Genomic DNA, 144,179 nt, shown 5'->3' on the forward strand with positions numbered 1-144,179 from the left:
ATTAGATCAAAATTATATCATTGTGATTGTATGCACTAGCAACTATGGATAAATAGCTTTCACAAGATGTGACGTTCTACTAAAATAAACCATAAATGGAATTGGTCATTATGGAAGAGAGAAAGTAAATAAGGAGAGATATTATGTAATATGAATATGTGAATAAAAGCTCACAACTACTAAAACGGAAAAGAAAGCTACCCATCCATATAAACTAAAGAAGAAATGGACAAAAAAATTCCCAAACATTATTGTTCGATATGTGATTAATATATAATGTTAAGAAACATCCCTGACAACAATATTTTATGGATAACTCGTTAATTATATTTATAGTTCATATACAAAAGATGTTTTAAATATTTGGTTCAAATAATTTCTAGGAGTGAGGTTATCAAATTTTATAGTTTTCGGGACCTTATAGAGTTTTTAGGACCTTATAGGTTAAGACATTCTTAAGTTGATGGATATAATTTAATACAATGACTTGCATTAAACATATTTGTTATATTATGACTTACTATGTTATATAAAAAATACCCTTCTATACGTAAATTGTTTATTTTTACAGCTTAGATGATTTTATGATGAATCCTTTAAGTGCATCTCTCGACATTCTCCTATATAAAAATACATAGAAAAGTTATGTAATAGTGAAAATAATTGAATGTTTAATAAGTAAAACGCTAAACTTTCCATAATGGATTTTAAAAATGAATTACATCTCTCATAAGCTAGAGAAACTTGGAGGACCAATAGAACTCTCAACTTGTATAAATAAGTTTATGAAAAAATGTAGTAAATAAAAACAAATCGTAGTATGACAATGATTGTAAGATTAAAAAGAAAGCTATTAAGGAAACCTCTAAAGAGTCTCTTAAGGATATCGTTATTTTTGTGGAAAAAAACATTAGGAAATATGTAAATAAACAGTAAGATAAACTTATATATTGTTGTGAATTCAAACCTAAAAAGTTTTAGGGAAAAATTCTAGTTGAGAGAGATAAAGAAAATAATAGCATGCCTATGAGTAAATGGCATAATACTTTAAAAATCAATGAAATTCCATTACATATTTAGACTACATTAAAACCGTTATTACAAAGAGAGATTTTTACTTTTCTAAGCATAAATTTTTGGTTTATGTATTTAGACAAAAGAAACACTAGTTAGGCCGATAGGCCTTTCCTATTCATCAATTTTTCGTCAATATTTTTATTCTGAGCCGTTGGATTAGATGAGACATTTTCAACAGTGGATGTAAACCAGAAAAAGAAAAAACGGAAAATCAAAAAAGCATGGAAAGTCAAAAAAGCGACATGTTTTCACGATTCCCGTGAAAACTCTGCAATTTTAACTGGTGGCGAAATTGTGTATATTTTTTCACGTTCCCCGGCTATTCCCGTGAAAACTCTGCAATTTTATATGGCGACGAAGTTGCAAGGTTCCTAGACGAGAAGGAATCCAATTTTTCTAAAATTAGAAAAGAATTAGTGTCGGTGTGAAGCCCTGATCCCTATATTCTCTTGCCGTGAAAGTCCGACGGCGAACATCCCAAAGATTCGGCAGATTGACCGGCGTTTGTTATTTTTTTAGTAATTTGTTTCCGTCAGTGTCTTCACAGTAAAAGCGTGGAGAGCTTGGCACGTGGTGAGTATTGGAGTGGGCTATTATGGAATGCACGGCTTTGACAGCCCTGCTCTTCTCATGATTCAATGTTTTTACCCTTTCAATCTCTATTTTTTCGCTCGATCATCCAATCTCTGTTAACCGAATGAATCACACTGTTACCGTGTTGAGGAGGAGAGAAACGACTGAGCACAGGCAGTTGGAGTACAGGGATTTACAGTGAGCACAGGCAGTTGGAGTACAGGGATTTACAGGTTCTACTGAAGCAGAACAGCTCAGAACCTCAATGATGGGAACGGAGGAGGAAGAAGAACAAGAAATGCAGCCTGTGGAGGATCCTATTGTGATCAAGAAGAGGAAGAGGGAGTCGAGCACAGAAACAGAAGAAGCAGCAGGGGAAGAAGTTATTCCAGAAGATTCCAATGGGGTGGACCTCCAGGAGGAGCCGCCTGTGGAGGATCCTCTTATGATCAAGAAGAAGAGGGAGTTGAGCACAGAAGCAGAAGCAGCAGCAGCAGCAACCGAAGAAGTTGTTCCAGAAGCTTGCAATGGGGAGGACCTCCAGGAGGAAGAAAATCAGCTTCTGCCAACAAATCCGTATGCGATTGCCAGAAGGTAAATATCTCTTCTCTCTCATGTGTTTTAACTTTTATGTTCTTATTGAGTTTTTAATTTAATCTTCTCCGAATTTTGTATATATGAAGAATATTTTGATTTTTATGCAGCAGTCCCACTGGCATAATTGTTCATTTTGTTGTAGCGTTTCCATGTGATCCTTCTCATAAATAACTGCAACTTTCTACTAATTCTGTGTTGAAGAATATTTTGATTTCTATGGGGTAAACCACAGTAGTTTCTCCTACTAACGTTGGTTGCAATTGGTTGCGGGATAAGTGTGCTTGCTTGGCCTTCCCCTCCTCTCCATGGGACGTGTTGTTTGTGTGCATGGTCGTAAAACATTATTCTGATATGCCTCGTTTATGGTGTTTGGAATCCATCCTCCTACTATAAAATCTCCTCCTTTAAGAAATCTGTTATTGAATGCTAAATATGCTGTCGATGTTGCTTGGATTTCTCTTAGGGGTTTGCCTTGTTGTTTTGCTGAGTGAAGGTATCAACTGGAAGTTCTGCGGCTGGCCACGGAGAATAATACAATTGCTTATCTGGAAACAGGCTGCGGGAAGACATTGATCGCAGTCCTGCTAATAAAGGAAATTGGGTGTGAGTTGATTGAGCGAAAAGAAAAAGGAATTGTAATTTTCCTAGCACCCACCGTTAGCTTGGTCGAACAGGTCTTTAACATTAGAAATATATTTTTGGGAAGAAAAGGAGAAGAGGAGAAAGTCAGCCTAATGGGACTTTTCTATGCAATATGCAGCAATTCGAGGTCATTAAATTAAACAGCCACTTCAAAGTAGCGGAATACTTTGGTGCCAAGGGTGTAAGTGGACTGTTGAAATAAATTCACATGAGGTATTTTGATGAAATGCTACACTCATTTTCTAGAATGTTTGCTTTACTTACTAAAGTCTGTTAGATAGCTGAATAGATGGTCTCAATAGATGGTCTGTGTTTTTGTGAGTCATTTTTTAATGTAATTTATCTCCAGGTCAACTGCGGTTGTTTCAACTTTTAGGGGAATGGATCCTGATATGCTTTCATAATTCTGTTTAGTAGGTGGTGTATATTTTTGGTAAAGACTAAGACCTTTTGTTTTGCCACTCTAATCTCTATCAGGGCCAGATGTGGGCTTCTTAGTCAGAACTTTGTCCACTTCCTGAATTTACTATGGCTTCTTAGTCAGAACTTTGTCCACTTCCTGAATTTACTATGGTCTCTTTGTTGATTCATCAGATCTCATCTTTGGCATTGGACACCAGAATTTGGACACCGGAATTATGACGGAAGTCCTTGACACATACATCAATAGCGTTTTCTTCTTTTGTACTCTTCTATAGTGAATTGATACTGTGGCATCTGTCTGCCCTTCTCAGGACGTCTCAACTCTTATCATTGTTTGCATCTTAAAAGCTTCTTGTATAATTTGTCTAAATTCCTTTTACAGCATGCCTTTTTTACTTATATAAATTTGTTACATAGCTACCTAGACGGGTCTCTGTTCGGAAAATCATTCCTAATATATTTTGCCTCTATTAGGCTTGTTTCATTTTTTAGGGGAGTGGAGCCTAATCTGTTTTATTCATCCTGTTTATTAGTTGGCGCATAGTTTTGGAAAAGACTGAGACCTTTGACATTCTATCAGGAGCAGATGTAGGCTTCTTGAATTATTCATGGACACTTTATTGATTCATTGGATCTCATGTTCAGCATTAAACGGCCGTGTTATGACTGAAGTCATTGACTCATTATAACAGTGGTTTGTTTTCTTCATAATCTTAAAAAGTATATTCACACTGTGGCATATGTCTATCATTTTCAGAGTGCGTTAATTTCTGGCATTGTTTGCATATTGAAAGATTTTAGTACAACTCTACGTTCCTTATCTGTTTTCTTAACCTTTTTTACTAGGTTGTGCATAGCTTTGCAAAACATTAGGACGTTTTGTTTTGCTACTCAATTAATGCCAGCTGTAGGTTCCTACGTAGGTTCCTATGTCAGACTTTTGTCAAATCTTCAAATTATTTATGGTCACTTTGCTGATTCATTGAATCTCATGTTCAAGATTCAACACTGGTATTATGATTGACTGATACTTAATTATTTTTGGTATTTTGAATTATTTCAGGATCTATGCACAACAAATCGGAAGTGGCTTAGGGAGGAGCTCGTTGCAATTGTTGAGTCGCAGATCTTATTTTCTTTCCCTTCATTTTGGTTTAAATTCTGCTTCTTTGTTTTGACTGATGCCAAACGAACCATCTTTAATAATCCAATTTAATAATCCTATCGGCCTCTCTTTGTACCTTTTGGGACAATTGCTAGTAATATTACAAGTAATCATGTAGGCATACTAAAAAGTAGATTCTATATTTTTATCCTAACATTCCTAAATATTTTAATATATTACTCCAATATAGTTTCTCTAAAACTTGGATTGAAAGTCTCATTATTTCTATTTTAATGTTGTGACAAAAACAAACCATCAACTTATATAAACATTATGATTAATCCTCTTTTAACCATGTTTTTCAATTTGCTGACAAAAAGGAAATTGTCAACTTATACGAACATTATGATTAATCCTCCTTTAACCATTTTTATGGAATTATTTTAGAAAGTAAGATTAAATTATGTTTACAAGGACAACAAGGCGGGTTGTGGAGCAACAAATGTAAAGGTTGTCACAATTTCCACAACAACTTACCCTTCTGAAATAATGTGTTATATACATTGCTTGCTGCCAACACTATTTTTTACTGGTGTCAGGTGAAGAAAGAAGGGAAAAATGGAACACAATGGATTGGATGAACCAAGAAATAGAAGCAATACCACATAATTTAAAGACATACCTCGCATCATAAACTATGAGTTCAATCCAAAGAAAGGGTGAAATTTTTGAGCTTCAAACAAACAATCAATCATAAGGCCTTAATAGCATATTTTAGTTAGTACTGCAGAGTCTCAGAGCTCATCTTGACCAGGAATTGAATCATAAGATTACTCAAGGCTCTAGAAAGAGAAGGAATTGAACCATACATAAGAGGCATGCACACTGGTCGAGGGGAATCATCAAATTTTTACGCTAGGTAGTTTGTTCAAAAGAGTGCCTGAAAGGTTTCTAGTGGCTCTCTATGCACCCATAAACAACATACACATCTCTCCCCCTCATCTCTTTACTTAAGCAAGTGTGTGCATGTTGTATTATCTACGTAACACGAATGCAACCATGTTATTGCAATAATCTTACTTAATATGGGGCGCATTAGTATGATATATTTGAATACTAAACTATGGATGGAATGGGTTGCATCTATATCTCCCTCAACCTTTTTGTTGAGTCTTCCCTCATACTTCATTAGCTATGTTGGTCACCCTTGGAGACTCTCACTGGGACTGTTGCTACCAAAACTAAGCTTATTCATACAGGAAGTCAAATTTGGTAGTCCAAGTGACAAAAACAAATAGTCTAATTCTAATCTGTGACTGAATCCTAAGTGTTTTTTCTGGGGCCAGTTTGTACCCACAAAGGTAGTATGTTTCTCCATATTATGGTTAAAAAACCTCTCTAGAAATGTAGCCATACATGTTCTTAATATAGACACATGGTAGGAAAATTAATTTTAACGTGTTAGTGGAATTAAAAATTGATCAAAACTCTTGAATTATTCAAGTGTAATAATATTACAACATGAAAAAACACTTGCATGGACTACAAGTGTCTCTTGTCTCACTTTCCCTCCTCATTTTGTTGTCACTTTGTACAACTTAATCACAGTCTTTGGCTTTATGAACCAGGGTCAATGCCCCATAACTAGGGCTGATGTATTCAGACTAGAAATACCACATGTGATTGATGGCATCCCCTCTAATATTTTTCATCTAGAAAATATGGTAAGCATGCATAAGATTAATGGAAAGGACCTAGTTTCAAGCACCCTTTCAATTTTCTTTGTCTATGGCTATGATGGTGTGTTTTCCCCTTTATGCATCTATTATAGTATCTTTCATTTTTATGAATTAATTGCTATCTATAGATGTATTGTAGAAGGTATGTTTTAATTTCTTATTCGTAGCCTTGTATAGTGTCTAACTCTTGGATTTTGTATCAGTCTGAAATTTCAGTTTTCAATCATGAAGTATAGGCTCTAGACATCAACAATATCTTAAAACATTACAACACATTAAAATGGGCTTTAACACTGCACAACTATGTGAGTTGTAGGATTCTATAATACTTCTTAAAAATTGATTAGACATTTAAGGTTGAAGATAAGGTGCAGTGCAGTGTGTTGACCTTAGCAATAGAAATTCCAATGAATTGCATGGTTTCTCCTGTTGGTTTATGGCCTTTGAAAGGCCCTTCCATGATGCCCTAGTGCCTGAACATGAAATTTACAAGCAAGGGCCATATATAAACTTGAACGACTTCCTAAGAAAAACCTCTATGAAACGAAGTTCGAAATATATCATGAGAGGACTCAAATGTTTCCATGGACGTCTTATAGTATTGAAGTTCCTCTGGTAAAGATGTCTAAAGGAGTGCATTGTAGCTTCCCATATCGAGGGTCTCTTTTCCTAATAACGTAGGCCTTCCTGCAAATTCACAATTAAGAGGAAAAGGCATTGGCCTCTATAATTACTTTGTCTCTTCCAACTGCACACTTGGAAAAGTGAGTTTTATATAATAGTTACTTGACTTGATATACATGAAATATTACCATTAACTCTCATAGAAAAGCTGCTAGGGTCAATTGATTTAAAGTCTTGTATGTTTGTCTTATGAGACAACTCCATCTCCCATGTTTTCACCAACTTCTCAGTAGTTTATTTCAGGTATCCTTTTGGCCATACTTGAACATATGGATCTAATTTCTTAATTCATTTGTAAAATCTTATCAAACTCAGGAACTAAATGGTAGAAGACAACAAATTTAGATTGAAAATACAAAAACAAACCTTAGTTCGGCCTTCTTCAAACAACTTGTTGACCTGATCGTAAGAGGGTGGAACTCCATGCCTCCATGTTGTATGCTTCTCAGTATCTCCATACATATGAAGAAGATAAGGATCCAATTCAACTTGTTTAACAACCTTTTAGGGAGAGGCATCCCAAAAACACTATAAAATATGTGAAGCACGCCCCATCTGAAATTAAACTCAAAATATCCATGTTCAAAACAATCACCCCTCACTATTGTTCAATGACACAATTCTTAAATCATGTTCTACTTCAAATTTAAAACATATAGAACATAGCATTATTGTTTAGAAGAAGATATCCACCATACATATCCTTCTCAGAAAAGGAAAGGTATCCACCAAATAAATCCTTCTATGCAAATAGGAATGTAGAAGGAAAATGAGTAATCTTCAAACCAACTAAGCCATTCAATAAAATTAGAGAATAATTTTCCAATTTGGAAGCGAAAGCTTCTAGAACAATCATTTACTTTTCCATAATATTTCTTTACTAAATGTCTGATTACCTTGTTCAGTATAATACTACAAAAAACATGCATGAGGTGCACTATCGATATATATGAAAAATCCTTCTAATATGTACATCCATGAAATGAAAACAACTGAAATTTCATTATATTGGATTGTAGATTTTTCAAATTGAAAATGAAAAATGCTTTTATGGAAAGAATTTGTTATGGCTATGGAGAAATTTCATGGTGAATGGACTAGATATGAAAGTAGCAATGTTGTATTCATAGTTGGAAACCATTAAGCCCCAAAAAAATCAATTTCTATATTGGGTCACAATTCATGATTTATTTAACAGGCTAGAGGCTTTGCATATTTTGCATAATAACATGAAGCACTGTTCATAATCATTTGTATATGTTTATCACTTGTAGGGTTGTGTCAATAATAAAGCCATGCCATAAGAAAAAATAGTGCATGCCCATATCATTGCAGGAAGCTCTCCACTCCCCTGTGAACATGCGACAAAATGCAAACCAACAAGATAGAGAGAATCAAGCACATAGAGAAGAGAACATAGATAGACTACCTGTGACAAGGTGGTGTCAAGCTATGAAGTGACCAACGATTATAAAGCCCATATGTAAGCCCAGATGTCACCAAATGTGATAAAAATGGAAAGAATGGAAAATCCATGGAGTTAAACATTTATTGTGAGTGAAGTAATGTTGGCATTATTTCACCGGGAAAAAAACTAGATGATAAAGTTTGATAATGTATTGTATATACTACTTTTAAACTGAAATAATATAAGCTAATCTTGGTCAGTGCCTTGAAAAGAGGCCAAATAAAACCTCAAACCACACACTTTGGTTAAAATTATCATGATAATCTTAATGAATTATATGACTTATGAAACTTTGGATTAAGATTTCTTGAATAATTTTGATATGTGTGGAGACTAATACATCGTTGAAAATCAATTACTACAGTCCGTAGCCAAAAGGAGCAGGGAATAATAAAAAATAGAAAAAAATATGCAAGCTAATTTAATGATTCATATGATCATTATAGGGAAAAGTTGAAATAGTGATATCAATATCCTTTATTGATTCATTTTCTTTAGGAAATATTTTGATACATCGCCTAAAAATATTATATGGAATATTTAAAGGTTCTTGATGAGTTCAAATATTTAGTGATAAGGTCATATAAATAGGTAATTTCAATGTTCATGAATATTAAAGGTGTGCTAGAATTATATCACTTCTATCTAATGGCTAAGTAAGGTTAACTTTTCCATTAAATCGTTCATATGATTTATATTAATAAGTTATAGAAATTTTTGGTATAAATAGATTATATTGGGACAATTTTGATTATAATATTAAAAAAGATCATTCTACATGAGTATGATATTTTTCATTCTCTTATGGGCTTCTCTAATCTTGATAATAACTAACCATTATTAAATATTTATGTTCAAGCTTAGGCATGTTAAAAAATGCTTCTAATAAAAGCTATGATCATTAAATACAAGAAAATAATATAACTTAATTTGAAATATAATAATTGATCCAATCCATATCATAATAGGATGTGTAAAATAAGATGGATATTCTATAAATAAAATACTAAAATATTTACTATGAAGGTTAATTTCCTTTAGATTTGACATTCTTTAATTATTGTTTTATGCTTAATGTATAAAATAGAATAGATGTGGAAAATAGAGTAAAAGAATAATTAGAAAACACATTCGTGAATAAACACAACTTTTATCCTAAGAAATATGTAATGAAAACCTGGCGAGAAATTGAGGCCACTCTAGTTTCATCGCTTTAGAAAGAGATACCTTTTGTGGAGTTATCTGAGATTTTTTCTTGTAAGGCTACTACAAAATATTCTCATCCTATATCATACTCTCGAAATTTGATCCGAACTTAAACAGGAACGCAAAAAAATTCTGATATAACCAAAAATACAAAGATGCAACAGAAATAACACTTAATTTCATTAATATCAAAGACTGAAATATGCTTACAAACAAAATGTAAATAAAACTAGTTTGGATGATGGTAGCTTATCTATGAGAAGAGATGTGGTGGCTACATGCCTATGAACTATGTTATAATGAGGCTCAAAGGCCTATTTATTATTGAGAAACAATGGAAAACCCTAAGCATCCAAAAACCTAACGCTAGGAGATGAAGGGCCAAAACTATGGGCCCCGTTTGGGTAAATTGGTACATCAACTTCCTGAGGCTGTAACTTTTTTTATGATCTTTGTTTGGCTATCATAATACCTCACTTTCAATAACTTGAAGAGAAAGCCGAAAAAATCCGAGAAATTGGTTTGGGACTTTTTCAATCTCTACGTTTTCCCTAAAAATGTCTTTTAGTCCCTCAAAAGGGCTTTAGAAGTTTAGGACCCGAAAAACTGCCAAAAATAGTAAGTTGTGCTACAATTAAGGAAATTGAAAAGAAACAATAGTGGGGGTCCAAGTGGAATAGGAGGGTGGCCACCAATGTCCACCTATATCAAACTTCCCACATAATTGTCGAACAAATACAATAATATATAATAGAACTTCTTTTCCTCCTAATGTGTCAATATGTAACAATGTCCAATAACAACCTAGGGCTAAAGTTTTGAACTCTTCCACCTTCAACTAGAGTTATGGTTTTGGAACTTATGGAATCATATTGAACACATGCTTATTTCCATATGTATGAGTAATGGTGATGGTAGAGAATCCTCTCATAACTTGGTAGTCAACATGTAAAGTCAACTTGTAAAAATAAAAATTTTTGCATATGAGTTCCAATTGACATGATTATAGTACCATTGGAAAAGTATCTTAATGTAAATAAAAATCAAAATATCCTTAAACAAGTGAAGAAAATTTTTACCTTTAAAAATATCATTTAATCCCCTAAAATAACTCTAAAAAGTTTTAATGCTAATTTCCCCTACTAAAACCTACCATTAAACTTACTATATAAATTGATTCCTCTAATTTTTTTCTACTTCAAAATCATAAAATATCTATATATATATATATATATTACATAGTAATCTAATATAAATCAATCACGTAGATGATAAAGGTTCATTTCTCTTTAGAATTCAACGCACATTTCTGGTTATACAACGTTTCTTATTTTATTATGAAAAGTAAATATCCATATAACTAAAATAAAAAATCCACATGAATTATTCTAAATCTATGTTTTAAAATATAAAAACCAAACTAAAATAAAAAATGCACATGAATTATTCTAAATCTATGTTTTAAAATATAAAAACAAAAAAAAACTACATAGTAAAAACATATATACACTCCTCAATCTGAAAATTTATTAAAAGGCGTGATACTATTTCTTTTACTTTCCCAGTGATTTTGGCCTTCAATTTTCTTTATGATGCAAGAGCACATTATGAAAAGTAAATATCCATATAAATAAAATTAAAAATGCACATGCATTATTCTAAATCTACGTTTTAAAACATGAAAACAAAAAAGACTACATAGTAAAAACATATATACACCCCTCAATGTGAAAATTTATTAAAAGGTGTGATACTATTTCTTTTACTTACTTTCCCCGTCTCAGGGTGATTTTGGCCTTCACTTTTCTTTTTGATGCAAGAGCACATTTGCCAAAGCAAGGAGAAGCATTAAGCACACTAGTACAAATTGGCATTTTGTAGTAAGGACATTAATACAAGCTAACATTTTTCTATTAAAATACAAGTTAACATTTTGCAAATAGAAGCTCTAGCTTCTAAGTATATTTTATTTGAAATGCCATCTTAATATGGTCAAATAATATAAAATTACATTATTTTAAAAATATTTTGTTATTGTTTAGTTTCAAATGTCATTAAACTAAAGAGAAAATATTTTCCAAACCTAAATATCATCCAAATCTAAAAAAACAAAAAAAGAAATATTGTTTAGAAGAATCTAGAAAAGTAATTGGTAAAATTGGTAATTATAGAAAGTGATTTCATATTTCTTTGGCCACTTTAATTTATCACATTTTTTAGTAAAGAAGAGCCTAAATGTTGCATATAATTACAGATATTCAAAGTTAATGCTCTACTAAGTAAGTAGCAATGTGTATTAACTATTTCACTATTAGAACCTTTAATGAAATATTTTCTTAAGATTAAATGAAGATTCAAAATCGTTATATTTATAAATATTTATAGAGAGTTTAATATTCCATTAATTATTTTTTCAAAAAATGTTAGATTTCATAAAGTTCAACTTATTATTAAGAGTGTAATGGAGAGTAGTTGCTAGCTATATTTGAAAACTTCTCATATTGATGCAAGGTTCCTTAACCATTTTATGTATTTCTTTTGCTAAGTAGCATGGTATACGTGTATAAGTATATCCTAAAGACCATTTCTTCATATAGATTATTTATTTTTGTGAAAAGTGCTTTCATGGATCTTGGAAGACTCTATATTGAAGTTATAAATCAATCGTAATGAAACATCAAGATGTATGAAATAAATTAGTATTTCCAATAAATAATAAAGATAGTTATAAAATATATCATGTTAAATATAGAAATCGAAATCGAAATGCTCATCATAAAAACAATATAAAGTGTATTTTTTTTTGTTATTTATATTCTTAGTACCAGACTTCTTAGAATAATTCAAGAAATAGAAAAGATTTAGTTTATCTTTTATTAATTTTCAAAAATTTAAGAATGATAAATATAAATAATAATGTTTAAAGAGCCAGTGATGTTTACCGGTGTGTAGGTATTAGTAGCAGTGAGGAAGAAGCAACAAAAAATGAGTTGTAATGTGAATTGAAAAATTTCTAAAAAATCTCAGTGATGGAAGTAAACATGTTGAAAAAGGTGTTGCAATGAATTGACATCATCTTAGTGGTAACAATGAGCAATATCCAGTGTTCATGATATCAAGTAAGAAGAAGAAGAAAGAAGTTTGGAGCAACAAATTCAAGAAAAAATTGCATCATTATATTGTAGCAAAGAAAGTCAAAATGAAAAATTTGAGTCATTTTTGTAATTCTAGCTGAGACTTAGACCAATATGAAAGTTAACATGTAGGTCGTGATTTAGGGGAGGTGTCAGAATATTAATCACAATGGAACCAATCATTGTTCCCTAGTCGGCGGTAGATGATTCATAATTAATAGTCAACGGGGCAATTGGCGGAGATCACTACTGATTGCAGAACATGTTATGTTACATGGATAAATTCCAATGTTATATTAATTGTTATTGTTAGAGTTGAGAGCATGGTCACTATATAGGAATATAAGGGTAATTATTATGATGATTAAGCAGTTACATGGGTTGCAGGGGGCGAGAGTCCCTGATGAGAAAAGGACATTGATGGTTGGGCCTTCGTTCTCCCATTGTGTTTTCTACTCCCAAAACCCTTACATATGTTGGGTCTATATGTTGAAAAGGAAAGCTTATGTATTTAATGTTTTTAAACAATTTAAAGCAATGGTGGAAATGAAAACAGACACATTAATTAAATGTCTAGGAACTGACAATGGCAGTGAATTTACCTTTCTAGAATTTGAACAATATTGCAAGGATGAAGAAACTTTTAGACATAAAACTATTATTTATACTCTTCAGCAAAATGACATTGTTGACATATGAATCTTACTCTTATTGAAAGGTCTAGAAGCATTACCAATAATGCTAACCTGCAAAAGGAGTTGTGGGAAGAGGCAGTATCTACTGCTTGTTATTTAGTTAACAGATCACCTTCAGTAGTCATTAATTGTAAAAGTCCTGAAGAAGTTTGGTGAGGTCAGTCTTGTGATTATTCACATTTAAGTATTTTTGGCTGTGATGCCTATGCTCTTATTCCTAAAAATGAGCGCTCAAAATTAGATCCAAAATCAAAATGTTATGTCTTTGCTGGGTATGACTATGCGATAAAAGGATACAGGTTGTGGGATCCTTCTTCACAGAAGATAGTCATTAGTAGAGATGTAAGATTTGATGAATCTTCTCTTCTAAAATCGGATGTTGAAAAAATTCAATAGGAACATGTATCACCAAATCAAAAAATTCAGTTGGAGGCCAGACCTTTTTTAGAAAGGTGAAAGGAAGGAGAGACTTCTGAAGGAAAAGGTTAAGAAGATGCAAAGGAAATTATTGAAGTTTCAGAACCAGTCCAGCAACCAGTCACTCTAAGAAGGTCTACAAGAGAAAGAAAAACACCCAAAAGGTATGAATATTCCGCTTCATCTTTTGCATTGATTGATGAAGATAGGGAACCTTCTTGTTATCAGGAAGTAGTGGATGATGCAGATAGCGGAAAATGGAAAGAGGCTATGGAAGAAGAAATGGATTCCTTAGCCAAGAACAAAACTTGGGATCTTGTAGAACTTCCTTAAGGGAGAAGTGTTGTTGGATGCAAATGGATCTTCAAGTTGAAGCGAAATGCTAATGATAGTAGCGAGAGGTATAAGGTGAGGTTGGTTGCAAAAGGGTCTTCTTAGGTTGAAGGTATTGACTTTCATGAGATTTTTTCCCCAGTCGTAAAACATGTTTCTATTCATATTGTGTTGGCACTAACTGCATTACTTGACCTTGAGTTATAACAATTAGATGTTAAAACAACTTTTCTACATGGTGATTTGGATAAAGAGATATATATGGAACAACCAGAAAGTTTTGTACAAGGTCGCAACAAAAGATTAGTTTGCAAGCTCATGAAATCATTGTATGGCTTGAGGCAGTCTCCTAGGTAATGGTACAAGAAGTTTGACTCCTTCATGGTGAGCCAGAACTTTATTGGAAGTGAGTATGATCATTTTGTATACTTCAATATTTTTGTAGAGTCTCCAAAATGTATTCAAAATATCATCCACTTTCACCTTTACCTCCACCATTTCACTCACATGTTGCAGCGCCATGAACATATAACCTTTCATTAGCCTCCATTTTCATAATTATATGGGTTTCATTTGGGTTTTCCAAAAGTTAATGATTTTTAGTATTATAAGTGAATTAAATGGTTAAAACTTAGAAAAATGGCATATACTTGCTAATACTTAATAGTGACTTGAGTTTCATGACATGTGTAGGTCATTTGGAAGCTTTCAAGGCACCCTTATGTGGCCTCCAATGCTCAAATTCGAATTCTCTTCAAAGAAGATTTGGATAAAGGTCAAAGAGGATATGTGTCTCCTCATTACCTATTTAAGTTGTAACTCTATGAGATTTTCTAGGAATCTAGGGAGAGAATAATGGACCTCCATTAATGAGGTAGCTTCTTATGTTTTTGTATAGATAGGAGAGCCTCCTCCTTTCAAAGGCATGTGTAAAGTTGAGGAAATGCTCATGTTTTGAATATAGAATTTGGATTTGGCACCATGCTCATGAATGATGATCACTTCGATTTGGTTATGCTTGTATTTGGAGCCTCTCAAAATTCCATCCCTCATGCTTTTGGATTGGCCACCTATAATGTGCGAGATTTATTATTTTTCATAGATTAAGATTTATTGTTTTCATAGATTAAGATTTATTGCTTTCATGTAATTTCCCGTGTGAGAGTTTAAGAGTGATTGTTTTTATTTGCTTTCATATCTAGAGGTTAAGAATGATTGTTTTTGTTTTCATTTCATATCATGTGGTTTTGACTATTCATCTCATAGGATCTTGATTTGATAATGCACACATGATCCCTTAGAGTAGATTTCATTTCATGCAATTTCATTTCTGAAAGAGTGGTGTGCTTTTCAATTCCCGCAAGTGTGGTAGATCAAGATTTCAATTCATGCAAGTGTGATAGATTAAGATTTCAATTCCACACATTGTACTATAATTTCTTTTGAATTGATTGTTGTATTAGAATAGGTGAATTTGGTTTGTCATTATTTGGTTTCATAGTCAGATTGATCTAAATTGGCAGTTAATTTCTAGCATATATAGTGCATGTATGCTTCACAAGTTTTACGAAACCCTCGGGTTTGTAGAAATTTTGAATAATATGACACTTATTCACAGATATTATCCCAATTATACACTATTACGGAATACATGCATAATACATAACCTCCTCTATGTTGATCATCAATTTAGCAGCATGAAAAAACATGAAACATCAATCGCATGCACACATTAACACAATATGTAACCCGGGGAAAGATTACAGCTGAAAACCCCACACTATCTGTATATTAATGATTGAGAACATGTAACAATACATAGTACAATACTCCTCTCAAGTACTCAGTACTATCTCCACCTGTTACACACAAAACTAGCTCAGATCCGAACAAGTCACAGGTTCAAATCTCCTCTGCTGCTTTGCCTGCCTCTATTGCACAATGCTTGGTGAAAATCACGTGAGCACAGGCAATTTCACTGGGCATATACTACGCAATCCTCATGGGCATACTCAATCCATTGATTGTGCAAGATCTCATGCACAACCATAGTCACAACTGATAGCAATCTCAACCTCTAACACCTGTCTCCACTGAACTGTACATGCACTGACATGCAATTGAGTTAACTGATGTATTATTTAGTTGCTTTATGAGTTAATAATTAGTTAATTAGTTTAATAATTAATTCACACAACTCATCACTAGTCTATTTGCAGTTAGACTAATTACAACTAGTTTAACCAAGTCAAACTGAATACAATTCCATCAACTCCACATCCAACTCCACCAAACTCAACTGCTTGAGTTCTAACTGAAGTCCTACATGCAATAGCTCAAATTACCCACAAAGAAAGCGTATTTCCTTCTGACAGCTGCATGTGCCACATATGTAGCTCAAACTGAAGTGCTCCAAGAGGATAAGATAAAGTTTATAGTCCAAATATTATTATGAGACAATAATATTCGATTGTTCTATTTTTAGCTTGGCAGTCTAAAAAAAGAAACCTGCCCATATGTCTAAAAATAGAAGTCCATCTATTTTTACCAACATGACCAATCATCCACAAATAACATACTGCAACTCATAGGACATGATCCATATGTCTAAAAATAGACTTTGCACCAAAAATACCTTGCAGGCCCACTTAGTGAAGGTGACTTCTTTCCACTAAGCTCTATCATCTTGTTGCCTTCTCAACACTCCCTCCCAACAAGATATGGATTATCAACAACCCCTATCCTGCCTCGGTGGTATTCGAATTTGATCCTGGTGAGTGCCTTCGTCAAGGTATCAGCATCATGATCCTCCATTGGAATGTATGAAAGTAACATGATTCTTCGCTGCACACAATCTCTGATATGATGGTACCTGATGTCAATGTGCTTAGATCTATCATGAAATACAAGATTAGCCGAGAGTTTAATGCAACTCTGGTTATCACAGTAAATCACAGTAGGATCCATGTATGAACCGAACAAACCGACCAAAATCTTCCTCATCCATATAGCCTCGCATGCAGCCAAACTTGATTCCATATACTCGGCCTCTCCTAAACTGAGTGCCATGGATCTCTGCTTCCTGCTGTACCAAGAAACTGTTATCGACCCGATACTGAAGACCCCTCCTAATGTTCTCTTTCTGTCCATTGGGCTCCCTGTTGAAAAGTGTGCAACAAGAAATGCTTGTTGAGAATACAACAAGATGATGGAGCTTAGTGAAAAGAGTCGCCTTCACTAAGTGGGCCCGCAGGCTATTTTTGGCGCAAGTCTATTTTTAGACTATGTCTATTTTTAGACATATGGATCATGTCTATGTTTATGGATGATTGATCAAGTTGGGAAAAATAGATGGACTTCTATTTTTGATGAAAGTGTGAGTGATCACAGTGTGAGTGATCAAAGTCTATTTTTAGACTGGCTGTAAAAAATAGAAAACTCAAATATTATTATCTCACAATAATATTTGGACTATAAACTTGATCTTATTCTCTTGGAGCACTTCAGTTTGAGCTACAGAGGTGGCACATGCAGCTGTCAGAAGGAAATATGCTTTTCTTATGAGTCAATTGAGTTGTTGCATGCATGACTTCAGTTAGAACTCAAAGTGAGTTGAGTTTAGTGGACTGGAGGTACAGTTGATGGAGTTGTGTTTAGTTTGACTTAGTTAAACTAGTTGTAGTTAGTCTAACTGCAGATAGACTAATGATGAGTTGTTAAACTAATTATTAACTCATAATACAACTAAAGAATACATCAGTTAACTCAGTTGCATGTCAGTGCATGTTCAATTCGACAGGGACAAGTGGTAGAGAATCAGATTGCTATCAGTTGTGACTATAGTTGTGCATCAGATCTTGCACAATCAAGGGATTGAGTATGCCAATGAGTTTGCTCACGTATTTGGCCCACATTTTAGCCTTTTCTCACGTCCACAAAGAGTGAGTGACTATTTTGCAGGTGAAAAACGAGTTTGGGAAGCTATTCTCATCAGTTCTTGAGCAGGTATTGAGCAGTGGAGGCAGGCAAGCAGTGGAAGAGATTTGGAGATCAGATCTGAGCTGTATTGTGTGTAACAGAGGTGGAGATACTTGTGAGAAGTATTATGCTGTGTAATGTTACATGACTCAATCATTAATATACAGATAGTTGGGGTTTTTAGCGAGATGCTTTCCCCGGGATACATACTGTGTTAATGTGTGAATGCTCTTGTTGTTTTATTGTTATTGATGCTACTATATTGATGATCAACGTAGAGGAGCTTATGTATTGTGTATGTTTTCCGCAATAGTACATGATCAGGATAATCTCTTTTGAATATGTGTTAAATTATTCAAAATTTCTACATGGTATGAGAGCTAGATAATTGTAGAAAAAGTTTCTACATGGTATCGGAGCTGCTTGAATTGTAGAAGAGATTTTTACAGGATATCAAGCGAGGATTGATCATCAGATCTACTATTCAAGAAGTGTTTACATTCTATTTCTTTAGGCAGAGTCTGTAATCGGGCCAGGTAGTCTCTGGATTCATCCTTCCTTTGGAAGGTGAGATATTCGGTGAATGCCCATACAGTCAATCTCTGTACGAGAAATATTGTGTTCTCACGAATTCTAGATCGGAAGCGGTTGAGTTTTGTGCTGGTGGAATTCGAATTTAATTCCAAAGCAAGAGATAAAACTTAGAAACATTAAGTGTGAGAATGGAGACAGTATGCCCCAATATCTCACGAAGTTCACCCAATGCCGGGATGAGCTAGGAAGTGTGGGGGTGACTGTCGGATGAGGATGGTGAGTCTAGCACTCCTTGACCTTCCTAAGAGTTGGCATAGCTACCAGGACTCGGTGAATGGAAGGGAGAAACTGCCAAATTGGGAACGACTATGGTCAGATTTGATGCAGGAGGAGATTAGACGGCGCACCAGAGACAGTTCTTCATCCATGCAGGATGAGGAGAACTGTGCCTTAGCGAGTAAGGCGAAGAAGGGGAAGGAGAAGGTTTCTCTTTTCGAATCTTGTTCTTCCAATGATGGGAAGAAGGTTGACAAGGCGAAGGTGAGATGCTTTCGTTGTCATGAGTTGGGTCATTATGCTACTAATTTCCCAAAGAAGAAGTCCAAGAAGGGATCCGGGGAAGGATCTGAAGGTGAGGCAGCCTCACTTGCTTCACAGTTTGAGTTGGACTTCATAGTCTTTGCATGCATGGTTTCATCCATGATGGGAAGTGGTTGGTTTCTTGACAGTGGAGATTCTTTCCACATGGCCGGTGACAAAAGTTTGTTCAGTACTTTGGAGGAGAAAGATCTCCAGATACTCATAGGGATGGGTAATGATGAGAAGTATACTGTCTCAGGTGTAGGCGCGGTTATTTTTCAGAGGGAGCATGGAGCTCGCCTTACCTTGACCGATGTCAAGTATGTACCAGGACTGAAGAGAAACTTGGTGTCGATCGCAATGTTGGAAGACAGAGGATATGATGTGGTCTTTAGTAAGGGAAAGGTTTTCCTTAGACACATCATCACTAGACAGGTGAAGCAGATTGGTTCACGGGTCAAGAACATGTATGCTCTTGAGGTTCAAGATGCATGCAAAGCCTTGAGCAGCGAGGCAACTAATGGAGACTTGGTGGTTGAGAGGGAGCGTATATTACCTCTCAACATGCAGAGCCAGAAGAAGTCTCAGACGATTGTGGAGGAGCCACGATTGGTGCAGCAGCTTCAGGAGATTGTGGAGGAGCCACAACAGGGGAAGCTGAGAGGAGATCGAGTAGAGACATCTACTCATCCAGAGACCTCCAGTAGGGGGAAACTTCAAGCCAGGTGGGTTGAGGGATCGCATGCAGCCATACCTCTAGGTAGGAGGTGGGGTGATGTGGATTGATCATCCCAAGGAGGAGGGGCAAGATCCTTGAGGTACCTAACCTCTTGGATGAGACCTTGCTACGGGAGCCCCGATGTGTAGTAGTAGGAACTGACTGATTGGGTAGACACAGATGCGGATGGAGTGGCAGAGAGAGCGACAATGTAGGGAATCCCAGGACAACGCATAGCTATCAGGCTCTAGCAATGCGAGAGGCACAAGTGTTTTTCACAGTGCTAGGTGGCACAGAGAGGTGTGCAATGGTGCGAGATGCATGGAGATGTTGCAGTAGCATAGATTTCAGAGAGGGAGCACTTATCAGCAGCAGGTAGAGCTTTAGCATCAGAGGGTGTTTCTATCCCAACAGGGAGGTCAGTTTGGAGGTGCAGTGCGGATGCAATGCTGGGAGATAGAACCAGTAGTAGCACGGATGCAGTCAGAGATCAAAGTGACAGAGGCTAGAGTAGTCAGATACTGAAGAGCACAGAGATGCAGAGTTTCAGTCAACAGAGGCAATAGCAGTCAGAGACTTTGATGACAGAGCAAGTGGACCAGCCAGATGTGTTGCATGGAGAACATTCCAGAGTTACAGGATCGGGTTTGAGAGGAAGCCTTTCTTGTTGAGAGGGAGTGTTGAAAAGTGTGCAACAAGAAATGCTTGTTGAGAATACAACAAGATGATGGAGCTTAGTGAAAAGAGTCGCCTTCACAAAGTGGGCCCATAGGCTATTTTTGGCGCAAGTCTATTTTTAGACTATGTCTATTTTTAGACATATGGATCATGTCTATGTTTATGGATGATTGATCAAGTTGGGAAAAATAGATGGACTTCTATTTTTGATGAAAGTGTGAGTGATCACAGTGTGAGTGATCAAAGTCTATTTTTAGACTGGCTGTCAAAAATAGAAAAGTCAAATATTATTATCTCACAATAATATTTGGACTATAAACTTGATCTTATTCTCTTGGAGCACTTCAGTTTGAGCTACAGAGGTGGCACATGCAGCTGTCAGAAGGAAATACGTTTTTCTTATGAGTCAGTTGAGTTGTTGCATGCATGACTTTAGTTAGAACTCAAAGTGAGTTGAGTTTAGTGGACTGGAGGTACAGTTGATGGAGTTGTGTTCAGTTTGACTTAGTTAAACTAGTTGTAGTTAGTCTAACTGCAGATAGACTAATGATGAGTTGTTAAACTAATTATTAACTCATAATACAACTAAAGAATACATCAGTTAACTCAGTTGCATGTGAGTGCATGTTCAGTTCAACAGGGACAAGTGGTAGAGAATCATATTGCTATCAGTTGTGACTATAGTTGTGCATCAGATCTTGCACAATTAACGGATTGAGTATGCCAATGAGTTTGCTCACGTATTTGGCCCACATTTTAGCCTTTTCTCACGTCCACAAAGAGTGAGTGACTATTTTGCAGGTGAAAAACGAGTTTGGGAAGCTATTCTCATCAGTTCTTGAGCAGGTATTGAGCAGTGGAGGCAGGCAAGCAGTGGAAGAGATTTGGAGATCAGATATGAGTTGTATTGTGTGTAACAGAGGTGGAGATACTTGTGAGAAGTATTATGCTGTGTAATGTTACATGACTCAATCATTAATATACAGATAGTTGGGGTTTTTAGCGAGATGCTTTCCCTGGGATACATACTGTGTTAATGTGTGAATGCTCTTGATGTTTTATTGTTATTGATGTTGCTATATTGATGATCAACGTAGAGGAGCTTATGTATTGTGTATGTTTTCCGCAATAGTACATGATCAGGATAATCTCTGTTGAATATGTGTTAAATTATTCAAAATTTCTACACTCCCTGCCCAATCTGCATCCGTGAAGCCACATAGCTTCACCTCATCCTCCTGTCTATACCACAATCCATATCCCGATGTGCCTCTCAAATAACGCAATACATGCTTTCCTGCCTTCCAGAAGAGCTTGGTTGGCTTAACCATAGCTTGTGAAAGCTGGTTAATAGCATAGCATATATCGGGTCATGTATTGACCAAATACATAAGCGACCCCACCAACTGTCGATAAACAGTGGCATCCTCCTTCCTCCAATCTCTAGGAAGAAGAGTATCAACAGGCTTGCAGCCATGCATGTTGAACTTCTCCAGTATCTCCTGAGCATACTTACCCTGAGAAACAAATAGTCCATCACTGCACTACCAAATTTCCAATCACAGGAAATAATAAAGGAGGTCCAAGTCCTTCATCTCAAGCTCCTTAGCAAGATCATCCTTGCATGAAAGTATCAACAGCTCATCACCCGTTAGAATCAAATCATCTACATAAAGTACAATGATAAGAAACTTACCCTCCACCATAATCTGGTATAGGTTAGGATCCGCCTCACTCTTGGAGAATCCAAGTCTGGTGAAATAGATGTCTATACGTGTGTACCAAGCATGTGGTGCTTGTTTCAACCCATACAACGCTCTCTTGAGCCTGCACACATGCGACTCGTTGCTGAAGATCTCAAAACCTACGGGCTATTATATGTACACCTCCTCCTCAATGACTCCGTTGAGGAACGCAGCCTTCACATCCATCTGATGAATGTGCCACCCCATCTGCACTAAGAGAGCAAGAATCGTCCGTATGGAAGAATAACTTACGACAGGTGCAAAGGTCTCCTCATAATCGATCCCCTCTATCTGTGAAAAGCCTCGGGCAACAAATCTTACCTTGTACTTCTCCACACTCCCGTCAGCTGCCTGCTTAACTTTGTAGATCCATCTTGAACCCACCACTGATTTCCCTTTCGATCTAGGAACAACCTCCCATGCATTGTTTCTAATAATCGAATCATACTCTTCCACCATGGCATCTACCCATGTGGGATCCTCCACAGCTTCCTCGAAAGAGGATAGCTCAGTCACAACACATTTTGTCACAAGAGCCATGTATCCAATGTACCGATCAGGTGACTGTCTCTGCCTGTGTTGGGTTGTAGGTGGTCCTACAACTTTCTCTGCATCTTGAGCCAGTCGCTCAGCTTCTGTCAAACACTTTCACCCTTTGATGGTTGGCGCTGCATGAGTGGTCTCTTCCACTCCATGAACTTCGTCCTATGGCTGATCCACGTCCTGAGGCTCATCTTTAGGAACTAATAGCTCCTTGTCTGCATGCAAGTGTGGCTCCCTCTCAAGCAAACACTTCATGGCTTTCTCCTCCTAAAATTTTATATCCCGTCGCACAACAGTCTTACCACTGTCTGGCAAATACACATGATAGTTCTGGGCGTATCAGAGTACCCCACAAATATCCCAACCTCTGCGGTCGGCTCCAACTTCTTCCTGGCATCCTTCGTCACATGCATGTAAACGTTAGCACCAAAAATCCTCAAATGAGAAAGATCAGGCTTCTTACCAGAATAAGCCTCCTCGAGTGTACTCATGCCAAGTATCCTATGAGGACAACGGTTCTGCACATAAACTGTTATATTGCATGCTTCCGCCCACAAGTTAAGGGGTAGGCCCTGATCATGCAACATCGCCCGTGCAACACCCACGATCGTTTTGTTCTTCTACTCAGCAACCACGTTCTGTTGTGGGTTATGGGGAGCTATGAGCTCTCTTCGAATCCCTTCTGCACTGCAGAAATCCTTGAACTTGCCAGAGATGTATTCACCACCATTATCGCTCCTAAGAGCCTTCACCTTCTTCCTCGACTCCTTCTGGACCAGTGCTTTGAACTCACAGAACTTTAAGTATGTCTTGCTCTTCTTCTGTATGAAGAAGATCCAGCACTTACGAGAGAAATCATCAACAAAAATCACATAATACCTGTGCTTTGTTGTCGAAGCTACTGAAAAAGGTCCACATACGTCTGTGTGAATTCTCTCAAGGATCGTCGTGGCGTGACTATCCTTCTCGTGAAAGGTGGCTTTCACAAACTTTCCTAAAGTACACCCCTTGCACTGATTTGACTGTGCAAGAGTGCCTTTAGGAAGTCCTGCAGTGATATGTTGCAGTATCTTCAAGGCTCCATGGTGAAGGTGACCCAATCTCTTGTGCCACAACTCGCCATCATCTCGGCTCACCAATCCTTCTGCCTTGCATGCCATTGTTGCGCAACCATCTACATGCAACTGATAAAGGTTCCTCACTTGAACCCCTATCTTCTGGGTTTCTCCAGTTGTCTTGCTACGCAAGAAAGCCTTTCCCTCGCTGAAAACAACATCATATCCCTTGTCTTCTAACATCGCCACAGAGATAAGATTCTTCTTCAATCCTGGAACATGCATCACTTCCTTCAATACGAAGGGTTTACCAGACTCCCTCTCAAAGGAAATGGTACCGATATCGATTGCACTGTATCTACCATCATCGCCCATCTCGATGTGCACTCCAAGATCTTTCTTCTCCAGATCAGAAAACAAATCTCGATCTCCTGTCATGTGAAAAGACGCACCACTATCCAAGAACCACACCGATCCCATCACACTTGAAACCAAGCATGTGATCAATGAAAAATCAAGCTCAAATTGTGAGGCTAGAGCCTCTCCTGCTGCAGATCCAACAACTTGCTTGTTCTTCTTCTTCTGCGGACAATTATTGGCACAGTGTCCGTGCTGGTGACAGTGAAAGCACTTCACCTTAGACATGTCCTGCTTCTTGCCTTTCGCACCGGACTGAGAAGCCTTCTTTTTCTCCCCCTTCTTTGCTTTGGCAGCCAAAGCACAATTTTCTTCATCAGATCCCTTTGATGAAGATCCGTCCCTGGTATTCTGCCTGATCTCCTCCTGCACAAGATCTAACCAAAGTCTCTCCCATCCTGGCAATTTCTCCCGACCATTGACAGAGTCCTGATAGGAATGCCAACTTTTCGGAAGACCAAGGAGAGCCAAGCTCACCAAGTCCTCATCATCGACAGTCACCCCCACACTTCCCAGCTCATCCCGACATTGAGTGAGCTTCGTGAGATACTTGGGCATACTGTCTCCCTTCTCACATTTGATGTTTCTGAGTTTATCCTTGATCACCAGCTTCCTCTAATCGCTCTTTCTTTGGAATAGATCTGTCAACGCTTTCCACATCAAGTATGGAGAAGCCTTTCCATGCAAGCTGGACACAATGTGATCCTTCACGCCCTCCAACAGAATCCTTCGACACTTTGTTGTCTTCTTTTGCCAAGCATAAACCTGCGTAGTATCAGTGGGTTTTGGGACATCAGCCTCTATGAACTCCTTCAGCCCGTTATCATCAAACACTGCCTCCATCTTGTCCTTCCATGCAATATAGTTCGAGTTGCCCTCAGGAGCATACTCCAATCACAATTCGTTGAAAGACATTGCCACGTTGATACCAAGAAAACACTGCTGCAAATTCGAATTCCACCAGCTTCAAACTCAACCGCCTCTGATCTAGAATTCGTGAGAAAAAAGTATTTCTCGTACAGAGATTGACTATATGGGATTTTACCAAATATCTCACCTTCCAAAGGAAGGATGAATCCAGAGGCTACCTGGACCGATTACGGACTCTGCCTGAAGAAATAAAATGTAAACACTTTCTGAATAATAGATATGATGATCAAAAGCTTTGATACCATGTAGAAATTTTGAATAATATGACACTTATTCACAAAGTTTATCCCGATTATACACTATTGCGGAATAAATGCATAATACATAACCTCCTCTACATTGATCATCAATTTAGCAGCATGAAAAACCGTGAAACATCAATCGCATGCACACATTAATACAGTATGTAACCCGGGGAAAGCTTACAGTTGAAAACCCCACACTATCTGTATATTAATGATTGAGAATATGTAACAATGCATAGTACAATACTCCTCTCAAGTACTCAGTACTATCTCCACCTGTTACACACAAAACTAGCTCAGATCCGAACAAGTCACAGGTTCAAATCTCCTCTGTTTCTTTGCCTGCCTCTATTACACAATGCTTGGTGAAAATCACGTGAGCACAGGCAATTTCACTAGGCATATACTGCACAATCCTCATGGGCATACTCAATCCATTGATTGTGCAAGATCTCATGCACAACTATAGTCACAACTGATAGCAATCTCAACCTCTAACACCTGTCTCCACTGAACTGTACATGCACTAACATGCAACTGAGTTAATTGATGTATTCTTTAGTTGTTTTATGAGTTAATAATTAGTGAATTAGTTTAACAATTAATTCACACAACTCATCACTAGTCTATTTACAGTTATAATAATTACAACTAGTTTAACCAAGTCAAACTGAATACAACTCCATCAACTCCACATCCAACTCCACCAAACTCAACTGCTTGAGTTCTAACAGTCGAGTATTATTGTCTGACAGCTGCATGTGCCACATCTGTAGCTCAAACTGAAGTGCTCCAAGAGGATAAGATAACGTTTATAGTCCAAATATTATTATGAGACAATAATACTCGACTGTTCTATTTTTAGCCTGGCAGTCTAAAAATAGAAACCTGCCCATATGTCTAAAAATAGAAGTCCATCTATTTTTACCAACATGACCAATCATCCACAAATAACATACTGCAACTCATAGACCATGATTCATATGTCTAAAAATAGACTTTGCACCAAAAATACCCTGCGGACCCCCTTTGTGAAGGCGACTTCTTTCCACTAAGCTCCATCATCTTGTTGCATTCTCAATAGGGTTGACAATTAAATGATAGGTAATTAACTTGTCTCAACAAGTTTCAATGGCATATTCATTATCTTGGTTTTATATGTTGATGATATGCTTATCGCAAAAAAAAGCATGGAAGAGATTAACAAGTTAAAGGCTCAACTCTCTAGGACGTTGGATATGAAGGATCTTGGAGTGTAAAAAATATATCTTGGGCATGGAGATACAAAGAGACAGAAAAAATGGAAAGCTTTGGTTATCACAGTAGAAGTATGTGGAAGGAGTACTTGAAAAGTTCGGTATGAACAGTAAGAAACATATTAATGTTCCATTAGTTTCCCATTTTAAACTTTCTTCAATTTTGAGTCCTAGAACTAATGAAGAGAAGATATGTCTCCTATACCATATGCAAATGTTGTACGAAACTTAATATATGTGATGGTATCTACATGACTCACGTTTCACATGCAGTTGGAGTTGTCAACAGGTTCATGGCAAATCCAGGTGAAGAACATGGGCGAGCAGCTAAATGGGTGCTTCGATATTTAAAAGGCACAAGTGACCATTACATCATATAATGGTAGTGAAAGATCAGTCTATGGATATGTGGATGTTGATTATGCAGGTGATTTGGACAAAAGAAGATATACTACAGGTCATGCCTTTACTCGTGGAGAAAGTAGTTGGATGTCAAAGCTTCAAGAAACAATTTCTTTGTCCATTACCAACATAGAGTATACAGCTGCTTCAGATGCCAGTAAAGAAGCAATGCGGCTAAAAGGTATACTTTATGAGATTGGAAGTATGCAGGAGAAAGTGAATGTATTTTGTGACAGTTAGAATGCTATTCATTTTGCTACAAATGCAACTTATCACAGCAAGACCAAACACATTGATGTAAGGTATCATTTTCTTAGACATGTGATTGATGGTGGAAAAGTGGCTCTCAAGAAGGTCCATACGCAAGAGAATTGTGCAGACATATTCACGAAGCTAGTTACAGTAGAGAAGCTGCAATGGTGTTTGGCTTCTCTTGGCTTGCAGAAGAGATGATGAATGGGCGTGGGAAAGGGATTAAGATTCATAACAAGAAGGAGAAGTGTAACGAAGTGGCCATATTGATTGGGATGGCTGAGAGGATTTTATCATGGAGAATAATCTTTGATTAATAGATTTCTAATCCCTTGCCCCGTGGAAGTTTCATTGACACATTGTCAAGGTTTTACCATGTAAATTCATTATGTTTACTTGTCTATGTTTATTTCAGTTTCTATTTATGCTTTTCTTGTTCAATTATTGAATGATTGTAGAATATGAAATGACTTATTTCCAGCCAAATGAGAAAACAGTACTATGAAGAAAAAAACATATAAAAGATAAAACAATTAAAAACACAGTGACTATGTGAGGTAACAAATGCTGCAAATCTCATATATTTAATTCAACTATAAACTACATTCTTAAATACTAAAACTATTACTAAAATATTTGTCAATCAACTCTGCAATCAATCTACAGCTAATTTCCAGCACTACTGCAGCTAACAATTTGCTGCCTTATTTTCCAGCACTACTGCAGCTAACAATTTGCTGCCTTATTTTTGCAGAGAACACTAAATAGAAATTTACATAACTAATTAAGCATTATTCCCAACACTCCCCCTTAATGATTAATGAGGATTTACTATCTTATCTCGTAATGCCAAAAACTGATCTTTTGCAACTGTTTTAGTGAATATATCTGCTAGTTGATGATGAGTATTTATATGCTTCAATTCAATCTCCTTCTTCTGCACCAAATCTCTAATGAAGTGATATTTGAGGTCAAAATGCTTTGTCCTGCTGTGATGAACTGGATTCTTTGCTAACTTGATGGCACTTACATTATCACAATAAATGACTGTAGGCTGAACTTGTTTTTCTCCAATTTCTTCCAAAATTTTTCTGAGCCAAAGAGCTTGTGTACCTGTTGAGGTAACTGCAACATATTCTGCTTCTGTGGATGAGAGGGCAACAATGCTTTGTTTTTTTGAGCTCCATGTAATCAAACCAGAACCAAAAGAGAAACAATTTCCAGATGTGGACTTACGGTCATCAAGACTACCTCCCCAATCTAAATCACTAAATCCAACAAGATTGAACTTTTCAGAAGAGTAGTAATGAATACCAAAATTTAAAGTGCCTTTCACATACCTTAAAATCCTCTTGGCTGCCTTCATATGTATTTCAGATGGATTTGTCATATACCTTGAAACAAGTGAAACTGAATATGTAATATCAGTTCTTGTGTGGATTAGAAAGATCAAGCTCCCCACAATACTTCTGTAAGTTTTCTCATCAACTAAATCAGCACCATCATCTCTACATAATACCTCTCCATGAGAACTTGGAGTAGGGGATGGATGACAATCAAGCATATCAAATTTATTTAGCATATCCTGTGCATACTTTGTCTGACAAATGAAAATCTCATCCCTACTTTGATAAACCTCCATTCCTAGAAAATATTTCATGATGCCTAGATCTTTCATCTCAAATTCATTCATCATAGCAGCTTTGAATTTATCACTCATCTTAGAACTACTACCCATATACAATAGATCATCAACATACAAACTTATGATTAAAATATCAATACCTTCTTGTTTGTAGTAAAGGGTAGGATCATTCTTACTTCTCTGGAAGCCATTTTCCTGAAAGTATCCATCAATCCTTGCATACCACGCTCTTGGTGCTTGCTTAAGGCCATACAAAGCCTTCTTCAACTTGTAGACATTATTATCCTTTCCTTCCACTTCAAAACCTTGTGGCTGCTCCACATATACTTCCTCTTCTAAGTACCCATTCAAGAAGGCACTTTTCACATCCATATGATGTATGCTCCACTTTTTATGAGCTGCTAATGAAATCAACATTCTAATGGTCTCTTGTCTTGCTACTGGTGCAAATGTCTCTTCATAATCAATTCCATACTTCTGTGTGAATCCTTTAGCAACTAATCTTGCTTTGTGTCTTTCAACACTCCCATCACTGTTAAATTTAGTCTTATAGACCCATTTGGTGCCAATCTTTTCCTTGTCATGTGGAAGCTCTGTCAACTTCCAAGTGTCATTCCTTTGAATGGAATCCATCTCTTCTTGCATGGCTTGCATCCAAACCTCATTAGTACATGCATCTTCAAAACATGATGGTTCAAATCCAGCCTTAGCTAATAAAGCAAAATTGACTATCTCACCTATTGGGCTTTCTTCATGTGCTTGATTTGCACTCCTCTCATAAATATCACTCAATCTTCTTACCTTCCTTGTAGAACTTGGAGAAGAAGTTAGACTTGAACTTGATGTTGAAGAAATTGATGAAGCGCTGCTTGGTGGAGTTAAGCCACTAATTACAGAAACATTAGTTGGCTGCTCATTATCATTATCAACAATTATATCATTCAAAACAGATTTTGTCTTCTCAACATGGCCTTTTTGATGACCATAAACTCCCCCTTCATCAAAAATTACATCTCTTGAGACAATAAGCTTGTTAGTTAGAGGATTATACAATTTATAAACCTTGCTTGTCTCACTATACCCAATAAAAATACATAACTCACTCTTTGCATCTAACTTTTTTCTATTCTGATCAGGTACATGCACATAATCCAAACAACCAAAAACTTTGAAATGATTAACATTAGGCTTTTTTTCATACCAAGCTTCATAAGGAGTCATATTTTTCAATGCACTGGTGGGGCTACGGTTGAGGATGTATACTGCTGTAGCAACTGCATCTCCCCAATAAGTGTTGCTCAATCCCTTAGTTTGTAGCATGCATCTTGCCATTTCAACCACAGTACGATTTTTCCTTTCAGTTGTGCCATTATGCTGGGGTGTGTATGCTGTAGTATGCTGCCTCCTGATGCCATTCATATCATAATAACTCTGGAAAGCTTTTGAGCAGAATTCTCCTCCACGGTCAGTCCGCAAACATTTGATCTTGCACCCTCTCTCATTTTCTACAAGGGCTTTGAACTTCTTGAATGTATCCAGGGCTTCACTTTTGGCCTTCAAAAAATATACCCAACAATTTCGTGAGTAATCATCAATAAAAGTGATAAAATATGATGACTTACCCAAACTCTTAGTCTGCATAGGACCACATATGTCTGAATGAACAAGCTGAAGTGGGTAATGAGCCCTCCATGCACTTCCCTTTGGAAACCTTTCCCTTGCATGCTTTCCTTTAGCACATCCTTCACAAACCTCCTTATGCTCTTCTACCTTGGGCAAACCAGAAACTAATGCATGTGAGGTTAGAAACTTCAAACTGTGAAAATTTAAATGCCCATACCTCAGATGCCATAACCAACTTGAATCCTCATAAGCCATATTAGCAAGATTGCTGTTATGTTCATCAAACCTCAAGGGAAACATCATATTTCTTGTCATAGGCACAACAGTGATCACCCTATTTCCCTTATTCTTATCATAGATAGTACATGTCTTATTTTCAAAGACTACTTTATAATTTTTCTCACATAGCTGTCCAACACTCAACAAATTATGCTTCAATTGTGGAGTATAATAAATGTCATGAATACTCTTTATACCTTCTTTTGTTTGGACCTCCATAGCTCCTTTGGCAGCAACCTCCAATGATTTATCATCACCAAGCTGGATCTTGGATTTGAAACTTCCATCCTTTGCTGAAAACAACTTCTCATTCCCTGTCATATGGTTAGAGCATCCAGAATCTAGGTACCAAACATCTTTACTAGTATTTTCACCTTTGGCATAAGATAAAAATAAGTGATCTTGAGGATACTCACCACTTTCTTGAGAATAATAAGCATTTTTACCTTCTTTCAATCTGCATTCTCTTTCAAAGTGACCATACTTGTTACAATGGTAACATTGAACATTTCTCTTATCAAATATACCTCTACTTCTTCCTCTGAAACTACCTCTTCCACTTGAGCCACCTCTTCCTCTACCTCTTGAATAATTTTGGCTTTGCCATTTACCTTGACCTTGATGGCTTTTGGTACTGCTACGTGCATCTTCATTCTTTGTAATTTGTAATTTAGAGGAAAAAGCTTTCTCTACAGCTTCAAAAGTATCCTTCAATCTTTCTTCATGAGACATCAAAGATCCAACCAATTCATCAAACTGTAGTTTTGTTAAATCCTTACTTTCTTCCATGATTATTGCAACATGATTCCATATATGTGTTAAAGACCTTAATACTTTTTTAATTAAAACTTCATTACTTACAGCTTCTCCAAGTGTAGCCATTTTGTTGACCACATCATTGACTCTCACACAATAGTCACTAATACTTTCAGCTTCTTGCATCTTCGAATTCTCGAACTCTCGCCTCAATGTCTGAAGCTTGACCACCTTAACTTGATCACTACCTTGGTAAGCTTCTTGTAGAGTCTCCGAGGCAGCTTTGGCAGTTTTTGCTCCAAATATTCTTGGAAATAAGCTCTTATCAAGAGCTATCTGAATGTGAAACAAAGCTTGAGCATTCTTCTTCCTTGCTTCCTTTCTGCTATTCTTTCATTGGCTGTCAGAGCATTCCAATCAGCTGGCTCTTCATATCCTGATTCAACAATCTCCCACAAATCTTTTCCAATCTAAAAGGTTAGCATCTTAATGCACCAATAATCATAATCGTTGCCATCAAATTCTGGAACTAGCATCTGGTTAGAATTCGACATGATTAACTTTGGCGAAATTCCAACAATACAGCTTTAACCCAAAATAATTTTACCTGCTCTGATACCACATGTAGAATATGAAATGACTTATTTCCAGCCAAATGAGAAAACAGTACTATGAAGAAAAAAACATATAAAAGATAAAACAATTAAAAACACAGTGACTATGTGAGGTAACAAATGCTGCAAATCTCATATATTTAATTCAACTATAAACTACATTCTTAAATACTAAAACTATTACTAAAAATATTTGTTAATCAACTCTGCAATCAATCTACAGCTAATTTCCAGCACTACTGCAGCTAACAATTTGCTGCCTTATTTTCCAGCACTACTGCAGCTAACAATTTGCTGCCTTATTTTTACAGAGAACACTAAATAGAAATTTACATAACTAATTAAGCATTATTCCCAACAATGATTAAATAACTTTGTAAACCCTACAACCTTGTTGATTTCCTTGAAGACTCCAACCGGGTGTAGGATATTTAATTTCTGCTCTAGGTCTGCCAAATTCTTTTGTTCTCCCAAATATAATTGGTCCAATCTTGTATGTTTGTAATCTACTATGTCTTTGTATGAATAATTTTTTTTACACACATGATTCGATCATTATGGAGCTAATTGGGTGCCATGATTTTTCAGTCCCTTGTTTAGTAAATTGATTCAAATTAATTTTCTTGATAAGGGCCTCTTAAATTCCCCTAGTCAACAAATGGTTTAGTTAAGCTTCATAGTGTGTACCTGTGAAATACACTGGCACATGAGAAGATTTAATATGAAATCTTTCTTTTCTTTTTAGGATGCCCAAGTGATCTGAGGAAAGGAATTTCACTTTTATTTTACGTAGTGACGAAAATACCAAGCTCTGGCAGCTGCAAACATGTTTTGGATGACCTTCAAGATATATTGAAGCGACTGTTTTCGAAAACCGAGCGAAAAAAAGGAGAAATTCTCATGTACAGTGTAGATTATACGCTTTCTTGATTACTCGATATGCATAAGTTTGGTTCTGTCTTTGTATGTATGATGGTTTAAGAATCCAATTAATGTATTCCCAGTGAAAGAATGGAGTGGTTTCTCCATGGAAAATTTCTAACAGAAAAGCCTAAACCCCGAACGAGTACTTCTCAATTAATCAACACCAAACTGGAAGAACATCGAAGTCAACAATGTCATGGTTGCGATCACAAGATTGAATGCGAAAATGTATCATTATACAAATTTTCCCTGTTTAGTTTGCCGCCATACTTCATTAATTATGGAGGAACATCTGTGTTTGGTGCGTATTTCTGTTGTTGCTTGCGATCCTACAAGGTTTCCTAACTTCGTTATTAAGTTGAAAAATGCGATGTGCGCAAAGAAAACAGTAATTTGAGGCTGGCGGCGGAAACTCGAACTCTGTACTAAACAGGCATGACGACGCCCGAGGAGTAATGTGGAAATAGGTGGGCTGATAACACCCAAGGAGAGGAATAACGTGGAAACATGACTTGTGCAACAACATCTTTTCCATGTGTCAGATTTTCACGAGATAGAGGAGAACAAAATTGGAGCGAGGAAATTCGGCGTTAACAGTGTTTTCCTATGGAACGGCTTCGGTGTAATTATAAAATATTAAATAAAATAATTGTCTATAGGTTACCGATTTAGAATGATAAAATATTAAATAAAATTATTTGTGTATAGGTTAGGTTCACGTCAATAATGACGACAAACTAAATCATCAATGGACATGGAGAAAGCGATATTTTAATCATAAAATTAGCTACGACCAGCTTGTGTATATCCAGTAAGAGGAATCAATCATTGAGTGTAAGGTATTCAAAACCAGCAAAACCAGCAAGCAACGGGTGCGCTTTGGATGTCGGCATGCTGCTTGACCTCTTATGTTTGCCATGACTACGAACAACAGCAGGTATCAATGACTGCAGAGACGCTCCAAGGAAAACAAGAGTCGAACTCATGATTGCGATCAATGCTCAATCACTTAATTAATTTTCTTCGTCTCAGGATCAAGATCTTCTTATCTATCTCTTTGGAACTAGAGTCCTAGACTAGTAATTTCTTGCCTCTCAGAACATCCAAGGCGTGTATTAATACAACTCAATGTCACACATCCATCCAGATCAGGGAACACGAGAACACCTACAAACACATGGTGTGCAGAAAGAATAGTGGAGAGGAGCTGTGATATCGCTAGTCTAATCTAGGACCGGCATGTGTACTCTTGCCTACAGACCGTGTGTCTCATTGCCCGACAACATGCCAAGCCGACCCGAGCGGGCAATTTATATATGCGGTCAAGGCCTCATCAATCTATTGCTTCTGGCCACCTCAAGAATCAAATAAGATTAGAGTCATATTTAAGCAACTACATGTCTCCGCAGATGCACGATCCACATGGAGCGCACGACATGCAAGAGCAAGATAATTCACGTTCTTCCATTTATGATATTCTCGCTTTATAATTTGTTGTCAACGTACATCAGCCAATCCAACTTTTTGTCCAGAAAACAAGGTAACGAAAAGGAAAGAAAGTAATTGGTTGGTCCCTCGGCAAGGAAACCAAATGGAGTAGGAAAAATAGTTTTCCACTCAAACATCTATTGCTATCCGTGTTACGCGTAAAGAATGGCTAGATTACCATCGGACAACATTACGCCAACCGTTTCACTCTATGAGATCCCGAGCATTGACGAAGACCATTTGTAAAAGGAAGCTGGAGAAATCCATGGGAACTTAAAGTATTGGGATGTTTATTTTATGACCATTGAGAGGGTATATATTGTGTTAAGAAAATTTTAGGAGATCACTGTAGATGTGTTTTGAACGATTTAGTGTATTTTATTATGAGTATCAGATGGCATGCCATTGTATTAAATAAAGGATTTGTTTTTAGTGCGATTTTTTGGATTTTTGGGTGGAATTTTGTGGAAAATTTTAAGGTGAAATTTTGATTTGTGTTATTTACTGGTTTTTTTTACTATATATGGATTCAACACCCTAAAACAGCCCACGGCACTTCGATTGAGTAGGGGTTACCCATCAAGCTTGTGATTTCAATAAAATCATGCTGAATTTTATAGAAATTAAACAGGAAAAGCCCACCAAAAAAGTTTCCAAAAAGTCTCACTAAACACAACTCTTTAAATAAGTAGGGCAATGTAGAGATAATTACTAATAATAGCTAGAATCTAACAACTAATTTTAACTAAGGAAAATTTATTTATGAATAAAAGATATTATATTAAATAAGAAAAAAAAAAACAAATAAATAAAATCAGCCTAGCTCTTACCATTCCTCGATGTACTTATTACAAAGAAAAAAGATGGTTCTTTCTCCCATCAAGTTTTTAAAAAAAAAAACTCATACAAAGCACTATTTTCATGCTAAATCCCATCATTTCCCTGCTCAAAAGTTGGGTGTTCTCATATCATGTCCTTCCATTATACAAAAATTTTTATTCTTTCAATCACCACTTTCAAACATTCACTTAATATGATGATAGTAACTTGCACCTATTGTGATTAGGGTGATAATAAAAAGAAGTTTAATGTCCTATTTATCATAACTATACTCTCATGATGTACCCATCCCTTATATACATCTACCCTACTCTTCTACCTGTGATATTTGGGCAATCTATATGAATTTCGACGTTTCATAGTTCAGTTAGGGTATCATTACTCACCCACCATGTGTATTATTTCTAGATTAATATCCCAAGCCTTTTTCGGCTTTAATGAAGTTTTGAAACTTTGGACATGCACCCATTTATTGGTTTAACTCTTAACTTATAATATACGTATGCCTACATTGTTGAAATTTATCACGTAACTGACAAATTATTGTTCTATAGCTTTATTCCTCCTATGGTGTGCTCCAACTGTCCCAACCTACCCTTAGCGATTGACGGGAAGATAGTATGCCTGGGGCATAGCATGCCCACTCTTCTCCTGCCACTCAGCCTTTATCGCAGGTCACATGGGAGGAGTGTGTATGTCAGTCTTTGATTTTTGTGGAAGGTTCAGATCGATCGAGGCGATCTAACGACTGCTAATTGTCCCGCTAACCCTAAACCCTTACCTCAATCTTTTCTACTCATTTGTGCAACGACTCTCTGTTTCGTTGTCCACGGTTCACTGAGAGTGTTCGACCCGTGTTCTTCTGAGAAGCGAACTATATGGACATGGAGGAGATATGTCAAGGATTTTTCATAGTGGACTACATTTGGCATTGTTGAGGGTCCACAAGTTGGTAACGAAGCCATGAATGGGAGAAGTAAGTGTCGGTGTCTTTTCTTCTGCGCTTCCGTTTTCACAACTCCATGCCTATTCACTCCTAAGTTCTGCAATCTGGCTATTTAAATACGTTCCCCTGTTGTTTTTAATTTTAGTTTAATATTTTAGTTGTTCATCCGTGCACTTGCACCATTTTCTGTAGCAAGGCATTAACCTTCGAATTTGTTGTTTTAGATGGATAATCTTACTCACTCCTTTTCGACAGGGAAAAACCTTTTGTTGCGTTTGTTTATTTCTTGCTTCTTCTTCGGATTTAAAGGTATAAATACCGACTCTCTAATCCTCCTTTACGGTTCTATTTTACTGGTCTCGGTTCGAATTTTAGTTCGGGAATTTTACCAGGTGGCAAAGACTCGGATTCAACGCTTGCCAAGTGTTCTAGCTTTCGCTGCTCTAGAGATTTACTGGTTAAGGTATGGCTATGCTCATCCGGTAATTTTATTGTCACCATATTGTTGTACCCATAAACCAGGGTTTTCATTTTTATTATTATTCTTGCTACTCTGGCCGTAGGGGAAAATCAAACCTAATGCTACTACAACTCTTGGTTCGATATTTCGCATAGCTAGGCACACACGAGAATTGCTTTGGTTCCTATTACCACCAGGTATAATATAGTTCTACCTTTTCAAACCTTTTTACTTTACTTAATCAATGTTGATTGTTCGGAATAGTTATAATGATACACATTATAATTTTCTACGTGACTCTGGTGTTTCCGCTTCAATCACGAAGGAAGCTGCTAATACAATCTTTACTAGAGGTAATTATTTTACTCGTTGCGTGTAAAACTTATAATTGAATTTACAATTCAGGTTCCCTTACTCACAGTGTGGTTTTGTTTTCCTGTATATTATAACAGATACAGGTATGGAGGTTGGTGCTATTTTCTCGCTCATCTGCTCAGTTGCAACTAATAAAATTATTCAACTAATGTTTTCGCACCGTTCCAGGTTGATGCTTTGCAAGGTTTCAGGTCGATTCACTTACGTTATTCTGTGATGGATTTTTGTGGCACCTTGCCGATGGAGAGTTCCCAAGTTGTAATTGTAATATATTTTTTTCTTTTTGACTGTCCATTATGCCTACAACAAGTCTGTAATTGAATTTTTCGCATTTAAAAGGGTGTAATACCCATTTGCAATTTAACATAAGTTTATCGTTATTATGATTGAGAATCTTTGGTACTTCTACTATTTATTCGAATTTTGGTACCTTAAATTTTTCAAGTATATATACAAGTATATCTTCTTTTCTAAAAATTTATCGAGATATTATGAATGCTCCTTGGTTTCAGCATATCTATTCCAGTCTTTTCTTTTATACACATATGATCGTCTGGAAAGTAAGCCTTGTAATTTGTAATTAACCAAGGTCATCTCGCCCTGTGATATTTATTCACTTAGTATTTGTATAGAGTATGGAACTCAATGCACTATCTAATCTTGGGAGTTGATGATAATCAGTTCGATTATTATCCTGCTTGTCCTCTTATTAAAAAATATATAAAATTAACAATAAAACCTTGTGGATTATCTTTGTTCAAGATTGCTTATGTCCATTGCTATGCTTTTCTTGTTCATAAATTTTTCCAAAATACAATAGTTCTATAGAATTTGTTTATGTATATAGAGAAATAGAATAATTTCACAATTATTAATTCATTGCTTGGGAACATGTCGCGTGCATCCTACGCCCCTTTAATACTAGTTCTTTTTCCTCCAATTTATATTTTCTGGAAGATCATTTTCGTTTATATTCAGCTCGACCACTATAATGTTGTTCTACTTCCACCCGAACGTAGTTATAGAGTTGAAACTTGTAGCTACTACAGCATCAGGAAGGTGCTGAGGTTATTCAAACACCTCTGTCCCACCATTCAGGATTGGAATTTAATTGTATTTTATTTGTAGTTGAGGGATATTTCATTGATTTATTTTTCTGTTGAATATGTCATTCTATTTTGTCCTCAGTTACCAAAAAATCAAACCACGCCTCGCCGCATTTACTGAAGTATCCATTCGCACAAGAACCAACTCACCTTTTTAATAAAATACTACCCGCCTTCTAAGAAGTGGTTGTACCTTCCTAACTCAAACTGGATTAGGAAGGTTTTTCCCAGATTTTTGTCATGGTTATTTACAGTAGGTTTCAACCTTCATACAAGATGAAGGTTTATGACTTATAGGATTGAAATTTATAATTTACATCTCATTTTTTTTCCTCACGCGCAGATTGAGGAAACAATTCTCTTACATTCGTTCACGTTAAATTGCCCTTACTCTTTGGTTATTCGAAAACCTTATTGCCAATGTAAATAAATAAATACATTAATGATAAAGCAGGGCTATATACGTCCTATAATTCTTTTGAAAATAACTGAACAAACTAAAAGTTCTAAAAAAAAACATCATTCATTCTTATATACTTTAGTTTTTCACATAAATACAGTCAAAAATCTCATCATATTCTAAATAATCTATCAAATCTGTTAATAGAAAACCATAACCAGTATTTATAGTTAACACAACCATAACATTCTCTATTCATCATAATTCCCGGATAATACTAAATATTTCACATAAATACAGTCAAAAATCTCATCATATTCTAAATAATCTATCAAATCTGTTAATAGAAAACCATAACCAGTATTTATAGTTAACACAACCATAACATTCTCCATTCGTCATAATTCCCGGATAATACTAAATAGAATAACCACCGTGCCAACCAAACATGAATATTTAACAAACAAATTTCCAGTTGATAAATGACATACAAAATTATTCGGATAATACTAAATAGAATAACCACCGTGCCAACCAAACATGAATATTTAACAAACAAATTTCCAGTTGATAAATGACATACAAAATTATCCAGATAGCCAGAAATCACAACTCTAACCTTAATACCTATTGGAACATCTTGGATAAACAATTCACTACCCAACCATGAACCTCCACCACAGGTTCTCCCCTAAGTTGAGAGAGATTTCCTTCCCTTTAGAATCAACAATCTCTTATGATTCTATTCAAGGCATTTTTATGCCTTGCTTCCTTAACAAACTTTCTTTAGTGACGTTCTACTTTCTAGGGTTTTCCAGCCTCATGGCCTAAGCTTTTACTATTTTTTTTGCTTCGAAAAAGTATCTTCCCTTTTTCATTAAAGCCCACCTTTTTCTCCCATGGTGCTTTATTCACCCTTTCTCAGTGTTTTTTCCACACTGAGTAATTTAATAATTTTTTCCTCCCAATCATATCAAATCACATTAATCCACTCCTAAGTAATTTTAGGAGTATTTAAGGAAATTTTGTCCTTTCCAGATTTTGAGTAAGAATCTCATTGAATCAACTTCTTTCCTAAGAAATCATCCAGTTTATCTTTATTATTAAATTTCATTTAATACATCACAATGTTGTGTTTCAATTTAAGTTTCCTATGGATTTGTAGCCATCATACTAGAAATAGTTCATTCTAAATAAAGAGAATCTACATGACCATAGAGCGGTATTGCATCTCAACGCTTGAGCTACTCGCGCATTAAGATTTTCTGACAAAAACCACATTTCTTATGAAAAATCTGATCTTCTTAATATTTTCAATAATAATGGATAAAATGGATAAAATAGGTGCCGGATACTTAAAGCTAGAAAAGGTCCTTTGATCCAGAAAGATCCTCAAAATGCTCAAATTTTAAAAATCTCAGATGCTCTCAAAACTAGTGCCAAGTCAAAGAGGTCGTCGTGTTGATTCTGGCCGTATATTTGGTTTCCAAAATGACTTGGCAGTGTATTTGGTTTCCAAAATAACCTCCATATGAAACAGAAAACACACTCTTACGTTTATGGAAAACATGTAAAATATTTGGTTTCCAAAATGACCTCCATAGGACGGAGAAAACACACACTTAAATTTATGGAAAACATGTAAAAACAATGGGCAGGTCCGGCTTGAACTCGCAACCTCCCATTCCATAGTACAAGACCTTACCATCCGCCCACAGTTCGATCTTTAACACTCCATGGCAAATGTTTATATTTGAAATGAGTTATATTATGAATGGGACAAAGGGTTGGTGGAACTGCTAGGCTCGGTGGTCCACCAAACTCTCTGATGAAGTTAACAACCAATCTAGCGGAAACTCTAAACATAGCAGCAACAAACTATAACCACCGAGACTTAACATTATATGCACCACTATCACATGTCACCGCCAGGAGAAATGCCATGGGTCTGTGGTTCAGTTGATGTCGGGTATATAAATATATCCACCAACGAATTTAACATAACCATATGCCATGTTCCATATTACAATTGCACCAAGGGTTTAATGTATATAAATTTGTTATATGTTTTGCGCCAATGCAACCAATTACCATGTTAATAGAATCTGTTGCCAAAGCCTATTTGGGAGGCCCGCAGGCTTGACCCCAAGACCTCTCATGGCCTATATAAAACAATTACCATTCTACCAAGGCAGAAGCGAGTTAAAGGTAGAGGCTGAAGAATATGTAATATTTGTGCCTGCAAATGCCTTTTTGGGCATAACTTGGCCATCCTTGGGCCTTTTTGAGAATGAAGAGTTGCGTTGGAGAGCAGAGGTCGAGGCCTTCATTCTGATAGTAACCAGTAGTGCCTACGTGCATAGTCTAGATTGGTGAAATTTTATGTAAAGAGCCTTTTTTAGCATTCCTAATATAATAGATGCCCATTGGAAGTGGACCCGAAGACGTAGTCTAGGAGGGACGAACTCCGTCATCAATGTTTGCTGTGTTTTCTTCTTTTCTTACTGTTGCTCATGTTTATTTTTAGTTCTCAAGTTTATGTTTAAGGCACTTAAAAACTCAATTTTCTCTCATTCATTCACATAAAAGCAACCTTAGTTAATATTTGGTGAAATTGAGAAAATAATCAATCTTGTGTTTTCAGATCATATTTTGGTATCAGAACAAGGTTGATCATGTATAAGTAGGATATTTTCCAATGTGAATGATGACTAGATCCAGGTCGCAACGTGGAGAAGGGAAAATTGAAGAGTTAAATCCAGGGATTGGGAGGAGTAAATTCTCACAAAGGATGGCAAGTTCAAATGACAGAGAAGCTCCTCAAAGAAAGAGCAAGGAGAAATTTTAGTAGATGTTCCTTAATATGCAAAGGATGATTGTAGGACTTTATGAGGACAAGAAGACTAGAGATGCAACTTTGTCTTCTAAAGGCACGAAAGTGAAAAAGGGCAAGGAAAAAGTTGATGGTAATGAACCTCCTTCTCCTCCATCTTCGTCTTCTTCTTCTTCCTCATCCTCTTATCATTCCAGTTCAGATTCAGACTCACAAAAGAAACCAAAGAAATCTCATTTTTTGAAGCTTGATGTTAAGTTTGAATTGCCAATATATGATGGTGAAATGAATCCTGAAAAGTTAGATAACTGGATAAAGCAACTTGAGGTGTATTGTAGAATTTAGAATATTGTTGATGAATCTGCAAAAATTTAGTTAGCTACACTTAGAATGGGGGGAACAACTTTGATTTGGCGAGAAAGTAAAACTCAATTAGATTTGAAGCATAAAGGTAAAATTATCTCTTCATGGTATAAGTTTGTTAAAGATCTTAGAAAGAAATTCTATCCTTACGATATATGCAATACGTTGTCATAGATTGGTAGCATGTAAGGCAAGGTAAAGGATAGAGTGTGCAAGGGTTTACACAAGAATTTAGGAAAATTGCATTAGCACTTGATGTTCCATTTAACACATAAGAAACTCTGTTAAAATATACTGGAAGTTTGCATTCTTATTTGCAACATACATTGCTTATGGTTAATCCAACTAAATTTAATGAAGTGTGTGTACAATTTATTCATATTGAATCAGGTGGTAGACCTTTTCAGTCAAAATTTTCAAAGAAACCATTCAAACATTCAAAAAACAAAGACTCCAAAGACAACAAAGGGAAGAGCAAATCAAAGGGGAAGAAATCGACAATAGCTAAGAAAGAAGGAGAAAGGCCTACTTGTACTCATTGTCAGAGGGTTGGACATGATGAGTCCAAGTGTTGGAAGAAGTGAATAATCATGTTCATGACGGGTTATTATACCATCTTGGGAAGTTGTGCACACCATAGGGAGAAAGAGTGAATGTGTTCATGGAAGCATATTCTTCTCATGTTTTAGGGAATTTTGGTGTAGGTAAGATAGTGACACAGTTACAAAGGTATTTCTATTGGCCTCGAATGAATGAAACAGTTGCTAAGTACATCAAAGGTTGTGTCATGTGTTCAATAAGAAAAACAAGCAAGAAAAAGTTAGGTTTATATATGCCACTTCCAATTCCTTATAGACTATGGGATAGTATATCTATGGATTTTGTAGGAGGACATCCTATGTCTAGAAAATGGCATGATTATTTATATGTTGTGGTTGATAGATTGAGAAAAATGTGTATTCTTGTTCCATATAGAAAGCAAGTTACTGTTGAGAAAATACAAAATTGTTCTTTCAAAATGCATGGGTTCATTTTAGGTTGCCTACTTCTATCATTTCAGATCGGGACTCTTGTTTCATGGGAGACTTTTGGTCCACTTTGTGGGGACTCATGGACACTAAGTTGAAAAAGAGTACAACTTTTCATGCACAAACTGATGGGAAAATGGAGGTGGTGAAAAGAACAGTGGTACATCTTCTCAGAGGCTATTACAGCAAGCATCCTAAGTTGTGGGATGAATCCTTCCATTATGTCCAACATGCTTACAACTAGGCCTTGCATTCTTCTACAGGTAGATCTCCTTTTGAGACATGTTTTGGGTACCTGCCAAAATCGCCAATGGACTTCATGTTTGGGGAAGAAGCTTGGGAGGATGGACATGGAGATGTTGACAAAGAAATCAAGTTCCTTCAAAGAATTCAAAAGATTCATGAAGTACAACAGGATCAATTGGAGAAAAGTCAGGCCAAGTACAATATGTGCCATGACAAGCAACAGGTGGATCATCACTTTCAGGTAAGTGATTAAGTATGGCTACACATAAGTAAAGAAAGGATGAAAGGTGAAGGTAAAAAGTTGAAATCTATCAGGTATGGTCCATTTAATATTGTTGAAAAGATTGGGAACAATGCATCCCGGTTAAATTTTCCTCCATATATGCACATATATTCAGTTGTAAATGGTTAAAATTTGAAGTTGTATGAACCTCCAATGATCATGGATACAAAGGAAAATGTTCAAATTCCTCATGTAGATGATTTTTCACCTAAATGTATGATTGAGTTACAGGAAGATGCCATTTTAGACAGAAAGGCTTGCACATCTAGTTGAGGATATGTTGAGTATCTTCGAGTGGGACTCAAAGGCATGAATCCAAGCAAGGCAAGGTGGATGGAGATCAGAAGGGTGAGGGAGTTGTACCCTCACCTAATGTCTACTTAAAACCAAAATTTTGGTGGTCCAAAAGCTTTCAGTGGAGAGGAATGATCTAGGAGGATCCTCAAAATGCTCAAAGTTCAAAAGTATCATATGCTCTCAAAACCAATGCCAAGTCGAAGAGCTCGTCCCACTGGTTCTGACAGTATATTCAGTTTCGAAAATGACCTTCGTATTAAGGGTAAAACACACTATGAAGTTTATGGCAAACAAGTAAAAAAATGGGCCTTACAGGCCAAGTGGCAGTCTCCTAGTGTGACACGTGGTGGGTCAAAGGCAAAGCAAGTGGTCAAAGTCAACAGAGGTCGAACGGGCTAGTCAGGCTCAAACCAGTGACCTCCCATTCCATAGCACAAAACCTTATCATCGTCCCATAGGTCGATCTTTAATACTCTATGGTGAATGTTTATATTCGAAATGAGTTATATTATGGATGGCGGAAAGGGTTGGTAGAACCTCCAGGCTCGACAATTTGCCAAACCCTCCGATTAAGTTAATAACCAATCCAACGGAAACTCTAAACACAACAACAACAAACCGTAACAGACGGGACTTAAAATTATATGCACCGCTATCACATGTCACTGCAAGGAGAAATTCCATGGGTCTGTGGTTCTATTAACTGCTAGGTATATAAATATATTCGCCAACAAATTTAACATAACCATATGCCATGTTTCGTATTACAATTGCGCCAAGGGTTATGACATTAAAAACTTTGGTATATCAATTTGTTATATGGTTTGCGCCAATGCAACCAATTACTATGTTAATACAATATGTTGCCAAAGTCCACCAAGGAGGCCCGTGGGTTTGACCCCAAGACCTCCCATGGCCTATCTAAAAGGATTACCACTACGTCAAGGCGGAAGGGAGTTATGTAGTGAGGTTGAATAATATGTAATATCTGTGCCTGCAATTCCTTTTTGGGCATAACTTGGACATCCTTGGGCTTTTTGAGAACGGTGAGTTATGTTGGAGAGCAGAGGTGGAGGTCTTCATTCTGATAGTAACCAACAGTTCCTATATGCACAGTCCAGATTGGTGATATTTTATATAAAGAGTTTTTTTTAGCATTCCTAATATAACGAACGCCGATTGGAAGCGGACCCGGAGACATAGTCCATGAGTGTTGAACTCCGTCATCAATGTTTGTTGTGTTTGATTCTTTTCTTGCTAGTGCTCATGCTTATTTTCAATTCTCAAGTTTATGTTTAAGGCACTTAAAAATTGAATTTGTTCTCATTCATTCACATAAAAGAAACCTTAGTTAATATTTGGTGAAATTGAGAAAATAATCAATCATGTGTTTTCTTATCATCCTTTGATTAAGAAATAACCCATTGATTGAATTATAGGGGTCATCTTCCTTTTATACAAGAGACCATGGACAAGATTGCTAGGATCCTAAGGAAACATAAGGTTCCCTCCAGCTTTAGGCCCCTTAACACCATTCAAATCTCCTTAAGATCGGTTCAATACCCCGTGGACCCTAAAGATTTGAAAGGTGTTTATGTAATTCCATGTTCTTGCCGGACACCATACATTGGTGAAATTTTCCTCTCGATAAATCAAAATATTTACGAGCACGCTGCCGACATAAAACATGGGAGGACCCACTCCTCATCTTTGGCATAACATGCAAAAAAAACAAAACATCACTTCTACATTGAAGAGGCCCGGGTCATTGCAAGTGTTGATCGCTTCTTTCATCCAAAATTTAGGGAGGCCATTGAAATAGAAATGAATCCTAGTAATCTAAACAGGGATGATTGCTGGAAGATAAGTAATTGTTGGGTCTCTGTCCTTTCTTCTTAAATTATTTATTTACTTATTATTCTTATTTTTATTTATTTATATATTCATTTATTTTATATAATCAAATTTCTATTATTTCTCATTTTATTTAACTTCCTTCTTTTATTTATTTCTATGTAATGATTTTTCCTCTCTTAACATTATTCATTTAATTTTACTTTCAGTGTCATGTCATGTCATGTCACAAGTCATCATATGCCACATCATTATTGTGGATTATGTAATTACCTATTCGAAATGTATTGTAAAATAGAAGTCCAAAAAACACAGATAGAATAAGTATTCACTAATAAATTTTATATTTTAAAAATTATTTATCTTCTATATTAAAATAAAAATTAATTAATTAATTTATAAATAAAAATAAAAATAAAATAAAATAATAAATTTATAATATAAATCAATTACTTATTTTATTTCTTTATATCCCCTAAATTAGTCTCATCCTTTTTTTATTATTCTTGGTTTCCCTTCCTTTTTCCGGTCTTTTGATTTTAATAAACATTTATTTACTCCCCCCGTCTTCCTGTTAATTTCTTGTTTCCTTTGTATTCTTTATTATTTAATTTTGACTAGTCGTTGTTTGACATATAATAGTCCTTTTTCATAACTTCTACTTTTTTTTAATATAATGTTTTTTATCAATAAATAATTTTTTTGGGATCAAAATCAGTTGTTAAATTTTATCTATTAGTAATAATTGTCTTTACAATTCTTTATTTATTAAATATAATGCTATGATTTGATTTTTTTATCTGGTTTTGAAGATGAATTGTACTGAATAATTTGAATAATTTGACTGCATTTGATGATTCGAAACACATGAAATTTTTTCCTAATATAATAATCACCAAAAATTTTCAAAACACATAATATAAATCACCAAAACCTAAATTCAAAATAAATATATATTATCAAAGCCTCATAATTTTGTGAAAATGCATAACAACTCTAATAAAGTCAAATAATTTTGATTTGGGATTTTTGTAAATTTCAACCCGAAAATAAAAATACTACTAGAAATTATTATTTTAATCTTTAAAAGCAAGGTGATATATTAATTTATTTAGTTTTAAAAGAAATTAGAAATTGTGTTGGATACTTCTATTATTTTAATTAGACTCTTTATGTTTCAAAAAAATTATGTAATTTCCGCCTGTTTTATAAAATTTGTAGTGTGATATAAAACTAGGTTACTAACATTTATACTCCTCCCATTTTTATATTAAAAGTTGGTCTACTCACTAAGACTAGGATTGTAATTAATTATCTAAGGTTCAACCCTAACATAATTAGAATAAAGAAAAAAGGTTTCTAGTTTTAAGAAAAAAAGGTTTAATATTCATAGAACATTATATAGATGTTTTTTCAAATCTAACTCATATGTTATAAATAATACTTTCATATATATATATTTCTTTCTCCATCGTGAATATTATATGTTTAGTTACAAAATTAACTAATGAGTGTTTATTAAAGACAAATACTATAGAGTTAACAGTTTGATTTAACGAGAGTATTTGTGCTTTCTTCATTTATTCTAGTGGTACCACTATAAAGATAAATATTGTAGATTTAATAGTTTGATTATCAATAATTTTAATAATTACATTGGTAATAAATATGTTACAATGTAATGAGAGTATTTGTGCTTTCTTCATTTATTTTAACAACTACATCAAGAGATTCATAATTTATTTTGTTAAACATGGGCTCACCAATATATTTAGATCATCTTTACTCAAAGTCCAACTTAATTCTTCTCTTCTTAATCTTTTGATGTATTTAAAATATGAAATCTTAGTAATAAGTTTGTTGTAATTGTTAATGCTAAGTGTAAACTTAGTGTTATATTCAAACCTAAATAATCTACTAGGAGTCAAACTTATTATAAACAAGTGTCATGGATTAGAAAACCTTTATGTATACAAGAAACATGAAGTTGTGATATTTTAAATGCTTTCTTAGAACTTAAGAAAGAAAATAATCACCATTTGTTCTGAACCGTAGCTCCTCTCCTAGTATTACATGGTCCCCATAGCAACCTTCCAAGCCACCAGGAAATAGATAATAGGAACCACCCATACCAATCATTTGCACATGTTTGAAGCCCCATTGATGGGCCTTGGCTTAGTTCTTATGCATTTTTTCAAAAAAATAGGCTTAAAATATTGTTGACGATGATATGAAGTCCCAATTAAACCTCACACCATTTGGAGTAGGAGCCCCATCTAGAATATCGACCACATTGCCATGTATTCTTATAGATTTTACTTGGCTCTAACTATTAGCAAGAGAGCGGAACATGTGGTGCCTTTGAAAAGCAAGGGGGGTGTGCCTGGTGAGTTTTTGGTTGTATGTGTGACAAATTTATTTCACTATGGAGGGGAGGAAAAGTGAGCCTCTAAGAGAGAGGTAGTAGTACCACCCTAGTAGAGACACATATGAACAAGAAGGGTTCGTACAACGTCAAGTAGAATAGTCAACAGAGATGCGACGGTCATTAAAACTAATATAACAAGAAAGATACGTCTAATGTCCAACAGAATAGTCCACGAGGATGAAACAATGATAATAGCAATTACAACACATTCTCAATATGATAAGTACCAAAATAACCAAAATAGTTAAACTACTTTAACATAGATGAAAGCAAGCATGAATTACAAACATTCACAAAATATTCTTACAAATATCCATAATCCATGCATGAAGAATGTGCTGGCCCATAGGGCTTCTCATATTAAGTAAAATTTCCAAGACACATGTATACAATGAACACCACTAGCTCCAATAATGGAGCATTGGAGCCACTCCTTTCTCCTCAAACGAACTAGATTATCTCTCTGATGCCTTGCAGGAGGATCCAAGGTGAAAAGTCCTTTGCTTATATAATGAGGGTGTATATATAACCAAGGGGTGATGCTTCACCCTCCTTGTGACTCTTTGACTACCCTCAAGACTGTTTGACTTCCTATGACTTTTAGACTTATATGACTCTTCATATTCCATGTGTGTTCTTTGGACTTCCACTTTATAATACATTTCGAATAGGTAATTACATAATCCACAATAATGATGTGGCATATGATGACTTGTGACAGGACATGACATGACACTAATGACATGGACTACATGATGATGTGATAGTGCCAAACTGTCCTTCTAACTGCTTCTTTCTTTATGTCTTCTTGAACATATGGTACATGTTCTTCTTGTTCCTCCTCCTTATGACTTGAACATGAGGAGTATTCCATGTGATCTTCATCTTCATCTTCTATTAAAGTTTAGTGTTCCTTCATCTTCTCGCCTGTTGATCATCTTATGTATTTAGCTCCATATATATCTTCTAACATTATTTCCTTCTCCATCTACTTCTTCATCATCTTTCCATAACATGATAGAGTTCCTGTATCTGCAATTCACTCATGACAAGACAACACCAGTCAGATAAACCCCTAGTCTAAGATGGTCCACATTGATCCACTGACTGAGCGGGAACTGGGTGATAGGCTGGGAAAGAGGCTTAGTAACTATGCAATTGCGCAACTCAGGAAGTCAGGGGTGAAACGTGAGCCTTGAGACTAGGCAATGCGAAGTTCAGGCTGGGTTGAGGAAGAAATATGTGCAGTCTGTGAGCTCACGATGATAAGATGAGGGGATAGGAAATGGATCAACCTATTGTGTAATTCTGGAGGACAGATAAGCCTAGGTGACTACACAATTGTGCAGTTTAAGAGCTTAGGGCTGAGGCTTGAGCCTTGAGACTACATAGTGCACAGTTCAGACTAGAGTGAGTGAGAAAACTGTGCCGTTTTGGGAGCTAGAGAGGTAGGCTGAGGGGATGGACACTAAGTGAACACACTACGCAGTTCTAAGAGACAAGGGAGGTTGTGCCACTGCGAAATTGCGTAGATCAGGAGCTTAAGGGATGAGATTGAGGCTATAGATTGTGAAGTGTGTAGTTGAGGTCAGACTGGTGTTCCAGATTTAAACAGGAACGCAAAAATTTACAGATATAATCGTAAATACAAAGATGCAGTAGAAATAATACTGAAATGCTTACAAACAGAATTGAAATAAGACCAACTCTAGCGATGGTAGCTTATCTCTGAGAAGAGATGTGGCGGCTACATGCCTCTGAACTGCGTTACAATGAGGCTGAAGGGTCTTTTTATTATTGAACAATAACAAAAAAAGCTAAACAACCAAAACCCTAACCCGTAGAGATTTAACACCAAGAGTTTATGGGCCCCGTTGGGGTGAGTTAGACAACCAACTTCCCGGGGTTGCAACTTCGTCATATTATCTCTGTTTGACGTGCATGATAACCCGCTGGAAAGATCTCTCTAAGGACTAAGACGAAAAATAAAATTTTAGAAAGAAAATCGTTAGCGATAGATTGCCAAAAAAATGTCATTTTGGGCCTCAAAACAGCTTCGGAAGTTTAGGACCCGAAAAACTGCTAAAAATAGTAAACTATGCTACAATTAAGGAAACTGAAAAACTGAAAGAAACAATGGTGGGGGTCCAAGTGGAATTGGTGGGTGGCCACCAATATCCACCTGTATCAACTCAGAGGATGAATTCGACAATTTTGGCAAGAAAGGTCTGGCTTGAGCACTAAAGTTATGAAATGCACAGTTCTAGGCTTGAGCATTGATGTTATGAAATGCATAATTCTAGGCTTGAGTACCGAGGTTGTGAAATGCGTAGTTCTGGGCTTAAGCACCGAATTTGTGAAATGCTTAGTTCTGGGCTTAAGAACTAAAATTGTGAAATGTGCAGGTATGGAGGGCTAGATGAGGCTAGGATGCTAGGAATTTTTCAAAATTTAGCTAAGTGTGGGACCAAAGAGACTATTGTGAACAGTGATATGACTTAACCATGATCATAAACTTGAGACACTTTGACAACATAACAATAATATAGATCATCTAGAACATGATAAGAACATATTTCCCTAAGTGCGATAACTTTACGACAAGTGCAACACTAAAGGTACACTTTCGATTGACCGTGACGACACTTGTGAAATAGTGCTTAAAACTTTGGGAATGAGTGTGACCAGTGTTTACATGGTTATAACAACTAATTCACACAAATATAACCCCATGAAACCACCAAAACGAGCATGCATACATTGTGCGACAACTAACATGTGAAAATACACCAATTGCTAAAGCGCAAATGACACTTGCGATATGTGAACAACAGTGAGAGTAACATATCCCAGAGGAAATATAACATGAAAAAGTAACTAATTAGAGTGAATGAAAGTGAAAGAGAAAACTAAAAACATAAAAATGACACTCATGAAAAAAAAGGTGCATGAAGGCGACAATTTGCAAAAAACACCAAAATGGAAGTAAAAATGCAACTATAATGTGAGAGATTGTTGTTGTTAGTGAATACTAATTGTCGACACGGATCATAAATCGCACGAGAAGAGTCTTGATGGAACCTATTATGATTTTCCAAGCTTGCGTACAAGAATGCACTCATGGACTTATTATAGTCTAAGCATGTGCGAGCAAGTGACTTCGACACTTTTGATCCAAGAAGGGAGCTTAAAAGCATCAATTGACCAAGAAGTGACTATGGAATGACCGATCGCAAGATCCACAGTAGGCTCCAAAATTTTAGTGTATGAAAAACTTTGGCGACTCACCGATATGACTCCAGCTTCTCTGCCTTGGTCAATTCTTTTGTGCAGGGTCTAGTTCCTCAGGAAGTATTGATTCATAATTTAGATTACCATGGATTCCCCACTTACCTTGAGCATAAAATAGTCCCCTTCATTCCTTTACTCAGTTAAACACGAACATAAGATCAAAGATCACACAATGTTTCGAATCACGATAGGGTAATGAAGTTCGTGAGCTTTAGATTTTCATAGTATAGTTTTTCATCTCTAGTGTTGCTCCGCTACCAGTAGGCTTGGACAGTACCCTGATAGAGTCACTACAGAAACACAAACATTTCTCCACTACCAGCGAGCCTAGATAGTACCTCGGTGGAGTTGCTTGCTTTACCTTTTTGCGCAGGAAGTCTTTCTCTTCTTTCACCTTTATTTATTTATTTAGAGAGGATTGTGCATCGACACTTATTTATTTATGGGTAGAAGAGGGATACTGACTTATTAAGGGTAGGAGAGGTTGTCCCTTCAGATAAACATATAATGTAATATTCCTAATTAGCCATGGGTAATTGGAATATTTAATTTTGCTCAATTTTGCCTTCTATAGTTATTTATAAATAAAAAGGTGAGGAAAGGGGGGACATAACTTACTTTTTGAATAAAGTCACTCCCTAGTAGCACAAGGGTTGTAACTTAAAAGGGGAGCCAAGGGGACCAAAGGACCACGTAGAGTAGGGGGCCCACGTAGACACTTGGAGGGACTGCACAGATGGAGAAGGAGCACGTGGCAAGAGAAAGGCTACGTTGGAGGAGGGGGGCCTTAGGGTTTTGAGAGAGGCCAACACTATAAAGGAGAGAGGGGCCTCCTAATTTTGATCATTCGATTATGTTGCATTTGAGCTAGTCACTTCGAATTAGAGCACACTGGTTGTTTAGCCTATCTGCAACAATGTTTAGTGCATTGAATGTCTCCATTTGGAGATCTCACCCTTAGCCCCGGGGGACTTTGAGTGCCTGCTCGGGCAAGGTAGTTTCATCAGTATTTTGCAGGAGGAGCGATCTCTGGAGTTGAGGAGGAGCTGAGAATTTTGATGACTGCGCAGTCTTGAGAGGGGAGGACACAGTCTCTTTTGGTAGGAGCTTCGGATTGGGTTCATGTGGAGGATTTGAGCTTGGAGATTGAGCAAGGGATCAACCCTTGCATATGGAGGATTTTGGCAAAGTTTTGGGTAGAGTTTTGGAGGATTCTCTTCAGGGGCAGCGCAGAGCCTTAAGGGACAGCATAGATCCTCAAGGGGGCGATTTTCGGGGGTCAGCTATTTTAGAAAAGCTTTCCAGGCTTTTTTGGGTTTACTGAGCAGAGGCTGATTCCAGAGCTTCAACTTTTTCTGAGGAGGGGAACAACCCAAAATCCTCACTTGATTCCAGCAGTAGTAGCAGCACAACAATTCTCTAGCAGCTTGGACACAGTTTAGAGAGAGGCCATTTCCTTACTATTCTGAGTGTATTTCTTCACTTACCTTGAGCAAGTTGAGGTGCTATCTTTCTGATCACCTCTTGTACTCTTTCCATTACTCATTATAATAAAAAGGCTTAGCATTTCTCTCTGTATTTCTCAAGTATCTACTCATATTCCATGTATACATTATTGTATGTTGCACTACTATTATTTTTATCTCTTTGAGTTCCCCAGCTACTATACCACTTGTGTGTTTTTTCTCCTATACTCTTAGACAGAGTCTGGAAAGGGCCAGGTAGCCTCCAGATCTCGTTCTCTTTTCAGAGGCGACATATCTGGTAAATGCCCTCCCAGTCCATCTCTGGTTGGAGTTTGCTTGTGTTTGAGGGATATCCCTGATAAGGGATATTACAGTTGTATCAGAGCATAGATCTAGCTCAGCCTGTGGAGCTAGCAATCTATGACAATGAGGGAAAATCCATACATATGTTATAGAGGTAGGAAATATAGATATATTGAGCGTAGGTTGGAGAACACCTACGGAGAGGGAGACTGTGTTCGGGTTGTGGACACAGAACAAGAGGAGCCTGTGGTGAACACAGAACAGGAGGAGCCTGTGGTGGACGCAGAGCAGGAGGATCCAATGGCAGGTGAGGATGGGAAGAGATTTGCAGACATGCTCCTCAAATCAGTGCAGGATCTGTCGAGGCAGATCGAGGTGATGGGGTAGAGATTCACGGTGGTGGAGGCTAGACAGCGTGAGAACCCACGGGTTTTCTAGGTTGGTGAGGGATTGGGTACATCCCACCATTTTCCAGAGTAGGGTGCCACTCAACATGATACTACTCAGCAGATGGCCTCACATGCCCCTACACGCTCTACCATGCCCACTTTCCTAAGAGCAAACACGGGGGACGGAGCCCAATAGGAGGCAAAGCCCAGTCATATGGGCGATTATTTTGCAGAATACCAAGCCTATGGGCAGGAGTTTAGGGATGCTCTCTCATTTAGAGACTTTGTTCAGCTCCAGCAGGATAGTAGACCTCGCGACCATGACAGAGGATACCGACATTATCATGATGGAGACACCCACCGCATAGCTAGTAGATTCCACTTGCCTACGTTTGATGGCTCATCAAACAGTTCGACAAAGTATTGGGTGGACATCTATTTCCAGCTTAACCAGATGTCAGAGAGGCCATCAAGGTGGTGACATTACATTTGGATGGTGAGGCCCAGGACTGGTGGTTCCATGGGATGGTTACACTTGGACACTCCACAGTGATGACATATGCCGAGTTCACTAGGAGATTGCTAGAGAGGTTTGACTAGAGGGATCTTGAACAACACTTTGTTGAGCTGACGAGGCTCAAACAGATCGGGAACCCAGAGACCTACATTGCAGACTTCATGAGGGTTTCAGTGATGGTGCCAGATCTATCCGTGGCACGGAGGATCTACATGTTTGTTGAGGGGTTAGCAGAGCCACTTCTGGGTCTAGTCAGATCCACTAGACCAGCCACACTCCAGGATGCTATTAGCAGGACCCGAGACTTACAGGATGCCTTACCCAAGACCCAAACACCTTACCCCCAGAGACAACCTTTCCAACCTAAGGGGAAGGATGTGAGGATTCCGCCTCCAAAGAGGAATCCAAGACGAGCACATATTGATGATGATGCCAGGAGGGAGCTGAAGAAGAAGCAGTTGTGCTTTACCTGTCAGGAGCCGTGGGCATTGGGACATAGATGTGCTGCTGGAAAAGCACATTTTATTGAGGTCTTCTCCAAGAGCAGTGGGGAAGAGGATGAGGAGGATGATGTGGAGGTAGGAGATAGTAATATCACGTAAGATCCTTTGCAACCCCCACCACCAGCAACAAGTGGTGCAGCTTTTGCACCTACTAGAGGGGCCCTTGCAGCATTGTGAGGAGTTCCCAATATTTGACACTGCACGTGCGAGGGACAGTACGTGGCCAGCGAGTATCAGTTTTGGTTAACAGTGGGGCAACCCAAAACTTCATCGATGCACAGATGGTTGAGCGGAGAGGTATACAGATAGAGAGTTTTGATGGCTTTTCAGTTTTGGTCCCAGGAGATCAGACCATGGTGTGTGCTTGTTATGTTCCAGAGTTATCAGTGACGATGGGCACCTACACACTGACTAACCACTTTCTCATGTTCGATATTTCAGACACCAATATGATACTGGGTGTTCAGTGGCTTATCACTCTAGGGAAGGTCACAACAGATTGGAAGGCCCTAGAGATGGAGTGGGATGATGAGAATACAAGGAGGCATGAGAAAATACGGGGGATAACACACATATCTGCCTAAGACTGTTTCGGCTCATCGGATGGAGGCAGTCTTCTGGAAGGGAGACGTAGAGTGGGAAGTGGAGCTGCGTGCATCAGAGGTAGGGACTACAGGGTAGACAGTGCACCTAGAGATACAATCCATCCTTGACCAGTATGCCACAGTGTTTGGGGAGATTCCACCGGGACAGGCACTGGACCGGGGGTTTGAGCACACCATTGAGCTTGAGCAGGGCATACAAGCAGTGATTACTACCCCCTATAGGCATATCAAGGCCTATTGGGATGAGATTGAGTGGGCCATTCAGGAGTTGCTGGCTCTTGGGCACATTGGGCCAAGCATGAATCCTTTTGCTTCTTTTGTGGTGTTGGTGAAGAATAAGGACAACACATTGAGGATGTGCATTGACTACAGGTCCCTGAACAAGAAGACTTTGAAAAATAAGTACCCCATTCCCAGGATCGATGAGTTGATGGATGAGTTGAGAGGAGCATGGTTCTTCTCAAAGATTGATTTGAGATCTGGGTACCTCAAATTCGCGTGAGAGAGCAGGACATTCCCAAGACCACCTTCTGGTGTCACTATGGGCACTTTGAGTTTTTGGTGATGCCCTTCGGGCTAACCAACACCCCAGCTACATTCCAGTCCTGCATGAATCACATCTTCCGTAGTCACTTAAGGAAGTTTGTGTTGGTGTTCTTTGATGATATTCTCATTTACAGCAGGACTTAGGAGGAGCATCTCCAGCACATCGAGACAGTGTTGCACATTTTGGAGGAGCAGCAGTTCTATGCTAAGCTCTCCAAGTGTGAGTTTGGGTTGATGGAGATGCTATACCTGGGACACATCATAGGGGTGGATGGAGTGAGAGTCCACGAGGAGAAGATCAGGGCCATCAGAGATTGGCCGGAGTCGAGGAACGTGACAGAACTCTGGGGATTCATTGGCATTTCTACTTACTACCAAAAGTTCGTCAATATTTTCTCACATCTTGTTGTACCCCTGACAGATCTGACGAGGAAGGGTGCATTCAGTTGGTCAAATATAGTGTAGCGAGCCTTTGATAGGCTCAAGGAGGTTATGAGCAGCTTCCTAGTGCTTGTATTGCTAGATTTTTCGCAGGCATTTGTTTTGGAGTGTGATGCGTCGGGAGAGGGGATTGGCGCAGTGTTGATGCAGGGAGGTCACCCTATAGCCTTTGAGAGCCAGAAGCTCCTTCCACATGAGAGGTTGTATTCTATATACGACAAGGAGATGCTGGCCATTATGCATGCATTGGCCAAATTCCGGCAGTATTTAGTGGGTAACAAGTTCAGAGTGAGGACTAATCACAATAGCCTCACGTTCTTTTTGGAGCAAAAACAACTAAAGGAGAGGCAGCAGAAGTGGATCAGTAAGATCCAAGCATATGGCTTTGACATTGAGTATGTCAAGGGTAAGAACAATGTGGTAGTAGACGCCCTTTCACGTAGACCAAACACGTTGTCTCTTATGAGTTTGGACACTGACTGGAGGGCTCGACTCTTAGTAGAGTACTCCAAGGATAGATTTGCATGTGAGATTCTGGATGGGCAAGTGGCAGATGATAGGTATAGGGTAGTCGATGAGATCATCTACTATAGGGACCGGATCTTCTTGACTGAGGGATCTCAACTCAAGAAGAAGATACTTCAAGCATCACATGATTCACCATTGGCCGGCCATCAGAGGTTTACCAAAACCTACAAGGCCATTAGAGAGAGTTTCTCATGGAAGGGCCTCAAGGAGGACGTACTCCAGCATATCCAGGAGTGTGATATTTGCCAAAGGAACAAGGGGGAGATGAGCCATCCCGCAGGATTATTGCAACCTCTCCCCATTCCGGAGGGGAAATGGGAGAGTATTTCAATGGACTTCATCACAGGGCTGCCCATGGTGTAGGGAAAGGATTGTATCTTTGTCGTCGTTGATCAACTGACAAATTACGCACATTTTTTCTCCATATCCGCACACTACACAGCAGCGCAGGTGGCCGTGTTGTTCTTCAGAGAGGTCTTCAGGCTACATGGTCTTCCTAAGACCATGATTAGTGACAGGGACATCCATTTCATGGGTGGGTTTACGCAGGAGCTTTTCCGGTTGGTGGGGACGGAGTTGACACTGAGTACCAGTTATCACCCACAGACGGACGGGCAGACAGAGATAGTTAACAAGTGGCTGGAGGGCTACTTGCGTAACTATGTTAGTGGGTAGCAACAAGCATGGCTGGAGTGGCTGCATTTGGGGGAGTACTGCTACAACACTACACATCACATGTCCACTAGTATGTCACCATTCTATGATTTGTATGGATATCATCCTTTATCTTTTGCTGACGTGATGTTTAGTGCTAGCAAGGCTCCGAGAGCCAAGATTTGGATCCAAGAGAGTCAGGATATCCTCCGAGCTCTCAAGGATAATATGGCTACAACGTAGAACCAACAGAAGCTATATGTTGACAGGGGTTGGGCAGAGAGACAATTTGAGGTAGGGGACTTGGTATACCTACGATTACAACCATACCGATAGTCGTCACTGAAGCAGAAGGGAGCTAATAAGCTCAAGCCATGCTTTTATGGGCCATACAGGGTGATACATAAGATTGGACAGGTTGTCTATGAATTGGAGCTGCCCCAAGGCAGCAAGATTCTTAACATTTTTCATGTATCATGCCTGAAGAAGGCATTGGGGTAGTAGGTGACAGTGACAGATGAGCTACCACCCACGAATGATGAGGGGCATTTGGTGCTGCAGCCAGAGGCTATTATTGATACCAGGGAGAGGCAGCTGCAGATTAGGACAGTCCGAGAATTCTGGGTGAGGTGGAAGAATTTACCGAATGAGAATGCCACTTGGGAGAGTGAGAAAACTTTGCAGCATCCATTACTTCAGTTGCTTGAGGACAAGCAACATTTTGCCGGGGGAGACTGTAATATTCCTAATTAGCCATGGCTAATTCGAATATTCAATTTTTCTCAATTTTGCCTTCTATAGTTATTTATAAATAAAAAGGTGAGGAAAGGGGGGACATAACTCACCTTTTGAATAAAGTCACTCCCTAGTAGCACAACGTTGTAACTTAAAAGGGGAGCCAAGGGGGGCAAAGGACCATGTAGAGTAGGGGGCCCACGTAGACACTTGGAGGGATTGCGCAGATGGAGAAGGAGCACGTGGCAAGAGAAAGGCTATGTTGGAGGAGGTGGGCCTTAGGGTTTTGAGAGAGGCCAACGCTATAAAGGAGAGAGGAGCCTCCTCATTTTGATCATTCGATTATGTTGCATTTGAGCTAGTCACTTCAACTTACAGCACACTGGCTGTTTAGCATGTCTGCAACATTGTTTAGTGCATTGTGCACGTGGCAAGAGAAAGGCTATGTTGGAGGAGGTGGGCCTTAGGGTTTTGAGAGAGGCCAAAGCTATAAAGGAGAGAGGAGCCTCCTCATTTTGATCATTCGATTATGTTGCATTTGAGCTAGTCACTTCGACTTACAGCATGCTGGCTGTTTAGCATGTCTGCAACATTGTTTAGTGCATTGTCTCTGTTCGGAGATCCCACTCCTAGCCCTGGGGGAATTAGAGTGCCTGCTCGGGCAAGGTAGTTTCATTAGTATTTTGCAGGAGGAGCGATCTCCGGAGTTGAGGAGGAGATTAGCATTTTGATGACTGCGCAGTCTTGAGAGGGGAGGATGCAGTCTCTTTTGGTAGGAGCTCCAAATTGAGTTCATGTGGAGGATTTGAGCTTGGAGATTGAGCAAGGGATCAGCCCTTGCATATTGGAGGATTTTTGCAGAGTTTCGGGTAGAGTTTTGGAGGATTCTCTTCAGGGGCAGCGCAGAGCCTTGAGGAATAGCGTAGATCCTCAAGGGGGTGATTTCTGGGGGTCAGCTATTTTAGAAAATCTTTCTAGGATTTTCGGGGTTTATTGACCAGAGGTTGATTCCAGAGTTTCTGCTTTTTCTGAGGAGGGGAACAACCCCAAATCCTCACTTGATTCCAGCAGTAGTAGCAGCACAGCAGTTCTCCGACAGCTTGGATGCAGTTCAGAGAGAGGCCATTTCCTTACTATTCTGAGTGTATTTCTTCACTTGCCTTGAGCAAGTCGAGGTGCTATCTTTCTGATCACCTCTTGTACTCTTTCCATTACTCAGTATAAGAAAATGGCTTAGCATTTCTCTCTGTATTTCTCGAGTATCTGCTTATATTCCATGTATACATTATTGTATGTTGCACTACTCTTATTTTTATCCCTTTGAGTTCGCCAGCTACTATACCACTTATGTGTTTTTTCTCCTATAGTCTTAGACAGAGTTTGGAAAGGGTCAGGTAGCCTCCAAATCTCATTCTCTTTTCAGAGGCGACATATCTGGTAAACGCCCTCCTAGTCCATCTCTGGTTGGAGTTTGCTTATGTTTGAGGGATATCCCTGATAAGGGATATTACATATTAGACCTCTGATATTGGTTTGCTCATTTATATTTTTCCCCTGTCCTTCTCTACTTGATTGGATTAGCTTGAAAACACTGAAACATGAAAACCCGAGTGTAATCATGAGGTTTGCATAATAGACATGGGGATCATTGTCTAGAACAAGGTTTTTTTAATGCAAGGATCATATTTTCCATCAGAACATCATCGCTAAAATATGTAACCACGACAAGGAAGAAGGAGAGAGAGATAGCAAAATGTTGCGGTGTTAAAAAGTCTTTTTCTATTTTGCCACATTCCCTTCTGAGCCAACAAATCATCTTCATGGAAGGTCTTAATAATGGAACAAAAAGGAAAGGCACAACACAACAAGAAAGAAAAACCAAAGCAAAAGAAAATTAAGCTAAATCAAAGCATAATGCAAAACAAAAGTAAGAAAAGATAAGAGAGACTAAAGAAAATAAGCATGGGATGAATGCAAGAGAGGGAAAACTAGAATGTAGTTAGTCCTACTCCTAACCTAACTGCTAGAAGGTCAGGGTCATGCATAATGAAATTTCCAGCGAAGCCACCGTAGTTGTTCCTGACTTGCATGCACAAAGATACGAACAATTAAAACACATATAAAGTAATGTGCAACAGAAAATATAAAAACTTGAATAACTTGCACAAAAATTTGAAGGTCTTTCTTGTGGGAAGTAAGATGTGTCACAACCACTACTTTCATCCAATTCACATTCTTACCTCTCTGACGAAAATCATAATCAGAAAAACCTCGAAAGCTTCTTTCGGATGTGTCTCCATCTGCACCGAACTTCTTACCAAGCATGAGGAAATATCAAAGCTTGTTATTTGTGACAAAGCTTTCCAGGTAAGATTGTTCCAACCATTCAGTAATTGGAGTGTAAAATTCACGATGATCCACTTGACAACATCGAAATATTTGAAAAGATGAATTTTCAATTAGAGGGAGGGGATTACAATGGGAATCTTGTGAGGGAAAACATATCTAATCATATTCTGCAGTCATGTGGAGACAACGAGGACTTGACATAACCATCAACAAAGGTTGAAGTGCCTCGACTGCTTGACAAAAATATGAATAGTGAGATATTGAAGATGAATATTGAAGGATCTAAAACAAACGTCATTGGATGTGATGATGCAAAAATGATAACCTAAATGATAGTTATTAGAGACATAATAATGATCACATGGGATGATTAAAGCATCAGACTCCCAGTTTGTAGTTAACCAAGATAAATCAATTTGGACAGCTCTGCGAATGCTTTGAACAATTGAATCAACTTCCTCACAAATCAAATGTGACAAACCATTTTCCTATAAATGATGACAAACCGTGCAAGCATCGTAATAATCAAAAAAATTTAAAAGGGATGCCATCACAAAAAATACATGAGACTAGTCAAGATATTGTGAATGAATAAGAATTTGATTCGTGTGATAACTTGTCCATTCATTATCACTCAAGAGGATTTTAGGTGTGATGAAGGGAAATATTTGCAACATAACATTCACAAGAAGAACCATGAGATGACTATTAAGGAACAAATTCAATAAGAACATTCCTTCAGCAAAAGATAGTCTTTGAAATGATTAAATTCACAATTCCATGACTTTATGAGTGATATATAGTCCAAACCTGACTTTGATGTGATATATTTGCATGACGATGAATGAAATGAAAATGATTCTCTAATCCGATTAGAAGTAAAATATTGAGAAATAGAAAGATCATACCTGAGATACCAAACATTTAAATAAAATAAATTTTCAACCAGTGAAACAATGCAAAGAGAAGGATTGTGCAAGAAAACCATATTTGACTTAGTTTGTGGGGCTTACCAGAGTCACGAGATCTTGACATAACCATCAATGGACGTTGAAGTGCCTCGACTTCCTTATATGTCGCAAAACTTTCTAGGATTGTAAAATCACATTTTGAATCTTGAACGAGATCATGCATGGTTTGAGGATAACTGCTACCACTGGTTTCAATAAGGCCACTTCTCGCCAGATAGAAACCATCTTTGTCACTGATTTCACCAGATTTTTTAACGTCAACAACTAGATTACTATATTCTAAAGATTCTTCTGATCACAAATTTGAAGATGAATGAATCGAGGAAATTTAATGAGCAAGATGATTTGAAGAGTTGTCCTCATGCAAGAGAAGAGATGATGAGGGCTGGGAAGAGTACTCAAAGATTTGATTGTTTTCATTTGTATCATGGGTAATCTCACCAACTTGTGCCAATTGAGAGGTTAACTCATCGGATGATGGACTTGAAGAACATGGAGTATCTCCATCGCAAGCAGATACATCACAGATGGTAGAGCACAAGGGATAGTGAGATGAAAAGGAAGTTTCAATAAACACATATTCTTTGACTGAATCATATTCTGAATCCAAAGTAAAATCTTCATGAGAAACCAAAAGATTAGTTGATACACCTGGGCATTCGTGATTGCATACATCAATAAATTCATCATCATTGGAATGATTGTTTCCCAAGGCTACAAATTGATCGAAATAATTAATTACATTTGATTCACTACCGAGATTGGAAAATTGAAAATCATCCAAGAATGGAAGCGCATCATATTCACATAGAGGATTTTAGAAAATAAAAGAGGGATTGAAAGCATCTTCACCTTTCTACTCCTTTTCATGTGTAATGTGACTGCCTTGTATCTAATAGCAATTCGAACCAACAATGTGAAAATCAAGAGAGTGTGGAAAACTAGTTGGTGGAATAGATTGCTCACACGGATCATGGTACAAAGAGTCATAACCTGTAGATGATAGAGGATATTAGAAATATAAATCAGATTCGAGACTAGAATTATGAAAAGTAACATTATCTTGCAGAATGGAGGAGTTAATATTCACCATAGGCTTCATGAGCCAATTTGGCATTTCCTCCATTGAATCTGAATCGTAAAAATTGGAAGAAGAATGAGAAGATGGATTAGGAATTTGATTTGAATTTCCCAACTTCACAATCACCACAAGGAGGCACCCACATTAGGAATGGAAAAGGAGGAGGACAAAGAACAAAAGGGAAAATAGGTTCCTCCTCTCAAATCAGAGGTGCCTCGTGATTTACAAGAGTTTGGATTCACTGTGCAAACATATATCAACTAAACACTTGAACTTTTGTTTAAAGAAATTCCAATCCATATTTTCTTCAGGAAATTCATAGAAAAGGTGAAGAAAATGATTAGAGAAATCCTCAATTGATTCATTAGGCTTCATTCTTAGTTGATTAATTATTTTAAGAACACCTAGTAATAATACTTATCAAAAGTTTTATGAAGCACCTTCACAAGTTGTTCGAATGAATGGATCCAAGCAATAGGCAATGTATGATACCATCTCTTAACTCGACCTTCAAAAGTGAGGGTGAGAAATTTAGACATAACATCCTTGCAATGTATTCCATTGGAAACGAAAAAATAGACAACTTGAAACATATGATCATGAAGAGTTAATTTACCCTCACCATCAAACTTAAATTGCAAAAAGTTATGAATAACTTCCGCAGGGATGGTAAGATTAAGCTCTTTAGAAAAACATCTCAGGATTATGATTTGGGGAAGAGCCATTTTGGATAGGAGATTCAAAGTAGTCTTAAAAGGAACATCTTGTCATCTAGCCCTCCTTCTAGTACCATTATTGACGGTGTTGGAAATCCGTTAACCAAGGGGTCTCCCTGATGTGAATTCCCAATTAGACCTCACACCATTTGGACTAGGAGCCCCATCCGAAATATCAGTCTCGCTGCTATGTATTCTTATAGATTTTCGTTGGCTCTAACTATCAGTGAGAGAGAGGAACACATGGTGGCTTTGAAAATAAAGGGGGGTGTGCCTGGTGAGTGTTCGATCATATGTGTGTCAAATTTCTTTCACTATAGAGGGAAGGAAAAGTGATCCTCTAAGAGAGAGGTAGTAGTACCACCCTAGCAGAGACACACATGAACAAGAACAGTTTGTACAACATCAAGCAGAATAGTCCATAGAGATGCAACGGTCATTGAAACCAATATAATGAGGAAGATCTCTCTAATATCTAGCGGATTAGTCCACAAGGATGTGACAACAATAATACCAGTTAAAGCACATTCTCAATATGATAAGTACCAAAATAACCAAAACGGTTCAACTACTTTTACACATATGAAAGAAAAGATGAATTAGAAACATTTATAGAATAGTCTTCAAAATATCCATAATCCATGCATGAAGAACTTGATCGCCCATAGGGATTCTCATATTAAGTAGAATTTCCAAGACACATGTACACAATGAACACCACTAGCTCTAGTAGTGGAGCATTGGAGCCACTCCTTGCTCCTCAAAAGAACTAACTTATCTCTCTGATGCCTTCTGAGGAGGAGCCAAGGTGAAAAGTCCTTTGCTCATATAATGAGGGTGTATATATAACCAAGGGGTGATGCTTCACCCTCCTTGTGACTCTTTGACTACCCTCATGGCTGTTTGAATTCCTATGACTTTAGACTTATATGACTCTTCATATTCCATGTGTGTCCTTTGGACTTCCACTTTAAAATACATTTCAAACAGGTAATTACATAATATACAATAATGATGTGGCATATGATTACTTGTGATAGGACATTACATGACATTGATGACATGGAATACATGATGATGTGATAGTGCCAAGTTTTCCTTCTTTCCACTTCTTTCTCTATGTCTTCTTTAACAGATGTCACATCTTATGTCTTCTGCTCCTTATGTGTTTTCTAGCATGTTTTACTTATCCATCTCCTTCTTCATAATCTTGCCATAACATGATAGAGTTCCTATATCTACAATTCACTCATTATAAGACAACATCAGTCCGATAAACCCCTAGCCTCAGATGGTGAACATTGATACACTGGCTGAGTCGAAACCAAGTGACAGGCTAGGAAAGAGGCTCAGTAATTGCATAATTTTGCAACTCAGGTAGTCAAGGGTGAAGCTTAAGCCTTGAGACTATGCAATGCATAGTTTAGGTTGGGATGAGGAAGAAAACTGCATAGTGTGTGAGCTCAGGATGACAAGCTGAGGGGATATTCACTGGATCAACCTATTACATAGTTTTGGATGATAGATGAGCCTAAGACACTGTGAAATTGCATAGCTCAAGAGATCAGGGTTGAGGCTTGAGCCTTGAGACTACACAGTACGTATTTCAGGCTAGACTGGGGGAAAAAATCGTGTAGTTTTGGGATCCAGAGAGGCAGGTTGAGGGGATGGACAATGAGTGAACAAACTGCGTAGTTCCAAGAGACAAGGGAGGTTGGGCCACTGGGAAATTGCGTAGATCAAGAGCTCAAGGGATGAGCTTGAGGTTAGAGATTATGAAGTGTGTAATTGAGGCCAGGCTAGGAGGATGAATTGTGTAATTCTAGGAGGCAAGGTCGGGCTTGAGAAATGAAGTTATGAAATCCGCAGTTCTAGGCTTGAGCATTGAAGTTCCGAAATGAAAAGTTATGGGCATGAGCACTGAGGTCGAGAAGTACGAAGTTCTGGTCTTAAGCACTGAAGTTACGAAATGCGCAGTTCTCGAGGGCTTGATGAGGATAGGTTGCTGAGAATTTTTCAAAATTTGGCCAAGTATGGGACCGAAGAGACTTTTGTGAATAGTGATATGACTTAACCATGATCACACACTTGAGACACTTTGACAACACAAAAAAAACATAGATCATCCAAAACACGTTAACAACATATTTCCCTCAATGCAACGACTTTACAACAAGTGTGACACTAAAGGTACACTTTGCGATGACCGTGACGACACTTGTGCGACAATGCTTAAAACTTTGGGAATGAGTGAGATTGATGTTTACATGGTTAGAACAACTCATTCACACAAAGATAACCCCTTGAAACCACCAAAACAAGAATTCATACATTGTGCAACAACTAACATGCGAAAAGATGCCAATTGCTAAAGTGCGAATGACTCTTGCGACATGTGAACGACAGTGAAAGTAACACAAGTGAAAGAAAAGATAACATGCAAAGGAAACTAATTAGAGTAAATGAAAGTGAAAGCGATAGCCAAAAACATGAAAATGATAGTCGCGAAAACAAAGGTGCGCGAAAGCGTCAATTTGCAAAACTCACCGAAATGGAAGTACAAACGTAGCTATAATGTGAGAAATTGTCATTGTCAGTGCACACTGACTGTCGACATGTATTGGACATCGCACATGCATAGTCTTGATGGAATGTGCTATGCTTGTCCAAGATTGCATAAAATAATGCGCTCATAAACTTGTTGCAGTCTGAGCATGTGCGAGCAAGTGACTTCAACACTTTCGATACAAGAATGGAGCTTAAAAGCATCAACTGACCAAGAAGTGACTATGGAATGACTAATCATAGGATCTACAGTAGGCTCCGAAATTTGAGTGTATGCAAAATTTTGGAGGGTGTTCGTCGCAGCGGAAAAAAATATTTATGCATCATAATCTTTCCACACAACATTCATTACAATTGCAATCACCAAAGTCTTTTAATTTTCAGTGTGACATGTCATATCTTTATCATGCCACTGCCACCTGGTGCCATCTATCATCCTACTTGCCCTGCCATGTCAGTTGACGTCCACTGCTTGTGAATGAGAAAATTTGTTATCCATCTATTTTGGAAATGGGAAAAATGCTACATTCTTGGAGTCCTAGATATCTGGATGCACTTCTCAATGCCATGTCAACTAGCCAACTCCTTAGGCAACTCATCTAATCAAACCAATCTAATTCTACCACTTGTCACCTCTACCACATTATTGGAAGTCTAATAAAATATGGTATCCAATCGATTTCTTGTGTAGTCCTTTGTTATACGTCCAAAAGGCCCTGATGCTTGAATACCACTTCTAGTGTTGAACCAAGACCAAATCGAATCATGACCCAAAATCTTTAAAAATAAATCTAGACCTGGGTCTTCGCTTAAGTGGATTCATTATGCAACCCCCAAATACCTAGATGCCTAGACATCTCCTCCTGTATGTAACTTTGTGTAACTAGAACCTTGACCTAGATGCCTGTTGCATGAATCCAGATCTTAATAACTATGTAACCCCAGGATTATTTAGTTCTAGAAAAATAATGAAAACGCTACATTATCCAGATTTCTCAATTGTGCCTAGATATCCTGAATACCTTAGCCAACATAAATTGCCAAACATACCTTCACTTCAAAACCTTTTTTTCCTCAGTCCTTGGGAATTTGACTAAATGACATATATTGTTTGAAAGATCTCTAAGAGGGCTACCTAAATACACACTTTGCAAGAGCATTTCAGTAGGTCAACTATAGACAAAATACCTTCAAGGATAGGCCATTAGAGCATATATCCAACAGTTTGTAACCACTACAAGACTCTGCAAACACCAAAAACACATAAGTAACAACATCAACAAAGTCCCCCTCAACTTGTAGTCCTTGACATTCATGACTAAGATTGACATCAATGACGACCAATTTGCAATATGCTTAAAAAAGAGATAAAGAGGGAGAGAAATAGAGGAGGAAAATATAGGGGTAGGGAGGGAAAGGGAAATATAGAGGGGTAGGAATACAGAAAAATAAAGAGAGATAGAGCTAGGGATATGGAAAGAGATAGAAAGGAGTAGAGAGAAGGAGAGAGTGAGAAAAATAGAGATAGCAGGGAGACAGAAAAAGAAAGAGAGAGAGGGCAGGGAGTAGAAAGGGATTTGGAAGGATGGTGAGAAATGGAGAAAAAAAGTTGTGTGCATTAAATTAGCACATACCTATTATTGGCTTGCATTATGAACACACACATAGTTTTATCGCACATGAGTTTCTAAATAAATAAATAAAATGATTAAAACACCTTCCAAATACATGGTAGATGAGATTACCACTTTCATTATAGATTTTAATTAATAAACCTTATGATTTGGTGTGCATAAAGAAAAACACAAACATTTTTAAATTTCAACAACATTTCTCCATATACTTCATACATTTAGTTGCTAAATAAAACTACATTTCTCCATATACTTCATACATTAGTTGCTAAATAAAACTACACATACTTATAGAGATTAATAATTTTTTTTTGACATATATATATATATATATATAAATAATTTCCTGATCATAATTTTTTTATTTTTACTATAACATTTGACTTATTAACCTATTTTGAAATATGAAAAAACCTACACCAATTTAAATAAATAAAAAAATGATTAATTTTTTTTTAATAATTAAACATAATGCTAACATTGTTATTTCAAAACTTCACTGCATTTTTTAATTTAAGAAAAACATACAATCAACCTCAGTTATATAACACTATATTGCTCCAGCCCTTTAAGTTTTCTATCTGAAAATTTTCCTTGCACATGACCAATACCCATATTATGAGTTGCAAACATTTTCAATTTTATTTCTGTTATGCGGATTGTAACTTTTTGAACTCTGTAACTTTCTAAACTCTCTAGTTATAGTATATAAATTTTAGTTTTTGAAGCGAGAAGAGAGTTTTGTTTCCGTTATAACAAGTATTCCATGTACATTTGTATAGTTTTTGAATTTTATTTATAATATAAATTTTTTTTTTTTAATTAATACATTAACAATTGTATCATAGGTTACAACGGGAACATCCTAAGGTGAGAGCACATGAAAGAGTGAATAAGAAAATGAGAGCAAATTTTGCATGGAGTTTTATTTATTTATCAATGTAATGCAGGTGTGAGAGAGTATTTGAAATCTAAATTTTTGTAGAATTAAAAAAAAAAAGGAGAAAGGGAAGGGAAAAAAATTATTTAAAATAATAATAACAATAATAATAAATTATTTAAAAAATAAATTAAATTAGTTATAATTATAAAAATATTTTTGAAATATTATTTTCTAATAATTTATAAACAAATTTAAAATCCAAAACAAATGGGTATAAGAATTAAATCAAGCCACAATATCCATGGAAATTTGATCATTTCAGTCATATATTCAAATCTACATGTAGAACATATAATCTAGCACAAATAAAAGGTTGACAACATCATCAGTTGTTTAGCACATTTAAATCCCAACAAAACTTTGACATGTAAAATTTTGTTACCTTGCCCCTTTTCATTGAATTGGTATATTGAATTTTAGCCTAAACCCATGACAATACAATATCCACCCCATGTTGAAATTGTTTGTAGGATGAAACGCCGAGGATGAATGTTTTTTTGTTTAATATAGAGCAGAAATCAGTAGAGCCTAGGCACCATATAATTAGAAATAGTTGTAAGTCTGCGTAATGTGCAATTATTAGATCACCAAAATTATTCAATCCTTTTCCACTGTGTACATTTAGAAAATATAAGTTTACAATTGAAACTGAGAAGAAGATGAGATATTTTCATAATGTATAATTTGATCAGAAAAATTATTCGAACAATTTTCACACATTCATAAAATGTAAGTTAATTATTCGAACAATTTTCACACATTCGTAAAATGTAAGTTTACTCTTGAAATTAAAAAGAAGATGAAATGTTGATAGTCAATGGTAATCAGTAACATTATTGTTAGCCAACATTGTACCTTAATCAATAGTATACTCAAGAGGCATAATAACGATATGGAGTAGTGAAAAAATCAAATATTTCATAACTAAACAATTTCATAAATGTCACATAATGTAATAAGCCTCACAAAGAAGCATATTACACCTCATATATAAACATTTCAAATGTTATCCAAAGTACAAAGGACATGGCATTCTTGCATTTCCTAGTCTTCACTTTGCATGAAAAGAATGGATGCAATAGTGCCAGTGGTTTTGGAGACTAGAAAGTAGCTTTTGTGATGTCTATGATAGATTATTGATGCAGTCAGGTGAAAGGGATATTGTAAACTAACAAAGCCCACAACTTGTGGAACTTGGGGAAGAGTGAAACAAACAATCATCGGCTTGCAAAAGAAATATGTTGCTCAAAATATGGAAATCAATTATTATAATTATAATTATGAAAGTTTACTCTAGTAAATGACTATAATTAGTTCGTCAAAAAATGTGTGATAATGAAATGGAAGAGTGTTTGAAAATGAACTTGCCTTGGTCATGGGAGTTTCAATACTTTTAGTCATAAATGTAAGGGGAAAGATGACATATTCAACACCATTGAAGATTTATGCATTGTTGAAGATGGATATTTCTAGATTGTCACTCAACTCGAATTGTTCACATTTTGTCATGTTCATGTATGTGAATTATAATTTTGAGAGCATATTTGATTTTAAGTAATAATTGTAGTAGTGGTATCCCTGACTTTGGCATCGATATAAACCTTTTTTGTATATTGTGCAATGTAATTTCTACTGCTTCTATTTCAATGTAGTAACTAAATAGATGTGATATTTGTGAGTCCATAGGTCTTGTTCCAAAAGACAAAGAATGTCATAAGAAAGTAGTTAAGAAATATAATAACAATGTAAAATATGCAACCATGCATTAATAATGAGAAAATATCAAAATTATTATAAGATAAATAAAGTATGCTATAAAAATAGACATAGCTTATTAATTTTGTGAAACCCTTAGGAGATATTAATGTATGCGTTGGAGCAACTCCTCTTCTAGAGGAATTGAATGGAGGAGTGTTACATAGTATTTTGCCACACCTCCTGCACTTCCCTATGACATAACCCGAAGTGCCTGAAACATGACTGTTATGTAGTGTACTCATTCATATATAACCCTGGAATCCTTCCTAAGTCATTGACTAGAAAATGCCTTGAGCTTTCCCTGGAAGAAATCACTCTAAAACCCTAATTTGAACATCATCACACTTATGAGACTCAAAACAACGATGATTTCCCATTGCAATGAACTTGACCCGCGATGGTATCACTCTGTTCCCTTGTATACCCGAAATGATTCCAAAAAGGCAACTTTCTTTAAGAGGATTAGAAGTTTCGTGATCTAGAATCTTCCAGAGTGGCGAGCTGGAGGTTGTTTGGCATAGATGAGGTCGAATTCTCCCAACTTGGCCTCTTGGTCTTATCCCTATGAGATACCTACTCGAGATGAGGGCCTAATCCTATCTTTGGAGAGGTATTAACTCCCTTTCCCAACCTATATATTCATCCTCTCCCATTCCCAAATGGTTGGTCTATGCCTATTTGCACCCCTATGCTAAGATTGTGCCTATATGCTATTCATTTGGCTTGGAGAAGGAGTGCTTGGAGAGCTTAGATTGGACTTGGATATTCATTCAAGGAGAACCTATCAACATCAAGGATTGGTTGTATGCTCCCCTTTATTTTCTATTCATATACAACTGTTGGTTCATTTTCCCTAAATCTGTATGCTCATGTATCATTTAGCTTAACATTCCTTGATCAGTTAACTAGGTTTCTTTTGGATATGCTATTTTTATTTGCATGTATTTTTGTGTCTTAATCTCTTGTGCAAGTGCATAAATGTTGATGACAATAGGAACGAGCCCATGGCACAAGGGATTCAAGGTCTTCAACAAAGGAGATCGAGATAGCATCAGAATGAGGTAGGCCATCTTCTTCATCTCTCTTTTCAATTGCAACTTAGGAAAGTGTCTAGTATATTGTCACTTCGGTTGCTAGACCCACTCATTGGGCTAGAGGGATCGTCTTTGTCCGCAGAGAGGATTTACCTAGACAATAAAATGGCGACTCCACTAGGGAGCCTATGATCCTTTCCATCCAATCCTTCACCTCATTTTTGTGATGAGTTTGACCAACCGTCCAATCCCAGACTTGTTTGCTTGTCTGTAACTATTTTCACTTCCTGGTAATTGCTTGAAGGTTCTTGATTTGTGCTGCTCTTGAAGATTTTTTGTTTTTTCTTTATCTTTCTCAACCATCACAGTTTTAGCCCTTACAGTTGCGATGACATCGCGGATATTTTGATTATAGTAGCGATGCTCACTACTTTTCTTTTAACAGGTGTGATGATAACATAGGTTAAAGAAAATTAAGGTTTGTCTTCATGTTTTTAGTTTTTTGCCTTCTGTTTGTGGCTTATTGGTTCAATTTTAGTGTCCTTGTCTTGTTTGACATGTTTGTCTAATTACAATTACCTCTTTATTTGGTTTTAAGTGCGTTTGGAGCTTGATTTGCCTTCTAGGGTTTTAGGTCTTCTAGGTCATCTTCATTCACTCATTGGTCTTATCTTCAAAGATTGATTACCTTTGTTAAAAGAGTCTTTTCGTCTTTGGATTTATTTTGCAAATCACTTTTGGTTCTTGGGTGTTAAGTTGTTTTCATTAGTGTCGAATTGAGTATATGCTTTGGAAGTCCTTTAGTTACCTTTGGAAAGCAATAGATTACAAAAAATTTTGTTTCGATTGAACTGACAAGAAATATCTGCTTTGAATTTTGTGTTTCGAAAAACGAAAGTGAAAGTTTTTATCTTTTAAGTAGTTTTCGAAGCATTTGCTGCATTCAAAATCATTAATGTGAAAGATATTTTCATGATTATTGAAGTTGTTTGCATTCTCTTTTTCTTTTTGAACTAGATTACATTGATTGCATTAAAGTGAAAAAGAAATCGTCATTATATCTTAAGGTAGTTCGCTTTAAGGTTTTGTGTTGGCATTGAATTTTCTTATGATATGAAATATTAGATTTCATGTTTTGCATTTAGTATTGGAAAATTATCATTGATGCATTGTTGCTTGTTTGATGCATGATTTTGGTGTTTCTCTTCCCTAAATAGATAGTTTTCATTGAATGAAAGGATTTCAATTTCATCATTTAGTTGCATTTTAGGAACAAGTGACATCGTTAAGGCCTCAAAATCGAAACATAATTTCAAGATAAACTTTAAAATCTATCAATTAATCTAAGGATAATTTGAAACATTAATTTTTATACTTAGTGGTCTAGGATATATACGTGTTTTGGCATCTATAAAACTTAGTAGTTGTCATTTGCTCTTGCATTAAATAATGCTAGCACAAAATTGTTCTCCCTGTACCATCGAGTATATAAAGGGAGACCCTCATAGGTTGCAAACCTTTATCCATAGGAAGTTGAGTCTACCACCCTGTAAACGTGATACACCGAACATAGCATTCAGGGAGATTTCCTGCACATACGTCAAGTCCTTGGTAAATTTATTTGCTAAGGTGTATATTTCATTTCACAGTTACTTGGTAATCCTTTTTTCCTAGAGTTACCTAAGTGGTCATTTCGATATTTTCTAACCCCTTAAATTTGAAGAGATCATCGAGCACTCATCCTTTCAATCTTGCTAAAACTATTGAAAGCGACTAGAGTCACCTTTTCATCCTTTTCTCGACTCTTAAAAGATGAAAAGGAAAAGTTTTTGTTTCTAAAAATAACTGCCCACGATGAACATGTCGAACCCAAGCAGTTGATTCTTGGACCAATATTGAGTAATTCCCTATTAATTTCAAGAGTTTTAATAAGCCCTCAATGAATCTCCTTTCCTTTTCTGCTCTTGAGAGAAAGTCATCGTGGCTAAACCATTGAGTTCGTCTCACAGTTCCCTTTCATTTTCTAATACTGAAGGGTCCTCCCAAGGAGTTCATCTGGAGCTTTCTCGGTCACTTGAAGATCAAGGCTTTGAACTTGGGATTATTCCAAGTATCCAACCCCTATCTTCTTGTCCACCTTCGTCGTATTCCTAGTCACCTCAAGATTCTGATCTTGAGACTCCAAACAATCCTATACAAACCCCTAAGAGTCCACAAAGGATTGTTATTCATCCGTCGAATCTATTATTAAATTCTGTTGTGATATCTCCTCAGTGCCCTTATAGTCCTTACAATTGGCCTCGTATTCCTTTTGAGTTATCTCCTTGTACATCTTGGGTTCCTCGTCACCATTTTTTTCCATCTATGGAGTTAGAGGGTGAAATCCAAACCTCTTCTCCAGGTCATTTCGAAGTTTCTGCTACCCATAATCCTCATGTAGATGATGAACTAGGGTATGAATTTCCTCCATAAGGCTTTCCTTTTACAAGAAGAGTCCCATCTCTCACCCTTCTTGAAACTAGTGGACCCATGTTTCCACCTGGTTATACAACATTAGCTCAGTTAGTTTCAGGTACTCCTAGTGCTTCATCCTTGTATCAAAATCCCATTTGGTCTTCAAATGCTATGCCTACATCTAGTTCATTCATTCCAAGCACGACCTCTCGAACTTTTATACAAATTGTTGTCATGTTAGTTCCTGTTCAACCTACGATTCCATCGCAACCTATATCATCATTTCAATTGACTCTTTCGGTACAACCGACTGTTTCAGGTTAGGTTTCAGTTAGTTCTTCTACCCCTCTGTCAAGTGGATAGAATGTGCCACCACCTAGGGGCAAAATCCTAATATTCCTCTTGTATGAAATGAGACCACTATGAGTGGATTCCAAACTCACAAGGTTGGAGTTAATCAACCTTATTCCAGCAGTATTCCTAATCTGGTTGATCCATCTGGGTCGGGTAACATCCAGTATCAACAACATTATATGGCTCAAATTCCACTCCAACAGGCTTATGTCCCATATGGTTCGTAAGGCTTGGTCAATCTGTCTTACATTCCTCAATTCGGAGCTTATGTCCAACCTAGTCTATCCACTATTCCTGGTGGAGATGATCAGAGTCAATTCGGAAATTACCAATACCCGCAGGGTATATCCCAAGGAACTGTCCAATTACCCTTGCAGCAGTAAGGGAAACCATTGTAGCAGCAAGGGAAAACATTGCAGCATCAAGGGAAACTGTTACAGCAGCAGGGGCAGCCTTTGTCGCAGTCTCAACAGCCTTTGCAATAGCAACCTTAGTTTTTTCAGTAGTCTACTCAACCTTTATACTCGTAAGGCCAACCTTTGCAGCAGCAAGTTCAACCTTTACATCCACAAAGTGAACCTTTGCAGCAACAAGGTCAACCTCTGCAGCATTAAACTTCATATGCATATCAACAAGGTCAGCCCTTGCAAGCACATGGTCAACCCCTCTAGCACCAAGGCCAAACCCATCAGGTCTAGGGTCAATAGGTTCAACAACCTTACAACCTATATGTTGTGTATAATGCTTATCAACGAACTATGGTAGGGAAAAATGAAACCTACCCTGGAAAAAATCCACCTTATGGTTAAGGTAACCCTCTATGGGGGAAAAATCCTTACTAACAAGGTTGGAACTCGCAGTTTGGGTCTCCTCAAAGGCCCTACATGTCATTCAATATGCAATTGACTTTCTTGGCTATGTTGGAACTGCCAGACGTCTCAAGGCTCAGAAATGATCCTATTCTTCATTCACCTTACTGGCCTCCTGTTCCAACTAAAATTCCAAGTGATTTCCGTAAATTGAAAGGAAAATCTAAAGAGGACCCACAAGCCCATGTGATGAACTATCACCTATGGTGCTCTTCAAATTCATATGTTGATGATTCTATCCATCTTCGCCTCTTTCAGAGAACCTTAACAGGAGCTTTCGCAAAATGGTATATCGAGTTGCCTTGAGCTACCTATGTTAACTTTAACTCTCTAGCTATGGCCTTCCTCACTCACTTCCAATTTTCTGTTCGGTATGAAATTGGCACTCATTTGCTCACATCCCTTAAGCAAGATACTGCGACCCACATTTCCAATCATATCCATGAATGGGTACGTCAGCATTGCCTCATCAAATTCGAGATTGTTGATGAGTTGTTGACTGAATGGTTCACAAAATCATTTGTTAACAAGATTGCTAAGGATATAACTATGGGTGGATGTTTTACTAAAGAACAAGCTATTTCCTGTGCTCAGTATGCAAACTTAGTCTATTCACAATCTGGTATGTTGTATGAGATGTCACCTGATGCTTCAAGACCATATTCAGATCTGACAACATCAAAGTCTCTCAATATACCACCTGTTGATGGTGCAATTGGTTCCATGTCTTAGACTTCCACAGAGGCTTCCTCGAAGCAGAAATCTGTTTCAAAGACTCATTCCAATAATCCTTCAAAAAATTCATCAAATCCTAGTAAAACCTCTGAGGTACATGTTATCCAGTCTACCACAACAGATAAGGCCTCCAAAGGTAAGAAAAAGGGGAAAGGTAAAGCCAAAATCGATACCCTGAAACAAGATTTGCCTAAATCATCTGCTGATGATGCTTCTAAGAGAAAGTCGAAATGTCCTTGCCTCATCTGTGAGGAAGATCATTACACCAAGGATTGTCTCCGACGTTCTGAAGTTAACTTTTTATTGAAAGGGACTCCGGCTATTTTGGAAGAATTGTTTCCATCTTAGTAGACACAGTTGGTGGACCAACCAAAATCCTCTGCCTCCTCTTGTTCCCAAGTTTTCATGATGAAAGTTTCATCACCTATTTCAATTGCTACTCGAACAAAGGACTATCAAACCCTACACAAGAAGACAGTGGAGAAAGAAGTCATTGATATACCTTCTACTTTCACTCTGTCCAGTTTTGGTCCACTCCATATTTAGCACCCTAACAGTGAGTCCATAATCTGACCACCTCCCAAAGGTGTACTTCAGAAATCATCTTATAATTCAAATGCTAGAGTTGCACAACATTATAATATTGTTGAGGATTTAGCTCAAGCACCTTCAGTGATGTCTTCCTTGGAGGTTCTTGAAACCTTTCCAACACAATGGAAATCATTGTTGTCTACTATTGGCGCTATTGATCCTGCCAATTCGAGTTTAACTACCTTTGATCTTGAAAACCACATTCCTCATCTTCCTCATTAGATTTCTTTTCTGATACAGGTTCTCATTAAAGGAAAGATGATTCATCACACTTTTATTGATGAAGGTGATTCCACGTGCATCATGTTTGTTTCGTGTTGGAAGGCCATTGGGTCTCCTTCTCTTAACCAGTCCCCGAACATTTTGGAGGCCTTTGATGGCAGAGGCTCCCATCCATATGAAATTCTCACAAACTTGCCGATTACGTTGGAAGGAAAGACCGTTGAGCTAGAAGTGGAAGTTGTAGATGCGAATCTCAACTACAACCTTCTTCTTAGGCACAATTAGACCCACGCTATGTCTTGTGTGGTAACTTCTTTTTTCTAGGTGCTTCGCTTTCCTCACGAAGGAAAAATTGTCACCATTAACCAACTGTCTTTTTTCTCTTCCGGTTCATCGAACAACAATGTCCCTTATGTGGGAAATATTGAGGTTCCTTATGAGAGTGCGGGGGTAGGTCTTTCCAAAGATTCTGCTTTAATGGGTACTTTTACTCTCCTGCCTCCAAACGTTACTTCGATTGATGTGATCTCGGTTTCTACAGATCCTTGGATTATTCCTACTATAGATCAAATTGAATCATTTGGCGATTCTATGCTTTTAAGTTCATTGGAGCAAAATTATCAAGAAATTGTCTTGGCTTCAATCACCGCCTTATAAAGTCGGATTGTCTTCAGTATGAACCTGGATACTTATGTGCCATCTCCTTGGCTTGGTTCTTGGGATTCGTTGGACCCTCTAAATGAGACATTCCACACTGACAAGAGTATCATTGAGGTTATGTCTCTAGATGAAACCCCTTGGAACGGTCTCCATCATCGTTCTTCATTTCTTCCCAACCTTGATGAGATGCCTTCGTGTATTGAAGCATTTGTTTCTCATTTCCCAACGCATCCACTTCAAACACCTGTCCTGGTGCATGAAGTCATGTCGAAGGGTAATATGGGAAACATTACTGCTACTATGCCTCTTGACATTTCCATTAAACTTGGAATTGTCAAGAACATTCATATTGGGGTGTCCTATTCTCCCGATGAGATCAGGGTGTACACTCAACTTTTCAAATAATTTAGAGATGCCTTTGCATGGTCATACAAGGAAATTCCTGGTATTGATCCAATAATAATGGTGCATAAAATACCTATCTATCCTGGTGCAAATCTTGTTCACCAACAGCTTCGCCCTGTGCATCCTCGAAAGGCTGCTGCTATTAAAGTAGAAGTGGAAAAGCTTTTGAAAGATGGTTTTATATATCCAATCCCATTGATAGATTGGTTTTCCAACATTGGCCCTATTTCTAAAAGGCAAGACACGATCTGTGTCTATGTTGACTACCGCAATATCAATCACACGTGTCCAAAAGACAATTATCTCACTCCGTTTATCAAGAAGTAAGATTTTCTCATTCATGGATGGTTGTTCTGGATACAACCAAATCAACATTTAACCTGCTGATCAACATAAGATGACCTTTATTTGTCCATGGGGCACTTTTTCCTACAAGAAGATTCCTTTCGGTTTAAAAAATGTTGGCACTACCTTCCAGAGAGCAATGTATTATGTGTTTCATGATATTCGAAACATTGTTCAACCTTACCTTGACGACTTACCAACCCATTCTGCTAAGCGTCATGACCATCTGGATCACTTAAGATCCATCTTTCTGCGATGTCGGCATTATAACATCCATCTCAATCCGCACAAGTGCGTTTTTTGCATTGAATCTGGTCGACTCTTGGGTTTTGTAGTATCCCATGAAGGTATCTGAATCGATCCTTTAAAAGTTGAGGCTATTGTCAACTTACCCCCCACCTCATTGTTGCAATTGCAAAGCCTTCAAGGAAAGGCTAACTTACTTCGTCGATTCGTTCCTAATTATGCTGAGCTCGCCAAGGGTTTTACTTGCTTGCTTAAGACGGGGGTCCCTTCCATTTGGGATGAAGTTGCCTAGAAATCCTTCGATGCTTTGAAAGACACGCTTATTAGTGCTCATCTCTTGCCTCCCCTTGATTATAGACATGATTATTTCCTATACTTGGCTGCAACTAATACTACCATTGCTATGGTATTAGTTCAAGATGACGATGATGGCAACGAACATGTGGTTTATTATTTAAGCCAGAATATTCTTGACATTGAGTCTCAATATGCCCATGTCAAGAAGCTTTCCTTGGCACCAGTCCATGTTGTCCAAATATTTCGACATTATATCCTTTTACGAAAAACCACGATGATTTCTAATTGTTACCCCATGACCTATATATTGACTCGTCAATTACTGGGGGGAAAATACTCCAAGTAGATTTTTATCCTACAAGAGTTTGATTTGGAGTATACTGCTGAAAAATCAAATAAATCACTTGTTTTTGCTGAATTAATATGTACCCTTTCGTCTGCATGCACTCCTACTGATTTTATTGAGCAGATTCCCGATGAAACCTTGTTTCTCATAAGCACTCTTGACCCATGGTATGGAGATATTATCGTTTATCTTCAAACCCAGACCTTCCAATCTGAGTTGTCTCGATCTAAGCGACGTTGCATCTAGCATCAGTTCCAACCCTATCAGATTCTTGGTGATATGTTATATTGTGTCGGTGTGGAGTCTATTATTTGCAGGTGTCTAACACTTGAAGAGGCTAAATGGGTTTTGAATGACAGCCACTTTGGTGCTTGTGGTGGTTACATGTCTGGCTACGCCACTACTAAGAAAATCATTTGTGGCATTTATTTTTGGCCTTCTATATTTAAATATTGTATTTTGGCTATTCAGAAATGCCATGAGTGCCATATTTTTAACCGTAACCAGCGCACCCCGCCAACACCCTTACACCCCATAGTTACCGTTGGCACCTTCGCTAAATGGGGCATAGAATTTATGACATGTAACCCTCGATCGGCTGGGGGGTATGGATATATTATCTTCGTCATCAAATATTTCACTAAATGGGCCGAGGTGATGCCCACATACAATGATGATGATATTACTGCTGCTCAGTTCCTCTTCAACCACGTCATAACACGTTTTGGTGTTCCTCAAGTCATTGTAACTAACATGGATCAAATTTTCGTTAGTACATGATGGCAGAGCTAACTGGTCAATTGGGCCCTTGCCATGATAGTTCAACTCTTTACTATCCACAGGCCAATGGCCAGGTCAAAGAAATTAATAAAGTTTTGTGTACTATGCTTGAATGCACCATTGGGAAGCACAAAAAGGACTAACATTTGATGTTATTCTCACCTCTCTGGGCTTATAGAACTTCCGCTAAGAAGACCACTGAATTCACTCCATTCCAACTGGTTTATGGTTTAGAGGCAACTCTTCCAATTGAATGCGAGATCCCTTCACTCAAATTAGCTATTGAAATCCTTCCTAACACCTCACCTGAAGAAGAGTGGTTACTCTACCTTGAGAGGTTTGATGAGACCCGTCGCATTTCCGTGATGGTAATCAAAGGCCAAAAGAAACGTGTCAAAACTCATTTTGATCAAACCGTTTCTCCTCGCACTTTTTCTAAAGGTGACCTAGTCCTCCTTTATGATTAGGCTAACAATAAGTTAGGTGTTGGAAAGTTTGAACCTATGTGGTATGGGCCATATATTGTCAAACTTGTTTTGTAGAAAGGTGCCTATGAGCTGGTTGATTATGAAGGAAATGCATTGTCACAACCCCGAAATGGGTTGTATTTGAAGAAGTATTACGCATGAAATTAGTGTGGTTTTTGTACATTAGTGTGTGAATTCATTAGTGTCCACTTTTTGATTTTTTTTGTTTTTGTTTGCTTTGCAAACATGTGTATTTTTGCTTGTCTTGTGTTCCACTCGTTTTGTAGATGTCGTCAATTCATTATGTCAGTTTTGTTTATGGTGCTTTTCGTAGTAGATAGAATTTTTCCTCCGCAGCTTGGGCACTCTTTGCCCCTGATGGCGAGATGGTGACTTACAAGGTATATGCCTCAGATGGACAACTAACAATATTGCCGAATACAGTGCAGTCATTGAACTATTGTCAGAAGTAGTTTCTCTTGGAATTAGAGATTTAGTTGTCAAGTTAGATTCACAACTCGTTGTGTTATAGTTAAACAATCATTATTCAGTGAGAAATCCACAAATATTGTGTATGTATCTACGTGTTCGATTACTAGAAATAAATTTTGATTTTATCACATATCAACACATTCCACGCAATTTGAATACATTAATAGATGCATTAGCCAATTATGTTCTTGATCAACATTTGCGTCATTTATAAAACTGATCATATTCTGGACACATAACTAGGAAATAAAGCATGCATATATATATATATATATATATATATATATATATATATATATATATATATATATATATATATCTATATATATATATATATATATATATATATATATATATATGTATGTATCTATGTATATATGTATATATGTATATATGTACATATATATATACATATATACATATATACATATATACATATATATATATATATAGATATATCGAGTCTGTCAAAGTTTTTACATCAAAATCTCAAAAAATAAAGTGTTCTGGGACACTTGGCTTTCAAAGCCTACAAAATGTGTAAAAGAGTTAGAAAGGATATTAGCCTACACGGTGCTCATGATAGCACGATACTGCTCTGATCACTCAGCCTAACAGTCGACACAGTCTCCAAGATACTCTCACTCTGTTTCTATGCCAGCGCAATGGCGCCTCGTCTATAGTAGCATACTCTAGAACTCCCCGAGTAATCGCTTCTAGGTTGCACTCCATCTCAGTTAAGGGGTCTGCCCCTTCCTCATAGTCAGCGCGCACTATCTAATGAGTAGCTTGTCGTGCTATTGGCGACATGCCAAGCAATTTTTTGGGTCCTACATCTGCACATTTATCATAAGTCAAGTCTCGGTTTACACTTTTACAAGAAAATAATAATAACTGAAAAAAATCCAAAAAACAAGTCTTTACTCTGCATCAGTCCACTGGTCCCCCCATGGCAGAGGTAGATCTAGATCCCATTAGAAATTTGTGCTAGCATATGCATAATCATCCACCACGAGTAATGGGCACTGCAGCCAACTAAAGAAATGTGGAGGGTAATGCATATGATGACCTGTCCCTCCTCGAGGCATGAGTTGACTCCACCTCACTAACCTCAGGTCTTGGGGAGCAGAATCTAGTACCTTTACCCACTGATACCATAATAGGGGTATCTTCTCTATGAAGAAAGTCACCAGTATCGAACCGAACCTGAATTGTCTCAGGTTTCCTTACTTCCCTTTGGTTAGTTGTCTTCTCATATTTTCCAAGAGGCCTCCACACCAGTTGAATATGGTGGGGGTTAGACACTCTACTCCATACTGGATTTGGGATTTTGAACTCTCATGTATGTTTTGCATCTCGAATACGCGAGGTATGTTGAATAGGATGGTTTGTAAAGGATGGTTGTTGGTGATTCTAGCAATCTTCAAATTCCCACCCCTCATGATCTCCGCACCTGGGAAATGCCTCCTAATCAGAGCACTAGTACTCTCACCACTTGGGCAAGATTCGAAGAGTTGGACTCTTTCTCCTCTTTAGGACAATCCCGTGATAAAATAGATGTATGATTCTTCTATTTCTAGTTCCTGGCCTTTGATGATAAATATCTCTCGATCCACATCCCAAAGACTGATCAAATACGATAGTAATTCAACCTAAGCCCTCAGTCCTGTGGTCCTCAAGAACTTTAGCAACCCACAATCTCTCAAAGCATTGATGCATTCTAGATTTTGATCTGCTTCATGATCTTCGACATCATGGCCTCTTTCTTTCCATTCTAGAACCATGGTCTCTGGCAAAACATCATTTAACAGGAATTAGAACGTTTTTCATGCATTTAAATCAAGACATTTGCTTTAAAAACGAGTTTTTCTTCAAAAAATTATGCCTCAGTGGCATTGTGCCTATTTTTATAAACAGAGCGATGTCATCGCGGATGCTTTTAAGAGAAAGAGCGATTATCACAAGTCTGATGACCAAACCCGCGATGATCGCCAACGCTCAAAGATTTCAAAATCTTCCCTTTTAGCACATAAAATTCCATTAAAAATGCATGAAAATGTGATGAAATGCAAGAGCAGGACATACCACTTACCTGCTGCAAACGGTTCACGAAATGGTGCCTTGAATCTCCCACAATGGTCACTTGAAAATCGAGAAAATTAGGGCACAAATGCACTCTCAGAACTTACTATGGTAAAATGGTAAAAAATAATGTTACTTTTGGTTATTTATAAGTTTTGAAGTCATTTTTTTCAATATTTTAATAATATTTTATTATTATATCTCGATATTAGTGATGGGTGCATTTCTTTGTGTAGTTACAAATGCTTTTGGTGGACAGTGATCATTTTTTTTACTAATTCTAACGAGCTGTTGTTTTATCTCTGTTTTGGACTAGTTAAAAATAAATGAAAAAGGAACCCCCCTAGAGTCATATTTAACCCCTTTTCTAACTCTCAAAAACGTAAAATATTGTCAATTACTTGTCATTTCGAACTCGTTAAATCAAATGAATTGATGTCAACTCAATATATGTTTACCCCTATTTCAGGATAAGATTTACTATTTACGAAAAAGGTACACCTTGGTCGACATGGTCAAGAGGTTCTCTCAAATATTGTTTTCTACCTTTTTGGGTTTAAGAGACATATTACAAAAGGGACATGATGGAGTTTTCTTTTTTGCCTCTTTTTCAAACTCTCTAAATGTGAAAAAGACATCGAGTTATTCTTATGTCGGACTCATTAAAATTTTACGACTAAAGACTCGTCACCATGATGAGACCGAGTTTCTCCTTCCTAGGGCTTGTAAAACTTACTAGGATGGATTCATTCGAAGAATGAACTTACATTAAAAGCATATTTTATCCCTTTCAAGCTTGTGATAAAAATAATTGGGGTGCTAGCTAGAAATAGCCGGGAAAAATGAAGATGAAACATCCTTTGTACAGGCGGCATGTCACTCTTGAACATGGAACTCTTCTGATTTTGTGTCGAGTTTGGGATATCCTCACTCAGTCACTTATCCTCCTAGGTTTGGGTGATCCATTTTTTCTTCTCATTTAACTATTCCATCTCGTCATCATTACCTTTAGTCCTATGTTGAGTCAAATGCTGCCAGACTCCAGAGTCGTGTCGCTAGTGTTCAAGAGAATTCCTATCTGCAATTATTTACCTATACATTGTATGACCCATTGTTACAGTCTCATATCTCATTCATTTCATTCCACTTTACTCTTTGTTTCATGTCGATGATGGGGGACTCAACATTTCCCTCCTTCGATGGGTCGCTTCCTATCGACTTCATCTCATTATATAGGAAGACGACTTAGAAAATCCCTTTCAATACCTTAGAGCTTGCATGCCCTAATGGTAAGTTATTCACATCTGACGACGAGTTTTCATCATTGGCCTTCGATCTGGTGATTCCATGAGTGTTCGACTTCAACTTCATTATTACATTCATGGATTGTATTATTGTACCTTGAGAACCATTTTTCATTATTGGTGGTTTCTCTCATACCTGTTAACGGTCCACATCATTGGCTAGTAATCAAGTGTTTTTCTAGCATGTTCAACTTCAACACATTCATTCACATGTTAGGAATCGTACTTTGATCAGGTTGGGATGGAGAGAAAGTCCCTGAGTCTTGTGTAGTATGGCTCAAGCTGCATGGAGTTATATGTTATTCTTGATTGTACACATGTGTCTTCTATATGGATGGTTGTGACCATACTGTGGGACTTTACATTTATGATGATCCTTCTATATCGGATGGCTGCGACCATACCTTGGATCTTAGATTCACATATGATCCTTCTCATTTGGATGGTTGCGCCCATACCATGGATCTTTTATATAGTCCTTATCATCCAGATGGTTGTGTCCGTACCATGGATTCATGATATCATATATGTATATGTATATACGTCCTTGATTTACAGGTCAACTGATGGTGATTGTCCTCGTCCTTGCAAAATCTCGTAAAGCATCTCAACCATCACTCCTCGTTCTGCCTTCATGCTTTAGGGTGCATCTGTTACACAACATTTTGTCACACCTCCTGCACTTCCCTGTGACATACCACGAAGTGCCCGAAACATGAACCATTATGCAGTGTACTCATTCATATATGCATCTCAGATCCTTCCTAAGTCATTGATTGGAAAATTCCTTTGAGATTTCCCTTGAAGAAATAGCTCTAAAAACCTAATTTGAACGTCATCGTTCTTATGAGACTCAAAGAAACGATGATCACCTATTGCACTGAACTTGACCTGTGATGGTATCACTATGTTCCCTTGTATACCCGTGATGATCCCAAAAAGGAAATTTTCCTTAAGAGGATGAGAAGCTTCTAGAGCGACGAATTGGAGGTTGTTTGCCATAGTTGAGGCTAAATTCTCCCAACTTGGCCTCTTGGTCTTATCCCTATGAGCTACCTCCTTGAGATGATGGCCTAATCCTATCTTTGAAGAGGTCCTAACTCCCTTTCCCAACCTATATATTCATGCTATGCCATTCCTAAATGGTTGGTCTATGCCTATTTGTACCCTTATGCTAAGATTGTGCCTATATCCTATTCACTTGGCTTGGAGAAGGAGTTCCTGGAGAGATTAGCTTGGACTTGGATATTCATTCAAGGAGAACCTATCATCATCAAGGCTTGGTTGTATGCTTCCCCTTATTTTCTATTAATATACAACTACTGGTTCATTTTCCCTAAATAAGTATGCTCATGTATCATTTAGCTTAACATTCCTTGATCAGTTAAGTAGGTTGCTTTTGGATATGATATTTGTATTTTCATGCCTTGTTGTGTCTTGATCTCTTGTGAAAGTGCATAAAAACTAAGAAAAACAAGAACAAGCCCATGGCGCAAGTGATTCAAGGTCTTCAAAAATGGAGATTGGGATAGCATCAGAACGAGGTAGGCCATATTCTTCATCTCTCTTTTCAATTGCAACTTAGGAAAGTGTCTAGTAGATTGTAACTTTGGTTGCTAGACCCACTCATTGGGCTAGAGGGATCAACTCTATCCACAGAGAGGATTTACCTAGACAACAAGGAGTTCTTCTGCATGTTTTCTCCGAGAAATATTTTTGTTGTCTTGCATTTTCATGTAACAATCAAAAGTGAATGTGGGGCAAATGAAGAAATATTGTAAAGAAGGGACTATTGATATTGTTGTGAATGTATGAACTTGGAATTCAATCTCCCAAATGTATACTATTTATTTTGGCGATGTGATGCCCTAAGATTTTTTTAGACTAAATGCCCAAGCCATTTTTAGGGGAATTTGCATATGCCCATTTCGTTTTATTGGTGGAATAGGAAAGTGAGTAGGATTTCTTTCATCCCAAGGAGGCCCAATGTATTTAGGAAAAGATACAACAACAAAGGCTTAAAATTGTGGAGGTGCAGTTGATTCTTTGTAGAAGACATATATAATTTACCCGAGAGAACCATTGAAAATCCTGGCTAAAACTCAATGGTTTGAGATTAGCATCACTTTCTGGCCTATGCGTAGTAAGACGATCTGCTCTAATTGGTTGTCCTATGAGGAAATAGTGGAATTTTTGTTGTCGTCTTCTTTGTTGGTCTTGCGAATGGAGTGATTAAATATTTTATCATTTGTTTATTATGTAGAAACATTTGAACATTGGTTGGGAATAGATGCATGGAATCATGGAAAGAATGTAATTCTTCCTCTAAAAAGAACGATTTTTTTTGTGACATGAGAAGTTTATAGCCATCAAGTGTTTTCTTTGCATTTGTAATGTTTTGGAGGATGCTTCTAAAAGTAACTTGGACGATGTTGTCACCTTGTTGATGGAATATTGTGTCTAATGTGATGCCTATGTTGAACACTTGTCATAATGCACTTCCATGGGAGGTGCCTACATATAGTGGTATGTATTTAACGGGTGGTAGTTGGTCAAGGTCTCCAACTAATATAATGGAACAACCACGTAAAGGAGTGTTTCTTTGTCATGGAAATGCTTCTCGAAGACATTCATCAATGTGGATGAGAAGATTTGGACCAATGAATCTCATTTCATCGATGAGTATGTATCGGATATTCTTAAGTTATTCCTAGAATATTGCAAGAGCATTTCCTTCTAAGGGCATGAGATCCTTTATGGGAAGGTGGAGGGTAGCATGGATTGTCAATGTTTGTGCCTATAGGGGCAAGGAGCATGATCGGTGAAGGGGATGAGCCAACAAGGGTTGCGATCCTTTTTTTGATGTAATTTATAAGGTGGGATTTTGATGTTCCAATAGTACCTTGTATTAACATTCTTAAAGGGCGTAAAATATCTTTTTTAACAAAATGATTGGAAATAATATTGAGAGCTTGTATTTTCATTGGAGATAATGAGTCAAGGTTCGCTAGGTTATGCTTACGTTTTTTAAGAATGTGGTGGAAAAAGAAATTATTCTCAATGAATTGTATGCCTTTTTCTTGTAGATCCAATGGGATAACGATATGAGTCCAATTATGGTTGTCATCAAAAACACAAAGGCCAAGCATGTCAAGGTCATTTATGAGGATGTCTTTGGTAGGGTACAATTGGGAGAGTAATTCTCATTCATTCAAGTCCATGGTGTCTAGCAGATGGGTCTCATGAGTAGCTGAGTTATCATTTATAATAGGTTCAACATCAAATAGTGTGAAGTGGTGATGTCAAGGTTTGTATAAAGGATGAAAGCTTTGCTAGTTTGTGATGAATTCTTCAGTAGAATTTCCTATATCCTAAGAAATATCACAAAATGGTTTGTATAGGATAAGTTAAACTCAACAAAAGTTAGCATAGGAGCGTTTAGTTGTGGATGGTATTGTGGAGTAGCGTGGTATGACATGAATAATTTATTTTTGAGGTCTATTTTTCCATTTATTTGTCTTTCAACGAGGATCATATGACTAGGATCTTGCTAGTTCTATAAGTGATGTATGATGTAGGGCATATGAGCATTGGATGTATGTATCTATGAAGTGGGGTGATAGAGAAAGCGTGGTGTTTTTTTCTGGAATGTGTATATAAATATTTTCGCTTACATTTAAGGGAAAAAATGATCGGCTACACATTGGCAATGGAAATAAAAGGAAATTTTTACAACATATTGCAGGTTTCATGTGCTATGATGTCACTATCAACAAGGGTTTCTTCAAGGAATTTTTGAATTGCGGACGTTGCAAGGTCAGTGTTAGCTAAAGTGAGCACAATTCTACGTAGCATGTGGTGGAAGCTTTCAGACTTTTTTATTTTGTTTGGATGCATATTTGGCAATGTATTTCTAAATGACATGGATTGAGAGTACTGGTTGGAAATTGACATTTACATGCCAAATAGAGAGGATGGTAGGGTTATGGCTATTCAAATAATAATCGTTTTAAGCGGGTATGTATGTCTTTTGGTCATTAGATTCAATGAATAGGGATGAGCTTGGATGTAATTCCCAAGGTTCTTTATAGCAACATTCAAATGTGCAACCTTTCTTTCTCAAGCATGTGTTTTTAGTGCATTTTGTGTGTCATTCAATGCAATTGATGGGTTTTTCATAATCATTAAATGTATCGGATTTGAAAATATCAAGCATGGATAATAGACAAGGGTCTTCTAAATTGGGTTGAAGAACGAGATGGTTTGAAAGGGTTGAAAGATGGGGGTTCCAAGATGATGTGTATATGTCAAAGAAATGTTTAGCATTATCAACTACTTTTGTTTCATCCCAGTCAAGGCTCTCCATATCAAGTGAATTTTCTATCCAAAGGAAACCATGGATTTGTGCAAACCCTCTATGTTGCCATTCATACCTATGAAGGAGGGAATTTTGTTAGAGATTTTTCATTGGATGAAGTTCGATGTTTATAGAATCACGAAAGTATTGTGGCAAAGTGCATAATTGTGCCAGTAATATTTTTTCTACAAGTGTTTTTCTATGATAACTTCACAAAATATTGTGAATATATGGTGCATATAAAGTGATTTTAAATGGGGGTTAGAGATAATGTTATCTTTTCTCCACTTTTTATTTTTTTACAACATCATGAGGTTGACAACCTAGCATGACTACATGTAGATTAAGCCATTTTGTATCTACAACACTTTATGTGAAGAATAATATTTGGTAGTCGAGCTAAGATATCATGTATGTTAGCTCATTCTTAGCTTTGTGCAAAAAATATTTTGTGCCATGCACAGAGAAGCCAAATCGCATTACTTGTTTTGCGAACTTCTTGACTTGAAATTGTTCTAATCAGATGTTCAAACCATGGATAAATGTTGGAAAGTTATCTGAGATGTTTTTCTTCATGAACGTAGAGATTGTTGCCTCACTCTGATGGCACATAAGAGATTGTATATGTAGTAGAAAAATTTTGTGTGCTTGTCAAACCTGTTGTTGTGGTAACTTATGAGATCAAGTGCGTATTCACGCAACTGAACTGCTTTCATTCTTCGTTGATTGGGAATTACAACTCCCGTGGGAAAAAAAGGTGGGGAAATACATAGAAAGGAGACCTTCTGTGTTGCATTCATTGATTGGAGATAGTCCAATTGGAGGCCATTCAATTTTAGTTTCGGAATGGTCGTTGTATGCATGTAAATATCGTCATCTTTCTTGGACTTCTGCATTTGTATTAGGAACAATGGGTATAAGTGATGATGTGTGGTGTGGGTATGGGTTGGTTGAACCTTGTGTGGGTTCAAATGACATTTGAGCTGATAGTTGGGCAGCTGGATCTGTGGTATTGGAATGGAGAAGGGAAGGAAAAACATCGGTGGGGAATGTTGGTAAGGATGCTAGTGCATTCTGGTCAGTGCGAGCACTTGCATAGTAGGGGTCATTTGAAAAATTGTATTCTAATGCAGCTAGAACACGATGTCTACTTACAATGAAATCATAAGCATGATGGTCATTGCTATGATGGGTAACCACCAAAATGTCCAAGTCTTCAACACGTTATGGAAACATTCTTGTTATGCTTGTAATCTCTTTTGGGAAGCAGATTTTGTGACCAGTGTATTTATATTCGCCACCACGTGCATGTGTTACTTGTAATATTGGGTTTACCCTAGCAATGAGCATTTATTCTATTTGTGAACGACAAGCTAGGACATGTGGTTGAGGACAAGGGTCCATGTTGTTTGACAATGAGAAGCGATGGTCGTTTGTTTCATACATGCATATGGAGCAGTAGTACATTTCATTGGACATGCAGAGATGTATTCCATGATATGATTCTAGACAAATGGAGCATGGACATTTTGGTGCAAGTTTATCAATCTTTGCACAGAATTCACGATGTGTATTAGTAGTGTGAACATTGTTGAATGCATGTGCAATGGAGGTGGGGGCACAATGACATGTGCAGGTATTTGTTTGAGTGGTTCATTCATGAGTAAGAGGATATGTTGATTATAAAATAGGGTCACTTTCAGAGTGGGAAGTGTTAACTATGTATAGGTTTGATGGAAAATGTGAATTTTCATCATATGCCTCAAAGGGTGACTGTTGGTTTTTTGTTTTTTACTTTTTTTGGGAGTTTGTGAAGTTTGTTTTAGCATGATAAAGTTCACACCAACATGCATTTATTAGTTCTTAATTTTTAGCATAGTATATTTGGGCACGTTCATCATTAGAAATAGTAGAATTTTGCAGAAGTTAATGTAAACAAGTTAAGGAACCTACACACAAGAAAGGGGAAAACAAGAATGTTATTTGGAGAACAAAAAATGATGTCATTGTATAGCAAAAAAAATAATATGGAACAAGTGAAGTCAAGAATATTTTTATGCTAATTTATCATTGGAACGATACACTTGAAGGAACATCCGAGTAATTTAAAACTAGACATGAAGAAAATTACATTTGTGTAATCCATCAAGTTCCGTGATTTGTTAAAAGAAGGAAAGTGCAACTTATGTCCATAAGTGTATGTACACAATGCAATATTACATACAATCGAGGAGGGATGCTATAAATCCATGTTGAGAAAACATTGATGCAAACTAATGGGTACATGTAATTACATACAGATGCATGTTCTATTGAAAAGCATATTTAAACATTCAATATTACAAATTTCCAAAAAGGTAGACAATACTATATGGTGTAAAATTGTATATAAAAACTGGAATACTACAAATTGCCAAAAAGGAAAAGGTACATGTAACTAAATCTATCTATGATGTGGAAATGTTTTCAATTTCTCCAAGGATGTTGTTGCATTCCATTGAGAATTCTAATCTTTATTCTTTGATGATGACACATTTCAAGTGTGGTATTCCTTTAAATGTTTCCATCTTCACTGAGAATGTGAAGAGGTGATTTGTCGAGAGTGCTTTGGAGACAATATCCTTGACTACATCTAGATCTAAAGAGAAAAAATAGAAGTCCTTTGCATTAATGCCAATAATGGTAGATGCTATGTCTTCAAAAGAAATTGATGAAAGCAACTCCTCAGTGTGATCTTGTATGTCAACCTTAGGTAAGTATCTGTAATCATAGTCAATTACCTCAATGTTGCATTTTGGGAAATACCATGTGCTTGCATTTTTTGGAATGAGTTTCTTCATGCATTTTTTTCAAAAATGATAAATGGGAAAGAAAGATAGTAAAATATGTCCATCCAAATTTTTGTTATTGTACCCTTCACTTGGAAGAACACAAGTTTTTTAGAGGTATCTATACTCTAAATATCAGCAAGTGTTATGTTTTTTGTGGATGGGCAAAAGAAGGTGGATATCTTGTGCTTAAGGATGTAGAAGTTGTAGTCAAACCTTCTTTTTTGAACCATTAATTTAGAGTGTGGGCCTCTTCAATGCTAAAGGTCTACAAGAAAAATGGATTTTGTTTTAGAGCCAACACTTTTTCCATTGAATTCTCCAACACGAGCAAACTTGATTGCAATGATAGGGTTACTTCCTGCAGTGCATAAGGAGGAAATTTATCTTGACTGAACATCGAAATTTCCTCTCGAGAAGATGGAATCCATGTTATACCCATACATGTCTTGAAGGTGCATTTTTTGTTTAGTAACTCCATAGCTGTCTTTTATACATATAGTGCATGGACTGGAAATGTGAGTAACAATACAAACAATATCAACAATGGAATTGTCGTTTGTTGTTATGTAATCATTGATTGATTTTATATTGAAATGCATCATTGGATTGTGTGATTTTTTTTACCAGAGACATGTTCTATGGTAGATGTTGCATTTAACAAGATATTGTGGTTATTGTTTAAGTGGTTGTACTGCTTGTTAGCCAATTTCACATTTCCTTTTGAGACAATGTAGACATTGCCAAACTGGATTTTGTCAAAGAGAGAATTGGAAACATTGTTCAAACAGGTGATGTGTATTTCTCCACCTTCTACATCAAAGAGGTCAAGCCAAAAACTTTACCATATCCATATTGATTTTGAAATTGATGAAGAGGTGTCTTTATTTGGGCACAACCTTTTATGGACCAATTTGAATGGTAAGGGATTAGTTCTTTGATGGGAATATGGATTGGAGTGATGGATGGGGTTGGAATAGAAGGAAGGGGGTAGTGCCTTTTTGATGAAGGATCTTGGTTTTATGAGGAGGGAGTTTCTTCTTAAGAAGTGATCAAGATAGTCAGATTTGTTGGATTTCCAATTAAATGTGCATATGTAGCAATAATTTCAAAGTATAATAACGTTATAAACCTACACGGTAAATGAAAATCATAGGATCAATTGTTAGAATGGAATGTGGTTTGAAGAAACACGTGTAAAGTTTAAATTGGAAGCATATAATGAACTTACATTGATGAACCAATAGATAAAGTCATCCATCTTTTAACATGTATAATAGAACCCTTTTGAAGCAAGCTTGTTGTAATGAGGTCATTGAAATCTATTGGAAGCATAATGTGTATCATATGTGTGCCATTAGAGATGGAAGTGCAATAACGTAGACTCAAACTTTGCATCGATCGAATAGGGTCGATTTCAACAATTTGCAGTAATGGTTGAATATGAGTTGATGTATAGAACATTGAGAAAATAACATTCTCAGTAAGTTTTGTTGTCATTTTTTGAAAGAATAAATGACATAATAAGTAGTATAGAGTATAAAACTCATCGTATAATAAATGGTGGTTCTGCTTTAGGATTGTTTATATGTGGTTTTTTTGGCATTATATGTTCTGCACTAATAGGATTCCTATAGTACTACATAATAACTTCACAATAATATAATAAAATAAGGGGGAGTAAGCATGTTCATATCCATTCTAATTCGATGGTTATCTAGACTTTTAAATTACAAAATGGTTTTCCTATGCTAATATGAAAATATTGAGGTAGTATTCACAACTTTAAATACATATAGCTAAGAGAAAATGTTCAAATATGTAAGAGATAATCTAAAAAGATCATTTACATTTTGAAAGTTGATCTATGTAATAGAAAGAGGAAAAATACAAATGCATATTGTTTTGATGTACAATTTGTTACACTACTGATCATTTGGGAAACAATTATCAAACCCTCAACAACTACAATATTATCTTGACGAAGTTGACAAAAGACAAAATCTAATAGGTCAAATAGAAAGGCCTATTTTATAGGAGTAGTTTAGGTAGATAATATTACTGAACAAGTTAACATGAAACAAAAGTTGGGGAATTGTATGAAGAATGAGGACAATGAACTCATTGGGAAGGTATTGAAAAAGCGTGTCATGCAAAGTTGGCTCCTTAAAAGTAGTGCCCTACTTGAGATGATGACTTTCCATCTGCCTTATCCTTCCATCACCCAGAGATATCATGTAGATCCCTAAAGCTTTTATATTGGTAAAATATCAATGCCAAAATAAACAAAGATACAAAATGAGTGATGGTAACCTTGTTATCCTTTTATTGCAGGTTAAGGCCATAAATGGTTATGTCAAATCCGTTCATATTTCCTTGAGCATATGAGATCCACAGGGAAAAAAAAGATTCATTATGCTTAGAGCATATTACAAGAAAATGGGGGATGTAGTTGATAGTTGCTAGTAAGGTCACAGGGTTAGAATGCAATTTTCTTTCAAATAGCAACTTATATATATCAACACAACCTATGCATTATTTTGGTGAGAATATAGATTTTGTCTTTCACATAGGTTTTCTACTGTAACCTATTTGCAGCTTCCTTAAGATATTTCCCATGTATTTTACAAAAAAGGGGATCATGAGAAACCCAAAACAAGCTATAGTCATAAGGAAAAAATCCAATATAGTTAAAACGAGCCATGCAAGGTCTCCAAAACTTAAGTACCATAAAGCCCAAATCATAAAGAAACAAACATATAAACAACTAGGTCATATAAATCAAGGAGAAAAAGGAAGGGATTTCAGAGACGCTTAGATTTCCTTGAGCATTCGAGATCCATATGGAAAAATGAATTCATTATTCTTAGAGAATTGGTTTTTTCATTTGCTACAATCACTCAATTTGGGCGCAAAGGGTTCAAGAGATTGTTGTTGAGATTTGTGGAAAGACGTTGAGTAAACATCTTAATCCAGATGAGGCTATAAGAAGTTACCTTCTAAATTGATGCAAATAGTATAGTGATTATATCTGCCCACAACAAATCCACTGGCAAGGAGAAACAAACTATTATAAAATCATTGAGAGGGCTTTTTGACATTGATGCAAATGATATATTGAATGTATCTACCCACGACTAATCCATTGGAAAGGAGAAATAAATTACTATTAAACCATCTGGAGGGATTTTGGACAATGAAATCCAAAAGATGGCGATGGAAGCTAAGATACATGCCCAAAAGTATTAGGGAAAGAAATAATTAATTGATGTTGTGAACCAGGAAGATTCTAACTTTCCCTATTATGTTTCACCTTATTCTGATATAAGTGGATGGAAATACATAGTTGAGAAAATGTATGTTGAAAAAATTGTTATAGATATGGCTCAATTAAGCATTCATCAAAGCAAGAAGCAAAGAGAAAGAGGAATTACCTCACACAATAAAGACCAAGAAATTTTCTGGAAGAAGCAGGGAATATGCTGCCCTAAAATTGCCGATTGTCAGAGAACAAAATCGCCAACCGTCATAAAACAAAGAAAAAAAATTACTAGAACAAGCAGCAAGCAGTAAACAGATTAAATAAAGAAACAAATGGACGAGTTGAATTTTTTTTTGATAAACCTAGGAGGTCAAATGACCCTAACTAATAACCAACCGGCCCATCCATTGGGCATGCCCCACTTCATCCCTCCACTACTAGGCTTCCTCGTCATAGTCGACTTATTCATATGCAAGGACACTTGTAGGTGACAAAGGAGGATCTCTGCAGTTATCCTTCCATGGTTGCACTTCCTCGTCTGCTGCAAAGTCGATTATTTGTGCGGAGGAGGGGCCCTGCAATATTTTGTTAACTATTATTAATTTGTAATTGTTTTACCAACAACTATTTTTTTTTAATGTTTTTATGTTTTAATTATTAACTATTTTATTATGTTTTAATATGACTGCAGATCATTGTTCAATCATCTAACAATGGATTTGGTGGCAAACAATGGTGCAAAGCGGTAGTTGAGGGAGTTCTTCCTAGAAGAAAACACCTAGAACTTAAAAAATAAATTTACAACTCTCAAATTCATTTAAAAATTATAAATAATAATGATAATTCAAAACATTGAAGATTAATGAAAGGCTCTTTAAAATTAGTTGAAAGGTTCTTCACACTAACACAACCTTAACAATTCAAGAACAATAAGGAATGAAAAGGGGGATATTGTAGATATATGGATCTAAAGTGGTTGTGAAGGTGTTTATTATTAAGTATTATTGAAATATTAAATGAAATTAGTGTAGACAGTGAATAATTATGAAGAGTAAGAAACCAAAATTAGTGTTGAATCATGTTGGTCATTTTGTTGATGTTGATGAGAGAAGGGAGAGTGTTAGGACTCATTATATTCTTCTTTTCATGAAACACCACACCAAACATAAAGGATCTGCGTGGTGTGTTGAAGGAAAGAGAAGTCATAAATGCAGTGCAGACAAAGATGGTGATAATCTTCGCTTCCCTGATGACCTCTTCAACTCCTGATCCACCCAATGATGTTATCGTTTCTTTTGTTGGGTGAATTCCATAGTCCATTCGCTTCAAAGTAGACATGCATTTTTCTAACATGAACTCATCATCCTTAATATGTGCATGGGCATGAAGTAAGACACAAGGGGCTATCTATACTGACATGTTGCGCTTCCTTATTTCTGCCATGCACTCTCTCAACGCATTGCACACATCAAGAAGATTGACCAATTTTGGAAAATTAATCCCAACCACTGCATTAAATAAATTGACTAGAACAATTCTTTTGGTACACATGTAAATCAACCAAGTAGATTTGTTTACGGGTTGTGGATTTAGTTTGCAGGCTAAAGGACATGAATTAAATGAAATTATGAGCGGAAGTACAAACTTCTGATTCTGCAACACATCAAGTAATTAAGAACAAATGGAAATTTAATGAATGGTTGGTAAAAACGTATAGTCAAACATATATTGCGCAACTATTATTTGCATTCTGTAACATGTGCAGGCTCAGAAAAATATGTTTTTTACAATTGCCCATAATGTGTCTTAATAGTTCTTTGACTCTGTCATGAGTTAATGTGTTAAAACTTTTACCTTTGAATATACATGGGTAGAAGTTTTTAGTTCAGTCGAGGGTGTAAGTCTGAGAGGTCAAGACGAGAAAATCGTGGAGAAATTTTTGCTGTGTGAGTAAAAACAATTTGTTACGGGGTTTTACAGAGAGTTACTCCAAAACTCCTAGTGAAGTGTAAATCTCAATAATAACTCTTGTTCTCACTTGGTGAAGGAGATGCAACCTCCATATTTAATGCGTATTTATTTTTCTTGCATTTGTGAAATCATAATCTAAAGTATAGTTTGCTGCGATATGTTTTTTTTGGAAATTTCACGTGTAGTTTTTACCGCGCAACCACTTTGGTTTACTATGTTTTATTGTGTGTTAAATTTTTTAGTTTTTAGCTCCATTTTAGTTGCACAAGTCAACTGTGATTTAATCAACGCAATTGAAATATAGAGAAAGACTCCTATGTCCAAAACCTTTACATGGTGCCAGAGTGGGTGAAATTTTATTAGTGTAAGTGTTTTTACTAGGAGTTAAATATTGTTTTGAAGGCGAATTTCTTTAAGCATATTTATCAGCAAGGAAAAAAAAATTAATAGTTTAAAATGGAAGCATCAAGCACAAGGTTTACTAATCCTCAAATACCTCAATTTAATGGAAAAAATTATGATCACTGGGCTATAACAATGAAGGGATTTGGTGGAGAATGGGTTCAAAGAACCAACAGATGCAACATCATAAAATTCTCTTACAAAAACAAAAAAGGATTTGTTGAGGGACAACAGGAAGAAGGATTCAAAATACCTCTTCTAAATTTTTCAAGCAATGCATGAAAGTAGTTTCTGAAGGATTGCAATAGCAACAAAGTCCAGGCAAACATGAGATACCCTCTAGACAACCTACCAACGCATTGCAAAAGTGAAGACATCAAAACTACAAATGGCAGGCATAGATTTTGAGACAAATTGTATGAAAATGTCTTAGAATGTAGACTCATTTTTTACACAAGTAATTGGACTGGTTACTCAAATCAGGTCTCATGGTGAGACACTTGAGGAAAGGAGAATAGTTCAAAAAAATTTGAGAAGTCTGGCAGCAAGATTTGATGCCATTGTTGTGGCCATAGAAGAGACAAAGGATCTCTCACAATTTTCAGTGCATGAGCTTCATGCATCACTGATTTCTCATGAACATAGGTTGAATAGAGAAACAAACTCCTCATTGGAGCATGCTTTCAAGACACAAGTTTCATTTGGTCAGGGTAGAGGCAAAGGAAGATCAAATACTAGAGGAAGAGGAATAAGTCCACATAGAGGTGGAAGAGGCAACCCTTCAAGCTCAAGTGGAAGGGGAAACAATCAAAATCCAAGTCATGGCCCAAGCCAAAATCAAGCACAAGGTCAAAGGTATGATAAATCTCAAGTTTAATGTCATTATTGTAAGAAGTACGGTCATTATGAAAATGAATGTAAAAATAAGAAACATGATATAAGTAACAAACCAAGTGAAAATTTCACAAAAGAAAATCAGAACCAAGATAGCATGTTTTCAGCTTGTAATGTAGCACAAAAAAAACAAAGGGATGTATGGTTTCTAGATTCAGGGTGCAGTAACCACATGACAGTGAACATAGAAATGTTTTCCAATTTGGATGAAAGTGTGAAATTTGAAGTTACATTAGGGACTGATAGCAAAGTCTCTATCATGAGAAAAGGAAGAGTCAATATTCTAACAAAGAAGGGGGAGAAAAGGTACATTTTAGATGTTTATTTTGTCCTTGGTTTGAAGCATAACCTCATAAGCACTGGAAAACTCATGCAAAAGGGCTGTAATGTATTTTCCAAAAATTATGAGTGCACAATTTTAGATAAGTCTCCAACTAGACAACTAATTGCAAGAGTTCAGATGACATGTAATAGAATGTTTCACTTAAAGATAAAACCAGATTTGAAGGAAGAAGGTGCGCAAACACAACTGTCATTGAATTCACAAGAGGATGAAAGAAAAGTTGCATTTGTCACACAAGTAAACATTCAAGTAGAAGTTAAACATGAAAACTGGTTATGGCATTTGAGATTTGATGACCTTAATTTTGGTGGTTTGAATTTTTTGCATGGTGAAGGGGTTGCCACTGGTAGAAAAACCATATAGCCTATGTGAAGGATGCACCTTGGGAAAGAAACATAGAGATACATTTTCAACAGGAAAGTCAATAAGGGCAAAGGCACCCTTGGAGATTGTCCATTCAGACTTATGTGGACTAATGCAAACACCATCAATTGGTGGCAGCTATTATTTTTTGACTTTCATAGATGAATATACAACGAAGACATGGGTCTATTTCTGAAAACATAAAAATGAAGTGTTTAAGCACTTCCATCAATATAAAGCTCTTGCTCATAATAAAAGTGGACAATACATCAAAGTTTTGAGGACTGGAAGAGGTGGTGAATACATCTCAAATGAATTCCTACGTTCTTGTAGGGAGCATGGAATTCACAAGAAATTTACAACAAGGTATACACCTCAGCAAAATGGAGTCGCGAAAAGGAAAAAAAGGACCATTATGGAAATGGCAAGGAGTCTGTTGAAGGCAAAGCATTCTCCAAATGACTATTGGGTTGAAGTTGTCACTTGTGCTGATCCAGATTTAAACAGGAACACACAAAGTTACGTATATGACCATAAATACAAAGATGCAACAAAAATAATACTTCATTTCATTGATGTAAAATACTAAAATATGCTTACAAACAGAAATGGAAATAAACTAGCTTGGGCGATGATAGCTTATCTCTGAGAAGAGATGTGGTGGCTACATGCCTCTGAAGTTTCTTAAAATGAGGCTCAAAGGCCTATTTATTGTTGAGAAACAATGGAAAACCATAAACATCCAAAAACCTAACCCTAGGAGATGAAGCACCAAACTATGGCCTCGTTTTGGGTAAATTGGTACATCAACTTCCCGCGGTCATAACTTTGGCATATGATCTCCATTTGATGCGCAAAATACCTCATTAGAAAGATATATCTGAGGAATACAACTTTGGGGGAGGAAAATTGGTCCATCATACCATGTTGCTCCCATTTTTTCCAAAAACGTCGTTCAGGGCCTCAAAACAGCTATGGAAGTTTAGGACCCGAAAAACTGCCAAAAATAGTAAATTGTGCTACAAATAAGGAAACTAAAAAATTGAAAGAAACAATGGTGAAGGTCCAAGTGGAATAGGTGGGTGGCCACCAATATCCACCTGGATCATTCCTCCCCCCCTAGGAATTAGTGGTCCCCATTGTGTTGAGTTCCCCCATGAGATGAGGAAACTTCTCCTGAACTTGGTCCCTGGTGAGCTACTTGCACTGGTACAAGAATTGGCCTTCTTTGACAACTTGATATAGTTGGATCCTTTGTTGTCGGGTTTTCTTGCTCTGTGTTTCCATGATATGATCAGTTGTGGCCAGTTCCATGCAATATGGATTTAACTATGTATGTGTGAGTTGTTCTACAATGTCTGATGTGTCTAGCAATGGTGGGAAGTATGGTCAAAGGTGGTCCACATTGAACTCTGGGTGCACGCCAAGGAATGGGAGAATGCTAAGCTCAAATGCATTGTCTCCCACAACCTTAGTAATGGCGTATGGACCATATCAGAGTGGTCTGAGTTTCTGATAGGCTCTGGTAAGGCATTCCTTTTGCAAACGCAACCAGACTTTGTTGCCCACCTGAAACTTGTGTGGCACTTGATGTTGATAATGTCGCTGCTTGAATTTGGCATTTTATTTCTCCAGAATGTCATGTACTTGCTGGTGGATATGTTGGATGTGCTCAATGAAGTTGTTTTCCTTATCAGTTTCAGACTGGACATGAGCCAAATCTTCCCGAGTAGCTGCAAATGGCATGGCCACATCAATGGGACATAGTGGCTGGAATCCCAAGCCACCTAAAAGGGGTTGTGGCTAGTCGAGTTGTGGAGATCTCGGTTATAGTTGTGTTGGAAATAGAGGAGGTTCTCATCCCATGTGCATGGATTATTTGAGTTGTACATGTGTAGAATGTGTACGATCATTCTATTGATGACATCTGTCTGGCCATCAGTTTGGGGATGGAAAGTTGTGGACTTAGTGAGCTTGGTGTCCAACATCGACTAGAGACTAGACCAAAATGCACTAAGGAACCTTCTGTCCCTACCTGAGATGATAGATTGTGAGATCCCAAAGTGTACCCACACTCGTTCAAAGAAGAGTTTAGCAGTGGCTTCTATTGTGATATTCTTCTTGTAGGCCTCCATAATGGCCATCTTCAAGAATTTGTTGACGACCATAAAAAAAAAGTTGTTGCCATGCTTAGTAGAAGGAAGGCTCGACATGTAATCCATGGAGATGGATTCCCAAGGTCGATTATGGGTAGGCAGCGGAGTATAGAGACCTTGCTTCTTGATGGTTGGTTTGGTAATGGCGCAGGCAGTGCAGGATCTAATGTACTTCCCAATATCCTGTCGAAGATTCAGCCAATAGAAATACTTCTGTAGTACTTCCATCATTTTATCGACCCTGATATGCCCAACAGCCTGACTATAGTGCACTTCCCAAATCATCTTGGCACGCTTGCTTGAAGGAACACAAAGGTGACCTAGATGGCATAACAGGGCATCCTGGAGGTGAAAATCCAGAACATGCTGACCCTCCAAGAGCATTTGGTATGTGTGGCCGAATTCTAGGTCACTTTTGTAGAGAAGTGTCCTATCAGAAGTCTCGTGCCCATAAGAGTTGAGCACAGTGGTTAACGCCATGATCGGTGGTCGACTGAGGTACTCTGTAACATTATTGGTGCTGCCCTTCTTATACATGATATTCAGATGGAACTGTTGTAGGTATGTGGACCACTTCTGATGGCGATCATTCTGCAACTTCCCTTGCATCTGTATGAACCACAAGGGGCGATGGTCTGTGTGGATGACCATTTCCTTCCCCAAAATGTAATGCTTCCATTGTCAACAAGCTTGCACAATGGAATACATCTATTTCTCATAAGTGGGATACTTCTGAATCGTGTCTAAAAGTGTCTCACTATGATATGCGACTGGATGCTCATGTTGAGGAAGGAATTCCCCAATAGCATAGTAAGAGGCATCTGTCTCAACCTCAAATGGATGTTGCAAGTCTGGTAATGCGAGAATTGATGCCGAGCAGAGGTGATGTTTCAACTCTATGAATTCCTTCTGTTGAGATTCAAACTAAAAGAATTTTTCTTTCGCTCCTCCCTTGGTGACTTGACTCACGGGCCAAGTGATATGAGAGAATCTGAACACCAACCTCTGGTAAAAATTGGCAAGACCCAGAAAGCTGCGGAGCTCTTTCAGAGTGGATGGAGCTGGCCAATCCTGAATGACTTGGATCTTGGTTGGATCCACATGCACCCCCTATTCATCAATAATGTATCGCAGATACTAAACTTGGGTCATGCCAAAAGTGCATTTCTCCAAATTGGCATAGAGCTTGGGTTGCCGTAGTGTTTGGAGAACTTATCGGATGTGATGAATGTGCTCTTCCCAACTCTGGTTGAAGATCAGGATGTCATCCAAGTATACCACTACAAATGAGTTGGTGAATGATCGAAAGATGTCATCCATCAGCCTCATGAAGGTTTCAGGAGCATTCTTCAACCCGAAAGGCATAACCATCCATTTGAAAAGGCCCTCCTTGGCTTTGAAGGCAGCCTTCCACACATCAGAGGGTTCGATTGGTACCTGGTGATATCCTGACTTCAAGTCGATCTTGCTAAAATATTTCGCCCCCTTCAGTTGGTCTAAAAGGTCATTAATTCATGGGATTAGGTACTTATTTAGGATAGTGATCTTGTTCAGTACCTGATAGTCAATACACAGTCTCCAAGTCCCATCCTTCTTCTGTACCAACATGATTGGGCTCCCACTAGGTGATGAACTCGGTCGGATGTGACCTTTCTATAGCAATTCTTGAATCTGCCTCTTGATTTCGTTGTTCTCCAGAATAGAGAGCCGATAGATTGGTATATTGGGCAGTATTGCACCTAGGGTCAGATCGATGGAGTGCTTGACCTGGTAGTGCAGAGGCACCCCTGCAAGGGAGGTAAAAATGTCCTCGTACTCCTCCACGACCTTGCTCATCTATTGTTGTCATGTAGAGTGGCCCTGTCTAGAGGTCATGGCCACCGTCTTCTTCTTTCCTTAAGGGCATATCATCAGGAAAACAAAATTCTCGATTTTGGAAATGAGCTTACTGCATTTTTTGCAGTAACCAAAGAGATGTCGGTAGGCGGTGTTACCTCCGGTATCCTGTACAACTTATTTCCCAAAGTAACAATAACAGCATGAGACCTGGACTCATACAGAGCATGTTGCTTCCACAAGTATGGTTGGCCTAATAATACATCACAAACATCACAGGGAGAAACGTCACACAATACCTCATCCGTGAAGGGCTTGATGTTGTATGAAAAGCGACACTGCTGGCTCACACGAAGATCCCGTCCTTGTTGAAGCCACCCGATGGTGTACAGTTGTGGACATGTTGTGGTCGATAAGCCCAGCCGCTTCATGACATATGCCGAAATGAGGTTCTTTTGGCTCCTGCTGTCGACAATGAGCTATAGCGAGGAACCCTTTACCCACATTTGGGAGTGGAAGAGGCGCTCCTCCTCCTCTAGATCTTCGGGTTCCTCCTTCTGGATCTTCGTGGTGGCAATGGTGGCGTTGGGCTCCACATCAATAATCTACTTCCCTTTGTCATTCCCCTTATTCGGTTCTAACTCAGAGTCAGAACATGCATCTAATTCTGAAGGCTTTGACCACCAGTGACTGCTTGCACTGATAGTCACTTGTGTTGTGAGTGGAGCTCTTATGGAACTCACACCACTTTCCTGTGTCCTTCTTCAGCTTCGCGGTGTTGTTCTTTGCTTGCGGCTTTGGCAGGTTGTCCTGGGCCACCCTGCCTTGGCTTTGTCCTTTGTTTAGTGGTTTGGGGGCACCTTTCCCTTACTTCGGATTCTTGGATCCAAACTTTTGCTTCGTCTGTTTAAACTTCTAATCGATCTTGACAGTGTATCAGTACCCCGTGCCAAGCGAGGAGATGTCCAGGAAATCCATCTCCTCCTGGATATACCTGTGTAGGAAGTCGCGATATTTGAGTACTAAATGCAGCTCAGAATCCTTGATACCCAACTTTGTGCGAATGACATGAAAAATATTCGTAAACTCTAGCACGTCTTGGTCCCTTCCCTGCCATAGTGTGGTCCACTTTATGTATTTATCCTCATAGCTTTTGATAGGGAAGTATTGCACCTTGATGGCATTCTAGAATGAATTCCAAGTGGGTACGACTGAAAACATTGATGCCATACTTTCATCCTTCTACTCACAGTAGGTTTCCCACCGTTCCTTGACATGGGGAGTGGCTTTGAGAAGAGCGAAAGTAATCTTTTCCCGGCTGGAAAAATCATGGACAGAAAAATACCCTTCTAGAAGATTTAACCATTTATTTATAGCGTCTGCATCTATCTGACCCTCAAATATGGGAATGTCAAAGTTAACTTGTACCTTAAAGGGTGTGGTGCTTCTAGAGTAGCTGTTGGAAGTAGATGTGTCGCCCCTCGGTAGCTGCTGAAGGATCTAGGTAAAGTTGTCCATCATCGCTTGAGGGGCTCTTCGAGCAATATTTTGATAGGATCTCCTACCCCCTCGTATTTCTTTTCATTTGCCATGGGAGATTGTCGTGATTTGCGATGCTGGTCTTACAGAGGTTTGACCAGTTCAATCCCTAACTCCTTATACCTCGACCTCGTTGGGGACATGAAAAGACAAATAGAGAAAGAGCAACCCCTCTGATACCATTGATCTAGATTTAAACAGGAACACAACAAATTACAGATATGACCATAAATACAGAGATGCAACAGAAATAATACTTCATTTCATTGATGTAAAATGTTGAAATATGCTTAGATATAGAAATGGAAATACACTAGCTCGGGCGATGGTAGCTTATTTCTGAGAAGAGATGTGGTGGTTACATGCCAAAAAATTGTCTTACAATGAGGCTCGAAGGCCTATTTATTGTTGTGAAACAATGGAAAAAACTAAACATCCAAAAACCTAACCCTAGGAGATGAAGTGCCAAACTATGGGCCCCATTTTGGGTAAATTGTTACATCAACTTCCTGGGGTCGTAACTTTGTCATATGATCTTCGTTTGACATGCACAATACCTCATTAGAAAGATCTATACAAGGACTACAACCTTGGGATGAGAAACATCAATTCATGGACCCATTTTTCTTCCAATTTTCTCACAAAATGTCGTTTAGGGCCTCAAAACGGCTCGAGAAGTTTAGGACCCGAAAGACTGCCAAAAATAGTAAATTGTGCTACAAATAAGGAAACTGAAAAATTGAAAGAAACAATGGTGGAGGTCCAAGTGGAATAGGCGGGTGGCCACCAATATCCACCTGGATCATGTGCAACATATATCATTAATAGGTGTCCAACCAAAAGTGTCAAGAATATGGTTCTTAAAGAGGAATGGAGTGGAAGAAAGCATAATGTCGCTCATATGGGAGTGTTTGGATGTGTCAGTTATGCACACGTCCCGAATGCATTAAGGAAGAAGTTGGACAACAAGGGGAGAAATGCATATTTGTTGGATATAGTGATGAATCCAAGGCATACAAGATCTACAATCCATTATCCAAGAAGGCCATAGTCAATAGAGGTGTGCAGTTCATAGAAGAGGAAGCATGGGATGGAAGTTTAGAGAAGACAATCAATGTGAAAACCTGTATATCACATGAAGATAAAGAGGAATTAACCACAACAAGAAATTCTTCAACAATTACTCCTTCTACTCTTATCCAAGCGTAAGAAAGCAGTCAACAATTAACACCATCAACAAATAATAGGATAGTGTCGCACAATCAATCAAGTACTACTCCAAGCACATCGCAAAGACACGCAACATCATCTACCTCAAGCACAATATCAAGTGACATGTCAAGCCCATCTTCTGCAAGCATAAGTAAACAGAAATTCAAAAATTTAAGTTAATTTTTTTAGAAAAATGAAGTTAATAATAGTGTTGGTTTGAATTCCTTATTTGCATTGTTTTGTCATGTAGATGACACAATCCATTTTGAAGATGCATTCAAAGAATAAAAATGGGTTACGATAATGGATGAAGAAATAGAAGCAATAGAAAAGAATGACACATGGGAGTTATTGGACCTTCCACAAGGAAAAAAAGTCATTGGAGTGATGTGGTCTACAAGACCAAGAGAAACGTTGAAGGAAAGATTGAAAGGCATAAATCAAGGCTAGTTGTCAAAACATACAAGCAGCAACATGGAAGAGATTATGAGGAGACATTTGCGCCAGTCGCAAGGATGGAGATAGTGCGTACAATGTTGTCAATTGTCATACAACATAATTGGAAAGTGTAGAAAATGAACGTAAAATCAACATTCTTGAATGAAGTGCTAAAAGAGGAGGTATATGTTGCGCAACCACCTAATTATGAGGTAGAAGGCTAAGAAGACAAGGTGTATAGGTTGAGGAAAGCTCTTTATGGGCAAGCACCTCGTGCATGGTATAACATGATAGATGCTTACTTGATGGACAATGGCTTCGACAAATGTGATGGTCAGCCTACTCTCTACATCAAAGAGAGTGATGGTAAGCTTCTTATTTTTGTTTCGTATGTAAATGATTTTATTTTTATAGGGAGTGGTGATTTCCTCATTTAGATTTCAAATAATTCATGAAAAGTGAGCTTCAAATTACTAACTTGGGGTTGTTAAGGTGTCTTTTGGGCATAGAAGTGAAGCAAACATAAAATGGTATTTTTGTTTCCCAATAAAAGTATGTAGCGGCCATTTTGGAGAGGTTTAATAAGCAGAACAACAAGCCCACACCAACTCCAATTGTCATGGGGTTAAAGTTGAGCAAATAAGATTGCAACAAGAATGTCATTTGACATTATACAAAAGTATGGTGGGAAGCTTGATGTATTTGACAGCAACTAGGCCTGATATAATGTATGTAGTAAGTTTGGTGTCAAGTTTCATGGAGACACCCAAGGATACACATTGGCAATGAGCCAAAAGGATTTTAAGGTATGTCAATGGGACAAAGGAGTATGGTATTTTGTACACTGCTACAAATGATTTTAGGTTGGTTGGTTACACTAACATTGACTGATTAGGAAGTGTTGATGATAGAAAGAGCATGTCAGGATATGTTTTTCATTTAGGTTCGGGAGCAGCTAGTGGTGTCATTGCCAATAGTAGAAGTTGAATATATCTACGCAACATCGAGAACATGTCAAGCATTTTGGATGAGAAGAATGTTGAGGGATTTATGCCATGAACAAGAGGGGACAACAACTATTTTCTACGACAACATTCCTCAATTTCACTATCAAGGAATTATGTTTTTCATAAGAGAACCATGCACATTGATGCTAAATATCATTGTATTAGACAATTAATTAACAATGGTGAAATTGTGTTGCAGCATTCCACGTCATAAGATCAATTTTCAGACATCTTCACAAAGCCATTAGCACGTGAAAATTTTGTTTATCTCATAGATTGTGTGGGAAATATCAATGATTAAGGGGGGTGGGACGGGGGGGGTTTGTTGGAAAATTAATCCCAACCAGTACTTGTGGTACATGTGTAAATCAACCAAGTAGATTTTGTTTGCAGGTTGAGGAATTAGTTTGTAGGCTAAAGGAAATGGATTAAGTGAAATGCTGAGCAGGGGTACAAACTTCCAATTCCACAACACATCAAGTAATTAAGAGCAAATGGACATTTAATGAAGGGTTGGTAAAAACATATGGCCAAAGATACCGCAACTATTATTTGTATTCTACAACATGCTTAGGCTCAGAAAAATATATTTTGTACAATCACCCATATTGTGTCTTAATACTTTGACTATGTCATGAATTAATGTTGTAAAACTTATATCTTTGAATATATATAGAAGTTTTTAATTCAATCAAAGGTGTAAGTATGAGAGATCAAGAGGAGAAAATTATGGAGCAATTTGTGGTGTGCACTAAAAACAATTTGTTACGGGTTTTACATAAAGTTACTCCACAACTCTTTGTGAAATGTAAATCTCAATAAAAACTCTGGTTTTACTTAGTGAAGGTGGTGAAAGAGCTATAACGTCCATATTTTATGCAAATGTATTTTTCTTGCATTTGTGAAATCATAATATAGTTTGTTACAATATGTTTTTTTTTTTGAAATTTCACGTCTAGGTTTTAGTGGTCTCTTATGTTGTTTTTTTTAACTTTCACGTTAAGTTTTTACCATTTAAATTTTTTAGTTTTTAGCTCATTTTAGTTGCCCAAGTCAACTATGATTTAATCCCTGCAACTGAAGTCTAGAAAAAGAATCCTCTGTCAAAAACCTTTAACCAACTCCTCCATAGGCTTAACCATTTTCCATCTTCCAACTGCACATGCTTGTACAAATCCTTCACATTGGAATAGATAAACAGCACAACGTCAAGCGCTTGTCCATGCCAAGTTGCTGTAGAATTTTATAACTCTGGATGCTGTTGTTGCATAAGTATCTCCACCTTAGCTCGAAGTTGGCACTAAAAATCCGCCAGGATCGGGTACGCTCTGGAGGTCGGCATGCTCCTTGACCTCTTATGTTTGCCATGACTACGAACATCAGCAGGCATCAATGACTGCAGAGATTCTCTAAGAGAAACGAGGGAAGCATTCATGATTGTGATGAATGCTCAATCACTTGTAGTTTCTTGCCTCACAGAACATCTATGCGGCATATTAATACAACTCAACAAACTGCACACAACCATCTAGATCAGGGAGCACGAGGATACATACCAAAATATGGTCGACAGAAAGAATAGCGGAGAGGAAATGTGATAACATTAATTTAATATAAGCCTGTCGTGTGTGTTTGTTGTCTATGGATCATGTGTCTCCCGTCCCGGCAAGCCCAGCCAAGCCAAAGAGGGAGTGGCATCTTATACAGAAGGTCAGAAAATTAGTGTATTGGTTCCACAGACATGAAGAATACAAGAATATTAGAGTTGGATTTAAGCAACATTACATGTGGTTGCACATGCACATGGAGACAGTGGCAGCTCATTCACGTCGCTTCATTTTATAAAAGTGGCTGAGTAGCCTGTTTTCGAGGCAGTCGCATTTATTTATGATATTGGCACTGAATAATTTCCTGGCAACCCAGCACAACTACTTGGGACATTATGCGGTTGGCTACTGCAAATGGTAACCGATTTGCAACCGAAGGAAAAGAATAAGCACACGGAAAGGAAACCAAAGGAAACAAAAATACTATTTTTCTACTGCGCATGCCCGTCAAGAGCGCTCAAGATTCCTTGGGGCTAAGATTACTCCACGTCTGCCGCTTGACGAGAGTCATAACATTAATGACCATAAAGTGATTAAAGTTTATGATGGTTAAAAGTGATTACATTTGAAGATTAGGTCTATTTAATAATGACTGCCAGGGTGTTTGTTCTATGTAAGGGTCCTCATGGTTTTGCAACTATTTCAAAATAACATTTTTTTTTTCAATTTGACAATATTTTGGAATTTATAAGCATTATAAGTTAAGCTACTAGTAGAATGAAAAAGGTATTAATGCCCTGCAAAATGTTTATTAAGGTGTTTTATGGTTTAGTACATAGATATTTGGTTTAAATAGAATTCTCAATTAATATATAGATATTAATATTAATTATTTTTTAAATAAAAAAATATGTTTAATGTATTTTGTTAGGTTTAGTAAAATTTATAGTTATAATAATTTTATTTTATTTTTAATAAAATTAAACAAATTTAAATGAATTTTAGAATTTATAACCTTAAATTTAAAGTTAATATTTTTTATCATATTTTCATTTTATAGGTTAAAATTTTATTGGTGAAAGAAAAGTTATTTTTAATTTAATGAGGAAATCTCGTTGTATAAACACCATTTTATAGATACTTTCCTTAAATCACAATACACTTTATCATGTAAGGTACAATTCAAAGAAATGTAAATCTTTATTTTATATTGTTAACATTATATATTTGTTTCCACATTTGGGTCTTTACAAAAATATCATATAATTAATGTTTTGATTATCAACGATCTCAATATTTGAGCACAAACATGTTATAATGGATACTTTCCTTAAATTAGAGTACAATTTCCAATGCATGATACAATTTAAAGAAATGCAATTCATCTTTTATATTTCTAATATCATATATTTATTTATACATTCAACTTATAGGTCTTTACACAAATATCAATATTTGGGAACAAACATGTTACAATAAAACCAAGTTGTTTGTTCTTTAATTATTCATTCTAACAATTATGTGAGGGCACATGGCCCTTTAGATCCCTTGCTACACTATGTTTGGTTAGACATGTATTTGCTAATATATTTATATCTTACTCAATGAAGATCCCACTCAATGTAACCCCTTTCCAATCTTTAGATGTATGTTAAATACACAATCCAAGCAATATATTCACCACAATTACTAATCCTATGTATGAATTTCCACTACTGAATATATGTGTGTTATAATATCTATTTCTATAACTTTAACAATGACCTCCATAGTGTTTGAATAAGTTTTATCATAAACCATTTAAAAGAATTGATAATATTTAACATGCAATTTGAACAAAAATCTAGAATAATGTACTTTAACAAGGAGATCATGCAATATTTTCTCTTACACTTTAAGAATGTGATATCCTCTACAATTTATTTAAACACCTTGATCTTCGAAGGACAGAAGTATAATAATGATAATTGTAATTATTTAAACATGTGTTGACGTGATCTAAACTTATGAGTTTGTAAAGGTTAGGTTTTATTCCAACTACACAAATAACATAATTTATAGCTAAGTTCATGTAGATATGAAGAATCATTAAGAGATTTAACATAACTTCTATAACAAGGATACTCATGCATAGTTATTTTGGAATCTTTGTATTTTTCCTCTTCATCATGCTTTGATGAAGCCCATTCATATATTTATAGATTTTAATGATTGCTTAAAGCATTGTATGGAAAATTATTGTTGTATAATTTTCATTATGATAATTTATTGTTGTAGCATTATATTTATTAGTGTGAAATCTATTCCTAGCATTTAATTTATTTGAGAAGAATGTGTGTGTATGTGTGTGAAGGAGAGAGAGAAAGAGAGCATTGTTAATCTATTGATGGAGATAGAAGTAGATGTAGTTCAACTCATTAATGGTTATAATTAGTACATGGTACCAAAGTAGTAATGAAACCTTCAATCTAGGTCTAAGCAGATCCTTCTTGCCCTTATAGCAATTAAAGAGACATAATCTCATCCTTGATTATCTTGATAGCTCCAATTCAATTGGATATCAACATGAAGAGGAATTGCACTAAAAATATAGTTATGAAAGGAATACTATCTTTAGATTCTTGGTTATATTTTTTTACTACTAATGTGTTATTAGTTTTTTGTTGTTTATAGGTTACATTAGAGGGTAGGTCATACCTCTAATCCAAGTTGCATTAAGAAATGAACAAAGAAAATAGGTTTTCTATTTAGATAATATATATCTCTATATAAATTAGAGAAATAAAGATAAAAAATTCAATTCCACAAATTATCCATGTTGGTGAGGCAAGTGGAATATGAATGAACTAGCCATAAGAAATAAAGAAAGTATTGTTAACTAAAGTCAACAATTTGAACTGATGTTAACTAATGCCAACAAAAGAAAATGATGCCTAGGCAAGGTTAATAATGGCACACCATGGTGAACCTATTTCTTCTAATTTTCACAAAATGTGACTATATTTTGTGAAATTCAACTATATTAAACCATTGCTAACCAAATTCAAGAATTATTAACAAAATTCAACAATTTTTAAAAGATATAAACAAATGCAAATAAAATGCAATTGTAACAAGCCAACATTTACAAAATGTAGTCAATTATAGTTAACCAAACTTAACCCAAAAATTAATCCTCAACAAAGGTCAACAACTTTCTAATTCTCCACATAGAGGTAATTAGATATTGTTAAATAAATTCAACATAGAAAACCAAACTCAACTAACTTCAAACACACTAAAACATAGTTGACCAAAGTCATCCATATCAAAAATAGATACAAAAATTAACTAGCATAAATTAAAGAATTGTCAAATGAATTCCACCATAATCAACTTTAATTAACTATAGTTAACCATTATTCACCATTGTCAACTAAACCAACCAACATTAACTAGTCGGAATTCATAAAATATTTAAATCTATATTCCACCCATATTAAGCACATTCTACCCCAGTAACAATAGTGAATAAAACAAAATCTAATCACCCTTATTCAACCAAAATGAAGCATAATCATTTTGACTCAAATTCCACCATAGTTAATTTGGGACACACCCATCGTAGTTAATTTTAGTTTCGATTCAATGAATGTTAATGGAGTGAAAATCAAGTATAGTCGATTTTAAATTAGACTCAATAATGGTGAGTATTTAATATAATTGATATTAATATTAATTTCCATTTGTATATTTGTATATGATTCTAATATAATTGATATTAATATTAATTGGCATTTGTACATGATTCTTTTTATATTCAACCAATTTTCTGAATTCTTAATATTGGATGTGAAATATTATTGAAATCAAATTCTTTAATTGTATTGTCATAGTAAGATTGAATTTCATTGAAGTTAATTATTCACCAAGTTATAATTGTCAGAATGAGACATAATATTGAAGTGAACTATATAGCCACATTGTAACAAATTATTGAAGTCAAGTACTAATATTATTTCTTTTGAAATGTCATGGTATCACATAACATTGAAGGGGATCATAATTAAACAATGTAAAAATAATCACGAGTTAGTTAACTAACATAACATTGAAGGGATCATAATTAACCAATGTAAGAATAATCATGAGTTAGTTAACTATGGATAGTCACAAAAAAAACTATGGTATAGTAAAATCAACTACAGTGAATTATCCATTAGCATGATTAACTAAAGTCAACCACACTCAATCAAATTTAACCAATGGTAACCATGTTCATCCAAGTTCAAATAATATCCACCATTTTTAAGTGATTATCACTCAATGTCCAAAGAAAATAAATATAATTAGTAAATTTAAAGAATTTCCAACCATGCTAAATTGAACTCTTTGATAATGAATTGTATGTTGGAAAATAACAACACTGAGATGGGGGTGAATCAGTATTGCACAAATATTATAAATTTTTCTGCAAATAAATAAGTTTTTAGAATTCAAACTTTAGTACCACATGGAGACAAACATGCACAAATGAAACAAAATAAATATCACATGAAGACACCAAGATTTTAGGTGGAAAATCCCTAGGGTTAAAAACCATTGAACTATTTGTTTCTTCTTCTTCTCTATCGCTTCAAAATATTCTCATTTACATACATCAACTAGCCACCAATAGCAAATAAGCCCGTACTCCTTATAAATGAGATTATTTGGCCACCACCAACTTGGATCGACCACCCCTACAATATAAAAAGATCAACATGCACTTAACTTGAAGCCACAACTTCATGCACCAACAATTCTAGAGCTATAATGAAATTTTGGACTGAATTAAAAATACAATTGATAGCATCAATGAAGGACCCTTCAGTTGCCACTAAAATACTCTCCTTATGAGAGAACAAATCTCCACACTCTACCTTCAAAACAAGTCTTTAATTCTTGCACAAAAATATGATTCACCTCTCATATCCGATCTATCAATAATTATGTAATTCTGCATAATCTGCTACAACCACTAAAACATGAACATTCTCTCCTTGGTTTAACATACACACACACACACCAAAATAACCTACCAAATAAACTCATATCTTCCTCCTATTTATAATTTTCTAAGGTAGTTAACTCATTAAATGCATCAAATGATGGAGGATTTAATAACTCTTTTGACACCATAGAATTTGTTTAAATCAATCTCCTTGACTTAATCTTGCCACTAACTTCACTTAATGAGAAAGATTCTTCACTTTAAATACCTTTAAGAACTTCGTTAAACTTTCTCGATCTTTTTATCAAAAGTCTCGAACAAATACCATTGGAAAAACTCATAAAAACACCTGGGATACACGCATAATTTGGAGAAAATCGTCAAAATAGAATAACGCTCCCTTTGCTCTACTATCCTATGTTATAACTTAGGTTCCTAATCTAATACCAATGTTAGTAATGCTTTGTGTCCACTTCTAACCTATGTTAGTCCACTTTAGGCCTCCTTCCTTAAGGAATTTGATAGCTCAGCTTCAGGAGGATGTTTAAGACATTGTGACAACCTCTCCCAAGAACTCTGACACCATGACACACAATAAATACCTTCAGAAATCATGCTTATGACTCAGTAAAAGGACATAAACTCATAGTTACAATGCATGCATGAAAATACATCAACCTCATAGATCAACTTCAAGAGTTAGCTTTATATGTCTAGAAACAATATGAAATCAAGTAAACCTTCTGTAAGACATATATAGTACTCAATACATGGAATATAACTCATGGATAAAAGGTAGGCATCAAGTGACATCAATGGCAACACCAACATGCAAACGAACTCCCCATTTTCCAATGATGCCAACCTCAAAGTTTCCTTCATGAAGTTGTTCTTCTGAAGTTAAGCACACAAACCCCGCCCCTACTTTAATATCACTAGCAAGGAAATTTACATGACAAGACAAGATACATAGAAGAAATGAGATACATAGCCATTGTTCACATACTCCCCCTGAGGGGTTGCACCATACACTCCTCCTGAGCTGTTGAACACCCCCTACTACATACATGAGAAGCTATACATATTGAAGAAATGAGAAAGAAGAAGCAAGAAAAATAGTTCATAATGTAATGAGATACATGTGCCTAAGCAACCACCAACAACTCTCCAAAATTTTGCAGTAGATTTTTTCTTTTGAGGTAGCCTTGAGATGGAAGTTAGCTTAATGAAAAACTCCTTAATGCCTCTGAAAGGGCACCACACCCATATTCTCTTTAATATATTAAAAATTCTCCCTTGGAAGTGGCTTAGTGAATATTTCTGCAATTTTTTCATTTTTGGCCACATACTCCACCCTCACAACCTTGATGATGACTTGATCTCTTAAAGAATTATACTTGAGTGTTATGTGCTTGGGCTTGGAGTGAAGGAATGGATTTTGTATGACTTATATTAATTGGTATCTTGTTTATTTTTTATTTCAATTGGCGCAAGGTTTGGAGTGATTCCACGATTAGACTAAGAAAAAAACCCTAGAGGGGATGGAAGTAGATTATAACGAAGAGGACACATGAAGCCTTTTGTATTTCTGGCTACTCTACCAAAAGACTAGTATATTTTGATATTGCAAGACATTATGAAAATATTTGGTTGAGGGAAGCCTTATTGTATTATGATTATAAGACATCACAAACATTATGCGCCCTTCTTGATGTGCATTGACCTATTAGAAGTTATTTTGTAAGAGTGATCTTAATTGGTATCTTGTTTATGTTTGAATTCAACTAGGGAAATCAAACTGATTGGTTGTGAATCTTGGATCAGAGTCGGTGGAAATCCTTGAAGGGTTGGAAGTAGACTAGAACCAATATGGCACATGAATCCCTTTAAATTTGTGGCTAATATAACGAAGGATCAGTGTCGCCACATCTTATAGATACAAAACCCATTATACCGATTAGTAGAAACTAACCAAAAAGGTCCTTTATTAGATCATGTTCCTGTAGCATAACACCTATAGGGTTGGTTATCAAAAGATAGGATTTCAACCTCGAACAAGTAACTAGCTAGCAGTGCTAATAATGTGGGAATCCATATCATTGACTTTGATATCATCGAGGGCATGTAATGGCAACCATTAATAGAGGCCCTAAGGAATAATTATGATGTTCGTCACTTGAAAATCAGAGCAATCAAATGGGTAGAAAAGGAGGAGGATGAGTGTCTGCACTATTCTGGACATATCGGAAGAAGGTTGTCGAAGTATGCAAGCTTTATGGGGATCCCATTTTCGTACCAAGAAATGAATTTGAACGGCCTAAAGGACATCCTACCCTCCCAAGAGGGGGAGATTGTAATAGTCAACTGTATGTGGCGATTTCCTCACATGATCAATCTCAAAAATAAATCACAGTTATTGGAATTCTTAGTTGGCGCACGCCACCTGAATCAAGCCATCATTATCCTCGCTACAGGTGGCCATGGCACCGAGAGTGACACTGCCAACTTTGTAAAGAGCTTGACTCGATGTTTGAACGAGTTGTGTGCCATTTTCAACTCGCTTGAATTTGGACTACCAGAACATGGACTTGCAAGAGCGATGGTGGAGTTGCGAGCATGTATTCTTTGGGCTAGCCATGTGTAAGAGAGTTATGAGTAGTGTGCACGGTTATCATATCCCAACGGATACCATTGATCCCAACATTGGTGGCCTTCCGTTGAGCTGTGGTTATCAGGAATGTAGTGTAAGCAACGACAACATGATTTACGCAAAATTTATGAAGTGGAATTGGTGGCCTGTGAGTCATCATCGACTGGTTTTGAAATGGGGTTTTCAAATGAGCATTAAAATTTTACTAGTTTTTTTTTTCTTTTCCATTTTTAGTGTAGCTCTAATATCTTGGTCACTCTTAATGATTTGTTTTTTTGTTGCATTTGGATCATTTTTCCAAGTTTGAAAGTTTAGGGTTTATTTTGCTTAAAAATTATGATCTCATAAATGCTTTTAGTTTTCATTTCATGTTTAATTGAACCTTCTAGTTTTCATTTGATGTTTAATTGAATCTCTTGTTAAGGTATGGTTTGTTTCATATTATTTTATTTATTTAAGGGTTTCAGTTAAATTTAAAGACCTTTGTTGAGTAAAAATTCCTTTTGTTTATTTTTTTGTCATGTTCATTTGAGAATGATATGATATTATGATTAATATATCACTTCAATTATTATATGGGCATTCAATATGTTTTCCATAATAATTATTATTTTCTTTATATATTTGATTATTCAAGGAAAGATTTTAGTTTTATTTTTATTTTTATTTCCTTTCACTTTGTGGTGTCACTAAAGAATCTTCACCTTTTAGAATCTACTATGTTTATTTTATATTTTCTTTGAAAATACGTTATGCTTGTTAAGATAGGAAAATGAGCTATGCTTAGTTAAGCGAAGAGAAAAATGGTCTATGCACCAGGACCCTATGTGTTAATCATATGCGACCTATTATCATGATATTGACATTCATCTAATGCAATTATACTTTGATACGAATACAAAAAAAACATCACATGTAATTAGTTGAGAATTATAGATTGTTTAGTGCACTACCATTCTTGAAGTGAAAAGTCCCTTGATGATGATTGTTTTGTGGCATATTTTTCCAAGTAATGAACATGCATAGACTATTGTTTATATTTTTGTTATATTTTTTAACTCACCAAAAATATATTTTTAATGAGTTTGTATTATTACATTTTTCTTCATCATGTAGAAAATTAAGTTTCTATGCATATTTATCTTTCATTCATTCACATTTTTCATTTTGAGTGACTTGAAATAATTGTTTACGAATTCAACACTATTAGAGTTGTCAAATGTAGATAAAGTGCAACAACTACTGCAATAATTATGATCCAAAAAGTAAAGTTAAAAACCTACATATGATGAGGAAGCACCATATTTTAAAGTTGTTGGTTTATTTGAACTCGAGGAATTAGAGAAGTATCTACCTTTTAGAAAATAAATGTATAATAAAACAAAAGAATTTGATGTAAATATTCATGATTTTGATATTGCTATTCATAGACCTTATTTTCACGTGAAGCCTATAGAATATGAATGAATTATTTAGATGTGTCAAGACCAATTTTGAGCAAAAGAATATCTTTAGTTCAACATCACATGCCTTTTAGGGTGCCTTTCCAACTAATTTATCCTTGGGATGTGATAAGACCTTTGTGGTAAAACATGATAAAAGCATGCAAAAAAAATTGCAATAGTATATAATAAGAACCTAGAGCAACATTTCCTGTGATTTTTCTTTTCCCAAACATGGAAAATTAGTATATTATAGTTTAACTAAATATTTTTCTTATTATTATATATGTTTCTATACATTATCAAGGAATCACCAATATTTTACAATGTTTTTTAATTTTTAAGAAGATTAGCCATGAATTTGCAGCACTTTATAACCTAGTGAAAAATTTGCCAAGATTTAACAAAATTTTATAATTTAGTGAAAGATTCACCAAAAAGTTATATATGTATATTATATTAATGAAAAAATAGGCTATACATTTTTCTATATACCAGGGGAATTTTCCAATTTATTATACATATAAATTGAAGGGGGTTTCTTAAAAATTTCTCTACTAGAGGAAGATTCACTTCCTAGGAAATTCAAGTTTGTTTACGACATAACCTTCTGATTTTTTCCTGGTTGTGTGGAAATATTCTTTGTCATACATGAGACTAACTCAATTTTTTTTTTAATCTAGCTAGTGTAAATGTTCACATTACTTAATTTTTACAATGTTTTTAAATGCAATTGCAACACTTAAATGGAAACAAATATGGAAAATATTCATATTCAGGACCATGATTGTAGATAAAAAATAGTGAAAGCAGAAAATCTTGTTTACAATGCTAAATTCACACATGTTTCTTTAAATGGATTTTGTCAATAATGAAACTAAAACCCATACTGCTAGTTCATGACGGTCACAATGCTATGTTGCATAATGAATTTGGCACATTAGCAAAACTCTAACTTTATATGAAAGATTTTGTATCTAGCCGAGTGATTGATTTCCATTGTATTATTGTTGAAATTCCTATGGCCGATAGCACCACCCTGTAGATTTCCTTAGCATTGACTTGACTCACTACCATATCACTTGAACTAAATGCTCTACAGGAGCCACCAAGTTCTTAGCAACAAGTGGCTGAAATATTGTCTACGTAGACATGCGCAGAATTCCATGTCCCTAACGCATAAACATTTACATGTATACAACGCATCCAATGCACGTTTTTCCATAGTATTTAGGGTCATAATTGAACGTGGAAAATATATTCCACATTCCCTTAATGAATTCCAATCTTCATGTGGCCTTTTTTATTTTCTGAGAACCCAATGGGCTTGGAAATAGTTTCCTTGTCGAAAGCCTTGGAGGGATTGTTGAGGCAAATTAATTACCTATCATTTAATTGTCAACATGGGGGTTTCATAAAACTTGCGAAGTGTGTGTGCACTGTATATGCTAGAAATTAACTTTCAATTTAGAGCAATCTAACTACAAAACCAAATAATGACAAACCAAATTCTCCTATTCTAATTTAACAATCAACTCAAAAGAAATTATAGTACAATTATATTACAACGCGTGGAGTTGAAATCTTAATCTTTCAATCTTGTAGGAACTGAAAAGCACACCACTCTTTCAGAAATGAAAGCAAAAAAATCATTCTTAACCTCTCACAGAGGAAAAGATTTGAAAGAAAATAAAAGCAAATGCTCTTAACTTCTAGGTAGAAAGCAAATAAAAACAATCACTCTTAACCTCTCACATAGGAAAATATATGAAAGAAATAAATCTTAATCTATGAAATCAATAAATCTAAATCTATGAAAAACAATAAAACTCACACATTATAGGTGGTCAATCCAAAAGCATGAGAGATGGCAAGTTGAGAGGCTCCCAGTGCAAGCATTACCAATCAAGGTGAACGTCATTCATGAGCATGGTGCTAAATCTAAATTCCATTCATAAGTAATCTTAGCTTTCCACCTAAGTATCTCAAACTTTACACACGCCTTTCAAAGCAGAAGGCTTTCCTATTTATACAAAAACATAAAAAGCTACCTCATTAATGGAGGTCCATTATTCTCTCCCTAGATCCCTAGAAAATCTCATAGAGTTACAACTTAAATAGGTAATGATGAGACACATATCATCTTTGACCTTTATCCAAATCTTCTTCCATATCTTAAAGATAATTCGAATTTGAGTATTGGAGGCCACATAAGGGTGTCTTGCAAGCTTCCAAATGACTTACACATCTCATGAAACTCAAGTTACTTTTAAGTATTATCAAATACATGTAATTTTTCTAAGTTTTAACCATTTAATTCACTTATAATACTAGAAATCATTAGCTTTTCGAAAACAGGAAAGGTAACCCATATAATTATGAAAATGGAGGCTAGTGAAAGATTATATGTCTATGGAGTTGCAACATGTGAGTGAAATGGTGGCGATAAAGGTGAAAGTGGATGATAATTTGAATACATTTTGGAGGCTCTACAGGGATTGCACCAGTGGAAGTTGTTGTGAGAAATTGTGGATGTGGTAGCACATCCGTGAAGGTCGAGTCGATTGCACAACCATTGAAATTGAGCCATAAGAAAATCTATGCTAGAGAAACCTTGGTAAAATCCACCAGATCCAAAACCTAGCAAAGTGCTCATTTAGGCCCTGCACAGAGTCACGTATTGACCTAGTTGTGGTATCTTTGGATTGGACAACAACAAATAAACCTATCACTATTCAACACAAGCATTAAGCTAGAAGTAGCCAGATTTCTTGACACGAACAAACGAGCAAAGCATCAGGTGTCGAAATGTAATCGGAGTCAGGAATAGCCAACCGTCAAGCATGATAATATACCAAGGAATGAGACCGACAATGACTACAATGTACCAATGATTAAAATAGATCTCAATTTGGTCATGGGTCAGGGTTCGGCACCAGAAATAACAAAGTTGGTTGTACCTGTTATCTCAAAATCAAGCCCTGGAAGGCTGCAACCCAGGAAGACTTCAAGTAACTATTTCACACCAATCTTTTGACTAAGGCTTAGCCTCCTTAGCCTGAGAGGGCTCTCTCAAAGGGTTATTGATTTTGACTATAAATAAGATGGCTAACTCTCTTGAAATAACATTAACAAATATGAAGGCTGGACAAACATTGCATAGGTTTCCATTGGGCTTATGGAGTCAATCATACTTCAGTAAACAATGACACTGCTTTTACATAGAAGTCAGGGCATGTGGCATTTAGATGCTCAAAACACAACTCATAGAAAACCACAGTTTACAAATACACACAGGAAATCAGAGCAGCATAAGTGAATTCTGAGTGATTGTGTATTTATACAACTGTAAAAACATCAAGGACAAAATAAAATCACACATCTTGAACATAGAAATACTGTATGAATCCTGAGAAGAAAAGCAGCAAATTATATTACTGAAACTGAGTTTTTACACAAGCCAAAACAATACTCTGTTTTATCAAATATCCAACCCTCATTACATAGATGTTCCAGCTATATATAGAAAATCCTTATTCTAACTACTTCGAGCTTCCTCCTCCAACATGAGGGGAACTCGAATTCTGCCTATGATGACACCTATCTACTTTACAACAAACTATTAAATACAATTAATGCTAACTGGAGTTCTAAAAAGTTCTAATTTGACTATAACTCTAACTCTATCTTCCTCGTAGAATGATTCCTTCTTGTTCTCTGACACCTGGGCTCCTTACAGTTTGGCTGAGATAGTTGAGATGAGCCACGTTGGCCTTGGATGCTATATGTTTTAACTGCTCAGTGATGTTGGGAGATATCCCTTGCTTTTCGGTTCCAGTCTTCCATAACTTGCTCGAATATACAACAGCATGTCTTTAGCCCTTTAATAACCCAAAAATATAGGAGATCACCATGTTCCTGATGTGTTGGAGGCTTCATCGATGGGCAAGTGTGCAGGCCAAAATCCCTCGTATGTAACTCATTCAAAACCCTAATGACCGGTAATAAAGTGGCTTTATAACAGAAACTTTAAACTTGAGTCAAAACATTTCACCTTTTTAAAGGTACACCTGTCTTGATCTGAATGGCTGTGATAGCTTCATTTGATCTCTTACATGTCCTTCAGGTGTTTCCTTTAGAAAATTCCCGATCATTTTACCAAACTGTTTGTCTGCGTTTAAAATCAACACCTACAGCAGTTTCGTAGCGCGCTATGAAACTGCTGAATTGTTTAAACAGCTTGTCTTTTTCCTGAGGTATTTACCGCCTAGACATTTGATTGCCAAAACTCCTTTTGATCTTTGATACATATAGCAGGGATATTCATGTCCTCAAAACAATATAAACTAAGCAAAATTTGACAAAATTTGGCACAAAACCTTTCTTTGAACAACGATTTCATTCAGCAGCTAACTGGCCTAGTTGTGCCTTCAAGTCTTCCACTTTCTTTCTCATAGCTTTATTTTCAGCTCTTAGATGCATGTTTATCTTTCTGAGGAGTTTGGCCTCTTTAATGGCAGGTACTGTCCATGTGTAAACATCGGCTACTGAATCCACCTGGTTTACTAGGTTTTCACTTCCTTTCAATACAGCTTTACGATAATTTGCATACCTGACTGCAGACTCCCTAGTGGCATTCTTCACCTGAGCAATCTCATGTTTAGCTGCTTCTAACTGATTCTTTATAGCTATAATATTTCCCCCTTGAGATATGATGACTGTTCTGTTGGTGTCTTTTTGCTTAATTTTCTCTGCCTCCTCTGTTCTGGGCAATTCTTCGGCTTCCTCTGTTCTGGACAATTTCTCAGCTTCCTTTACTTGCTTCCTTGTAATAGGTCTTCTGGGTTTGAAGATGAATTCTTCACCAAGTTCATCAAACTTCAGCCTTTTTGAGGCCTTAGGTTTCTTGGTACTTTCTGGTGATGACTATGTCAAATCAATATGCACTGGTTCAATTTGCTCAAACTCAATGGCTTCCAATAAATCATTCAGGCTTGCCTTAGATACTGGGCTTTCTTCAACAGCTAAGGCTTTACCTTTTTCTTTACTTACTTGGCTTCTTGTCCTTACCCTTGACACTGTTTCAGACCTACTTGTTTCAGGTACAGTCCTCTTATGCTGAGCTTCTTCTTTTGTTGATTGCTGAGGAGGTTGTTCTCTGATGATCAGTGGTTTTACTGGTTTTCTTTGCTGTAACTTGGCTTGCTTTTTAACTGTTGCCTCTTTTTGAAGCTCAGCTATCGTGAATTCTTTGACTGGTTGCTCTTTAACTGGTTGTGGAGTAAGTCCAGTTTTACTTTGGAAACCGGCCATGAAGATGAACGAATTCCAGTCTCTGCCTATCTTCTGAAGGCCATCTAAAACTAACAATTTAACCAAACCATGGTGAAATAAAGAAGTCTCGCAATCCTCTTTTCTCAGCTGCACCTTATCACACATTTTACTTAGACTGCGAAATAAGTAAAAAGGAATATCTATGGAAGCCTTCCCAGTGAAATGTAAAAGCAACTTGAAATGATAAGAGTAGACCTTATTGTATCTTCCTTCACATGTCAAGTATTTCTGAATGCAGGTGAGAAGAAGGGCATAATGCTCCTTAACATAGTTTCTAGGCACTGCTTTTGTTAGGTCTTCATTCACATATGCCTCTTTTAAGAACTCTTTACATGGATTCATATCAAATTTAAAGTTCTTAAACCATTCTTGCTGCCCTCTTGGGATTTCTGTTACAGCAGCTATTGCCTCCGGAGACACTTGAACTTCCAACATAGCTATTTTTGAATTTAAACCGGTGAAGTTCAAAGCAAACTCTTTGGTTACCTGCGCATGTCCTCCTTGCAGCTTTTTACAGAAGTTCCAGCACCCGGCATCTTTGAATGCTTTCTTCACGCCTTCATCCCTCAATGCTATGTCTAAACCTTCAGGTTCAGTCCTCTGGCATTTTCCAAATCTGTGTTCTTTCCTCTCCATTTGCTTTTTGAAATCTTTACACTCACAATGACCAACAGCTTCAGTTGAAATAGCGGTTCAATTCTTTTTAACTCGGGCTCGCTTGTAATCAGGCTCGCTTGAAAACTCAAATACATCATCCGATAAGCTTGTCACTTATGTAACACTCACGATCATCATCAAGATCCATGCACGGTACAATCCATCGGAATGATATTTCTGTGCGTTTCATCAAATCTATTGGTGGAGTGATGACTAATGAGCGCTTAGACATGCTACGGGAGGTACACAAAAACTGACATGAGAGGACAGAATTGGTGACTCATTAACAGACTTGACACTTTAGGAAAGATTCGCTGCGAAATGCACGAATCCGCGATTTCGCAGCGCGGTTAGTTTAAAATTCTAATAATGCGCTACGAAATGGCTTAATGATAACGCGCTGCGAAATGACTGAACAATGATTACGCTGCGAAACTGGCCAATAGGAGATTACGCTGCGAAATCACGAAAAGACTCGGTGAATAGGATAAGACAAGACATGGCTTATAACACAATGATGGTGGAGAAGAACCAATAGGATTAGAGTATAATTTAAAACAAACGCCTTTAAAACTCCAAATCCTAAGTATAAAACATAAAACGAAAACCATATGACACAGACCTTTGACATTGAACTAGGACCAAGGACTATATGCATAAAATTTTTATTCTAAGTGATAACAGTACCAATGAATCGAGAGGGCCTCGAATGGGCTTTGAACTGACTACTCCCACCAGGGCCATCAAGGCACTGCCACCTGGAAGATGGATGGTCATGTCACAATCCTATACTTCCACATGAAATACTCAACTAAAACTAGGCCCACTCATGGATATGCCCCACTCTGTTAGGGATTTCATATGGCTACTTCCACCTACGCCAATGTTCTACTGCCACGTCGAGAATATATATATATATATCTATATATATATATATATATATATATATATATATATATATATATATATATATATATATATAGTTAAGGTTAGGAATGCACCCGAGTCAAGCAGGTTGATGCATCAAGGAAGAGCACCAACCCTAACTAGGTCAGAGGTTGGGGTTAGGCCCAAAAACAATGAAAGTGGCCCTCGAAAGCATTGACTCTGACTGCTCCTTGATCTTAATACTACCACTGCGGCGTGGGCCACAAAACCTTTGTCGCTTGGGAATTTTTATTATTATTTGTTGTGCAAATAAGATAATGAATTAATTTATAAAATGAATAAAAATATAAAATATAATTAATAATAATATAAATTGTGATTATATATATATATATATATATATATAAAACAAAATTTGAAATTAGCATATGTAATACATATGTGGAAAAGTATATAAATGAATAGAAATATAAATTGCATATACACCTAATATTTAGTTGCGGCCAGGAATGTGCTTGGGTCAACTTGGTCGACACACCAATGAAAAGCACAGACCCTGACGAGGTTAGAGATCAGGGGTCGGGCCTAGCAATAATGAAAGTGGTCACCCAGAAGGATAACACCGAATCAGAGTTATACTTGACCTAAATACTGTCACTGACACCTGGGCGAGTGAACCACTATGACATGGGAAAAGTATATTAGTTATTATTCCAATAACATAATTAAATTATTTTTAAATGCAAAAGGAGGAGACACCTAACCTCCAATGTCAAAGTTGGACCTGACCTCTCGATCGCCCCATTTGGGCCCACTTTCCTTCGCAAGATGAAGGAAAGGACATTCATGTTTTTTTTTGTTTTTTCATTTAAATTAATTGTGATTTTATGCATTTGATTGTATTAGTTCAACACCCTTGCAAATGCACTTGGGTCATTGGTTAGTCGATAGTTGCAACCATCAGCTGCAAGACTGCTACAAATAGGAAGGAGTAAATTAACCACAACCTACTTTAGGAATTGTGTAGCTTTGTAGCCTTATTGCGTTCCCACTTTGTTGTGTAATTTTTGTTTGGTAGTTGGGATTCGGGAGTGGGCAGTGAAAGAACTTGGCGAACTGAAAAAATCCCTGACCCCGACTTGCTTTATGGAATTGAGCAAAGACATTGTTATATTAAATTTCCTTGACATTTTTTATGAACAATTTTTTTTTCATTTTAATGTGTAAGATTGCAATCTATGATATCGATGAGCTCATCATACATTGTATGTAATTCAAAACTTGGGTAGTCCATCAGAACAATGAGTAATCGTACAATGGCACGCTGCCCATGGCCCATTAATCAAGTCCTTTGCATTTAAATGTTTTATAGTCGTTGTGAAAGAACCCGAATGGTTCGATGAAATAGATTAAAAAAAATGTTTGTATTTTAGTTTGTCACATGATTAACTAAAAGTAAATGGAATAAAAGCTATTTTATTTGTAAATAAATTAAATATTTTTATTTTATTTATAAGTCATTTTTATTTAAAATAAAAATAAAAATTAAATTCTTAATATTATTTTAAAATTAATATAAATTACATTAATAATAATTTTGTGAATAATGTACCAATGAAGAACGACAGGGAAAGCTAGCAGGATTCAAGTTGAAGTCCCATTAGTGAGCGAATTCAGAATTTTATTTGTAAGGGAAGAGTCCATGCATAGGAGACCGACAAGACATGAAGAAACAAAGAGACTTTGGTCACAATGAAAGTTGGGCGAGAGAATAAAATGAAGTGTTTTTCTTACACAAATATGAAACAGAAAAATGTCCATGCTTTATAGCGATTTTTATGTGTCATTGTCATTATTATCTGATTAATACATTGATAGTATCACTACTAGTAGCAATAATACATGTATAGTCTCTTTCAAAAACATAAAGATATAGATATAAGTTGATCATGTATAGTCTCTATATAAAATATATGTTGACAGTGTCCTTACATGAAGATAATATCTTCAGATGTCTGAAAAATACAAAATACACTAAAAGATAAACAAGATTCGTGGGCCTCGCAGATAGTCGGACAGTGGAGAATTCAAACAGTCAGAGGGAAAAATTAACGCATGCCTCGACCTCAAGTGTACCATAATCGGTAGTCGGGTATGTGAAGTGGTCAGGCCCTTTTCCAACTACGTCAAGAAAGAAGCAAAGAAGCAGAGAGAACAAGAGGTCCAACCCTGAACTGTTTGAGTAGGTTCCATGCTGGGTCATATATGTAACCACTCGATTGTTTTTTCCTGTGATCAAATTATAGTTGTATGGTTTATCATGTTTCATAGAAAATGTTATCTTATTTAAAATTTTCTCATTGTCCCTGTGTGTTCATCATTTCATGCTTCATCGTTTAATGCTTTACACACATATTAGTAGACATTACAAATAATTATACACTACATAACTTCACAAAGTGATCATCATACATTACATGACTCCAAATGTACAAAAGCCTGACATAATGAAATCATAGAACACACACTAAACACAAAACCCAGAACACACTTGCTTCATTTGATTGTTGAACAGGTTTTTATATACAACAAACAAGTTTCTGGAGTCAGTGGTTTTTCCAGGAAGTTATCCAGCTCTCGAGACATCCACCGAATTCTCCAGAAGAAACTAGCTATTGCATTTATTGTAGGTGGTTGGAATTAATGTCTTCCGACACTCCCCCTTAATTCCAACCATATGACAAATATACTATAGCACAATACATAAGATATTGTAAACATACTCCTAATTTCCATGCCTGTTGGTCTAAGTCTCAACTAGGCTTACAATATAATCTTGATTTTCTATAACACATAACTTACTTCTACAAAACTCAAATTTTTCCTTCCCAAGAGGCTTAGTGAATATGTCAGCTACATTCTCATTTGTATTACAATATATTAGAGAAATTTCTTTTGATTGAACCTTTTCTCTTACAAAATGATATTGTGTGTCTATATTTTTTGACCTTGCATGACATACAGGATTATTCCCCAATTTGATGGTGCTTTGATTGTCACATCTGATCACTATAGGTTCTTGTTGACGTTCACCAACATCTTCAAGTATTCTTCTGAGCCATATAGCTTCACAGGTGCCACTACATAATGCTTTATATTCTGCTTCAGTTGATGACAAGGAAACTATTGTCTGTTTCTTAGTGCTCCATGATATAGCTCCTGATCCTATATTAAAGACGTATCCAGTGGTGGATTTTATGTCATCTAGATTTCCAGCCCAGTCAGAATCAGAATGACCTGTCAATTCAACATTACAAGCATTAGTATATTCAATACCAAAATTGATAGTTCCCTTTAAGTATCGAAGGACCCTTTTTGCAGCTATCCAATGACTTTCATGAGGCTTAGCCATGAATTGACTAAGTATGCTTACTGCATAAGCAATGTCTAGTTTAGTGGTAGTGAGATAATTCAGACTTCCCACTAATTGTTGATACAATGTTCCATTCACCTCTTTTGTTCCATCATCACTTCTTAATTTGATATTTTGTTCCAATGGAGTACTCACTGCTTTACATCCATTCATATGAAATCTCTTTAGTACTTCATTTGTATATTTGCTTTGTGTGATTAAGGTTCTTCCATCATCTCTCCATACTTCAAGACCTAGACAATAGTGCATCTCACCAAGATCCTTCATCTCAAATTCCTGTGATAACTTCATTTTTATATCTGTAATTAATTTATCAGCACTCCTTGTTATTATTAGATCATCAACATATATAGAAAGTAATACTATATCCCCATTTCTATCTGTCTTGACATACAAATTAGGATCATTTTTACTCTTTTTAAATCTTTGCTGAAAGAAGAATTTGTCGATTTTCTCATACCAATATCTGGGGGCTTGTTTTAGTCCATATAAGGCCTTCTTTAACTTGCATACAAGATGTTCTTGACCCTTCTTTATAAATCCTTCTGGTTGAACAAGATAAATCTCTTCCTTTAAGTCACCATTTAGAAAATATAACTTTACATCTAATTGATGTAGCTTCCAATCATATTTAGTTGCCAATGATATCATTATTCTGATTGTATTCATTTTTTCAACCGGAGCAAAGGTATCTTCATAATCTATACCTTCTTTTTGTGAATAACCTTTTGTGACCAATCTTGCCTTATACTTGTCTATGCTACCATCTGCATTAAATTTTGTCTTGTACAACCATTTTGATCCTATAGGGACTTTATTTTCACGTAATTTTGTTAATTCCCAAGTTTCATTTTTCGTTATAGAATCATCTTCTTCTTTCATAGCTTCCATCCATTCTTTACGATTTTTGGCTTGTTCATAATTTAAGGGCTCAAAAACAGTCATTACTTGAGACATTAAAGCATAATCTTTATACCTGATGGGGGCTTGAATCTGTCGTGTTGACCTTCTTAGAGGTTCATTACTTTGTGGAGTACCTTCTCCTTTTCTTCTCTATGAAGTGCCTTCATCACTTCTTTGTGGACTTCGATTCCTTGATGTATCTTTTGGAATGTCCATGTGTTCTTGTTCTTGAATTGATTCCACAACTTCTTCTTCTTCCTTAAAGCTTTCATAAGGAGACTGCCATGTATTATGTTCATCTTCTTTTATTTTTTTATCTACATGTTCATGAAATATAATATCTCTACCTGCAAAGACCTTGTGAGTTCTTGGATCATACATTTTATATGCTTTTTGATCAATGCAATATCCAATAGAAATACATTTGATGACTTTGGCATCTAACTTTCTCCTATCCTGTTTAGGAATATGAGCAAAGGCCTTGCATCCAAATATCCTTAAATGACTAACTTTAGGTTTAAAACCATAAAATGATTCAAATGGTGTTTTGTGCTCAAGATACTTAGTAGGGCTTCTATTTTTAAGATATAGCTGTATTAATGGCTTAAGCCCAAAAACTATTAGAAAGTCCTTTACTTTTTAACATACTACGAGCACATTCAAGTAATGTTCTATTCTTTCTCTCAGCTACTCCATTTTGTTGAGATGTATGTGGTACTGTAAATTGTTGCATAATTTCATTTTGTTTGCAATATTTGATAAAAGCTCCTGAAGTGTACTCACCACCTTTATCTGATCGAAGAATTTTAATGCTCTTTCCTATTTGCTTTCCAACCATACTCTTGAATTCTTTGAAGTATTCAAACACGTCACTTTTGTTTCTTATAAAGTACACCGAGGTGTATCTAGTGCTATCATCAATAAATATAAGAAAATAATATGCTCCACCAAGTGACTTAGTTTGCATTGGACCACATACATTAGTATGCACTAGTTCAAGTATTTCACATTTTCTTCTATTTTCATGCACACGAAATTCTTCCCTATGTTGTTTTCCTAGTGCACAACCTTCACATTCAAAGTGTTCACCCTTAATAATTGGAAGACCTTCTACCATCAATTTCTTTTGTAGTAACAATAGGTCATTATGATTTAAGTGTCCATACCTTTGATGCCAAAGCTCTATAGTTGACATTGTTGTTGATGTCAAAGGTTGATGCCCATTCTTCATTTCATCCAACTTGTATAAGCCTCCAACTCTCATTCCTTTTGCAACAACCGTGTAGTTGTCCTGTACATCCTTTACCAAACAATGTGATTTCACAAATTCAACTTTTAAATGTTGATCTATGATAATAGAGACTTAAATTAAGTTCTTCTTTAATCCTAGAACATACACCACATTTTGAATTTGTTTTTCCTATCCATTAGGCATCATAACACTTATATTACCATATCGTTTAATTTCATGTGATCTATTATCTCCTAAACAGATGTGTCCACCATTATTAATTTCATGATAAGTATCAAACCAATCTCTTTTGCATGACATATGGATTGATGCACCAGAATCTATAAACCAAGCATTATCATCATTTGTTTCTATTGATAAAGAAGCATTGGACACAAACAATTTAAGATTGCTAACGTCATGACTAATTGCTTCATCTCTATCAACATAATTTCCTGAATGCCTTCTTTGTTTAAATTGACCAGACCTTCTTTTTATGCAATTCTTAGCAAAATGACCAGGTTTTCGACAATAATAACACACATCATCTCTACTTGATTTGGCATTTGTCCTTGGTAAAGGTGTACCTTGAAATGATTTTACCTATGGCTTTTTGCCTTTATTTTTCTCCCATTGTTTGCCTTTGAGGGACTGCTTCCCTTTAGCCATCAATGCCAAATCTGAATTGGGAGATTTCTGTTTAAGGCCTCTTCTCCGCTATTCTTCCTGTATAAGTATACTTGCCAACTCATCAAAAGCAGGAGCCCTCTCTATAGGTGAAAGACCAGTTATAAACATTTGATATTCTTCAAGCATTCCATTTAATGTCACAGTAACCAAGTCTGTACTAGATACTGATTCACCAATGTCACCTAATTTATCCTTTAGATCTTTAATTCTAGAAATAAAATCACTAACACTTTCATTTTCTTCCATCTCAATTGAAAGAAGCTTACTCTTTAAATACAATATTTGATTTGTAGTCTTCGTCTCATACAAATTTTTGAGAGTGTCCCATGTCTCCTTGGATGTTTTTCACTCTCTAATGTGTGGAATAATGTTGTCCTTAACTGTCATCCACAACAACACCTTTGCTTTGTTTTACCGTCGCTCCCAATCTTGAATTGCAACATCTGTGGCTTGAGGGGACACTGGCTTAACTTCAACTCCAGACACAATAACCCATGTATTGTTGCCTTCCATCAAAGTCTGCAACTTAAACTTCCAATTTGCATAATTTTCATCTTCTAACTTGTTAGAGTCAAATAAATAAGATTCTGCCAATACATTAGCCATGTTACTTATTTTCACCGTACCAATCAACAAAAAAAAAATACTATTTTTCACATAAAATTTTATAGCTGCCCCTTTTTTTTTAAGTCAAATGGACTTTAAAGAGATAATATTAAAAACAAAAATATTGGCCCCACTCACTTGTTTTGGGCTACAACAACTCAGACTCAGATTCGATCTCACGTGTCTCCTCACACAGCTCACCTGAGCTCTGATACCAAATTAGAGAACACGCACTAAACACAAAACACAAAACACACTTGCTTCATTTGATTGCTGAACAGGTTTTTATATACAGCAAAGAAGTTTCTGGAGTCAGTGGCTTCTCTAGGAAGCTATCCAGCTCTCGAGACATCCGCCGAATTCTCCAGAAGAGACTAGCTACTGCATTTATTGCAGGTGGTTGGAATTAATGTCTTCCAACAAATGAATCATTGAAAAATATGAGCCAAGGGATCTCGACCAATGAAAGCATAAATAAATATAACTTTTTTAAAAATAATTTGTTTTTGTTTTCTAATATTTACTTTAGAAATTGTTTCTTTAATGTTTGGTCAACTAATGATTAATTGAAAGGTCAACCCAAATTGACTGTCATACATCTGGCCAACGGCTCGATATTAATTACTTTAGAAAATTAATTCATCTTCTCTATATCTATTATGAGATGAGAGAATCTCAAATCCCTAACCTTACAATTTTTTTTTTTTTTAATTTTGTAATTTAAAAAATAAATCAAAACTACCCATAGAGATTTGATCTCCCAAAGATACATTAATTCGATGTTAAAAAAATCTAATCTAATATTATTATACATGTTCAATATCCTCTTCATTGCGCTGAAAGGTGCATTCTACAACCCAGTATGACCTCAATGTGTAAGGATGTTTCTTCGTCCATCATGGAGGTTGAAATTTTTATCATGTCAGCAAACTTAAAAATCTAATAATAAAAAAAATTAAATAACTATATAAAGCATTTAAACTTGGATAGATCCATCTAACTCTAGATCTATAATGGGCCAAGAGGGATGAAAACCCTCAAGGTGCAAACCTTTTTTGGAGCATAAAACAAATCTAATAATAAAAAAAAAAAAAATAACTATATAAAGCATTTAAACCTGGATAGATCCATCTAACTCTAGATCTATAATGGGCCAAGAGGGATCAAAACCCTCAAGGTGCAAACCTTTTTGGAGCTTAAAACTTGATAAAACGTTTGGTCCTTCTCGAAACATGATAGATCCAGAATTAGAAAGATCTAAATAGATCATAATCAAATGCTCAATAAAAATTCATAATAGATTGTTAATTAAATATCTATGCTCAACAAAATTGTAACCCACAATAACAATTTAAAAATAAAATATATATATATATATATATATATATATATATATATATTATAGATATTACTAAATTAATTTTTTCCCTTCAATAAAATTATTAAACCAAATCCTCATTGAAGATGGAAGAGAATATATTATAGATATTACTAAATTAATTTTTTACCTTCAATAAAATTATTAATATATAATTATTAAACCAAATCCTCATTGAAGCGTTGAATTGTTACAACGCTTTGTAGATCGTTTCTTCAATCTCTATGCTAAGCGAGCATAGTGATTGGAAACATGTACAATTTGAGGGGATAATAAGAAATGAAATTGGAAACATGTATAATTTGAGGGGATATTAAGAGATGAAATCTTTATCATGAAAGATGGATCGGTCAAGTCCCTTTATGATGATTAAAATATTAAATAAAATTATTTGTGTATAGGTTACGTTCACGTCAATAATGGCGACAAACTAAGCATCAATGGACATCGGGAAAGCTATATTTTCAGCATAAAAATAGCTACCGCCAGCTTGTGTATATCCGGTAAAAGGAATTATATATATATATAAGGCACTATCAATTAATTGCACCACAAATTCTATATATATATATATCAGACACTATCAATTAATTATACCACCAATTCAAGCATATGAACGAGCATAATTTTAACCATAAGAAAATCCAGTAGACAAAAATCACTTCCATTTTGTATTTGATTCGTATGTATAAAAGTATACGTTACAGCCGTATATATGCTCATGAAAAGGACAGTATGTATATGAGGAAGACATGACACTCACGAGGGAATGTGAAGGATGTACTCCTTTACCAAATTGTAAAAATGCCAATTTGGTAGGGAAGCAGGCCGTGCGGACATGGATGTAATGCACACATGACTATTGGACATGCCGGATCCTTTGCTTTGTGGCTGGATTGATCTGATCATGAAGAGAGAGTACTGAGAGTGTTCAAAAGTGCCACTCTGCTAGAGATAAGAAGTCTGAAGAGCTCATTGGTTCTGTGGTCGATGTGGATGAGAGCGCTTTCCAACTCTGTGGTGGACGTGCTGACTGCATCTATGGAGCCCTTAAGTTCATCTTGCATGTTGGAAGACAACTTGGACGTCTTGTTCATGATGTATCTGTCCAGTGAATTGTTGAGGTTTCCAACCGTAACACCCACCCTGTTCAACTCATGCAAGAGGAACTTGAATGATGATGACCTCTTTCTCTGCATCTCCATAGCTTCCTTTAACTTGTGTTGCATCATGTTAGTCATGCTGTTGATGTCGATGAGAGGAGGGAGAGTAGTGATCCTATTCTTCTTTTTAAGATAGCCTGTACCTGGCATAATTGAGCGGCATGGTGTGTTGAAGGAAAGGGAAGCCACAAGTGCAGTGCAGGAAAATATGGTAATGCCCTTCGCTTGCTTGATGGCTTCCTCGACGCTTGATGTTGGCATTGGTGTTGTTGGGCGAAGGCTATCGGCCATTCGCTTCAAAGTGGACATGCATTTCGCTAACTTGGACTCCATGTCCTTGCTCGCTCTTAATTCATCCATGCAATTGACAAGGGAGTTCTTCGCTTTCACCACTTGATTACTCATCATGCCATGGGCATGGGCGTGGAATAGGCCATGCAGGGCTATCTGTACTGACATGTTCTGTTTCTTTATTTCTGATATGCATTCTCTCAAGACATTGCACACATCAAGCAGATTGACCAGGTCCTCCATATGTCGGCTCAACCATTTTCCGTCTGTATTACTGTCTATCTGCATGTGCGGGTACAAATCCTTAACACTAGAGTAGATGAAAAGCACGACCTCCAGCGCTTGTCCAAGCCAAGAGGCGGAAAGATTGTATGACTCCGGCTGTTGTTGTTGTTGCATGAGTATCTCCACCTTAGCTCGAAGTTGGTACTCAAAATCAGCAAGGATCGGGTGCGCTCTGGACGCCGGCATGCTGCTTGACCTCTTATGCTTGCCATGACTACGAACAGCAGCAGGTATCAATGATTGCAGAGACGCTCCAAGGGAAACGAGAGTCGAACTCATTATTGCGATCACTGCTCAATCGTTTAATTTTCTCCGTCTCAGGATCAGGATCTGCTTATCTATCTCTTTGGCACTACACTAGTAATTTCTTGCCTCTCAGAACATCCGAGGCGTCTATTAATACAACTCAATGTCACACATCCGTCCAGATCAGGGAACACGAGAACACCTAACAACACGTGGTGGACAGAAAGAATAGAGGAGAGGAGCTGTGATATCGCTAATCTAATCGATGCCCGCCATGTGTTCTCTTGCCTATGGTTCGTGTGTCTCCCTGCCCGATAAGATGACAAGCGGACCCGAGCGGGCAATTTATATATGCAGTCAAGGCCTCATTAGTCTATTGCTTCCGGCGACCTGAAGAATCGAAAAAGATTAGAGTCATATTTAAGCAACTACATGTCTCTGCAGATGCACGATGCACATGGAGGGCACGGCAAGAGCAAGCCAATTCACGTTGTTGCATTTACGATCTTCTCACTTTATAATTTCTTGTCAACGTGCATCAGCCAATCCAACCTTTTGTCCAGAAGACAAGGTAACGAAAAGGAAAGCAAGTAATTGGTTGGTCGCTCGGCAAGGAAACCAAATGAAGCAGGAAAAATAGTCTTCCACTCAAACATCTATTGCTATCCGTGTTACGCGTAAAGAATGGCTAGATTACCATCGGGCAGCATTACGCCAGCCGTTTCCGTCTATGAGATCCATAGAAAGAAGCTGGAGAAATCCAGGAGAACTTAAAGTATCTTGATGTTTATTTTAGGAGAATGGAGAGGTATATATAAAGTTTTAAATTATCTAGTTTAGTATATCATCCGGGTGGATGGAGAATCGGCATCTTATTAAATAAGGAGGTGTAGTATATTATCACGATTAGATGGAGAATCAAATCATGGCATCACATTAAATAAATAGGGCTAGAATCTAATGACTAATTTTAACTAAGGAAAATTTATTTATTAATAAAGAATATATATTAAATAAATAAATAACAAACAAATAAATAAATTAATTAAATAAGTCTAGCTCCATAAAATCAATGTTCTTGAATGAAGTGCTTAAAGAGGAGGTATATGTTGGGCAACTACCTCCTTATGAGGTAGAAGGCCAAGAAGACAAGGTGTATAGGTTTACTAAAGTTATTTATGGACTGAAGCAAGCATCGCATGCATGGTATAACACAATAGATGCTTACTTAATGGAAAATGGCTTCGACAAATGTAACGGTGAACCTACGCTCTACATCAAACAAAGTGATGGTAAGCTTCTTATTGTTGTTTCATATGTAGATGATTTGATTTTTACAGGGAGTGATGATTTCCTCATTGTTGATTTCAAAGAAGTCATGAAAAATGAGTTTGAAATTAGTGACTTGAGGTTGTTGAGGTATTTTTTGGGCATAGAAGTGAAGCAAATAGAAAATGATATTTTTATTTCCCAAGAAAAGTATGTAATAGACATTTTGGAGAGCTTTAATATGAAAAGCAGCAAGCCCGGACCAGCTCGAACTATCATGGTGTTAAAGTTGAGCAAAGAAGATTGCCCCAAGAATGTCAATCTAACATTATACAAAAGTGTGGTGGGAAGCTGAGTTTGGTGTCAAGTTTCATGGAGACACCCAAGGAGACACATTGACAAGTAGCCAGAAGGATTTCAAGGTATGTCAATGGTACAAAGGAGTATGGTATTTTGTACACGGCTACAAATGATTTTAGGCTGGTGGGTTACATTTACAGTGACTAAGCAGGAAGTGTTGATGATATAAAGAGCATGTCAAGATATGTTTTTCATTTAGGTTTGGGAGTCATTTCATAGGCTTCCACTAATAGTGTCATTTCCAATAGCAGAATCTGAAAATGTCCTCGCAACAACAACAATATGTCAAGCAGTTTGGATGAGACGAATGTTGAAAGATTTATGCTATCAACAAGAGGGCCAGCAGCGATTTTATGCTAAAACAATTCCGCAATTGCATTATAAAGAATTCTTTTTTTCATAAGAGGACCAAGCACAATGATCCTAAATATAATTTTATTAGAGAATTAATTAACAATGGTGAAATTGTGTTGCATTATTGCAGGTCACAAGATCAGTTTTCGGACATCTTCACAAAGCCATTGGCACTTGAAAATTTTGTTTTGTCAGGCCAGGCAGTAGCTCCACAAAGCAAAAAACTGATTCGTCTATTTTATTTCATCAGGTAGGCCTATTATATACATGAGGGAGACACTGTTCAGTTCATCTCCCAATGACTGTTCATATTTCTCATTTATTTATTTATATATATTTACCCAATCACAAGGATTATGTGTCAACATCCCCCCCCCCCTTAATCTGAAGGGATGTTGGTTAGTCCAAGCATCATTCTGAATCGTTCAAGCTTTTCTCTTCCAAGCGCTTTTGTGAAGATGTCCGCAATTTGCTCATTTGTGGAACAATGACGGAGATGGATTGTTTTGGCCTCAACATGATGTCGAATTAGATGATATTTAGTATTGATGTGCTTCGTTCAATCATGGAACTTTGGGTCCTTGGCCAACTTTATTGTAGAGGTATTGTCAATCATGAGTGGAGTTGATTGTACTTGTTTTACCTGCAAATTTTCAAGAATTTCCCTGAGCCACAAATTTTTTTTGTTACTTCAGCTGCTGCCACATATTCTTCTTCTGTTGTGGAATCTACTGGAACTGATTATTTGCGTGATCTCCAGGAGACAGCTCCTGATCTAAGACTCATAGCATATCCTAAAGTAGATACCCTAGTTTCTTTGTCTCCATCAAAGTCTAAATCAGAGTATCCAATCAAGCTGAACTCGTCCACCTGTGTATACTTGATTCCAAAGTCTTGAGTTCTCTTCAAGTACTTTAGAACTCTTTTTGCAGTAGACCAATGTCCCTCACAAGGCTTTTGCATAAACCTGGAGAGGGTTCCAACAACAAATGAAATGTTTGGTCTGGTAGTAGTTAGGTAGTTGAGACTTCCTACAAGCTGTCTATACTTTGTTGCATCCTCAAATTCTTTTCCTTCAATAGATGTGAGCTTTGAGTTTTGTTCCATTGGAGTAGTAAGAGGATTGCACTCTGTCATGCCAAACCTGTTCAACAGATCTCCAATGTATTTCTTTTGAGAAAGAAATATGGACTTTGGATGTTGGGTTACTTCAATGCCAAGATAGTAATGAACATAGCCCAAATCAATGATTTCAAAACTTTTCCCCAATAACTTCTTTATGGATGCAATGTAGCTTTCATTGTTCCCTCTCACTAAAAGATCATCTACATATACCACAAGATATACAACTGTTTTGCCAACTTTCTTGACAAATAAAGTTGCATCATCAAGATCAAAATGTTTGAAATTGAGTTTCAGAAGATGCCCAATCAGTTTTTCATACCAGGCTCACGGTGCTTGTTTGAGGCCATACAAGGACTTCACAAGTTTGCATACTTTATGTTCATGTCCTTTCACAACAAATCCTTTAGGCTGGGACATAAAAACATTATCTTTTAGATCTCCATAAAGAAAGCAGTTTTTACATCCATTTGATGGACTTTCCAACCGTTCTGAGCTGCTAGTGCAAAGAGTGTCAAGATGGTAGCCCATTTTGTTGTGGAGGCAAAAGTCTCCTCATAATTGACCCCTTCCTTCTGTGGAAAACCTTTTGCCACAAGCCAAGCTTTGTGCTAGTCAAGTGAGCCATCAACTTTATACTTGTTCTTGTACACCCACTTGCGGCCAATTGGTTTGGTTCCTAATGGAGGATCAACCAGCTTCCAGGTGTTGTTCTTTATGAGGGCATCATACTCCTTTTGCATCGCTTATTTCCATTCATCATGAGAAGCAGCTTCTTTGAAGGAAGTTGGTTCAAAATCTGTAGACAAGTTCAATTCACAATCATAAGAAACATCCATATCAACAGGTGAATTAGAGTCATCTACATCACCTCCATTTTGCCGGTTTGAATTTCTGGTTCCTGTCTTTCCAACTTCATCAGGATGAACACTTTCAAGTGTCTCTGTCAGCCACTTTGGGGGACCTTTCTGCGATGGTCCAGGCTGCTCCGTTGATTGAGTTGGGACTGAATCAAGATTGAGTCTTCCAATTCTATCAATCACATCACTTAAAGCATCATCCGTTGTTGGAGTTTCATGCAGGGAAGAGTGTTCTTCAGAAGAAGATTCCACATGTTGATCTAGATCAGGAATCCCCCCTTCAAGATGTGGAATCTGATTATCAAATTCTTGAAATGATTTTGCTTTTGCGAATCTATCTAAGCGATCAAGTTGCCGCTCAACAACATTGTCAGTTTTGGATGATTTAAGGAAAACTACATCTATAGATACAACAAATTTCTTATTTACTTCATCATAGATGCGGTATGCTTTGGAGGTGTTTGAATACCCCAGGAAGACACACTTACGAATTCTAGCACCAAGTTTGTTTCTATGTACCTTTGGTATTAAGGCATAACAGGTGGAACCAAAGACCCTGAGATGCTTTACCAAAGGAACATGTCCATACCATATTTCATATGCAGTCTTGTTTCTTATAGCATTAGATGGACATCTATTCTTTATATATGCAGCACATAGATCAGCATCAACCCAGAACATTATCTTTACATTCTTGAAAAAGAGCATGGATTGTACCATATTTAAGATTGTCCTATTCATTCTTTCAGCTACACCATTCTGTTGGGGATTATAAGGCATAGTTGTTTGATGTTTGATCCCATGTTGGCGAAGATAGTTTTCAAATTCATTTGATGTGTATTATTTTCCATTATCAGTGCGAATAGACCCAATATGAGATTGTGCAGCATTTTCAATCCATTTATGAAAATTCTTGAATGTTTGAAAAGCATCAGATTTGTTCTTCAATAAATAAACCCAACACATTCTGGTGTAGTCATCAATAGATGTCATGATATATTTATTTCCATTTGTAGAAGGAACGAGCATTGGACCACAAATCTGAATGAATGAGTTCAAGCTTCCTATGTGCTCTTGAATATGAATCATGAAAATACTGTTTGTTATGCTTTCCTAGAATGCAAGCATCACATTGCTTAAGTTTCCTAAGAATTGTAGGCAAACTAGCAACACCATTTTTCTTCAACAAACGGAGACTGTCATAGTTCAAATGTCCAAATCTAGCATGCCATAATAAACTTGATGGAAGTGTACCTTCTTCATGATGAGAATTGTATGAGAAATGTTGTGCATGAGCAGAGGTTCCTTGCAGCTTGATAAGCCTTTCTTCTTCTATTCCCCTCATGACAAGTGAGTGGTCAGATGCTTTTCTTACCTCAAGCTTGCCATCAAACATATGAATGGAGTGACCTTGCTGGTGGATGTGGACCAGGGACAACAAGTTTCTCTTCAGTTGTGGGAGATATAGAACATGATGCAGAAGAAAGTCTGGAAGACCAGGCAGTTTAAGCTTGATTGTGCCAAGCCCCGATGGCTTGATTTTTGATTGATCTGCAAAGTATACTGCTCCATCAACATTATCAGTGAAATCTTCAAAAAAATCTTTTCTGTGAGTCATGTGATAGGTTGCTCCTGAATCAAGCAACCAATCATTTTTCCAAGAATCAAGTGAAGCATTAAATAGAACTTCATTTACTCCAATGTTACATTGTGCCACAACATAGTGAGCGGATTTAGGTGCTTTACCTTTGTCTGTATCATCAGCTTTATCTTTTTGTTGGTTTCTTTTCTACTCAATTTTGTCCCATGGTAGCTTGCATGTAGAGGCATCATGTGATCCATTTCTTTTGCAGCGAATACAGTTAAAATCTACCTTTTCTCCTTGAGAATGTCTGCCCCCCCTGCCTCTGAAATATCTTCCTCTTCCTCTTCGTCCACCTCTTCCTCTTATAGAATCTTGAGCAAGATGCTTTTCTTTATGAGCAAGGCACACATTCTCATCAGAAGATTCAGGCGCTGTCTTCTTTCCAAAAGCTTTATCTCTTTCAGCAAACTTTTTCACAAGAGAGTCAAAGGTTATATCTTTGAGATTTCCATTTTCTTGCAATGACTCAAGATAATTGGAGTAAGTAGGATAAAGTGCCTTGAAAAAAGCAATAAGAGGAATATCCAACTCAACCTAAGTGGATTTGATATCATGCATTATAGACTTTACTTCAGATGCAAAAGCAAGAGGATCATTATTTTGCAGTTCAAGAGTGAAGAGTTTAATCATGAGTTGAACAACTTCAAGTGCAGAATGTGAGTCATAGAGTTATTTCAGCTTTTGTAAGGCTTCAAAGGCAGTTGAATATGATGAAATATGGCGACTCACCTCTTCATTTACAGATGTTGCGATTAATGCATAAGATTTGCTGTTCTTGTTTTCCCAAATGACGAGCTCTTTGTCTGAGGTAGGCTGTACTGGGTCATTGTCTCCTTCTCCGACACACACTCCTTTCCACAACTCATTGAAGATGAGGGTGTGTTTTATCATCCGCGACCATTCAGGATAGTTCTCCTTGCCAGTGGGAACTATTCCCATCATGGATATGATTGAATGCATTCTGTAAAAAAATTATTTCTGCTAATAGAAAAATATTTCTGCCAATATACAGTAAAATTGTACTCAAAATGGCATTCTCAAAAGATTTCAAATCCACCATGTGACCCACATAAATCCATCATTATATAAATCCACCTCATATAAATCCCATAAATGTGAGTGGTTTTATATACCAAAAAATAGTGGCTTGGAATCCTTTATATATATATCAGTGCTATATATATATATATACCAAAGAAAAAAATGATATTAAATATACCAAAGAAAACACTGCGACGCTGTCTATGGGAAACAATTTTGGTTGTTTAATTCATATCACAGTCAATAATTAATCATTCACCGCGAGCTCTACAAAGTTGGAGCAGCAACGGCATCAACCGCAAGCTCTACAAAGTTGGAGCAGCAACGACATCACAATTTCGACTTCTTCAAAACTCAATTATAACATTATATATGCTCAAAAATTCACTAAGTTAAAGGTCCTTGTAGCAAAATGACTGCAGAAAAAAAGCTACGTTATTGGTCCTTGTAGTCTCAAGATTATTGCACACAAAACGCTTCTACAGATCTGAGTCAAAAATAAAATAAGGTAATTTTATTTTCCAAGTTCGAGTGCCAGACTTCATAAATTTCAAATTGGACTGCCTTTTATTTCTTCGCTCAACAGACTTCAAATCAGACTTCCTCTTAACTCTTCGCTCAGCAGAATTTAAATCAAACTACCTCTTATTTCTTAGCTCCCCAGGGTAAACAATTTAAAACTATTACAAAGCGTCGAACCAAGCCCCCACACAGGTTTGAACCATACTGTCGACGAAAATGAGGATCTAATGAGTAATCAGAATAGGTTCTGGTGGAGATGCGGTGAAGCAATTCATGCAATGGAGGCGGCAGGTGCAATAACACCCTCTTTACAGGAGACAAGGAAAAAAATACGCCATTTCAAAAACTTCAACGCACAGGATAGTGCTTATTTTATGTCAGTACAACGCCCCCTTTTTTTAAAAGTTTATGAACAGTCAGACAGGATGGACAGCGCTAGATAGTGGAATAGTATGGGCAGTATGGACGGTATGGGTAGTATGGACAGTGGGGCAGCTACCATGTCAGAAGTAGCTAATTTTATGGAGGAGCTTCTCAGCTATATGGAGAGCAGACAGGGAGTTACAAGGGACACAAAGGCTAAAAAGAGCTGGCTCTAATACCATGTCAAGCTAAGCAGTAACTCCACAAAGTAAAAAACCGATTCGTCTATTTTATTCCATCAGGTAGGTCTATTATATACATGAGGGAGAGACTGTTCAGTTCATCTCCCGATGACTGTTCATATTTCTCATTTATTTATTTACATATATTTACCCAATCACAAGGATTAGGTGTCAAACATGTTTATCTAAGAGATTGTTTGAGAATTATCAAGGGTAGGCGCAGTGTTGGAAAATTAATCCTAACCACCGCGTTAAATAAATAAACTGAGTGCAACCATACTTGTGGTACACGTGTAAATCAACCAAGTTGTCTTTGTTTGCAGGTTGAGGAAAACTGAGTGCAATCATACTTGTGATACAAGTGTAAATCAACCAAGTAGCTTTTGTTTGCAGGTTGAGGATTTAGTTTGCAGGCTAAAGGACATGCATTAAATGAAATTATGAGGGAGAGTACAAACTTCTCATTCCACAACACATCAAATAATTAAAACTTCTCATTCCACAACACATCAAGTAATTAAGAACAAATAAACATTTAATGAAGGTTTGATAAAAACATATGGTCAGACATTTATTCCGCCTCAGTTATTTGTATTCTACAACATGTGCACGCTCAGCGAAATATATTTTGTACAATCACCCATATTGTGTCTTAATACTTTGACTATGTCATAAATTAATAAATTAATGTGTTAAAACTTTATCTTTGAATATACATGGGTAGAAGTTTTTAATTGAGTTGAGAGTGTAAGTAGAGATTGAAAGAGGAAAATTGTGAAACAATTTGTGGTGTGAACTTAAAAACAATTTATTACAGATTTTCTAGAAAATTACTCTGCGACTCCTCGTGAAGTGTAAATATTAATAAAAACTCTAGTTTTGCTTGATAAAATTCCTCGTAAGGTGGAAACCTTAAAAACTCTGGTTTTACTTGATGAAGAAGCTGCAACCTCCATATTTTATGGGAATGTATTTTTCTTACATTTGTGAAATCATAATATAATGTGTTTCACGTCGTGAAGTGTAAATCTTAAATCTCAGTAAGAACTCTTGTCCTCCATATTTTATGGGAATGTATTTTTCTTGCATTTGTGAAATCATAATATAATTTGTTTCACGTTTAGTTTTGTTTTTACCGTGCAACTACTCTTTTGGTGTTTTTTTTGGAAATTTCACGTCTACCTTTTAGTGGTCTCTTAGGTTTTTTTTGGAAACCACTCTGTTTTACTCTGTTCAGCTTTGCGTTAAATTTTTGAGTTTTTAGCTCCATTTTAGTTGCCCAAGTCAACTGCGATTTAATCACTGCAACTGAAGTCTAGAGAAAGAATACTCTGTCCAAAACCTTCAACCAACTCCTCCATATGTTGGCTTAACCATTTTCCATCTTCCACATGCACATGCTTGTAAAAATCCTTCACATTGGAATAGATAAACAACACAACATCAAGCGCTTGTCCATGCCAAGCTGCAGAAGAATTGTATAACTCCGGATGTTGTTGTTGCATAAGTATCTGCACCTTAGCTCGAAGTTGGTACTGAAAATCCACCAGGATCAGGTGCGCTCTGGAGGCCGGCATGCTCCTTGACCTCTTATGTTTGCCATGACTACGAAGAACAACAAGCATCAATGACTGCAGAGATGCTCCAAGAGAAACGAGGGAAGCATTCATGATTGTGATGAATGCTCAATCACTTGTAGTTTCTCCAAGAGAAACGAGGGAAGCATTCATGATTGTGATGAATGCTCAATCACTTGTAGTTTCTTGCCTCACAGAACATCTATGCGGCATATTAATACAACTCAACAAACTGCACACAACCGTCTAGATCAGGGAGCACGAAGATAGATACGAAAATATGGTCGACAGAAAGAATAGCGGAGAGGAAATGTGATAACATTAATTTAATATAAGCCTGCCGTGTGTGTTCGTTGTCTATGGATCGTGTGTTTCGCTGCCCGGCAAGCCCAGCGAAGCCAAACAGAGAGTGGCATTTTATAAAGAAAGTCAAGAAATTAGTGTCCTGCTTCCACAGACATGAAGCATCTGAGAATATTAGAGTCAGATTTAACCAGCATTACATGTCGTTGCACATCGGTGAATTCGGGCAAACAGTACGGAAATTCGCCGATTCGGTTCGTCCGCCGAACAGTTGGCAGAAATTCAATCCGATTCGTTGCATTAAGG

The 144,179-nt window shown here is 36.7% G+C and overlaps 1 pseudogene; it reads right to left on the reverse strand.

The window, feature by feature from the left end:
* Positions 1-6,499: 6,499 nt before the first annotated feature.
* LOC149217581 (pathogen-related protein-like) lies at positions 6,500-74,677 on the reverse strand (annotated as a pseudogene).
* Between the last annotated feature and the right edge of the window lie 69,502 nt (positions 74,678-144,179).

The sequence above is a fragment of the Pinus tabuliformis genome, chromosome 1_1, assembly GCF_031772625.1.
Source record: "Pinus tabuliformis cultivar Carrire ecotype Pingquan chromosome 1_1, CPIR1, whole genome shotgun sequence".
Taxonomy (NCBI): Eukaryota; Viridiplantae; Streptophyta; class Pinopsida; order Pinales; family Pinaceae; genus Pinus; species Pinus tabuliformis.